The sequence below is a fragment of the Rhinolophus sinicus genome, chromosome 18, assembly GCF_057876585.1.
Source record: "Rhinolophus sinicus isolate RSI-liver-muscle chromosome 18, RSI-T2T, whole genome shotgun sequence".
Classification (NCBI taxonomy): Eukaryota; Metazoa; Chordata; class Mammalia; order Chiroptera; family Rhinolophidae; genus Rhinolophus; species Rhinolophus sinicus.
This window is the reverse complement of record NC_142518.1, coordinates 67,773,194-67,917,372: the sequence shown is the minus strand read 5'-3', so window position 1 is coordinate 67,917,372 and position 144,179 is coordinate 67,773,194. Positions and strand designations below refer to the sequence as shown.

General features: G+C 38.8%; 2 protein-coding genes and 1 pseudogene across 5 annotated transcripts; all 3 read left to right on the top strand.

The window, feature by feature from the left end:
* The first annotated feature begins 17,951 nt into the window (after positions 1-17,951).
* Positions 17,952-19,058, top strand: LOC109439115 (nuclear receptor-binding factor 2-like; annotated as a pseudogene).
* Positions 19,059-29,614: 10,556 nt separating this feature from the next.
* On the top strand, positions 29,615-78,797 carry ZMAT1 (zinc finger matrin-type 1). Of its 4 annotated transcripts, none has more exons than XM_074323780.2 (7): positions 29,615-29,936; positions 44,316-44,422; positions 63,651-63,752; positions 63,830-64,004; positions 66,035-66,097; positions 75,207-75,306; positions 76,514-78,797. In XM_074323780.2, exons 1-7 carry the CDS (start codon positions 29,657-29,659, stop codon positions 77,835-77,837), a joined length of 2,151 nt encoding a protein of 716 aa, XP_074179881.2. In that variant the 5' UTR covers positions 29,615-29,656; the 3' UTR covers positions 77,838-78,797. The 4 variants fall into 4 exon arrangements, with proteins under 4 accessions (XP_074179881.2, XP_019574887.3, XP_019574888.3 ...); XM_019719328.3 differs by having other exon boundaries at positions 66,035-66,313; XM_019719329.3 differs by having other exon boundaries at positions 66,032-66,097.
* Positions 78,798-87,846: 9,049 nt separating this feature from the next.
* LOC109439114 (nuclear RNA export factor 2-like) lies at positions 87,847-96,222 on the top strand. Its single transcript, XM_074323305.2, is given in 20 exon segments — positions 87,847-87,964; positions 88,155-88,309; positions 88,567-88,689; positions 89,306-89,389; positions 89,497-89,601; positions 89,718-89,798; positions 89,914-89,983; positions 90,132-90,220; positions 90,339-90,411; positions 90,414-90,445; positions 91,447-91,556; positions 93,403-93,439; positions 93,826-93,894; positions 93,980-94,035; positions 94,177-94,284; positions 94,404-94,462; positions 94,566-94,681; positions 94,777-94,827; positions 95,394-95,467; positions 95,985-96,222. Coding segments are annotated over 20 exon segments (1,848 nt in total).
* Positions 96,223-144,179: the final 47,957 nt, after the last annotated feature.

Here is a 144,179-nt window from a genome sequence, read left to right as displayed (position 1 = left end):
CTCTTTCTACTGTTAGGATTCTCTCTTCATCTTTAACCTTGGCCATTTTAATTATAATGTGTCCTGGTGTGGGTCTTTTTGGGTTCATCTTGTTTGGAACTCTTTGCCCCTTCTGGGTTTGTATGTCTCTTTCCTTTGCCAGGTTAGGAAATATTTCAGTCATTATTTCTTCAAGTAGGTTCTCAATCCCTTGCTTTCTCTCTTCTGCTTCTGGTACTCCTATGATGTGAATGTTGTTATGTTTCATATTGTCCCAAAAGTCTCTTAAACTCTCCTCATTTTTTTAATTACTTTTTTCTTTTGCTGTTTTGATTGGGTGTTTCTGCTACCTTGTCTTCCAAATCATTGATTCGATCCTCTGCATCATCTTGTCTGCTGGTGATTCCTTCTAGTGCATTCTTCACTTCAGTTGTATTCTTCACTTCTCACTGGTTCTTTTTCATGGTTTCTATGTCCTTCTTTATGCTTACTATCTCTCTGTTGAAGTTCTCACTACATTTCTTGAGCATCTTTATAACCAGTGTTTTGAACTCTGTCTCTGGTAAGTTGCTTTCCTCCATTTCATTTAGTTCTTTTTCTGGAGTTTTCTCCTGTTCTTTCATTTGGGACATATTTTTTTTGTTTCTTCATTTTGGCTGCCTCTCTGTTTCTGTGTGTTAGGTAGCTCTGCTACATCTCTTGCTGGATGGCCTTATGTTGTAGGAGCCCTGTGGGGCCCTGGCACAATCTTTCTGGTCATCTGAGCCAGGTGCTCCAGCAATGTTCCTTGTGTGGGTTGTGTGTGCCCTCCTGTTATATTTGAGCCTTGATTGTTATTGGCATGTCAGTGGGTGGGATTGCTCCTCAGGCTGACTGGATGTGGGGTTTGGCCACATTCACAGCTTATGGGCTGCTGTGCTGGGGGGTTTTACCATATGGAGTGAGATTCACCCCAGTAGGCTCTGGTGTCTGTTGAGACCACCCTATGAGGTGCCACTTGTGGGGCTAACTGAACAGTGCTTTCCTGTGGTCTGAAGCCAACCTCCAAGTATGTTGGTTCTTGGGCCTTTTTGGATGGACTCCAGTGCAGGCCCAGGTCAGCCAGTGACTGGTCAGGGACTATCTGGCAGGAGCTACAAAGTGATCCATGTTTGGTCACTGCCTGTGCTGGACCTGGAGGCATGTAGGAGAGGCCATGGTGTGAACTGAGGACAGCTGCCACCAGTACTGGGTCTGGGGTAGCTCTACATAAAGCTAGGACACTCTGAGGCCTGCTGCCACCTGCTGCCAGTTGCTGGCTCTGGTAAGGTTCAGCCACACATAAAGCCTCCTGTGGTATGGAGTTAGGTATGTCAGGGTCTCAGTGAGTCAGTAGGAAGGAGCTGTGGAGCTCACCAGGCCAATCATATTCAGATTTGCCATAAGCGTGGGGGCAGGCTCAATACAGGAAAGATGGCACCTGCCTGCTGGCTGCATGGGAAGAGGAACCAAACAGGGAAATTACCAGTTGTCCTCCAGACTGTCCACTGAGGCCAGAAACCTCAGTCTGCCCTCCCCACCTGTATGCATCTGATGTTCCCCAAGTCACCATTCCTCTGCCAGAGCCCAGGGTAAGTACCTGTGAGCGAGTCTGTGCACAGGCCCTTTTAAGAGGATGTCTGGATTTCTTGTAGCCCTCCATCCCACCCAGATGGTTGGAATCCCCACTGTTTTCACAGCCAGATGTTTGGGGGCTCCTCTCCTGGATGGCAAGCCTGGTGTGAGACTAGAGTTCCTTGCTCCTCGGTGAGGAACCTCCATGGCCAAGATATCCCTCCCAATTTTCATCCACCACACAGATGTTTTGGGCCAGCACATTTCGCATCTCTGCCCATCCTACCAGTCTTGATGTGGCTTCTTCTTCTTCTTTTATTATTAGTTTCAGGTGTACAAAGCAACATAATAGTTAGACATTTCGCCCCTCACAAAATATAGCCCCCTTCCCCCAAGCTATTACCCCTTTGACATCTTACATAGCTATTACAATACCATTGACTATCTTCCTTATGCTATATTCTACCTCTCATGACTATATATATATATGTAATATTTTAAATAATTGACATACAATATTATTCTACTCCAGCTTCAGTTGTACAGCACATTGGTCATGCATCAACACAATCTATGAAGTGATCCCCTTGATAAGTCCAGTGCCCATCTGGCACCTTACAGAAAGAGCAAATTAGTAGACACAATATAGTCATGGGGACACAAAAGACAGAATGGGGAATAGAATCAACAATGTTGTAAAGATTATTTAAGGTGTGGCTTCTTCTTTATATCCTTATTTATAAAACTTCTGTTCAGCTAGACTTCAGATGGTTCTCCAGGTTGATTGTTCTATAATTTAGTTGTAATTTTGATGTGTTCATGGGATAAGGCAAGCGCAGCATGTGTCTACTCAGCCATCTTGGATCATTCCAAAAACTATTAGACTGTGTTTTTGCAATTCCAATTAAAGACAGGTAAAAATGACACAGTTGCATAGTGATTTAGTAGTAACAGCCTGCATACCTATGTGGGAATCTTGAGTCCTTAACTTAGCTGTGTGGCTTTGGGCAAGTTGACCTCTCAGTTTCCAAATCTGAAAAAAAATGGCGATAACATTAGTACATTTCAATTAATTTTTTTGTATGATGATGTAATATATGGAAAACACTTAACAAATGCTAGCTTTACTGTTATAAAACTGTATAAATCCAGTATCTTAAGTCATTATAAGAATTCTTGAGAAAAGTACAAATGACCATCAAAGAGAGGTAGTGCAGAAAAGGATGTGTGTTTGTATTAGTTTGTGGGGTGAGAAGGATTGGATATTAAGTAGTAGATGATCTGTGAGCTGAAAGTGAAAGGGTGACAATGAGTCTCAGATCGATTCTCATCTACATGTTCTGTGTGTTTCATGTACAGCTAGTCTTTCCTTTCTTTCACACATTCTCTTTTGCCCATGTTTATTTTGATTTGGAATACACAGCACTTTACCAAAAAAGATGAATGATGCCTAGTTTCCTCAGATTAAGCATGGAGTTGTGATGAAGGGGTTGTGTTGTGCCATTTAGGTTTTGCTAAAAGTACTGAAATACAGTGGAAATGTAATGGCTGTATGGGATGTCAGAGGGGTAGTAGATTGGGGGGAGGGGGTTATCACTGTGTGAGGGATATAAATGATAAATGTCTAACTATTTGTTTTGTACACCTGAAACTAATAAAAAATAAAATAAAATAAAAGTACTGAAATATTTTCTAAATGAGGCTTTGACAGAAATGAGTGTGTGCTCTTCCTAAACTTCCAAAGGCTTTAGTTTATAAAGTGTAGGTCCCAAGAATAATTATAGAAATATCTCTATAAGCAAGATATAATCTCCCCACACCCACCCTTTCCAGCAATTTTTGTGGGTATTTTTAATTTTGTGAGAGCTATTTGGACACTTTTAATATTCAAAATTCTTCTGGAGACTGTGTAGAATGATTAAGGGGTCTTATCAGGGGTGAAGCTGAAGCAGAACCTTAGAAGTACAGCAGGATCTTGAATAATGTCATTTCATTCAAAGTCGTTTCACTATAATATTGATGAAATGCCATGGGAACTTAAACCTTGTTTATATTAATTAGCCTATGGTAAAACTTATCTTGTTATATGTCGTTTAGCTTAAAGTTGCAGAACCTATCAATGACATTAAGTGAGGACTTACTATACACATGTCTGATGATTAAGGGTGCCAGTTGAGGCAGCAAAGCTGACTTTCTGGGAATTTATATAATTATATATGCCAGGTTGGTCTGTATCATTTTAGCCCTTATTATAGGTCCCTAATGAAGGTTAATATATACATTGAAAAAATATTACTTCTGCATAATATTTTCCACTGCACCACTCCCCAGTTCCATTCACTCCCTAAACTCTGTGCAATTGAGTAAGGACCTTTTCAGAGTTGTGGCCAACCTCTCCCCACTTCCTGGAAGGCTGCTTTTGTTTCTCCCCTAGAAGTGAGGGTCTGTTATTCTAAACCAGGAATTCTTCTGAGGCTTCCAAACATTTCACCAAGTGGATTTTGGAACAAAACCCTCTTCTTTCTGTTTTTCTATTCTATAGAAAATTCTGAGACCACACTTGTTCCTGAGCTCCACCTAAAAATTTGAAGTCAAAGAATCTCAAGATACCTGTATCTGTTACTTCTGCCCATAGTGTTAACTCTCCCAGTCCCTCATACTTTTATAACCAGAACACTTCCTTTCCTCCTAACCCTGTCCATTGGATGAAAACTCTACTGTAATCTCCATCTCTTTGCAGAATGCTTGCAACTGACATATGGCACTCATTTGAGGACATTTCCTTTTCTTGAAGCTTTTATGAGAAAATTGATAGTTCTTTCAAGACCCCATACCACAGTCCTGGAGATGATTCAGACCCAATTGCCACTTCCACATCATTCTTATACCCTAATATAAAAACCTCCTTCTATGCCATCTGATTATATATAATCAGCTACACTACTTGATCACTACTGTCTACCAACCTCCTGGTCATTTCTCCAATATTCATATTATTACTATCTATCCTGTCTTTCTCATCTTCACTGCCTTCAATATCCATTTATGCAAATCAACTAACTCCCTAACTTCACAGATTTTTGGTTTATTCAATTCCAGTTGTCTTCACCTTTTCTCCATACCAGGAATATCTCATGGCTACGTCCTGGTCACAGTCATCATTCATAATTTTTATACTTCTGATATCTTAGACTCTAGTGCTACTTTTAAATGACCATCTCCTACTTTTTCACTTCTCTCTTTTATTTCTAGTTAAAGTAGTATATGATCTCAAAGAGACCTCAAGTATTTGACTATTTTCTCCAGCAACAATCTCTTGTCTTCACTTCCATATCTTGCCAATTCATAACTTTACCTTCTTTCTTGCTAATACTCTCAGCCCTGCATCCTTCTTGACGGTTCTATTCTGAGGGTATGTTCAGATGGAGTTCAAGTTGTTCCAAGATTTGTGCCTGAGAAGCCTCAAGCTCAAAGAACACACCAGATAGCTGAATGTGGGACATACCGTGTTTCCCCAAAAATAAGACCTAGCCAGACAATCAGCTCTAATACATCTTTTGGAGCAAAAATTAATATAAGACCTGGTGTTATGTTATGTTATGTTATGTTATGTTACGTTATGTTATGTTACGCTATGTTATGTTATGTTGTGTTATGTTGTACTGTGTTGTATTACATTACATTACATCACATTATATTATATTATAAAGACCGGGTCTTATATTGTAGTAAAATCAGACCAGGTGTTATATTAATTTTTGCTCTAAAAGACGCATTAGAGCTGATTGTCTGGCTAGGTCTTATTTTTAGGGAAACACAGTAGGTTTATTGAGACTTACAGACTGGGGAGAGTCTCCGGAGGTGGCCTGCTGGAGGTGGGGCTCTCTGCCCTCAGGTGGAGAAGAAGTAAGGTTATATAGGTACGACAAAACAAAGAGCATTCCATGGGAGAAATCATCTGGTAGGCCCTGTGGGCCTGCTGTTATGGACACAGTGTCCCAAGAAGCCTGGAGACCTTGACTGCCAGCCAGTGTACAGAACTGGCTGTCTGATAAGTAGCATTCCCATGGAGCTGGGAGACCTTGACTGCCTGCTAGCTTATCTGCTTGTAGGCCAGGTCCATTCAGAGTGCTAATAATCATAGTTAAGGAAAATAGCATATATCTAAGCATACGTGCCTCTACAAACTACAATTCTACAGCCTCAGCTTGGCCTTTAGTGCTATCAGGAAGTGCTTCTATGTGTCCCTCATTGGCTCTCTTTCTCCTTTAACCCAATAGTTATTTCAGATATTCACTACTCTCCTGGAGTCCTCTGCTCTCATTAAATGACCTCATCTCCTACTTGTCAGAGAAAATAGATACCAGAACATGGGATTCCCTAAAGTTCCTCCTCCTATCCTCATAACAATATATGTATGTGTACTCATTCTTACAATCCTCCTGAGAAGTTCAGTGGAATGGAGACCTCCCCTTTCAAAACTAAATCCTTCACCTGTGTTCTAAGCACTCCTCCTTCTCTTACGACTTCAGGATCTTGCTTCTTAAATTGTCTTCTCACCTCCTTGGATCTTGGACATTTCACTACCCACTAGCTTTTTCAGTGCAGTCAATAAACAAGATGGAAAGATTCTTTGATCACTGTTTTCACAATCAAGTATTTGTGCTTTTAAGGAATTGGTGATGTCAGGAGAACTGACTCTGGGTGGTGAACACACAATGCAATATATAGATAATGTATTATACAATTGTACTATTGAAACTTATATAATTTTACTAACCAATACATTTAATAAAAATTTTAAAATTGGTCTGTTATAGTTAACTGCACTTTTCCACTTCCCATTCCTTCTCCAACCTTCTGTAAACAAAGTCCTCCCCACCAAAATCCCTTCAGTAGAATGGCTCTTACCAAGGCTAACTCCAGCAGATACTTTTTAGTCTTTACATTATTTGAACTCTTCATAAGTTGATACTTCCTACCCTTGATTCTGTGAAACCACTTTCTTGTGATTCACATCCAGTGTGGCTAGTGCTTCTGGTGTTTTGTTTTGTTTTGTTTTTCCTTGAACTGCTCCTGATATATTAGCCTTTACATGGTGGGCTTTATTTTCAGCTTATTCTCATTTCACTTTATACACACTTGTTACATGAGCTTAGCCAGGTCCTTAGCTTTAATGCCACCTCTAAGCTGATGATTCACAAATCTGAATCTGCTTATCTTGTTCCTAAGCTGTAGACCTGCACACTCAGTTGCTTCTAAGACACTCTTCAGGCACATCAAACTGTGCACAAAAAATAAGTCTTCCCCTTTTTTCTTTCCTCAATTTCTCCCAAATCTGTTTCTGTTTTCTTTCTTTTAGCATTTTCTATCTCAACAAATAGTAATACCAGCCACATAGTCCAAGTCAGAAATTTGGGAGTCATTTTTTATTACTTCTTATCATTCTTCTTTATCCACTCAGCTGCCAAGTCTTACCTCTCAATTATCACTTGAATTTGTCCCCTTCTCTCTATTCCTGTGTCAGTGCCTTAATTCTAGCTATTGTTACATCAATAAAACTGAATACTGCTGGGGGAGAAGGTCCAAGATGGCAGAATAGGTACCTACCATGAGCACATTGGAATTACAACTAAATCATAGAACTATCAACCTCAAGAACCATCTGAAGACTAGCTGAACAGGAACCTCTATACCTAAAGATACAAAGGAGAGGCCACATCAAGACAGGTAGAGGGGCAGAGATACAGAATGGGATGCTCCCACACCTGTGGGTGACCTTTAAAAACCCTATAAATGTACAATGATGTATGATTGAACAAAAATGGAGTCCTTTTGTAAACAGTGTTTATAACCTCATTTTTTCTGTTAATGATACATATTTAACATCTTTGAATGTAAAGGAAATACATTTGCAAAAAATCATTTTTCTGATTTAATTGAAACCCCCATTTATCTTACATTTTAACATTTTATATCTGTTTCTTTTCCTGATGACCAAAATTAATATTATTAGGGCAAAAAATACCAACCAAGCAATGGAGAAATATATCTGTATAAGAAGAAATTTCTGTGTTGCTGCCTCTCATCCTCTCATCACAAAATAAACAATAGCAATATTTGGATATATAGTCTCCAGATTAGTGTGTGTGTTTGTGTGTGTGTGTGCGTTTATCCTAGGAAATGTAACTTACTTCCTGTGACTCAGATTGCCTATCTTCAAAATGGGAGCTATGAAGCCTTCCTTACATGATCTCTGGGAGGAGAAAATGAGAAAACCAAGCAAGGTTTGTTACATTGGGCACTTTTAGAAACTGGACTCACCCTTCACTCATTCCTTCAAAATGACATAAAAAAGCACTTTGATATCTACTGTTCCAGTTATCTATTGCTGTGTAACAAACCATCATAGAATTTAGTAACATTAAAAAATTTCTTTTGCTCACCAGCTCTGTGGGTCAGGAATTTGGACAGGGCAGAACAGGGACAGATTTTCTTTGCTCCACAACATCTAAGGCCTCAGCTTGAAAAACTCATAAATGACATGTCAAATTAGTCCATCCACATGCCTCTTCCCCAGACTTTCTTGTACTGGATATTCTAATCTTTCTCCTTCCAGGAACTTGACCAACTCGACAAGTCATTTTCCACTGTCTGTGAGTTCACATAGTCTTATCTCTTTGAACCAAGGGGAATAAACAGATGATCTCTTCACAGCTACACACATTGAGAAGCTTTACCCTTAAAATGGAAGTCTTTTAGGGCTACCTCTGAGTGAGGCTTAGTGTAGCAGCATTCCGTTTTCAACTTGTACCTGCGTATTGGACCAACCCACCTGTAAAACAGATTTGGTCAGTTTCTTTCTCTATTAGCTGGTCATAAGGTATCTCCCATGGCCATAAGTATGAGTTGAAGCCTGAGGCTCTGATGCAAGAGTTTTGATAATTTGGGAGCCTGGGCCACCCCCTCCTGTAGTTTAATTGTGCTTTCTGGGCCTACCTATGCCCAATCCCAGTCGTACCACTTCAATTTACAGTGAATTGTTGCTGGGCTCACTCAAGCTTATGATTTTGAATCTGACAGTACCAAGCTCATGATGGGAATCTTTATCTGTATGTCCTCTTGGTGTAAAAGGATCAGGGGCTTTCTCTATCAAGGCCTAATAACAGGCCAGGGGATATATATATATATATTATCTAATTCTTCATTGTAGATGGCAAGGTCTTGCTCCAGGATATCAGAGATTATGTTGTAAATCTCCTGTTGAGGTTTGTCATAATTCCACATGTCATCTATTCCCTCCACATATATCTCTAATTCCATAGGATCTGTTGGGGTCATATGGCCCAAGCGGCAGGGTTTCTTACACCCCTTGGACTTGCTGCAGAGCCTTTTCCTATTTTAGGCCCCTCTCAAAGTTGATACCTTGCGTACCACTCAGTAAATGGATCAGAACAGTATTCTCAAGTTGTAAAATGCCGCCTTCATGATCTGAAGAGATCTGTTGGGTTTGCCATCTATCCTACTTGATGGTTGGTGGCTAAAAATGCTATGACATGTCCTGTGTTTTCATAGGGTTGTCCCAGGATATCCAAAACCATTAGATGCCTAAAAACTTCACTGATGTAAATCTGTGATGGTTTATCTCCCATACTCTGGAGTATATGTGTTTTAATGAGTACTCAAATGTACCTGCCAGTTCTTTCTTACATAATACAATTAACATGATGTAATTTATGTAGTGGACTATGTGTTTCACACCTTTTCAAACTATGTTATAACAGAATTGGAGTGTTAACTTATCCCTGGGACAATTTATTGTATAAATAAATTCTGTTGTCCAAATCATGTGAATGTGAACTGCACCTGGACGTTCTTCATGGTAAGGATGGGAAAGAACTCAGTTGTTAGATTGGTGGCTACATATCATGTACTTGAAGCGTGTTAATCTGTTCTAGCAAAGATACCACATCCAATACAGCAGCTGCACTTGGGGCTAATACTTGTTTGAGTGGTAGTTTACTCTCCTCCATAATCCCTCTGGAGTGACTTTTATGGTCCAGACTAATGAATTAAATGGGAAAATCATAGGCATCATTATCCTTGCATCCTTTAAATCTTTAACGGTGGTGTACATTTCTGCCACTCCCCACAAGATATTGTATGTTTTTCTGTGTTTTTTTTGTGTGTGTGTGTGTGTTTTTTAATTTACTGTCTTGGTTAGAGTTAGCAGATTCAGAGACTTACACTTGGATTTCCCCAGAATGATACGTTTTTCCTTACAGGCTAAGGAACCAATACGGAGGTTCTGCCATGTGCCATATATATTCATTCTAATTATATATTTGTGGATCAGGGAGATGACAAACAAATTATTCCATGAACTCGTTAGAACAACAGTGATCCAGATCTGAACATACAGCCTCATTTAAACCATAGTGAGTCAGTCCTGGGCTAATTCATATGCTTCCTTTCCAAAAGAGGGCCATAAATATGCTTCAGGTCTTCAGGCATTGATGTCAACTAGAACCCCATGTCCAAAAGCCTGAAAACACTTGGGTAATTTGTCCTCAGTGTACAATTAGCTAAGTAAATGGCCATAGGTCCTGGGGAAGGACTGTGAGAACCATAACTATATAAACTTGCTATGTACTTGCAAGTTCCTTCTTTCTGGGGAATTGATATCTATGCTGTCTCTGGAGGCAAGACAAAATACTCATGGAGTAGGTCTGTTGGATTGAGTATTAAAGTGAGAGTCAGCATGTGTGTGTCCCAGAGTCAGACTTTCTAGCACCTAAGGCAGGCCACATCCTCTGTCATCAAGTTCAATACCCAATAAATGCCAATTCTTATTGTTGTAATGAATTAAATGTCCTGTGATGCTTTTGGGTTGTTTTGGAAAACCCAACCCTGTAAAACTATTCAGACCCTCGCCCAAACACTTCTAGGATGGAACAATTTTAAAAGAAAAATTTTCCTGAAGAAACAACTTGTGCTGAGTGGCTCTGTTGAAGAGGAGAACAAAGACCTGGATCTGGGCTATTTGGTACACACACACCCCAGATATCATCAAGCTAAATTCTCAGACTCTTCCTAGAGAATAAAATCTTGCATTCTATAATTGTGCTAAGTATTTTATGTGAAATACACCCTTTAGCAGTAAAAAAAAAGGGCTGCAGTGATATTTATTCTAACGTTTGTTACATCCAAAAACTAATTATTAGCTGTGTGGTAAGATTAGTTCTAAATTCTTTTAAAAATATCCTAGACGTCATAAAAATGGCAGCATGAGCTGAGCCTCTTGAAATCTCCCCTGGAATTTACAACAAATTGAACAACTATAATTACACAAAGGACTCCCTGTGCAGAAGACAGGCAAGACTAAGAGGCCCACTACTGAAATCATCTAAAAGTTTGTCAAATAGTGCGAGCAAGGGAGGAGGGAAAGGAGAAGTGTGGAGATGGGGCCACACGGGCACAGGACACAGACCTAGCTCAGTGCTCTGAGCTCACTGCATTCCAGAACTACCGCAGCTGTGGGAGAGGGAAGAACTCGGACTGCTAGGGCTTCACTTACAGCCCACAGGGGTGCAGCATACAACATGGCTGAACCCAACACTCACGGCAGAGACCTCAGAGCAAACACTAAGGGAAGAAGGCTGAAAATGGTGGTTTAAGCCCTCAGAGCTGAGCACAGAATGGAAGCCTTAGGCACTGAGCCTAGCAGCCCCTTACCTTCTCTCCCAGAGCTCACCCTGTCCCCACCTGCTCAGAGCTAGAAGCGGAACAGTAGAAGTATCAGACAAAAAGGACAGAATATTTGCAGTTCTGAGAACTGTGGTCTGCAGACACAGACTCGAACCCAAATAGTTCTGGCAAAGGGGAGGGAGCCATGGAAGCAGGACTGGCTGTGGTGGTAGTCGCCGCCATTGCTCTGGGCCACCTCTCACAACCCAACCTGTCCCTGTCCCCACCTATCTGGGAGGATCTCTTCAGGAGTAAACAGAGCAGTTGAAACACATGGGCTCTGAATCTGGTGCAGGAAGAGCTTTGGAACTTCAGAAGCTCTCCACAACCCCCTTACTCCACCCATGCACCCGGCGCCCTATGACCCAGGCAAAGTGTTCCCAGAGGAGAAGCCTGCCTTCCAGGGAATCCCCCCATAGTGTGAGAAGCCAGAATACTCCAGAGAAAATATAGCACTACAGTATGAGAGAGAATAAAAAGCTACAGTCGAAGAGAAAATAAAACATGCTACCAACACATACTGGAAAACAAAAGAAAGTCCTCTTTGTATCAACCTGTTGCAGAACGCACTCCTGTAGATGTCTAGGAAGAGAAATAAAAAATCACTCATTGACATGAATAAGCAAGGTAACAAGACAGCTCAGAAAGAAAATGACAAGTCTCCAGAAAACGAACTTAAAGACATGGAAATATGTGACGTAAATGACAGAGAATTCAAGATTGCAGTTCTTAAAAAACTCAACGACATGCAAGAAAACAGACAGGCAGTTTAAAGAACTCAGAAACATAATCAAAGAATAAAATGAACATTTTACCAAAGAGATTGAAATTTAAAAAAAGAACCAAATAGAATTTCTGGAGATTAAGGACTCAATAAAAGAAATGAAGAATGAAATACCTAGCTTAGGTAGTAGAATTGACCAGATGGAGGAAAGAATCAGGGACATCGAAGACAGAAATATGAAAATGACACAGATAGAAAAAGAAAGAGACTTGAGACTTAAAAGAAATGAAAGAACTCTACAAGAACTTTCTGACTCCATCAGAAAGAGCAATATAAAATAATGGGCATACCAGAAGGAGAAGAAAGAGAGAAGGGAACAGAGAGTGTATTCAAATAAATAGTCGACAAGAACTTCCCAAATTTGTGGAAATAAATGGATCCTCGAATCCAAGAAGCAAATAGAACACCTAATTACCTCAATCCCAAAAGGCCTTCTCCTTCTCCAAGGCACATTGTATTGAAGCTGTCAAAAATTAACGACAAAGAAAGAATCCTCAAGGCAGCCAGGGAAATGAAGACTGTAACCTACAAAGGAAAGCCCATTAGATTATCACCAGATTTTTCAGCAGAAACTCTACAAGACAGGAGGGAGTGGAACCAAATATTCAAACTATTGAAAGAGAGAAATTATGAGCCAATAATAATATATGCAGCAAAGATATCCTTTAGATATGAAGGAGGAATAAAGACATTCCCGGACATACAGAAGCTGAGGGAAGTTTCTAACACATGACCTGCACTACAAGAAATACTGAACGAGGCTATTCAACCAGCATAAACAAGGATAATCTGTGATAACCAAAACATAAAAGGGGGGAGAGTAAAGCCCTGAACTGGAATATGGGAATGGAAAAAGTAAGCATGCTGAAGAAAATGGAATACTCTAAATATGAAACTTTCTTTTACATAAACTTAATGGTACCCACTCAAAAACATCCAGAACTGAAATATATAATGTAATAAAAGAAGAAACAGAGGGAAAAATCATAGAATACTAACACAGAAATAATAGACAGCAACAAAAAGTCAAAGAAACAATGGAGACACAGTCTTACCAGAAAAAACAAAGATAGAATGCTAGCAAGTCCTCACATATCAATAATCACCCTAAATGAAAATGGACTGAACTCACCAATAAAAAGGCACACAGTAGCACATTGGATCAAAAAACTATACCCAACCTTATGTTGCCTCCAAGAGTCACATCTCAGCTACAAGGAGAAACGTAGACTCAAAGTGAAAGGGTGGAAATTGACACTTCAAGTAAATGGTAGCCAGAGAAAATCAGGTGTAGTAATACTGATATCAGATGAAACAGACTTCCAGATAAAAAAGGAAAGAAGAGACAATGATGGACATTTCATAATGGTAAAGGGGACTATACAACAAGAAGACATAACAGTCATCAATGTTTATGCCCCCAATCAGCGAGCTCAGAAATATACCAAGCAACTACTAACAGAACTAAATGGAGAAATTGACCAAAACACAATTATAGTAGAGTACCTAAATAAATCATTGACAGCTATGGATAGATCATCCAAACAGAAAATAAATAAAGAAATAGCAGCCCTAAATAACACATTAGATGAAAAGGACGTAATTGTCATTTATAGAGAATTTCATCCTAGAACATCAGACTATACAATTTTTTCTAGTGCACATGGAACATTCTCAAGGATAAACCATATATTGGGACATAAAACTAGCCTCAGCCAATTGAAAAAGATTGAAATCAAACAAAACATATTCTCTGATCACAAGGCTTTGAAATTGGATATGAACTACAAAAAGAAAGCAGAAAAAAAATCCACAAATATGTGGAGATTAAACAACATACTTTTAAAGGATGACCGGGTCAAAGAAGAAATAAGAGGAGAGATCAAAAGATACATATAAGCAAATGAGAATGAAAATACATCCTACCAAAATTTTGGGGATGCAGCAAAAGCAGTTTTAAGAGGGAAATTTATATCTACAGGCTTATCTCAAGAAATAAGAAAAATCCTAGGTAAACAACCTCACGTTACACCTTAAATAACTAGAAAAGGAATAATAAATGAAACCCAAGGTCAGCAGAAGAAAGGAAATAATAAAAATCAGAGCAGAACTAAATGAAATAGAGAACGAAAAGACAATAGAAAAAGTAATGTGACAAAGAGCTGGTTCTTAGAAAAGATTAATGAAATTGACAAATCCTCGGCTAGACTCAGTAAGATAAAAAGAGAAAAGACACTAATAAACAAAATCAGAAATGAAAGAGAGGAAGTTATCATCGATGCCAGAGAAATAGAAAGGATCATCCAAGAATACTATGAAGGACTATATGCCACCAAATTCAATAACCTAGAAGAAATGGATAAGTTCTTAGAAACATACAGCCTTCCTAGGCTGAATCATGAAGAATTAGAAAATCTAAATAGACCCATTACCAGTAAGGAAATGGAATCAATTATCCATAACCTTCCCAAAAGCAAAAGTCCAGAATCAGATGGCTTCACTAGTGAATTCTACAAAATCTTCAAAGAGGATTTATACCTGTCCTACTCAAACTCTTCCAAAAAATTGAAGAAGAGACAATACTCCCTGATTCATGTTATGAGACCAACATTACCCTGATACCAAAACCTGGTAAGGATAACACAAAGAAAGAAAACAACAGACCAATATCTCTGATGAATACAGATGAAAAAATCCTAAACAAAATTCTACCAAAACGAATACAACAATGCATTAAAAAAAATATTCATCACGACCAAGTTGGGTTCACCCCAGGGGCACTAGAATGGTTCAACATACACAAATCCATCAATGTGATACATCACATAAACAAAATAAAGGACAAATATCATATGATTATATCAATTGATGCAGAAAAGGCATCTGAAAAGATACATCCATTTATGATTAAAACACTTAATAAAATAGGTATAGAAGGCAAATATCTTAATATAATAAAGGCCATATGTGACAAACCCACAGCTAATATCATGAGTAACAGTGAAAAACTGAAGCCCTTTGCTCTATGTTTAGGAACACGACAGGGCTGTCCCCTATCACCTCTTCTTTTCCACATAGTGTTGGAAGTCCTTGCCAGAGCAATCACGCAAGACAAAGAAATAGAACGCATCTAAATTGGGAATGAAGAAGTTAAATTATCACTCTTTGCAGATGACATGATACTATATATAGAAAACCCTAAAGACTCCACCAAAAAGCTATTAGAAACAACAAAAGAATACAGTAAAGTTGCCGGCTACACAGCAATATACAAAAATCCATTGCATTTCTATATACTAACAATGAAATCTCAGAAAAAGAAAAAAATATTCCTTTTGCAATTGCAACGAAAAGAATAAAATACCTAGCAATAAACTTAACCAAAGATGTGAAAGACCTATATGCTGAAAACTATATGACATTTTAAAAAGAAGTTGAAGAAGACACAAAGAAACGGAAAGACATTCCGTGCTCATGGATTGGAAGAATCAACGTAGTTAAATTAGCTGTATTACCCAAAGCAATATACAGATTTAATGCAATCCCCATCAAAATCCCAATAGCATTATTTAAAGAAATAGAACAAAAAAATCATTAGCTTTGTATGGAACCGCGAAAGACTGAAAAGCCAAAGGAATCCTAAGAAAAATGACCAATGCTGGAGGTATCACACTCCCTGACTTTAGCTTGTACTGCAGGTCAAAAATAACACCATGGTATTGGCCGAAAAACAGACACACAGACCATTGGAATAGAATTGAAAATCCAGAAATAAAGCCACATAAATATGGACAGATAATTTTTGACAAAAAAGCAAAAAATATAAAACGGAGAAAAGACAGCCTCTTCAATCAATGGTGCTGGCAGAATTGGAAAGCCACGTGCAAAAGAATGAAACTGGACTGCTATCTGTCACCATGTACCAAAATTAATTCAAAATGGATCAAAACCTAAGCATAAGATCTGAAGCAATAAACCGCATAGAAGAAAACATAGGTACTAAACTTATGAACCTTGGGTTCAAAGAGCATTTTACGAATTTGACTCCAAAGGCAAGGGAAGTGAAAGCTAAAATAAATGAGTGGGACTATATCAAACTTAAAAGCTTCTGCACAGCAAAAGAAACCACCAACAAAATAAAGAGGTAACCAACTGAATGGGAGATGATTTTTGCAAACAGCGACTCCAATAAAGGGCTAATATCCAAAATATACAAGGAACTCATACAACTCAACAACAAAAAACCAAACAACCCAATTGAAAAATGGGCAGAGGACCTGAAGAGACATTTCTCCAAAGAGGACATACAAATGGTAAATAGACATATGAAAAAATGCTCAACATCACTAATCATCAGAGAAATGCAAATAAAAACCACAATGAGATATCACCTCACCCCAGTCAGAATGGCTATCATCAACAAGACAAATAGTAACAAGTGTTGGAGAGGCTGTGGAGAAAAAGGAACCCTCATACACTGTTGGTGGGAATGCAGACTGGTGCAGCCGTTATGGAAGGCAGTGTGGAGGTTCCTCAAAGAATTACGAATAGAATGGCCATATGACCCAGCAATCCCTCTCCTGGGTATCTACCCAAAAAATCTGAAAACATTTAGAGATAAAGACACGTGTGCCCCAATGTTCATTGCAGCTTTGTTTACGGTGGCCAAGACATGGAAACAACCAAAATGTCCTTCGATAGATGAATGGACAAAGAAGTTGTGGTATATATACACAATGGAATACTATTCGGCGGTAAGAAAAGTTGATATAGGAACATTCGTGACAACATGGATGGATCTTGAGAGTGTAATGCTGAGTGAAATAAGTCAGACAGAAAAAGCAGAGAACCATGTGATTTCACTAATATGTGGTATATAAACAAAAAAAAAACAAAAGAACAAGGCAAACAAATGAGAAACAGAAACTCATAGACACAGACAATAGTTTAGTGGTTACCAGATGGTAAGGGGGGTGGGGGGTGGGAGATGAGGGTAAGGGGGTCAAATATATGGTAATGGAAGGAAAACTGACTCTGGATGGTGAACACTCAATGTGATTTATAGATAATGTAATACAGAATTGTACACCTGAAATCTATGTAATTTTACTAACAATTGTCACTCCAATAAATTTAAAAAATAAATTTAAATAAATAAATAAATAAAGTCAAAGTAAAAAAAAATTAATTACAGATAGGACCCCAAAACTCAGAATGCAATTTAAAACTTAATGCAACAAATCCATTCACTGAATCAGATCATTTGGAATTAGATTTAAACAAAAGAAAATTCATGTTTTAAAAAGAGAATGTGGAAAGCTGTTTGGAATACGAAGTCAGTCATTACAAGTGTATCCCATCAGAGATAGTTTTTTAAAGCTGTAAGCCCCATATCTACTTGGATTCGGATTTAGGATCGCTAAAAAAGAGCCCTCGGGAAATTAACCCAATAATGATTAACGCCAATTTGATAAAAGGGGATCCGTATCAAATCAGACTTGAAGCTTGGAAAGGACCTTGGAGAGCATCTACGGTGGCAGGAGCTCAAAGGCACACAGCTAGACAACAGTAGGAGTGCAGAGCTCTGCCTCCAGATCTAGAGCTTGTTTCCACCTCACCTTTGTCCTTGAGATTAAAGGTGGTGGACTAGGAAAAAAAAAAAAAAAAGAAAGTTCTGTGTCTGTGTGGTGGGGGTGGGGAGCGGAGTACAAGAATGAGAGTATATGGCCCTCTGCCCCCTCCGCTTGCTCCTGGGGTGAGGAGAGGGGCTTCTGACCCCGCAGCTGCTTCACGCTCCCCTGCTGTTCTCCATGTGCTTCAGCGCCATCGCTCCCCTTCCTCCGGCCGCCTCTCATTCCTGGGTCTATGGAAGTAATGGAAGGACCTCTAAACCTAGCTCATCAACAGAGCAGAAGAGCAGATCGTTTATTAGCTGCAGGGAAATACAAAGAGGCTATTTCTTGTCACAAAAAGGCTGCAGCGTATCTTTCTGAAGCCATGAAGCTGACACCGTCTGAGCAGGTTCACTTATCACTGGAACCGCAAAGGAATAGCTACGTGAAGCACCTCTTCCTCATACAGGAGAGGTGGAAGCGTGCAAAGCGGAGGGAAAGACTGAAAGCCCAGCAGAGCACGGACAAGAATGCAGTTGCCCAGCTTCAGGCATCTCACAGACCCTCTGCGGAGGATGCAGAAGGCCAGAGCCTCCTTCTCTCTCAGAAGCACAGCCTTTCCGCCCAGAAACACCTGCCTGAAATTCAGGGGGTCTTTGACAGGGATCCAGACACACTATTCTTTTTACTTCAGCAGAAGAGTGAGCCAACAGAGCCATGCATTGAAAGCAAAGCCCCAAAAGATGATAAAACAATTATAGAGGAGCAGGCAAACAAAATCTTGCAGATTTAAAGAGGCATGTGGAATTCCTTGTGGCTGAGAATGAAAGATAGTTTAGTGGTTGCCAGAGGGTAAGGGGGGCGGGGGGTGGGGGTTGGGAGATGAAGGTAAGGGGGATCGAATATATGGTGATGGAAGGAGAACTGACTCTGGGTGGTGAACACACAATGGGATTTATAGATGATGTAATACAGAATTGTACACCTGAAATCTATGTAATTTTACTAACAATTGTCACCCCAATAAATTTAATTAAAAAAAAAAAGAAAGATTAAGAAAAGAAAATGAACAACTAAAGGCTGAAAAGGCCAGACTACTGAAAGGCCCAATATAAAAGAAACTGGATGTAGATGCTGACTTTGTAGAAAAGTCAGAGTTATGAAGCTTGCCACCACATTCAGAAACTGCTACACCCTCTTCAACCTGTCAGAAGTTTGCAGCAAATACTAGTAAAGTCAAGGATATTCCAATACCCAATCTTCCTCCCTTGGATTTTCCTTCTCCAGAACTTCCCCTTATGGAGCTCTCTGAGGATATTCTGAAAGGACTTATGAATAATTAAAATGGAAGGCCATAGAAGAGGTGAGATGAGGAAATAACACAGAAAACCCAGCAAAAAAAAAAGGTGGGGGGCAAACCACACCCAAGGGTAATCCTGGAGATGCTTCACCATCTGGCATACTGTGGAGAAGAGGCACTGCCAGGACTTGGGAAACAGTCACTGTGAAATATGTCAGATTTCTGATTTACTGACTTCAGCTAGGGACTCCAGACTTGGCAGACACTAAACCCTTGGAGGTTCACTTTCTCCTGATACAAACCAAATGGTTACCTGGAATAATTTTTTCAAGCAACTGTTATTTTTCTTATGTTCAGGGTTAAAATGTGTAAAAGTATGTTATGTGTAATTAATCTATAATGCCATCAATGATAATGCAAAACCTAAATAATATGATGGCCTGAGGGGCTGCCTTGGATTTCAAACATGCTTTCTATCATGCATTGACTGTATGCATTTTGTTATGCACATTTCATTTGTTTAATGAGATGTGTAAGACACACCTTTCTAGATGAAACTCTGTGTGCCACACTTTGCACTATTCATAACATAATGATAACCTCAAGACTATCAGGAGAAATATTTAAATTTCCATTTCATGAAGAACAAAATTCTTAGTTACGCTTTTAAAAAAAATTTACCAGTTTACATAATCAAGCAGGGTGCATTTTAAGTTCTAACATTTTTTTGTTTATTGTATAATGCATCATTTGAAAATACCAAGGACATATCCTTTGGTTTTTAATGATGTATGAGTGGAAGTAATGCTAGTTGACATTACTAGCATTACTTTGATTGTAAGAAATCAATCAAGTAATTGTGACCATAAAAGACCCTGGATAGCCACAGCAATCTTGAGAAATAAGAACAAAGTGGGAGGTATAATGATACCTGACATCAAATTATACTACAAGGCTACAATAATCAAAACAGCATGGTACTGGCATAAAAACAGACGCATAGATCAATGGAACAGAATAGAGAGTCCAGAAATAAATCCATGTCTATATGGCTATTTAATCTACGACAATGGAAGCAAGAATGTATGCTGGGGTAAAGACAGTCTATTCAATAAATGATGCTGGGAAACCTGGACAGACACATGCAAAAAAATGAAGCTGGACCACCTCCTTACACCACATACAAAAATAAATTCAAAATGGCTTAAAGGCTTAAATGTAAGATCTGAAACCATAAAATTCCTAGAAGAAAATATAGGAAGAAACTTCACAGACATTACCCAGAGTAACATTTTTACTGATATATCCCCTTGCGTGAGGGAAGTGAGAAAAAATAAACGTGGGATTACAACAAACTAAAAAGTGTTTTCACAGCAAAGGAAGCCATCAATAAAACAAAAAGGGATCCTACTGAATGGGAAAAGATATTTGCCAATGATATTTCTGATAAGGGGTTAATATCATAAATTTATAAAAAACTCACTCAACTCAACTCCAAAAAACAACCCAATTAAAAAATGGGCAGAGGACATGAAGAGACATTTTTCTCAAAAGGACATACAGATGGCAAACAGACATATGAAGAAATGCTCAACCTCACTAATTATCAGAGAAATGCAAATAAAAACCACAATGAGATACCACCTCACCCCAGTCAAAATGGCTATCATCAATAAATCAACAAACAAGTGCTGGCGCGGATGTGGAGAAAAGGGAATGCTTGTGCACTGTTGGTGGGATTGCAGATTGGTGCAGCCACTATGGAAAACAATATGGAGGTATCCCAAAAACCTGAAAATGGAACTACCTTATGATCCAGCAATTCCACTGCTAGGTATCTATCTGGAGAAATCCAAAACTGCAATTCAAAAATCTTTATGCACTCCTGTTTATTGCAGCACTATACACAATAGCCAAGTCATGGAAACAACTGAAATGCCCACTGGTAGATGACTGGATTAAGACACTGTGGTGCATTTATACAATGGAGTATTAAGCAGCCATAAAGAAGAAAGAAATCTTACCATTTGCAACAACATGGATGAACCTAGAGAACATTATGTTAAGTGAAATAAGTCAGACAGAGAAAGACAAATACAATATGATATCACTTATACGTGGAATCTAAAGAAAATAATAAGTGAATGAACTAATCAGAAACATTTTTGGAGACATAGAGGAAAAACTGAGGGTTGCTAGATGGGCGGGGGGGTGGGGATAAGGGGGAAGGTGAGGGGATTAGAAAACAGTCGGTAATCACAAGATGGCCACGGTGTTCTGAAAATTAATTTGGGGAAGTAATCAATAATGTTGTAAAGATTTTGTAGGGTATCCAATGGACACGTGTCCCATTTGGGAGACCACCTCAGGGCCTGATCACTGCACTGTACACCTGAAGCTGAACAATGATGAATGCCAACTACAATATATATACATACAAATATATATATATGTATGTATATACTTACAAGAAGCGGAGTACAGCGTTAGGAATAGAGACAGTGGAAATGTAGTGGCTCTGTGCGATGTCAGAAGGATAGTGGATGGGGGCAGGGGGGTTCACACAGTGTAAGGGATATAAATGATAAACGTCTAAGTATTAAAATAAATAAATAAATACAAATAAAGTAATTGTGTTTAAAAAAAAAGAATGAGGCTATATGAAGGTGTATACTGTGAGACAAATACATTAGGCATACATGGATATATTTTATGTAAAAGTTCTGTATAACCTCTTTATCAGAAAATATGTATGACAACTTTTTATGTCAATAAAAATACATTTCTATAACATCAATTCCCAGTCAGATAATCCTATGCTATTGTAATTTTATCTATAAGTGTTACTGCTCACACAATGATGAAATATATGAATTGTCTTATATTTTCATCTTAACCATGATTCACCACAAGCTATCTACTCATAGTATTTTTGTATATATTCTCCAGATATATTTTGTGTTTGTATATAAGTCAAATGCTATATCCATTCATATGTATATAATTTTGTTTAAAACTACGTCACAGTATATGTATGTGCTATTTTGTGTCTTTTTCAGGTGTATACCTCAATGTGTCTGTTTGCTTTTCTTTAATTTTAGTGTTGTTGAATAACTTTGGATGCTGATTGCCATTGTTTTTCACCTTGATTTATTTAATGATGAAATTGAATACCATTTTCTACTTAGATTCGTTTTTATGTTGACCACATTAGTTATATACTATTAAGTTATGTTCTAATATTTCTTCCATTTTCCAATGCTTTTAAATGTACTGTGTATGGTGATGATGAGTTTTTAATTCATATTATTCCACACAAAGCATATTATGGTTCACACAATGGGATTTATAGATGATGTAATACAGAATTGTACACCTGAAATCTATGTAATTTTACTAACAATTGTCACCCCAATAAATTTAATTAAAAAAAAATACTGAAAGGACCACTGGGGTGTGTGTGTGTGTGTGTGTGTGTGTGTGTGTGTGTGTGTGTGTGTGGTGTGTGTGTGTGTGTGTGTGTGTTTACTGATTTCTCAGATATGCAAAGATATACTCCTTTATTTCTTTTTGGCACTTCTGACCTCTGTCTTAGATCCACTTTCTCAACCTCACACCCACTTCTTTCTATGATTTCAAGAGTAGGCACTTAAAACTCATTTTAGCTATTATGGTTCCCTCCCTGTGATCCAGTGATGTAAACAGATCATTTCACTTACTAAATTAAAAGCCATGGGCAAGTTAGTTATATCCACTAGGATGAATTTTCATTCTTTAAATGGGATTAATGAGTCCAATATAACATCTCTGTTCTGAAAAGACTGGAAAATTATGGAAATCATCTAGCCCATCACAGGCTTTCATCAATGTTATTCTCTGTCACATTCCACCTCCTCTCTCCTGTGAAATAAATTACTTTAGCGTTCACTTAATAGCATTACTGTCGTAGACAGCAATGATAAGTATAAGAGGAGGAAAGGAAAGTATGTTGTCAGTATCATAGTGTGTGATTGAGATATGGTAGCATTTTGGTGTTATGGCATGTCACCAAATGGAGTTGCGGAATGGGTAGAAAATTAGCTACTTTCATTTCATACATTATCTTCTCCCTCTTTTTTGCTGTTTGATTGAATAGCAGACACAGAATTTTCCTTGGAGCCTAAGAAGGAAGAAGTAACTCCATAATTTAATAAATATTTGTTTACTGCTATAGTCCAAAGACAGGAAATTCTAACTGCCACACAGAGGTCAGGGGCTGCAAAAAACCACTGCTAAACTTACAGGTCCTCCAAAGCCTTTGGGCACAAGATTTGCAGAAGAATGCTAAGGCCTCCACGAAAAAATTCATGTTTTATATCTATTAGAGTCCATGTAAAGAATGATTTTTGGAGTTCTGGTCAAGATGGTGCAGTAGGTAAATGCTGTGCTTACCTTCTCTCATGACCACATCAAAATTACAACTAACCTACAAAACAACCATAATTAAGAATTGCCTGAAATCTTCTTGAACCGAAGCCCTACAACTAAAAACAAACAAAAGAAGCAACCTCGAGACTGGTAGAAGGGGCAGAGACGTGGAACACACTGGTCCCACACCCATGTGTGACCATAAAAATTTGGAAGGATTTCTTGGCTGCAGAGGTTCCCCTACCCCAGAGGAACAAGGGGTCCCAGTCGCTTCCCAGCCCAGATTTCTGGTGCCAGAGAGAAAAGTCTCCATGATTTCTGCTTGTGAAAACCAGTGAAGATTGTGGGTGAGTGAAACAGAGGGCAACTGCACTCCCAGGTGCTCCTCTTAAAGGTAACCCACATAGACTTACTCACCAACAGAATCACTGGCTCTAACTTCCAGCACTGGGGAAGAAACCTGGAGAGGTGACAGGATCATGGGGGTGAGGGTGGTGGAACTGAGTTTTCTGGTTGCAAGATGAGGGCTGGAAGGGCAGCTTTCTCATAGATGGAGGAGCTGGCAGAAGCTATTGTTTCTTTGTTGAGTAGTCCTACTTCCTAGCATGCAGACACAGGCAGCTGCCATATCTAAGTCTGCATCCTGCTAGGTAACTCCATTTTTTCACCACAGCCTGGTGATTCTGAGACCCTGCCCTGCCCAACTTTCAGGCACACCCATGCCACTTCCAGTGACTTTTTTTTGTACAAACTGCCTGCTACAGACTTTGCTAACGTCTCTCAAAAGTTCACAGAACCCAGACAAGCAGCATCTTGCTTGAGCATGTCCCAAACCTCTGGCTGAGCAGGCCTAAGCCTGGCACTAGTCGTAGCTAGCCTTGGTTCACAGTTTGGCCTCTTGAGGCACTTCCAAGCATGGCATGGGCAGCAGCAATCTGTGGATGGCTTTCTGGCTCCTGCTGGGTGGCACTGCAGCTAAACTTGACCAGCAGTGGGTCCCTGCCCAGGTGGCCCTGGGGCTGCTGTGCTGAGTGGCCAGCTTTAAAATCAGCTGGAGCATCACTCATCTGCCTCCAAGGATGGCACACCCAAGGGGCAGATTGGGAGGTACCAGAGCCCTGCTGAGGCAGATCCTGCTCTGTAGGGTTAGCCCCTGCACCACAACTCCTCCACTGTAGTTGTGGCTAATCCTCACAATCAGTGAGCCTGAGGGTCACTCCCTTCCATTAATGTGCAAACAGCAACCAAGAGGTTGCTACAAGAGGAGGGCACACACAACTGACACAAGGGACACAACTGGAATGTGTGGTACAAGTGACCAGAAAGACTGCACCACTGGGTCCCACAGGACACCTACTACTTAAGGCCACTCTACTAAGACCAGGAGACAACAGCCCTACCTAATACATAAAAACAAACACAAGGAGGCAGCCAAAATAGGGAAACAAAGAAACATGTCCCCCCAAAAAAGAACAGAACAAAGCTCCAGAAAAAGAATGAAACAAATTGGAGACAAGTAATCTACCAGATGCAAAGTTACAAGCACTGGTTACAAGAATACTCAGTGATCTCAGGGAGAGAGATAGAAAACATAAAAATGGAGATAGAAAACCTAAAAAAGAACCAGTCAGAAATAAAGAATACAATACTGGAAATGAAGAATACATTACATGGAATCCACAATTGGTTAGATGAAGCAGAGGATTGAATCAGCAATGTAGAAAAGAAGGTAGTAGAAAACACCAAATCAGAGCAGCAAAAAGAAAACAAACAAACAAACAATCCAAACAAAAATGAGGAAAGTTTAAGGGGCCTCTGGGACAGCATCAAGCATACCAACATTCACATTATGTAGGTACCAGAAGGAGAAGAGAGAAAACAAGGAATTGACAATCTATTTGAAGAAATAATCACAGAAAACTTCCCTAACCTGGTGAAGGAAATAGATATACAAGCCCAGGAAGCACAGAGAGGCCCAAACAAGATGAACCCAAAGAGGCCAACACCAAGACAGATCATAATTAAAATGCCAAAGGTTAAAGTCAAAGAGAATCTTAAAAGCAGCAAGAGAAATGCAGTTAGTCACCTACAAGGGAGCTCCCCTAAGACTGTCAGCTGATTTCTCAACAGAAACTTTGCAGGCCTAAAGGGATTGGCAGGAAATATTCAAAGTGGTGAAATGCAAGGACCTACAACCAAGATTGCTCTACTCAGCAAAGTTATCATTTAGAATCAAAGGGCAGATAAAGAGCTTCCCAGAGAAGAAAAAGCTAACGAAGTTCATCACCAACAAACCAGTATTACAAGGAACGTTAGAGGGAATTCTTTAAGATGAAAAAATATATATGAATAATAAAATAGCAATAACTACATATCTACCAAAAATTACTTTCAATGTAAATGGATTAAATGCTCCAATCAAAAGATAAGGGAGGTGGATGGATAAGAAACAAGTCCCTTATGTATGCTGCCTACAAGAGACTCACTTCAGGTTGAAAGACTCACACATACCAAAAGTAAAGGGATGGAAAAAGATATTTCATGAAAATGGAAACAAACAAACAAAAAGCTAGGGTAATAATACTTACATCAGACAAAATAGGCTTTCAAACAAAGACTATAACAAGAGACAAAGAAAGATCTAGTAATCCCAGTTCAGGGTATTTACCAGAAGAAACCCAAAATGCTTCTTTGAGGGGACGAGCTCATCCATATGTTCATTGCAGCATTATTTATAACAGCCAAGATATGAAGGCAACCTGGGTGTCCCTGAATGGATGAATGAATAAAGAAGAGGTGGTGTATATATATGTACAATGGAATATTACTCAACCATAAAAAAGGATGGAATATTGCCACTTGCAACAATATGGATTTACCTAGAGCGTGCTGTGCTGAGTGTCGTAAGTCAGATAGCAAAAGACAAGTGTCATACGATTTCACTTATAAGTGGGATCTAAAGAACAAAATAAACAAACAAATTAAACAAAAACAAAATCCTAGATACAGAGAACATTTTGATGGTTGCTAGATGGGAGGGTCATGGGGCATGGGTGAAAAAGAGGAAGGGATTAAGAAGTACAAATTTGTTGTTACACAGCAGTCTTGGGGATGTAGGGTACAGCATACGGAATATAGTCAATAACGTTGTACTAACTATGTATGATATTATATGGGTACTAGATCTTTCAGGGTTATAGAAGAGAGGGGGGTGGGGGAAGGGGAAATAGGTGAAGGGATTAAGATACACAAATTGATAGTTATAAAATAGTCATGGGGATGTAAAGTAAACATAGGAAATATAATCAATAATATGGTAATAACTGTATAGTGCTAGGTGGGTATTAGTCATGGGGATCAGTTCGTAACGTATATAAATGACTAACTGCTATGCTGTACACCTGAAATTAATATAAAATAATATTGAATGCCAACTGTAATTGATCATTTTAAAAAGCAGGGAGAAGATAAAGGGGAATAAGATGTTCAAAGTTCCAGGTATAAAACAAATAAGTCTTGGGGATGTAATGTACAGCATAGGTAATATAGTTAATATTGTGATAGCATGGTACAGTGTCAGATGGTTGCTGGACTTATCATGGTGGTCACATCTTTAGCATAGAGAATATAATCAATAATATGGTAATAACTATGTATAGTACTAGGTGGGTACTGTTGAATAACTATGATGTACATCTTAAACTAATATAATGTTGTATGTTAGCTGTATTTTAATAAAAATATTTTTAAAAGAAAAACTTTTATCTCCATTCTATTTAAAAATATCATATAAATGTATATTATTGGTGGGACCTAGACAATATTCAGAATCCTGCTGGCCAGGAAGTCTGGGAAATGTAATTGATAGACTTCCACCTTCTGCAAAACAGGTCAGAGCATAGCAAGGTTTCCCAGTGTTAGCTGATAATATTTGGAAAAGTCCCCTGAGTTTTAGTTCTTTAATCTTTCTGATTTTTTAAAATACTCGATTCCTCATTATTAAATCTTTTGTTTGAAATACTTAGCGCAGTTTCTTTTTTGCTGACAGAATCCTGAGTGATGCATATTCCTCAGATTCTGATTGAATAGTTCTTGAAAAGTGGACTGTGATTCATATTTTGAGACACAATGCTTTTGAGGAATTCCCCCCCCATATTAGAAGGAATGAAATTACACTCCCTTTTTATTTATTACATTGTCCTACTGCCTATTTCAGTGGAATATTTCTTGTGCATGACCTATTCATTAATTTCTTTGATGAGTAAATGTTGCACTGATTTACAGATAGTAAATTTTGACTATCCAACAAGCAGTTGGGAGCTAGTGATAAATGACAGGAAATAAATTGGAGGGATTGAAATCAGAGGAAAGGAGGCCAGTGGGACAGATGCCATAATAGAAGATTAGAGAAACCACCCGATGACTCACATAATCTTGGGTAAATTACTGAATAACAAAAACAATCTAGAGATATGTTCTTAAGAGCCTAACACTCCAAGTCTCTGAACTTTCTATTCAGCACCAGCTAGTTGTTGCCAGTCAGTAATGCACAGCTACTACTGTCAAATCTTGAAATGCTTTTATGAGACTTTTTTTTTGCATGAAATGCCCCTTTCAAATGTTGACAAGGAAGTAAATAAAAAATTGTGTAGTTAAGCAAAACATATATGTAGTCCATATCTAGGGACTTAGGGACCTAGGGCTAAGTTCCACTGGTTTGCAACCTTTGCCCTAGAACTTTACTATTCTGGAGCATGAGGAGTCGAAAATGAAACAAGCTGTCTTTTGTCTTAAAATGGTCCCAGGTTATTGAGAAGAGAGGCACAAAGTATTATGTGCCTCTCTTCTATGCACAAGATATAGGTGTAGCACAGAGAGGGTGGAATTAAGTCTAAGCAGGGACAGAACAGGTTACCTGGAGGAAGTGATGTGTTATGTCGGTTTCAAAGGGGGTAGAGAGGCTCGCTAGGCAGGTGCCTAAAGTAAGGAAAGGGGCACTTCTGAAAGAGGGAACAATGTATACAATAACATCGCATCATGGAAAAAACATAGTCTTTGCAGGAGTTTGTAAGGAGATTTAATATTGCTGAATTATAAAGTAAAAGAGTGATGAGGTGGGGGCAGTGGAAGGACATGAGGACAGTGAAATAGTGCAAAGCTGTGACCTTTGACTATCCAACATGCATTAGGGAGCTAGCGATAAATGATAGGAAATATATTGGAGGGATTGAAGTCAGAGGAAAGGAGGCCAGTGGGATAGATGCCATAGTTCTGGAAAGAGATGATGAAGACTTGAAATAGGGCAACGCAAGTGAGACTGGAAAGGAGAGCATACTCAAAATAAACTTTTACACAGATGCACCAGGATACATACCCAAATAACAGAGAAATGGATGGGATATTATATAGCATTGACAGTAAATGAACTGCAGCTATATGGATAAAGCTTAGAAACAAAATGTTTAGGGAAAGAAACAAGTCCCAAAATGCTACGTAGAAAAGACATAATTTTTTGTGAAATTTGAAAACAATAAAAAACTAAGCAATATTGTTTAGGCATACATCTATGTGATAAGAATATATTTAAAAAGAGCATGGAAATAATAAATATACGTCAAGATATTGGTTTCTTTGGGAGAGTTGGGTAAAAGATGGTGAGGAGACTTAAATTATCAGCAATATTCTAGTTCTTTGGTTGGGAACCAGATTCCCAGGTTTTTATTTCAATTTAGATGGGTAGTTTGATAGACAAGCACAAGACTATCACATATTTTCATTCGGTGAAAATATGTCATGACTAAGAATGCCACTTATTCCTGTATTCTGTACTGAAGGCTATAAGAAAGACAGGAGGTGTCTTTTACAGATACTTTGGAGGTGGAATCAATTGGTTTCCAGTCATTCTTTCCCCCTTCAACTAGTTTTAGATGAGCTCCTCCAAGGGGAGAGCCTCAGTGTGTGAGGTCCACGTGCTTTTACATCCCGCGCTTTTTGCCCTTTGCCCTTGGCCATCTTCGCTTCCCCTCCCAGGGAGGCGCCTGACGCCAAGCAGTGGGGAGGGGGGAGGCGGCCCGCGGGTCTAAAGCGTTCTCATTGGCTTACAGAAGGAGCCAGACCGAGGCTGGAGCTGAAGCGAGGAAAAGAGGGGCGAAGGGGGCGGGGCTAAGAGGAAGGCGGGGTTAAAGGATCTTAACGAGAGCGAGGCGCTAATGCAATTGTCCGCGCCTCGCTGCGATGGCGGCGGCGCGGAGTACAGTCACACTGCTGGCTGCCGAGTCTTCCCCTCAGGAAGCTACCGTTTCTGCCGCCTCTTCCTCCTCCTCCACCGCCTGCGCGGCGGCGGCGGCGGCGGCGGCAGTGATTGTGCTTGCCTCCTCCGCCACCTCCACCTCTGCCCGCTCGCCTGCCGGTGGCTGTAGCGACGGCGGCGGCGGCTCTGGCGGCTCCACTATGGCGGCGGCGGGGAGGGGGGGCAGTAGTTTTAAAGTAGACACCCGCCCTTGCCTCAGAGAAGGTGAGTTCCCGTCCCGGGGTGTGGGGGCGTCCCCATCTCCTTCGCTGCCTCTCCAGTCAGCCCGAGATTGCACTGGGCGCGGTTCGCCAGCGCCCCACCCCCCACCTGCTGTGGCGCAGTTAAGGCCAAGCTCGCCCCGCCCCGCCCCACCGTAGTATCCCCCAGTGTGCAAGACGGACTGAAGCTGAGAGGGGCTTTCCTACTTCTTCCCCGAAAAGGATGCCCCACCCCAGGAAAAGGAACTGCAGGTATTCACAAGGCAGGAGTTTGAAGGGGAAAAAATACCCCACATAATTTCTCTCCCAGCCAGGGCGCGTTAGTATGCGCTAGGAAGCTGAGGTTTGATTTCATAAAAGAGGAGGCAAGGTGCCAGTGCCGTGGGACCAGAGGATGAGGGAAACGGAAGAAGACTGAAGGAAAAAGGGGGCAGAGATCCAAAGAGGAAAGGGCAAAGAAATCAGAGGGAGGAAAACCCCTTTTGGTGAAATTCAGCATCCTGCAGTGTAGGAACTGGCAGTAGCATTATTTAAGGAGAAGAGGTTAGGCATTTGGGGAGGCTAGAGCGTATACTTGAGCTTTCAAATAGGATTTATTGGATTTTAGGATCCTAGGGTCTGGTGGAGGAGGGAGTTGTACTGAGGAACGCAGAGGAAGAGAGTGTGGCAGAAGCACAGATTTCAGGAATCACTGGAGAATTTTCTTTGGTTATTTGAGGGTGTGACCTTGTACAGCAAGGTTTATGGGCCCATCTTTAAGGTGGTTTTGGTTTTATTAAGTGCTGTTTTACCTTCCAACACATATTACGCCTAACATTTCTTGACTTTCAGTATGAGTGTGTTAGTTCACACAAAGTATTATATACTTGTAAATAGCCTACTAATAACAAACTGTAAAATTTGCCATTGAAATGTGTTTTAAAGCAGCGTTTAGAAGTGCTTCTTAGGTGGTTGAAACCGATTTCACTGGAGAAGATCTCAGTCTTTTGCCATCGTAAATTTCATATTCCAGTATTCACTGTTACCTTATGTCGCTAACCTGCCTCCAAAGTGAAAGATGGTGGACGCCAAAATAGAGTAGAATACTTCAAGTTCCTTTTTCTTAGGACAGCCCATTAAAATTACCCCATAAAAATGATTTTCTTTTAAATTTTAAATTAAAATATAGCTAACATACAATATTATATTAGTTGCAGCTGCACACCACAGTTATTCAACATTTATATACCTAAAGAAGTGATCTTGACTAATACATCCTTGTGTGCTATCCATATCCTTTCACACCTTTCACTTTGGAGGAAAGGCAAAGCAGTAAAAAAAAAGTCCCTTACAATATGTGTCATAGGCACATTACATGAATGTCACTAAATACGGAAATTAGAAATACACTGTAATATGATGTTTTTATTCATTAACTCGTACTGAAGGCAACCTTTGAAAGATAATGTTTTCAGTCATCCTGGATTTGTAAATTGTTCTGGGATGAAAATATGAAATCTGGATTTTTCGTTTTTTATACCAAACTTTATATAACCAGCAAGAAGGACAGAACAATGTTATAGGTAGGGGGTCAAGATCACAATTCAATTCATCTCTCATGGCCTTTTCACGGTAAGGTTTAAGACTAGTATTTCATGGAGAAAATGGCTTTTTGCCTGGCTCTGTCCCTGGCTTGGTTACAGTATCTTTTGAATATATGTAAGTATTAACAGCTTGAAGAGAAAAATTCACAAAGTAGCAGCAATACGCTGTCTGTACTGTTGCTAGTTGGTAAAATGAGGGGAGCCCCAGTGTACGAGTTTGGTACAATGAACCTAGGTTCTATTGTTAGTTTATCTGCTAAATTATGTGACCCTGAACAGATCCCAAGCTTCCTGGATTTGGGTTTTGACATTTCTGAAATAGAGGTTTTGGACTAGCCAGACTCTGAGGTTGATTCATTCAGATTTGAAAGTATGAACCATGATTTTGCAGTTCTGCATTGATACACTGCCCAAAACACTATTAAGTCTCAAAATATTTTTGTTTAGGTATTTATAAAGGCCATAAATTGTTGCCAGTCATGATAATGGATAAAGAAGAAGAGAGAAAAACGTTGCTTGGTGGTGTGCCAATATCTTTTTTTTTTTTTTTTTTTAAATCCGAGTTAGGAGATTACTCTAAAAAGTGGCAAAAGAATTATCAAGATTCTAATGATTACAATTGCACTCCAGATAGGACCATTAAAAGTGGCTTGCTAAAGCATTTGCTGATCCGTTTTCAAGGATAGCTAACATTCCTGAGGATCTCATCTGTTTTGGGTTGGTAATGAGCAAATGTCAGTGGAGATTATAAATTGCAAAGCAGGGAAGATTAGAAGCTTTCAAAGGTTACAGATGGGAAATTGGGCAATCAGCCTAAAAACAAAACAACAAGCGAAAGAAATGCCACGTGAACAGACATATGAAAAGACACATACCTACTCAGAATTCATGGTAAGAGGAGTCATGAGATTTTGCAGGACATTTGATATTTCATTCAGTGAAGTTTTAAACAAATGTTTAAATGGCTCAAAAATGAATTTTCACCCAGTATCGATGTCCCTGATATAAATCATAGTAAAAATCAAAGCAGAAATAAACAAAAACCCTCTTGTTTATTAACCTCTTCCTTTTAAGAAAAATAAATTATTAAATGGGTTCTGTTTTAGATTGGAAGACATTCTGGCTTTTTATTTAGTTAATCACTTTGCATAGCAATTATCGAACAAGGCTTTCCTTTGTCTCCATATTCAGTCAAGTTGCGAGTCCACTGTAAGAAAACCTAGCTAATAACCTTTCCTTTATTTATTCAGGAAAAAGCTTATTGAGCACCTGTATGTGTGTTGTGTGTGTGTGTGTGTGTGTTGCTCAGTGTGCTCAGTGTGCTCAGTGTTGAGAATATAGAGACGAATTAGACACAGCTATATTAAGGAGCTCAAAGTAGTGATTGATAGTAAAATTATAAAATAAATAAATAAATAATTGGGGAAAATATACTTTTAAATATAACTAGTTAGACTCCTAAACAATCAGGACTGTTCTGTTTTTTTATTATAAATCTATACTCTGCCCATGGTGGCTTATATACTATAAGCACACTAAAACACATTCTATTATAAATCTGTTGCTATCTAGGAAGAATAATTAGCAAACTGTTAGAATTGATTTTTAATTCTCTGCATTTGGCAGGGTGGGGATCTTTGGAAATAGGTTAATGACCATTTCTTAGTTTCTGACCTTTTGTCTTTACTAGGTGTCAATATGTGAAAATATTGACTAAGCATGCCCCCTACTGTATTCATCACATATCTGTTAGCATATGAACTTTGATTCTTCTCCACCTGAAACCAGTCTTGCAGATCCATTCACATTTACCAACCGGTTGGAATGAACGGCATGGCGGCTTTCTGATGCAAAGTAGTTTCTTGGGATCAAGTAAATTAATGGATTTAAACAGGATTTGAATTCAGTTTTTCACAAGCATGTCTTCTGAGTTAGCTAGCCACAGAATACTTACGATTATAAGGTCAAGGACTTAGTAAACATTAAACATATAACTAGTACTCCCAATTGTTTTGTTAGTTCCATTGTATTTTGAAATTGTAAATGTGCCATGGGAAAGCCTTTATTATTATTATTATTATTATTATTATTATTATTATTATTTATTGGTTGTGGTAATCTGTGTAAAATAACCAAAATTTGCTAAACTCAAAGGTCAGGTCCTAATCTTATAACCTGAGAAAGTAAGATACTAGATAGCATTATAGCTATGAGTGTTCATAATGCTGTCAAGTACAGATCTCTATTTCTGGCACAGTGAATATCTCTGAAAACTCCTTCAATGGGGGGGTGTGACCTTTAGGGAAAAAAGAGTTAAAACACGTTGGCAAGGATAGCACTGTCTGTTTCACAGTTGCCTGTAACTTAGTGTCGAGCTCTGCTCATTCGTTCCTAAGATTATGATGGTATTAAAAGATTGCAAAGGTCAAATCAGCTGTTTTAAAAAATCCGTTTTCTTCAAAAATGTTTCAGGAAGGTTATCTCTAAAGGTATTGGATATTTTTATATCAACGGGATTTTAGTAATACCCAAGTCCATACAATCTGAATAATTAGCACTCACATTTGTATTTCACTGACTTAAGAACCTCTTCTGCTGTTACTAATGTCTACCCCAGACTACTGGAATTTTCTTCATGGTCCAAAGCCACCTGAATCTAGAATCATATCTTTTAAATTTTAGCTTCCCCAGTGCTTTACTTCCTATAACCTCTCTGGGCCTTAGCTTCCTCATTTTGAAATGAGGACATTAGGCTTAATCATTTATAAACTGGAGGCAATTTTGCCCCACCAGGGACATGTGGCAACGTCTGGAGATATTTTTGGTTGTCACACCTGGGGAATGCTACCAACTTCTAGTTAGTAGAGGCTGGGGATGCTGCTAAATAGCCTACAATGCATAGACCAGCCCCTCACAACTGGGAATTATCTGGCCCAAAGTAACAATAATACTGAGATTGAGAAACCCTGGACTAGATAATCGCTAAAATTACTCTGATCTGAAATAAGATGATTATATATAATATTAAGTAGAAAGTTCAAAGCTTCTGGATTAGTAAACAAGCATACTTTACCAAGTGCCTACATGCGTTAATCATTTTTTAAAAATTTAATATTCACATTCTGGACAGACATTATATTTCTGTACTCCGTAGATGAAAAAAACTGGCTCAAAGTAGTTAAATAATTTGCTCCAGGTTATATAGTTATGGGTAGAGATGGGATTTGAATCTGTTTGACCAACTAAAAAGCTTATTTTTTTCCTACTACCCAGTGCTATAGGTCATAATTTTTCCACCATTTCAAATTATGAAAGTTTTATATTTTCAAGTCATGTAAACATTCCTTGTAGGGAGGAAATAAAGAGATTAAACACTTTCATTAATAGAAAATTGGTTGATTCATTTTCTTACCAAAGGCTAAAGCCACAGGTATTATAAATAGAATCAAATGTAGGAGCATCGAATACATGAACTCTCTTATCAGATATCATTTATAATTTGTTACAAACCACTCGTTCATTTGAAATAACCCTCATAAATGATATTCAAGAGAGGATCGTTGACTCATAGTAGCAAAACAAAGGTTTATTATTTGTTCATGTAGTTTCCCAAACGTGAAGGATTGATGTGGAGCAACTGCCCTTCATGCCTTGGTTCAGGGAGAAGAAGGTGCTTTTGTCTTTTTCCCCCCAATATTTTAGTTTACTTTTTTGTAAAATATACATAATGTAAAAAAGGCCATTTTAAGCAGTTTTAAGTGTGAAATTCAGTACATTGAATTCAGGATTAAGTATATTCACGTTATGCAGCTTTCACCGCTGTCCATCTGCAGAACTTTTTCATCGTCCCAAACTGAAACTCTGTACCTGTAGGTCACAGTTTTGTTATATGACCATATTTCTCTGCTCTAAAGAACTTTTGGTGTGTCTAATTTCTGGAAAATAACTGATATTTAAAAGTTATACTTAATTTGTTAACATTTGAAAACCTGAGAAAGTACAGTTTATTGTGGCCATAGAGCACAGCACTGCAAAGAAATTTTACCCTCATACTCTTGAGTGTAAACAGGGCCATGCATGAAATATTGGTTTTATCTTTTGCATATCTTAACAGTTTAAGCCCTCATTCCATTTCAGACTTAGGTTCTCTTCCCATTTTGAACCTAGTTTTTGATAATACTTCCTTAATCCCCACTGCTTTTGTTTTAAGTTAAAACACAAAGGAATGGTATCAGCATCAGAAACTCCTGTATGTTTCAAAGGCAGTGTATCCCAGTCCATAGCATTGCATCATTGAGATTGTAGTGCCAAGCTGCATTAAGCTGAGTTTTGATTCTGAGTATAAAATCTTGTTTCCCATGTATCTTTTTTTTCCAAGTTCATGATAGTATACAAAATTCAAATGGGTCAGGGAATGAAGAACAGTTGAGAAGTGCTATGCTGGGAATAGTAAAATATGCCTAAGATTAACCAGGAGGTGTTTATCTTCTCATGTTCAAAGAAGTTTATTTGCTGCAGCTGAGAGATGAAGACACACTTCACAGAATTGAGTATTTTGTCATTGGATATTCTAATGTGTAATCTATTTAGATGTTTTAACCCTAGCTCTCCTAACTTCTAACTAAATTAGATTAAAAGATGCAAGACCATCTGCCATGAATTTGGTTTTCTTGGTCAGGGAAGAAAACTGAGCCACTTACACCTAAATTATAACCAAAATAATACTATTTTGTTTTCTTTTTGACACTAGCTATAATGACTAAAACATTGTACTTGGTAGTAGAAATGCTGTGTGTGGTTTTTCAAAGAAATACTTCTGAGAGAACTAGCTTTAGGGTTAGTACATAGACACTGAAATGCAGATAATGCAGGAGTAGGGAAGAAATATTGGGACCTTTTGAATTTTAGTCTCTTGAGGTCTGATGAACTGTATACCTGCTTAAAACTTCAAATAATCTTTTGTGTTTCCTGATAGACTTATTATTTGGAAGCAACTAAGATATTTGGGTCCTTCTGTACGTACCCCACCAAAATTTTGCTTCTGTATACATTCCTATCTAAAATACAATGTTTCCCATTGGTGGCGATCAACCCATATATAGTCAAGAACGAAAGAAACTTTAGAAATGGAAATATGAAAGGTTTTGATATGTTCTTAGTCATACAGCTAGTTAATAGCAGAATAAAGACTGTAATGCAGTCTCTCTCATTGCAGTGTTTTTTACAACTCTTAGTGGTTTTGGAATTAAGAATCAGTATAAGCCCATATCTAACAACCACGAATTAAAAATACGTACATTTGTTTCATATTCTCACTAGTTAAGGAAGAGAAAAGACATGGAGAAAGTATAAAGAAAAGAAGGAATGAGAGGAATCCCAGAGTTTCTTCACATATACCTTGGTCCCCATTCCTACGAGAAAGAGCTCCTAAGCCCCAGTTCTTTGCAAGAACACTTACTTTATTTTAGTGCTTGGCATGTAGCGACACTAAACATTAGTTCCTGTCTCAGCCACCTTCCTCACAGCCAGTGTCATTTGCTTACCTGACACCTAATTTAATATCTCCTCCTTTGAGGTTGGTCTGCCCTCTAGGCCTCCCCCGACCCTAGACAGGCTGGAAAACATCTGTACTATCACCAGTTTTCTCTCTCATTTATTTCTGGGAGTCTAAACATATGTCTCAAATAGGGTAGAGTGGGAGTCTAAAGGAACATGTGTTTAGCGTCTTTTGTGAATCAGACGTATGTTTCTTACATATGCCAAATCTAGAGAGGAAGTTTCTCATTCAAGACTTTGGCCTTTTTGAAAAACCAGCTCTTAGGGAAATCTTGGGCAGACAGATTTGAATCCTGGCTCTGATACTTACTAATGTGTGACTTTGGGCAAATTGCTTGACCTCCCCAAACCTCAGGCATTGCCTTTAGAAAGTAGAAATCATCATAATCATGTCAAATTTTAAGGCAGCCTGAGGAGAATTTGATTGTATGAGTGGCCTGTGAAAACCAATACCCCATCATATATGTAATTGTTCTCAGTAAAAAGCCACCTTCCACAAAGCCTCCTGTCGGCAGATCTTGAGAGGCTGGAATTGGTAGACTCTTAACTAGGTAAATGGGACAAATATAAATTTATATTGGGCCTGTTTGGGGGTTCACAAAAGTTTCTATATAACTATGTCCTGGAGGGACAGAGTTTAAGTAGCTCCAGGTAAAAAGAAGCTTATATTTTAGTCAAAAGTTAGCATAGCATGAGTCAACAGTATGATGCGACCACCAAAAAATGGTGAAGCTGTCTTAGGCTATATTAATAGAAGAGGAATATTCAAAATGAGGTAAATATGCTTAACACTACTGAACTGTACACTTAAAAATGGTTAAGGTGGTGTTTTTCCCACAATTTAAAAAATAAAGTGGTGATCTCATTTTACTTGTTTGTTGTTATAATGACCCCCATTAGGGTTATTGTGTTTATGTTACACTTTATGAATGGCATGGATTTAGGCAAACTAGTGAGAGGACTTGAAATCATGCTGCATGACAGGAACTGGGATCAATTCACAAACTGGCTAAAGAAGGAGGGAAGGAATACAGGACAACAATTCTCTTAAAATATGTAAGGATTGCCATTTTAGAAGAGTGATTATACTTACCCTGTTTCAAGGAATAGAACTAGGACCAGTGAAAGCTCTAAGACAGTTGTTCTCAAAGTGTGGTCCCGTGAAGTGCAGCAACAGCATCACCAGGGAACTTTTTAAAAATGTATGTTCTTGGGCCCGCATCGCAGAACCACTGAATCAGAAATTCTGGAGGCGGACACAGTAATCTCTTTTAACATGCTTTCCAGGTGATTCTGATGCACACTAAAGATTGAGACTCCCTGTTCTAAGAAAACAGATTTCAGTACAACAAAAACACATGAAAATTTTGTTACTAAAAAGATAACAATGATTCTCAATCTTTACTGTGTAACAGAATCACCTGGGAAGCTTTAAAACAGCAAAACAAACAAACAACAAACTGTGACTGGGACTCACTCCCGGAGATTCTGGTTAATTGGCCTGGGGTAGAGCCTGGACATTGGTATGTTTTAAAAACAACATAGGTGATTTTAATGTATAGCCAGGGTTGAGAACTACCTTAGTGGAAGGTTGAACTAGGATCACTAGGTTGGCTGTTTAAGAGATTCCTTGGGGATCCTATTTAAAAACAAAGATTCTTGGGCCTCAACCCTGGAGATTTAAATGGATTTGAGGTAGTGCCAAGGAATATTCTATTTTTCTTTCTTTTCTTCAATTTTTCCTTCCTTTCTTAAAAAAAAAATCTCTTCAGGTTAGACGAAAGCACAGTTAGCTTGATAAGTATCATTTTAGGTGACGAGACCTTTATATACATTAGCTCAGTCATCAAACAGATATTGGACAGTCATTATGTGTAAGGATCTGAGCCTGTCCTGTAGGGCAGTGATTCCCAACGTGATTGATTATCAGAATCACTTGTGGGTGGATTGGACCACCCACACAGATTTTTACTTTAATTCAGCACGTATGATTTTGAAAAGCTGTGTATGTGAATTTGATGTGAAACTCTGATTAAGAATGACTTTTACATGGAGGTTTCTTCCTGAAATTTTGAATGTAGATTTTTTTTAAACAATAATTATAATATTTATTATTACTGTTGAATATCAAGATGAGAGATTAAAGGAGGGTTTCTTTTTTTAAAATTAAAGTTTATTGGGGTGACAATGGTTAGTAAAGTTGCATAGGTTTCAAGTGCACAATTCTGTAATACATCATCTATATATCACATTGTGTGTTCACTCAGAGTCATATTTAAATTGATTAGGAAAGCATGCTATTTAAAGAAAATGAGGATAAATCCTTTTAAAGACATTTTATTTATTTTCTTTAATCATGTTTTAAGTACATTTTAATGTGCATCCTCACTCTGATATTTTCTTTTTTCATTTCAGATTTTTGTGTATTTTAATTTTTGATACACTGAAGTCAGAACATCCACACGTTTATTATGTTACACCCACAATTTGCCATTGACAAGTAATTGTAGGTGAATTTATTGCATATAAGGTCAAAGCTCTGCTTCTTGCATCAGGAACAACATTGCGTAAGGTTAAATGTAATGGATCTAAAGGCTTGTCATATTCATAGCAAGTTCTAACCTCGGGCTTTCATACCCTCTGGTTTTGATAGCTATGCCTCTTATATTCATTCCTTTCTTTCTGTGTCTGCTGCCCTCTTCTGGTTCAAGCCTCATGACCTCGTGCCTGTAACTGATTCCTAACTCATATTCCCATTTTAAGTTACCATATTTCCTTGTTGAATGCAGAATTAGATCCAGATGCCCTAATGAAGCCAATTATGGTTTGGCCCCATTCCAAGCTTTCAGTTGTTGTCCTTCATACTCTTGTCTCCCCCCCACCAAATACCTTTATTTCACTGTTTTTATCTGAATTTTACACATCTCTCTTAAAACTTAGTTTAAAACCTCTAGAAAGCTATCCCCAAACTCCTCAGCAGGAACCCACTGTACCTTATGTCTTATAGCTCTTATGACATTTTGATTTTGGGATCATATGAGGTGTGATAAAAAAATACGGTGAATATTTAAATTAAAAAATTATTACAATAAAAGACATATTGCCATCAATCCTCCTCAAAATACTCCACCTCACTTTGAACACACTTATCCATCGTTCCTGCAACTTTCTGACGCAGTTCTGGAAGTCATCCTAAGTGAGTGTCTTTAGTTGCCCTGTCATGACTGCCTCAATGTCCTGAATTGATTAAAAATGTTTACATTTCATGGTCATTTTGACTTTGGGGAAGAGTCAGAAGCCACATGGTGCCAGATCCGGTGAATGAGGTGGATGAGGACACACCACAGTGTTTTTGCATGATGGAAATTGCCGTGTACCAGAAGTGATGTGTGACACACAGCGTTGTCATGATAGCGTTGCCTGTTTCATGTTAATGCATTTGTTCATGATCCATGATTTACAGCACACTTTAAAACACGTCTTCTTGTGAGGGGTATAAATGCCTAGTACGTTGTTTTGTACTCCTGAAACTAATAAAACAATTTTAAAAACCCAAGAGCCTGTAAATAAGTCAGTATTTTAAAAGTTTAATAATAACTACTATTAGATCCTCCCCCCCAAGAAAATAAAAATAAATGAAACACATCTTTCAACCGTAGCTCACTCCTGACTGCATAGAACAAGTTGAAACTTGTCACACACTATTACTAAGGTTCGACATGCCACATCCCGTATTGAAGATCTCTGCCTTTCCGTTGGATGGCACTTGGCAGGAGCATTCACTGTATTTTTTTATTACAAAGAAAAGGCTCTGTGTCACACATGCTTCTGGTATGGCAATTTCTGTCAAGAACATTACAGGGTGTCCTCATTCACCTTATTCACTGGATCTGGCAATATGTATATGTGACTTCTGGCTCTTCCCCAAAGTCAAAATGACCATGAAAAGGTAAATGTTTTGAATCGATGCAGGACATCAAGGCAGCCATGACAGATTAACAAAAGACACTCACGAAAGAGGACTTTGAGAACTGCTTCAGAAAGTGGCAAGAACGATGGGCAACTAGGTTGAAGTGAGGGGGAGTATTTTGAGGGGGATTAATAGCAATGTGTCTTTTACTGTAATAAATGTTTTTTATTTAAACATTCATCATATTGTTTCATCACACTTCATAGTTCTTTCTATGCACATCTTCCTTACTAAATTGTAAATTCCTTGAGGTTAGGAATTATTCACTTGCTTTGTCATTTCCAACATGTGGGACAATTATGTATGTATAATGGAAAAAATCAAGGGAAAGGTTTTTAAATTTCAGCTCCACCAAATAACACATGTGACAAATTATTTTGATTTCACTGAACCCCAATTTCCTGACCTTCACAATGTGGGAAATGCTACTTACCTTGCAGATTTGTTTTAAGAACTAAAAGTGAAAGAGTTATTTTTTAAATTTCTGTTTATATATTTCTTACTTTCCAATTATAGTTGACATGCAATATTATTTTACATTAGTTTCAGCGGTACAGCATAATGGTTGGACATTTGTATAATTTATGAAGCGATTCCCCCTAATAAATCTAGTACCCACCTGGTACTATACATATTTATTACAATATTATTTACTATATTCCTTATATTGTACTTTGCATCCTGTACAAATTGGTAGTTGTTAGAGTTATTTTGCTTGACATATAAAAGGCCTTCAATAAGTGCTCATTTTTTTTCTTATCTCTTTCCAAAATGTCTACCATAGTAATTTGAAACTAACCTCAGTAAATATCAATAAAGCTAAATGATGCCCAAAGGCATTGAGGGCCTGAACTAGGGTAGTGTTATGGGAAATGAAAAAAAAAGAGATGGATATGAAATAACATTATAAGCTAGATTTGACTTGAAATGGTGATTTGCTGGAGAGAAGAATGGCTGTGATTTTGAGCCTGGAATATTATGACATTTAATAAAGAAAAAGAGACCAAGAACTTATTTGAGGAAACTGTTCAAAGGCAATTAAGTCTAGGCAATCCCATTTTAAAGGAAAAATTATAGGGGCACCAGTAACTTCATGGGCTTCATGGAAATGATCTGGGAAACCTGTAATGAAAGGCTGAGTTAAAATACTCATCCTTGGTAGTTCTCAACTCGAGTGTCATTTCAAACTTTGATTATTAGAAGTGGTGAAGTCTGAAATTAAAGGTTAATCTAGGAAAGACATGAGTGTTAAATGTTAGGAATTCTCGAATGTCTAGTAGTTTCCTTTTGTCTTCTTAAAAGAAACTTTCCCTCTGTAGTAAGTTATATTGCCACCACATTATATTAACTTATTATTAAAGATTTTAATAGTAAGTTCAAGAACTTACCACTATGCTCTGATGGCATATAGTGTTTAATTCTGAAACAAGGGAAGTCCTGAAATACATTTTGGTTAAACTCTACCTTGCTGATTTTAGAGTCAAAGTTAGATAAATCCTTCATTTTAAAAATAATTCAGAAGAGGTATTATATGTTATAGGGATAAATTTTTAACTTTTCATCAAGTCATTTCTGACATGTTCCTAATTACAGTTATTCTTGATCTCTGCAATTTTTAAAGTAAGCCTTTTTATTTTGTTGTTCATACAGTGGTATGGAAATTTAAGCCTAGTTGAAGATACCCAACATAACTTTTAAAATAAATCCCTAAAGATTTTTAAATAGAAAGTCCTACATGCTTTTTGCAAAAATTAGGACAGTTGTACAGAGAATAAAATATTCAGTTTTCTCCCTTTGTTCCTTTTGTAGCCCCACTTTTCAAAGTTAACCACTTTTAAATTTAATTTATATTTCCATATTTTGATATGTGGTATATATTTAATTTTTGTTAGTGTTGGGAATTGGATGTATTATATTTATTGTTCTGTAACTTTTATCCATTTAATATATCATTGACATTTTGCCATGAAAGTATATGGAGTATAAGCTTTTTCATTTAAATAGCCAAATAACAAGCAAAATTTTGATGTTTTGTGATTTATACCCTAATAGATAAACTAATAAACTTTGGCAGAATGCATTGCAGCTGTTAAGAACTTTAGATAGACATATGGACCTCAAATGTAAATGCAGAAAGTTTTGGTATGTGTAATTTATCACAGTGAGAAATACTATAGCATTATTTCTAGATGTTGGTATATGAACATTACTTTATAGCTTTGGAGGGGGCATGTGAAACTTGTTTGACCAGAAGAGTGTGTTAGTGTTTGTACAATGAAGGAGTATGCTTGCCCACTATGGGCAAAGTTTGTTTATGGTTCTGAAGTAGGAATATGTCTCTGTGGGTCCCCAAATGATGTAGGGGACTTTTGAGTGAGTGAGTGCTGGGATTGTGTCTCATGAGACCGAAGAATGCAAACACTCTTAGCCAGGAGAGTCTGAGTTTTTAAAAGAGGATCATTTATTGAAATCAAAGGGTCAGAGCTCCTGAGCCGGATGGGTTCCCAAATGGGGGTGCCCCATGACTGAGGCAAAAGCTCTTACTTTTTTACCTTCCCTTGCCTGTTTGGGGAAGGGGGACTCTTTGAAGAAGGAAAAATGAAATTTGTCCCGAGGTTTGTTCTGCTTGCCCATCCTGAAGGAATTAGCAAAATAACCCACTCTTATCTATCAGATCTGCTCCATTTGTCCGGCCAAAAGGAATTTTATGATTAACCTCGAGGCCTTATTACGTTTTGTCCTGGAGGGAAGGAGGGATTTCAAAACCTGGAGGTTTAGGATATAGCTGTCTTTGTTTATTCCACCGGGGACCTCCCTGTCTACCTAGGGGCATGCTAACTAACCTGTCTCAGTTCCACGGGATTTTTTGATAACATTGGAGCCTTAGGTCCAGATAGGTGACAGTCTTAAAACAATGTCTCTCTTGGGATTGTCTGCTACAAAACACAAAATTCCAAGGCTGTGTATTTTAATCCTGCCTGTCATTATTGGTGCCTCAAATCATTCCATGTAGCTCATGAAGTTACTGGTACCCCCATAACTTTTCCTATGGAAAGGTATAGCCTAGACTTGTACTAAATAAGTAACTCTTGCCATATCACACATTAGAGGCAGACTTACTATGTCCATACTAAATTGCATACTTGATAAGCAAAAAGCTATTATTACTGTGGCCCCACAAGCTCTAGGATTTGAGGTGGTATGTGAAACAATGTATAGTTGAAGAATGAAAATGATACTTCTAACCATTCTCCTCCCTTTGTTTTGCTCATAGATACAACTTGGAATGAACAGGAAAAGGCTGAACTTTTTACAGATAACTTTTGTAATGTATGTGGAGTGGTGCTACAGTTTGAATCACAAAGGATTTCACATTATGAGGTAAGTTAAAAGGAATGGGAATAGAGTCTAAAGTAAATTTTTAAATGTAGCAGGTAAACTTCCTATGTTATCTGTTTTGATTCTTATGAGAATCCTGTGAAACAGGTGGTATTATTTCGCTTTGATGGATAAGGAGATTGGCTCAGAGAGGGACAGTAACCTACTAGCTTAAGTTTGGGGAATTTGAGTTTAAACTATTTTTGACTTCAAAGCTTGTTTTATTTTCTTCACACCATTCTGTATCCCTTTGTATTCATCAAGCCACTGTATCCTTCCCTGTAGGAAATGTAAGGGAAGTGTTATAAAACTTGAGCAGGAAACTGTTAATGTGAATCAAGGGATATTATAGAACTCCAGATTCTTCCTTTACAGTAAATGAAGGTTATAAAAACAAAATGAACCAGTCTTGTACTTGACTTAGCTACATGTTTTTAGTCATGGAACCATAGAATTATAGAGCTAGAAGAGTGAATGTTTAATGTTCCAACTCCCTTGGTTTATTGATTAGAAAGAATGCTGATACCCAGAGTTATAGTGATTTTCTGTAGCTAGTCATTGGCGTGACTAAGCTTAAAAAATTATTTCTTCTGATTTCAATCCAGTGTTTTTTCTTTTCATTTGCCATGGCCTCTGATATCTACAACATATGATGAGCTATTGGATTATTTTCATATCTGGTATCTGGGTTACTAAACGCACTAGATACATTTACTTAAAAGAATGTATCTACTTTTTAAAACATCTTGTTTCGCCCATTGCAAATCTTACTGGCAACTGTACTTTAGTCCTTATGTTCACTGGGATTCAATTACTATAATTACAGATAGGGAAATTGTGTTGGCTGTGGATTGGCAGGACCTAGGTTCAGGACTTCACCATTGTTGTGTAACCCTGGGCAAGTCACTTTACCTCAGCATGTTTCTTGAACATGTAAAATTGGGGGTGTGTGTAAGTAAATCTCTCTTACTATACTTGTGAGAATTAAATGAAATCAGATATGTGAGAATACCTAGCTGATCTTCAGACTCCATAGCTCAAAGATTTAGAGTTAGTAAAGAGAGACACACAATCCAGGGGCTCTATGATAATTGTAGTTGGAACCATGTGAATTTAAATTTGAAAAGTAGCTTTTTATGGGCTTATAAAGTGCTATTCAGTGGAGAAAATGTACAAAAATACAAGAAAATGAAACTCAATCATAATTTTATCAGCTGTATCATTTAACATCTCTTTTGTTTATATGATTCCAGTGTGCTTTCTGAACACACACACACACACACACACACACACACATTTTTATAAAAGAGAACTGTATACGTTATTTTGTACTTGTGTTTTTCATATAAGAGCATGTTCTGGACACTTTGTCCTATCATTACAGCGTTTTCCTCTATAATATTTTAATGACTAAAAAGCATATTATTATGTAACATAGCATATTTTTAAATTTAAATTTCACTGCCATATGGTGCTTAAGCTTGTCAAATCATCAGTATAAACCATACATGACTTCCAACATATTTGAAAGCATTTCCATATAAATATTCTACTTGAAAAGGTGATTGTTTTTCCTCTTTGGTCTATAGCTTGGTTAATAGTGTCAGACTATTTCAGTATAGTATTTATTGTACATGTAAAATAGAACAGTACTATAGAAGTTTTGAATTTTGATGAGGTTGTACTTATTACTATTTCCCTTTGTATGTATTACTTACATGTTTAAGAAACCATTCTCTGTGTTTTTGTCATATTGATATTCCCTATATTTCCTTCTAAGACTCTTAAAATTTTATTTTTAATTTAAAGTGTATAATCTATCTGATACTGATTTTCACACATGTAGGGTGGTAATAACATTTTAAAAATACGGCTAGCCAGGTGTCCCAGCACTATTTATTTGGCCAGTCATCCTTACCCCACTGATTTGTAGTGCCACCTCTATCATATACTAATTTTCGTGTGTGTGTGTGTGTGTGTGTGTGTGTGTGTGTGTGTGTTTGTGTGTGTGTTTTGAGTCTATTCTGTTTTGTTGTAGTGCTCTGTTTGCCCCTCTCTACAATAATTTCACGTCATTACTATAGCTTTAAAATAAGTCATGATACCACAACTTCTTTATCCATTCATCTATCGAAGGACATTTTGGTTGTTTCCATGTCTTGGTAACAATTGTCACCCCAATAAATTTAATTAAAAAAAAAAAAAGGAAAAAAAATAAAATAAAATAAGTCATGATATCTGCTAGGGCAAATTTTTTATGGCAAAAAAAATCATCGTAGTAGTTACATGACAAACCACAGATTGAGTGGAATTTATAACTCATATAACTAGCAAAGGATTAGTGTCTAGAATAGATAAAGGACCACACATCAATTAAAACAGGAAACAACCCAATAGAAAAATGGAAAAGTGATATGAACAGGCTGTAAAAGAGATATTCAACTTCGCTAGTGATCATACAGGACATGCAAGTTAAGGTGATAATGAGCTAGCTTATTTTAATAATGCTGGCAAAATTAACTTAACACTTCAGGAGAATATAAGAAGATGGAAATGCTCATATATGCTGCATTTGGAGTTGTAAACTGCTTCAACGTTTTTGGAGAGAAATGTTTTTAAATATTTTTTATATTACTTTCAGGTTTATAAAACAACACAATGATTGGACATTTGCACCCCTCATAAAATGATAACCCGCCTCCCGGTTTACTACCCCTTTGACATCGTATATAGCTGTTAAAATACCATTGACTATATTCCCTATGCTGTACTTCACATCCTGTGACTAAATATATATATATATATATATATATATATATATATATATATATATATATGTATGTATATATATGTATGTATATGTATATGTATATATGTGTATATATATATATATATATATATATTTAATTATAGTTGACATTCCATATTATTCTACATCATCTTCAGATGTACAGCACAGTGGTCAGGCATCTACATAATCTATGAAGTGATCCCCCCGATAAGTCCAGTGCACATCTGACACCCTACATAAGCTATACAACATTATTGATTATATTCCCCATACTGTATTGCACACCCCTGTGACTATTTTGTGACTATGAATTTGTATTTTCTAATCCCTTTACCTTCTCCCTCACTCCCAAAGCCCCCTCCCATCTAAAAACCATCAGTTTGTTCTCTGCATCTCTGAGCCTGTTTGTTTTGTTTGCTCATTTATTCTTTTCTTTAGATTCCGCATATAAGTGAGATCATATGGTATTTGTCTTTCTCTGTCTGACTTATTTCACTTAGCATAATGTTCTCTAGGTCCATCCATGTTGTTGGAAATCGTAAGATTTTATTCTCTTTTATGGCTGAGAAATAATCCATTGTATAAATGTACCACAGTTTCTTTATCCAGTTGTCTATTGATGGGCATTTCAGTCATTTTAATATCTTGGCTATTGTGAATAGCACTGCAATAAACATAGGGGTGCATATATTTTTTCAATCGGTGTTTTGCATTTCTTTGGTAAATACCCAGGAGTGGAATTGTTGAGTCATAAGGTAGTTCTATTTTTAATTTTTTGAGGAACCTCCATACTGTTTTCCATAGTAGCTGCACCAATCTGCAATCCCACCAACAGTGCACGAGGGATACTTTTTCTCCACATCCTCGCCAGCACTTGTTGCTTTTTGATTTATTGTTGATAGACATTCTGACAGGAGTGAGGTGGTATCGCATTGTGGTTTTTATTTGCATTTCTCTGATGATCAGTGATGTTGAGCATCTTTTCCTATGTCTATCGGCCATCTGTATGTCCTCTTTGGAGAAATGTATCTTTATGTCCTCTGCCCATTGTTTAATTGTGTTATTTGCATTTTTGGTGTTGAGTTGTATGAGTCTTTTTAATAAATTTTGGATATTAACCCCCTATCAGATGTATCATTGGCAAATATCTTCTCCCATTCAGTAGGATGTCTTTTTGTTTTTTTAATGGTTTCCTTTCCTGTGGAAAAACTTTTTAGTTTGATGTAGTCCCATGTGTTTATTTATTGTTTTGCTTCCCTTATTCAAGGAGCTATATCAGTAAAAATATTACTAAGGGTAATGTCTGCTAGTTTACTTCCTATAGTTTCTTCTAGGAGTTTTATGGTTTCAGGTCTTACATTTAAGTCTTTAATCCATCTTGAGTTTATTCTTGTAATATGGCATAAGAAGGTGGTCCAGTTTCTTTTTTTTTGTACATATCTGTCCAGTTTTCCTAGCACCATTTATTAAATAGACTGTCTTACCCCAATGTAAAGTCTTGCTTCCTTTGCCGTAGATTAAATGACAATGTAGGCGTGGATTTATTTCTGGGCTCTCTCTTCTGTTCCATTAATCTATGTGTCTGTTTTTATGCCAATACCATTCTGTTTTGATTACCATAACATTGTAGTATAATTTGAAATCAGGTAGCATGATACCTCCCGCTTTGTTCTTATTTCTCAGGATTACCGTGGGTATTCAGGGTCTTTTATAGTTCCATATACATTTTAGGATTAGTTGTTCTATATCTGTGAAAAATGTCACTGGTATTTTGATAGGAATTGTGTTGAATCTACATATTGCTTTGCGTGGTATAGACATTTTAACTGTATTCTTCGTATCCATAGCATGGTGTATGTTTCCATTTATTTGTATCTTTTTTAATTTCTCTCTAAAATGTCTTATAATTTTCTGAGTACAGGTCTTTTACTTCCTTGGTTAAATTTATTCCTAAGTATTTTATTTCTTTGATGCAATTATAAATGGGATTGTTTTCTTAATTTCTCTTTGTGATAGTTCGTTATTGGTAGATAAAAATGCAATGGATTTCTGAATATTAATTTTGTGTCCTGCTGCTTTACTAAATTAATTTATCAGTTTTAATAGATTTTTTCGTGGAATATTTGGGGTTGTCTCTATATAGTATAATGTAATCTGCAAATAATGACAATTTTACTTCCTCCTCTCTAATTTTGGATGCCTTTTATTTCTTTTTCTTGTCTGATTGTTGTGGCTAGAATTTCCAGTGCTATGTTGAATAGAAGTGGTGAGTGGGCATCCTTGTCTTGTTCCTGATCTTAAGGAGAATGCTTTCACCATTTACCCATTGAGTTAGCTGTTGGTTTGTCATATATGGCCTTTATTATGTTGAGATATGTCTCCTCTGTTGCCACTTTGGTGAGAGGTTTTATCATAAATGGATGCTGGATTTTGTCAAATGCTTTTTCTGCATCTATTGATATAACCATGTGGTTTTTATTTTTCATTTTTGTGAGATATCACGTTAATTGATTTGTGGTATTGAGTCAACCTTGTGTACCAGGATTGAATCCCACTTGATCATGGTGTATGATCTTTTTAATATAGTGCTGAATTTGGTTTGCTAATATTTTGTTGAGGATTTTTGCATCTATGTTCATTAGGGATATCGGCCTATACTTTTCTTTTTTTTTTATAATGTCTTTGTCTCGTTTTGGGATCAGGGTAATGGTGGAGTAGTAAAATGAGCCTGGGAGCCTTTTCTCCTCATGGGTTTTTTGGAATAGTTTGTGGAGAATAGGTATTAATTCGTTTTTGAATGTTTGGCAAAATTCCCCTATGAAGCCATCTGGTCCAGGACTTTTTCTTGAGAGCTTGTTGCTTACTGATTCAATTTCATTGGTAGTAATCGGTCATTTCAGATTTTCTGTTTTTTCTGGTTTCAGCCTTGGAAGATTGTATGCTTCTAGAAATTTATCCATTTCTTCCAGATTGTCTAATTTGTTGGAATATAGTTGCTCGTAGTATTTTCTTAATTTTTAAGTATATTTCTGTGGTGTCAGTTGTCACTTCTCCTCTTTTTTTCTGATTTTATTTGTGTCTTCTCTTTTTTCTTCATGAATCTGGTTAAAGGTTTGTCAAATTTGTGTATCTTTTTTTTTTCTTCTTTTTTTTTGTGTGTGTATCTTTTCAAAAAACCAACTTTTGGTTTCATTGATCTTTTGTATCATTTTCTGGTCTCTATTTTGTTTATTTCCGCTCTGATCTTTATTATTTCCTTCCTTGTACTCACTTTGGGCTTTCTTTTTCTTTTTATCATCCTTGAGTCTCCTTTTTTTAAAAATAAAATTTATTGGGGTGACAGTGGTTAGTAGAATTACATTGGTTTCTCGTGTACAATTCTGTAATACATCATCTATGTATCACATTGTGTGTTCACCACCCAGAGACAGTTCTCCTTCCATCACCATATATGTGACCCCCTTTACCCTCTTCTTCTGTCCCCCCTCCACCCTCCCTCCTTACCCACTAAATTGTTGTCTCTGTGTATTAGTTTTGTTTCTTTATTTGTTTGTTTTGTTCCTTTGTTGCTTTCAGTTTTATATCCCACATATGAGTGAAATCGTATGGTTCTTGTCTTTCTGTGTCTGACTTATTTCACTTAGCATCATGATCTCAAGGTCCATCCATGTTGTCTCAAATGGCAGTATTTCATCTTTTCTGATGGCTGAGTAGTAGTCCATTGTGTATACATACCACATCTTTATCCAATCATCTATCGAAGGACGTTTGTTGTTTCCATGTCTTGGCCACCATAAATAATGCTGCAATGAACATTGGAGCACACTTGTCTTTATGTATAAATGTTTTCAGAATTTTTGGGTAGATGCCCAGGAGAGGGATTGCTGGGTCATATGGTAATTCTGTTAATATTTTTGAGGAACGTCCATACTTTTTCATTGCAGCTGTACCAATTTACATTCCCACCAACAGTATATGAGGGTTACTTTTACTCCCCTGCCTCTCCAACACTTGTTACTATTTGTCTTGTTGATGATAGCCATTCTAACAATTGTGAGGTTATATCTAATTTTGGTTTTGATTTGCATTTCCCTAATAGCTAGTGAAGATGAGCATTTTTTTAATGTTACATCTGTTGGCCATTTGTATATTGTTTTGGGAGATGTTTCTGTACATGTCCTCTGCCAATGTTTTAATTGGATTATTTGTCCTTTTGTTGTTGAGTTGTATGAGCTCCTTCTATATTTTGGTTAATAGTCCCACATGGGAGTCATCGTTTGTAAATAGCTTCTCCCATTCAGTTGGTTGCTTCTTTGTTTTGCTGATGGATTCTTTTGCAGTGCAGAAGCTTTTTAGTTTGATATAGTCCCACTCATTTATTTCAGTTTTTACTTCCCTTGCCTTTGAGGTCAAATTCATAAAATCCTTTTTTTCTTTTTTCTTTTTGTTTTTGTTTTACCCAAGGTCCATAAGTTTAGTACCTATGCTTTCTTCTATGCAGTTTATTGTTTCAGATCTTATGTTTAGGTCTTTGATCCATTTTGAGTTAATTTTGGTACATGGTGACAGATAGCAATCTAGTTTCATTCTTTTGCACGTGGTTTTCCAATTCTCCCAACACCATTTTTTGAAGAGGCTCTTTTCTCCATTGTATGTTTTTTGCTTCTTTGTCATAAATTATCTGTCCATATTTATGTGGTTTTATTTCTGGGTGCTCAATTCAATTCCATTGGTTTATGTGTCTGTTTTTCTGCCAATACCATGCTGTTTTGATTATTGTAGCCCTGTAGTGCACGCTAAAGTCAGGGAGTGTGATACCTCCAGCATTGTTCTTTTTTCTTAAGATTGCTTTGACTATTCGGGGTCTTTTGTGGTTCCATAGAAGTCTGATGATTTTTTGTTCTATTTCTTTAAAAAATGCCATTGGGATTTTGATGGGGATTGCATTGAATCTGTATATTGCTTTGGGTAATACGGCCATTTTAACTATGTTGATTCTTCCAATCCATGAGCACGGAATGTCTTTCTATTTCTTTGTGTCTTCTTCTGTTTCTTTAAAAAATGTCTTATAGTTTTCAGCGTATAGGTCTTTCACATCCTTGGTTAAGTTTATTCCTAGGTATTTTATTCCTTTTGTTGTAATTGCAAAAGGAATTTTTTTTTTTATTTCTTTTTCTGAGATTTCATTGTCACTCTATAGGAATGCAATGGACTTTTGTACGTTGATTTTATAGCCAGCAACTTTACTGTATTCGTTGATTGTTTCTAATAGTTTTTTGGTGGAGTCTTTAGGGTTTTCTATATATAGCAGCATGTCATCTGCAAAGAGTGATAATTTAACTTCTTCATTCCCAATTTGGATGCCTTTTATTTCTTTCTCTTGCCTGATTGCTCTGGCAAGGACTTCCAACACTATGTTGAAAAGCAGAGGTGATAGGGGACAGCCCTGTCGTGTTCCTGAACATAGAGGAAAAGAATTCAATTTTTCATCATTAATTATGAGATTAGCTGAGGGTTTGTGATATATGGCCTATATTATGTTAAGGTATTTTCCTTTTATACCCATTTTATTTTTAATCATAAAAGGATGTTGTATTTTGTCAAATGCTTTTCTTGCATCTATTAATATAATCATATGATTTTATCTTTTATTTGGTTTATGTGATGTATCACATTTATTAATTGGCGTATGTTGAACCATCCTTGGGTCCCTGGGATGAACCCCACTTGATCATGATGAATAATCTTCTTAATGCATTGTATTTGATTTGCTAGTATTTCGTTTAGGATTTTTGCATTTGTATTCATCAGAGATATTGGTCTGTAATTTTCATTTTTTGTGTTATCCTTACCAGGTTTTGGTATCAGGGTAATGTTGTCCTCATAAAATGAATTAGGAAGTATTGTCTCTTTTTCAGTTTTTTGGAGGAGTTTGAAAAGGACACGTATTAAATCATCATTGAAGGTTTGGTAGAATTCACTATTGAAGCCATCTGGTCCTGTACTTTTTGCTTTTGGGAAGGTTTTGGATCCCAGATTCCATTTCCTTACTGTTGATTGGTCTATTTAGATTTTCCAGTTCTTCATGATTCAGTCTAGGAAGGGTATATGTTTCTAAGAACTTGTCCATTTCTTCTAGGTTATTGAATTTGGTGGCATATAGTCCTTCATACTATTCTTGGATGATCCTTTGTATTTCTGTTGTGCCCGTGATAACTTCCCCTTTTTCACTTCTGATTTTGTTTATTTGTGTCTTTTCTCTTTTTATTTTAGTGAGTCTAACCAAGGGTTTCTCAATTTTATTAATCTTTTCAAAGAACCAGCTCTTTGTTGCATTAATGGTTTTCTATTGTCTTTTTATTCTCCATTTCATTTAGTTCTGCTCTGATTTTTATCATTTTCTTCCTGTGCTCAGTTTGGGTTTAATTTGTTCTTCTAGTTCTTTAATGTGTAATGTAGATTATTTATCTGGGATTTTTCTTTCTTCAGATAGGCTTGTAATAATATAAATTTCTCTCTTATTACTGCTTTTGCTGCATCCAGATAATTTTGATAGGATGTATTTTCATTCTCATTTGTTTATGTGTATCTTTTGATCTCTCCTCTTATTTCTTGTTTAACCCAGTCATTCTTTAAAAGTATGTTGTTTAATCTCCACATATTTGTGGGTTTTCCTGCTTTCTTTTTGCCATTGATACCCAATTTCAAAGCCTTGTGATCAGATAATGTTCTGGGTATGATTTCAATCTTCTTAAATTTGCTGAGGCTAGTTTTATGTCCCAATATATGGTCTATCCTTGTGAATGTTCTGTGTGCAATGTCTGACAATTAAGTTCACGAACACACACTAGAAAAAGTGCTACATACCTCATTGTTGAATATCACGATGGTCACCTTTGGAGTACTTCCTTTGGGAAGCTTTGCACCGATGCCAGCACTTAGTCCACCCTTCAAAGCAATTTTGGAACTCTTTTTTGAATGGCCATCAGAACTCTCATCATATTACCCTCGATGTCCTGAATATCAGCAAAATGTCCTCCTTTCAATATTTCCTTTATCTTCGTGTAAAGAAAGAAGTCATTGGGGGCCAGATCAGGTGAGTAGGGAGGGTGTTCCAATACAATTATTTATTTACTGGCTAAAAACTCCTTCACAGACAGTGCCGTGTGAGCTGGTGCATTGTTGTGATGCCACAGCCGTGAATTGTTGGCGAAAAGTTCAGGTTGTCTAACTTTTTCATGCAGACTTTTCCGCACTTTCAAATAGGAAACTCTGTTAAATGTTTGTCCAATTAGTACAAATTCATAATGAATAATCCCTCTGATATCAAAAAGATTAGCAACATTGTTGCGACAAGTTCCCAAACTTAATTGTCAGACCTCTGTACACTTGAAAAGAATGCATAGTCTGGTGTTCTAGGATGAAGTGCTCCATCAATGTTGATTATGTCTATTTGGTCGAACGTGTCATTTAGGGGTGGTATTTCCTTATTTATTTTCTGTTTGGATGACCTATGAGTAGCTGTCAATGATTTATTTGGGTCCCCTCCTATAATTGTGTTTTGGTCGATGTCTTCCTGTAGTTCTGTTAGTAGTTGCTTTGTATATTATAATATTCTGGTGCTCTCTGATTGGGGGCATAAATATTGATGGCTGTTATGTCTTTTTGTTGTATAGTCCCCTTTATCCTTATGAAATGTCCATCTTTGTCTCTTGTTACCTTTTTTATCCTGAAGTCTGTTTCATCTGATATCAGTATAGCTACAACTACTTTTCTCTGGATGCCATTTGCTGGAGTATCGATTTCTACCCTTTCACCTTGAGTCTATATTTGACCTTGTAGCTGAGATTCATCTCTTGGAGGCAGCACATGGTGGAGTTTTGTTTTTTGATCCAATCTGCTTCTCTGTGAGTTCTTATTGGTGAATTTAGTCAATTTACATTTAGGGTGATTATTGATATACGAGGATTTCCTATATCCATTTTGTCTTTTGTTTTCTTGTGTCTCGGTATATCCATTGTTTTTTTTTTTTTAACTTTTAGTTGCTGTCTGTTCTTTTAGTGTGGTGGTATTCTAATATGATTTTTCCTCTGTTTCGTTTTTCTTTTTTCTTTTCCTTTTTTTTTTTTTTTTTGGTGTTTTATATATGTCAGTTCTGGATTTTTTTTTTTTTGAACAGTTACCATTAAGTTTGTGTAAAAGAAAGTTTCGTATACACAGTAGTCCTTTTCTTCAGCATGCATCTTATCTCCATTTCCCTTTGTAGATTCAGACCTTTACTCTCTCCCCATTTGTGTTTCTGTTGTCACAAGTTATTCCTACTTATGCTGTTAGTTGATTTCTGAGTAGCAGTAGCAAGTTGTCTTTCTTCTCTTTTTCCTTTTTTTACATGTCATCAAATTTATTTTTTTACCCTTCTTTACCCTTTATGTTATGTTTAAGTGTATAGTGTCCCACTTTGTGTAGAGGTTACCATTTCCTGCTTCTGTCTGCCTATTCGTAATACTGTTCATGGTTCTGTATTCTTTTGAATTTTTTCTTCAGGTCAAATAGGCTCCTTCAGTATTTCCTGTAATGTAGGTTGTGTGTTAGAAAATTCCCTCAGCTTCTGTATGTCTGGAAAGGACTTTATTCCTTCTTCATATCTAAAGAATAGATTTGCTGGATATATTATTCCTTTCCTATAATTTGTTTCTTTCAATAGTTTGAATATTTGATTCCACTCCTTCCTGGCTCATGGAGTTTTTAACAGCTTCAATGCAATGTGCCTTGGAGAAGGCCTGTTGGGATTGAGGTAATGAGGTGTTCTGTTTGCTTCCTGTAATTGAGGATCCAGTTCTTTGCACACGTTTGGGAAGTTCTCCTCAATGATTTGTTTCAATAGACTCTGTTCCCTTCTCCTTCTGGTATACCCATTATTCTTATGTTGCTCTTTCTGATGGAGTCAGAAAGTTCGTGTAGAGTTCTTTCATTTCTTTTAATTCTCAAGTCTCTCTCTTCTTCCATCTGTGTCATTTCCAGATTTCTATCTTCACTATCACTAATTCTTTCTTCCATCTGTTCAGCTGTATTACCTGAGTTGGCTATTTCATTCTTAATTTCTTTTATTGATTTCTTCATCTCCAGAATTTCTATTTGGTTCTTTTTTAAACTTTCAATCTCTTTGGTAAAATATTCATTTTGTTCTTTGATTGTGTTTCTGAGTTCATTTAACTGCCTACCTGTGTTTTCTTGCATCTCTTTGAGTTTTTTAAGAACTGTAATCTTGAATTCTCTGTCATTTAAGTTACATATTTCCATGTCTGTAAGTTCATTTTATGGAGACTTTTCATTTTCTTTCTCAGCTGCCTTGTTACCGTGGTTATTCGTGGCAATTACTGATTTATTATTTGTCTTTTTTGGCCTCTACAGGAGTGGGTTCTGCAGCAGGTTCGTATGAAGAGATCTTTCTTTTGCTTTACAGTTGGTGTTGCTGGATTGTTTTATTTTCTCTCCTGCCGCAGCCTTTTGTTTTCTCTCATACTATATAGCGTTTTATTTTCTCTTGTGCTGTTCTGGCTTCTCACGTGTTTGAAGGTGGGCTTCTCCTCTGTGAGCAGGTCACCTGGGTCTCAGATCACTGCCTTCGTGGGAGGATGTGGAGGATGATAGAGTTCTGAGCTTCTGACATCCCAATAGTGCCCCTGTAGCCCAATGCAGAGCCTGTGTGTCTCAGTGGCTCTTGCTGCCATCACAGTGATCCGCCCAGAAAAGTGGTGGTAGGGTGGGCTGTTAGAGGCAGCTGGTGCACGTTCGTGGGTCTGAGCAATGGCAACTACCAGCCCTCAGCTGTCTTGTCCCTGCAGCTCTTTCCCTATTGCTGGAATGTGCGTTTGCGGCTATGGGACCGTTGTCCCAGTTCTTAGGGCTGTAAATATTCTGTTCTTCAATCTGACAGTGCTGCCGTTTCTTTTGGAGCCTGCTCTAACACTGGGAGGTTGGGGGTGGGGTGAACTCAAGGGGTCAGGGGAGGTGAGTCGGCCAGGATTTGTGTGTTTGTTTTCTGTTTTCTGCCTGGCAGTAAGAGTTTAAACCACAGTTCTCACCGGAGGTCTCTGCCTCGAATGCTGGGTTCATCCATATTATATGGTGATCCCTCGGGCAGGACTGTGGGCCACAGGGAGTGCGCCTGCAGCCACTTGGGGCTTATTTTGTTGTTCTTTTCTCAGTTCCCTTAGGTGTAAAGATAGACTGTAGACTTGAGATTTTTCTTGTTTCTTTAGGTAGACCTGCATTGCTATGAATTTCCCTCTTAAGACTGCTTTTGCTTTGTCTCTTAGATTTTGGGTCTTGTGTTTTCATTTTCATTTGTCTCAAGATATCTTTTGATTTCTTCCTCGATCTCATTGTTGACCCATTCATTATTTAGTAGCATGATATTCAGTCTTCATGTATTCATGTTTCTGTTTTTTTCTTGTAATTGATTTTTAGTTTCATAGTACTGTGAGCAGAAAAGATGCTTGATATGATTTCAGTCTTCTTAAATTTATTGAGATTTGTTTTCTGGCCTAACATGTGATCTGTCTTTGAAAGTGTCCTATGTGCACTTGAAAAAGAATGTATATACTGCTGCTTTGGGGTGAAATGCTCTAAAAATATCAATTAAATTCATCTGGTCTAATGTGACATTTAAGGCCGCTGTTTACATGTTGATTTTCTATCTGGAAGATCTGTCCATTGGTCAGTGGGCTATTAAAGTCCCCTACTGTGATTGTGTTACTGTTGATCTCTATGTCAGTCAATATCTGTTTTATATATTTAGGTGCTCCTATGTTGGGTGCATAGATGTTTACTAGGGTTATGTCCTCTTGTCGGATTGATCCCTTTATTATTATGTAATGTTCTTCTTTGCCTGTTAGTATAGTCTTCATTTTAAAGTCTAGTTTGTCCGATATAAGTATTCCTACACCTGCTTTTTTCTCATTTGCATTTGCATGAAATGTCTTTTTCCGTCCCTTTACTTTCAGTCTATGTGTCTTTTGATCTCAGGTGGGTGTCTTGTAAACAGCATATGCATGGGCCTTGTTTTCTTATCCACTCAGCTACCCTATGTTTTGATTAGAGCATTTAATCCATTTGCATTTTTTAAATTAAATTTATTGGGGTGACAGTTGTTAGTAAAACTACATAGATTTCAGGTGTACAATTCTGTATTACATCATCTATAAATCCCATTGTGTGTCCATTTGCATTTAAAGCGATTATTTTTTTAAGATTTTTTTTTTGGGGGGGAAGGGGAACAGGACTTTATTGGGGAACAGTGTGTACTTCCAGGACTTTTTTCCAAGTCAATTTGTTGTCCTTTCAATCTTAGTTGTGGAGGGTGCCGTTCAGCTTCAAGTTGTCCTTTCAGTCTTAGTTGTGGAGGGCGCAGTTCAGTTCCAGGTCCAGTTGCCATTGCTAGTTGCAGGGGGCGCAGCCCACCATCCATTGCAGGAGTCGAACCGGCAACCTTGTGGTTGAGAAGAAACGCTCCAACCAGCTGGGCCATCTCGTAGCTCAGTGGCAGCTCAGCTCAAGGTGCTGTGTCCAATCTTAGTTGTAGGGGGTGGAACCCACCATCCCTTGCAGGAGTCGAGGAATCGAACCGGCAACCTTGTGGTTGAGAGCCCACTGGCCCATGTGGGAATCGAACTGGCAGCCTTCGGCATTAGGAGCACGGAGCTCCAACTGCCTGAGCCACGGGGCCGGCCCTAAAGTGATTATTGATAGGTACATAATTAATGACATTTATTTGTGTTTTTGGTCTTCATTACTTTTTTTTTTCTCCTTTTGTTTAAAGAAGTCCTTTTAACATTTCCTATAATACTGGCTTGGTGGTAATGAATTCCTTTAGCTTTTTCTTATCTGGGAAGTTCTTTATCTCCTTCAATTTTAAATGATAGCTTTGCTGGGTAAAGCTGTCTTGGTTGTAGGCCAATGTTTTTCATCACTTTGAGTATTTCCTGCCATTCCCTTCTGGCCTGCAAAGTTTCTGTAGAAAAAATCAGCTGATAGTTTTATGGGAGCTCCCTTATGACTAACTAGTTATTTTTGTCTTGCTGCTTTTAGGATTCTTTCTTTGTCTTTAACCATTGCCATTTTAACTATGATGTGTCTCAGTGTGGGCCTCTTTTGGTTCATGTTGTTTGGGAGTCTGCGCTTTCTAGGCTTGTGCGTTTCCTTCACCAGGTTAGGGAAGTTTTCAGTCATATCTTCAAATATGTTCTCGATCCCTTGCTCCCTCTCTTCTCCTTCCTGTACTTCTGTAATGTTCTTGCACTTGATGTTGTCCCTCAGGTCCCTTAAACTATCTTCATTAGTTTTTGTTCTTTTTTCTTTTTGTTTTTTTCCAATTGGGTGTATTCTGCTACCTTGTTTTCTTATTCTTTTTTTTTTTTTTAATTTTTTACTGGGGAATGTTGTGGAACAGTGTGTTTCTCCAGGGCCCATCAGCTCCAAGTCAAGTCATTGTCCTTCAATCTAGTTGTGGAGGGCACCACTCAGCTCCAAGTCCAGTTGCCGTTTTCAATCTTTAGTTGCAGGGGGTGCAATTCACCATCCCATGTGGGAATTGAACCGGCAACCTTGTTAAGAGCTCGCGCTCTAACCAACTGAGCCATCCAGCCGCCCTACCTTGTCTTCTAAATTGCTGATTTGACTCTCTGCTTCATTTAGTGCGCTGTTGATTTCTTCTAGTGTATTCTTCATTTCAGTTATTGTATTCTTTATTTCTGATTGGTTCTTTTTTATGGTCTTCTTTATGTTTACTAACTCTTCATGAAATTATCACTAAGTTCCTTAAGCATTCTTATAATCAGTGTTTTAAACTCTGTCTCTGGTAGGTTGGTTGCCTCCATTTCATTTAGTTCCATTTCTGGAAGTTTCTCCTGTTCTTTTATTTGGGGCATTTTTCTTCCCCCTCATTCTGGCTGTGCTCTGTGTTTGCTTCTATGTACTAAATAGATCTCCTGTGTCTGTCAGTCTTTGCTGGGTTGCCTTATGTAGTCTGTGTCCTGTGTGATACAATGGTACAGTCTCCCTGATCTCCTGTGCATGTTCCAGGAGTGTCCCTTGTGATGTGTGTGCCCTCCGGTTGTAGTTGAGCCTTGATTGCTTTTGGCACATGGGTGGATGGGGTTGACTCTAAGGCTGACTGACTGTGAGGATTGGCTATGCCCACAGTGTATGAGCTGCTGTGTGCGGGCTGACCCCTCAGAGGAGGCTTCACCTATGTGGGCTTTTGTGCCTGTTGAGACCCCCCTTTGGGTGTGCTGCTTGTCGAACTAACCAGGTAGTGCTCTCGTGTGGTCTGAAGCTGGCCTCTGGTGTGTTGTTTCTGGTGTCTCTTGGGCGAGGCTACTGTACAGGGCAATTTCAGCCTTGCCTGTTACTGGCCCATAGCTACCTGGTAGGAGCCTTAAAACTATATGTGGTTGGCCGCTGCCTGTGCTGGACCTTGAGGCATGTGGGGGTGGTCTTGCTGTGAACTGAGGCTGGCCGCTACCAAAAATGGATCTGAGGCAGCTTAGCAAAAAGCCCAGGGTCCCCTAGGCCTGTTGCCACCTGCCAGGTGCCCGTAAGGCCCAGCTGTTGGGACAGGCTCCTTAGGTGAGCATCCCGGGCTGGTTGACCTGGTTTTGAGAGTGCCCTAAGCTATGCAGCACTAGCTGGGCAGAGTGGAGTTCAAATGGAGTTATGAGACGTGACTGGTGGTTTTTACAAAATTAATGCAGATTCAGTTCTTATGCCAGTGCCCAGCCTGTGAACACCTTGCATAGCGCCCTGAGACCACTGCAGCCCGCCACCGCCTCAGGATCACAAATTCCTGAGAGCTGTCCCCCAGTGTCTGTGGTGCAGTTTTTGTGTCACTGTTCACCACCAAAATCGCCCCGGGCCATTGCAGATTGTCCAATTGTCCACTGCTATAAAAACCCTCTTCCAGGGCTTCTGGGGGTGGGGCCTGTGGCCCAGGTGCCTAGAGTGCCCCTGGCAATGCAGCTTTAGGTGGGCGGGGCGGGGTTCCACCGAGCCATGGAGTGTGGCCAATGGTTTCTACAAATTCAGTGAAGTCTTGGTTTCTGCACTGGTGCTGGGTCCAGGACCACTCCACAAAAATGCCCTGAGAACATCAGTCAGTCACTGACCATCTCAGGTTCCTCAAGCCACGGCCTGTCTATGCTGCAGTGCAGGTCTTGGCTTAATGCCCTCCAGCAAATGTTTCGGGGCCACCACAGGCCCTCTTCCTGCTTTAATCTGCAGACTATGGGGGTGGGTCCAGCAGTCACACAGTCATGAGTTTCCTGGGCAACATAGCACCAGCTGTGCAAAGGGTAGGGACCCAGGGTGTTACCAAGGCAGTTTGCATGTGCAGATTGCACCAGACCAATGTGGTCCCAGACTTGCCCTTTGGGGAATGGCTTAACCCTGAAACGATGGTGCCCCCCTGTAAGACTCATGTGTGCAGGCTCCACCCAGGGTCAACATTGGCTCCCGTCCCTCCAGTTCTCGTGCCAAAGGCACTCAGTTCAGTCTTTCCTCACACATCCCTGGGCCTCCCGAGTTGCTACCCCCTCTGCCAGAGACAAGGTGAGTGCCCATTAGCGAGCGAGTCTGTGTGCTTGCTCTACAAGTGGGTGTCTGGGTTTCCAGCCACCTTCTGCCCCACTTAGAAGGGCAGACAGAGTCCTTGCTGATTTTCACTGTCAGATGCTGTGGGAACTCCTTTTCCCAGCACAGGACCCCTGGGCTCAGGAGCCCGACGTGGGGCGGGGGGAGCCCCTCCCTCTTCAGGGGGACCTCTGCCACTGAGGTGACCCGCCCATCATTCAACCTCTCTCTGTGGGTTTGGGGTCAGCCTGTTTTGTGTCTCTGCCCCTCCTACCACTCTCAATGTAGCCTGTTTATATCCTTAGTTATAGTGGTTCTGTTCAGCTATTGTTCAGATGATTCTTACGGTTGATTGTTGTAGAATTTATTTGCAATTTTGGTGTGATCCTGGGATGCAGCAGGCACAGCATTTACCCAATCTGCCATCTTGAATCTCTGGAGAGAAATTTTATAATACCTGTTTATAGTTGAAAATCCTCATACCTTCTAAGTCAAAAATTCCACTTACAGGTATCTACTTTAAAGAAACGCTTCAGCATGTATATCAGGGGATATAAGTACAGAAATACTTGTAACAGCAAAATAAATAGACATGTAACTCCTTCAGTAGCATATGGAGTGGAATATTATGCAGCATTTAACATGAATGAACTATAGCGATATGGATCAATATGGGCATATCTTAGAAATACAATACTGGGTTATAAAAAGCAAGTTGAAAAGGACATGAATAGAATTATTCCATGTTCATAAAAATTTTTAAATGACAGTATATAATACTGTTCATGGGTACATGCATATGTAGTAAGAGAATAAAAGCTTGAAGGAAATTATACCAACTTTAAGATAGTGGTTACCTATAGGGAGAGAATGAGGATGAAGGATTATGGGCATGAGGAGATAGGACTGTATATGTAAAATGATACCTTTTTTAAAACAGGAGATCTGAAAGAAATATAGCAAAATGTTAACATCTGTTAAAACTGGACAGTGGTTATGGGCTTCAGCTATATTATTTCCTGTGCTTTTCTATATGATGGATATATTTTACAATTTAAAATTCTGCTAGAGAGTGATTGCCTTACAATACATGATCAGGAATGTTCGTTTCCCTTCTACCTACACCAACATTTTGGTTGTTGTTATGTATTTTGTTATACGTTTGTTCAGAGAGGTTTCTAATGTGCTTAACCTAGAAGGGTTAATTTCCTCACCTAAAAGAATTTGAAAGGTAGGCAGTGCAGGGCTGATATGACAGCTCCATGACATCATCAGGGACCTAGACATTTTCTGTCTTTCTGCTCTGATGAACTAGCATCTGTCCTCAAGATACCCCATAGATTGACCTTTACATGTTAATTCCAGAAGCTGGAGGGAAGAAAGTCAGAAGAAGGGCTCATCCTCCAGTCTGTAAAGGAGGCTTTCCAGAAGTTCCACCCAACACTTCAGGTTACAACTTACTGGCCAGAATCTACTCACATGGTTACATCTTGCTGAAAGGGAGGCTGGAACATGCAGGTTTTCAGCTGGTTATACTGCCCAAGATGTATAACTAAGGAAGGAAAAGAATATTAGGCAGCAATTGGGAGTCTCTGTCAAAAACAAGAGCCTAAATGTTATCGGCCTCTAAGTCATAGCATTGTTTTAATTTTTCACTGAGATTGAGAGATCTGAAAGCATGTGAAGCTCTTTCATCAACTTTGTACACACCAAATATATTATAACTCATAAGTGTTGTCCTCGAATTCAAAGAGGTGTAAATTTTGGGTGCCTCTGTTATTGAATAAACAAAGTCATATATATTTTTTTCAGAGTGAAAAACATGCTCAAAATGTTATGTTTTATTTTCAAATGCATGGAGAACAAAATGAAGTGCCTAGTAAGAAAATGAAGATGGATGGTAGACATTTTCAGGTGAGTGGTCTATGTTGATGTCGTAATTCTAAACGTTGACTTATTGAATCTCTCTAACAAGATTGTGCTTATTTTAGGTGCATAAGAGTGAAGTAGTTGACAGAAACAAATTTTGTGATCTCTGCAACATGATTTTTAGCTCCCCAGTTGTTGCTCAGTCTCACTATGTGGGGAAAGTCCATGCTAAAAAATCGAAGCAACTAATGGAGGTGTGTGATCAGGTATCTCCATCAAGATTTCAGCCAGAGATGGGTAAGATTACATTTACCTCTTTAGCTTCAATATAGGGTCTCCCTGTCATTTTTTTCCCCAACCTTGCCGTCCATTTTTTATCGGGGAGACTTTCACTCTGAGGCGATAAACTGATTCTTCTTCTTCCCAGTTAATGTCTTTCTCTTTCTTTGTCATTTAATGTGGAGATTATAATTGCTAACTGAATTTTAAGAAATGTTATGACCTGTCCTTCACAGTTTATTAAATCCAGATAAAAGCAAGTGATTTGCTATGCGGCTATAAAGAAACAACAATAAGCAGCCTGAGCTCTCCAGTTTCTAATCAAATCATAACATCATAGCTCTTTCTTATTTCTTCCCCTCGGCATCTTTCTCATTCTTTTTTTGCTTTAGTACTTTCTAAAACATTGTCTCATATGTGTGTTCAGACCAGTGTATTCACTACATAGTTGTGATGCAGCATTTCCTGGCTGTAACTGTAGGCAAGAAAATAAATAAGTTATGGCATCTACTTCTACTCTGATAGCTCATTCCTTTCTTCCTATGAATATAAAGAAAAAGTATCAATAGTATCGTCAATCAGTAGTTAATGAGTACTTATTTTATGCTATATCCTAAAGATACAGAGGACTATAAAATGTTTTGTCTTCCCTCCTTCTAGTGATGTTGGATCGTGAATGCATAAGAGATCTGACCCAAAGATCTCACTTCTGGCCTAAGGGGAGTACACCCTAGAAAACCCAACTTGTACTTGGAAAAATTTGTGCTAGAACAAAAAAATAAGTTGATTAGTCCTCTGAATAAATAATTTACCACATTTCAGTAGCTTCAACACTTTAGGAATAAGGCATGTCTGGCATGGAAAATTTACCAACATTAATTTCCATCTCATAGTGTAGGCCTCATCCAGCATTAAAACATATTATCTTAATAAACGAAGCCAGAATTATTTTAAAATCTGTTCTAGTCTCTCTATTTTTTTTTTTTGCATTTGTTTTTGCCTGTCAGTCTAAAGAGGGACAGAATCAATGTGCCCTACAAAAGAAAGCATCTTGTAAAGCCTTCTCTTCAGCCCCCCAAATTCATCAATTTGGGCTCAGAGGGGAGACTAAGTAAAAGAGCTCTGAAGAAACTGTAATTGTGAAACCATATAATTTTATAGTCTTAAGCAACTGCATAAATTTTATTTTGATGCAGATACCACAGATAGGGACTGTGTGGATGACTTACTGCTAATCAAGAAAGACACCAACTTACTGTGTTTCCCCGAAAATAAGACCAGGTTTTATATTAATTTTTGCTCCAAAAGACACATTAGGGCTTATGTTCAGGGGATGTCATCCTGAAACATCATGCTAGGGCTTATTTTCTGGTTAGGTCTTATTTTTGGGGAAACATGGTAGAAGTTGCTACCTCTCTTTCTTTTTTCAAGTTTTTATTGGGGTGACAATGGTTAGTAAAGTTAAATAGGTTTCAGGTGTACAATTCTGTAATACATCATCTATATATCACATTGTGTGTTCACCACCCAGAGTCAGTTCTCTTTCCATCACCATATATTTGATCCTTTTTACCCTCATCTACTGCCCCCCCACCCCCCACCCTCTGGTAACCATTAAACTATTGTCTGTGTCTATGAGTTTTTGTTTCTTCATTTGTCTTGTTCCTTTCTTGTTTTCAGTTTTACATACCACATATCAGTGAAATAATCTGGTTCTCAGCTGCCACCTGTTTTACCCTCACTAATTTCAAGAACCATCCTAAGACAGCTCTCATACTTTCATTGATTTTTCAAAGTAATATAATTAGTCAATGCCTGATGCTTCTGTATCTTTGTTGGAGAAACTTGGTGGCAGATTTGAATTCAAATTTCCTTTCTCACAGAAGAAAATTATTTTTAGTCTGAGTACCTTTATCCAACAGCTGAGTGGAAAAGTCCAAAGATAGTGGGTTTTAAAAGAATTCTGAATTTCCCTAATACTTTATAATCAATGCAGCTCTAATAACCGAACGCATGTTGATCACTTCTCATTACGACTGTTTCAGCAGGTGTGCCTATTACTACTGCAGAGTCAACATTTCTGAAGCCCCTTGCTGTCAAGCCTCCTCCAGGTGGGATTAAAGACAAGACCATGCCTTCCTCTTCCAGCACTGCTTTGGATTTGAATAATCCAAACAAGTATTGCAAGCTCTGTCCTGCTTCTTTTAATAGTCCATTAATGGCCCAACAACATTATGTTGGGAAAAAACACAAAAGAAATGAAGCTAGGAAGAAGTTTGTAGACAAGATAAGAGAGGAACCTCTTCCAGCAAAATCAGATGCAAATGGTAAACAGTAAAAAAATATCACAAAACTCTTTTATAGGAAGTTTATATTTTATACACATACTGGCTTATGTATATGCACTTTTATTCTTGTTGAGTAGGAGGTTGATAGTACTCATGGGATCATAGAATTTTAGATAAGTAGAACTTAGAGTCTTTCTAGTCCTGTCTGTTGTTTTTCTAGAAAACGAGATCCAGAAAGTTTTATTATTATTATTATTATTATTATTATTATTTAGGAAGGCACAACTCACAGTGGCCCATGTGGCGATCAAACTAGCAACCTTGGTGCTACCAGCACCACGCTCTAACCAACTGAGCTACCCAGCCAGCCCTAGACCCAGAAAGTTTTAGATGACCCTTATTAATTACAGAATCAAATATAGCTTTTTCCACAGTTTCTTGTTATAGCATAGGTATATAAGGAAGTATTTTAAATTAGTATCATGTGGTTATATCATTCAGTCACTAAGTATGATTTAAGTGTCTCTTGGGTGCCAGGCTAGTTATTCTTGGGTATACAAGTGAGGATGGATATACCATTTTCCCTGAAAGAGCAAGTGTTTAAACTAATAACACTTCATTGCAAAAGGCTACAGACATGGTGTTTTGTGTACATATGGTAACCAGAGGAGTGAAACATGGTTCAAAAAATCTTCAGAGAGGAAGTATGTGATTTAGATTGGTAGGAGTGGAAAGGAGTGAGGATGAACAAAGGAGCTAAGAAAGAGTGGCAAGAAATCAGGCACATTAAAGATTCTGATGCTGACTGGAGTGATCCACTTGCTCTTCTAACCATGTATTCCCCCCCACCACAGGCACCTTCTCATTACTAGTATATTTTATTCCCTTTTCACAGTCTCTCTTCTACCCACTTCTTTCCCTCTACTCACTGTTACTTTTCATTTCTTTCCTTACTAGACCTTTTCTGCTTCATGTGAAAATGTTCATTACTCCCTTCTTCTTGAAGCTCTATTCTTTGTCGCATGCAACTCCTTACGCTCTGGTTCTTCTCTTGTTTTTTTGTTTCTTTTCTCTTTTCTTTGGGGGCTCTATTTTTAATTCATTATTTAAATGTAGGTATTCCCATGGTTCCATTCTTGACCTTACTGTACAAACACGACTTAATGTACCCCCTGATTTCACTGCTCATCTGTATGCTTATGACCTTTCTGTCCAGCTTTTAGACTCATATATCCAAAAGGCAGCTGTTGCTCCTCCTGGATGCCTCAGAGCCATTCCAAATCCACCTAAGTTGTAAAAGTAGAAACCTGTAGTTAGTTGTGAATCCCAGTTAACTGTGAACCCCACCTTTTTCACTTTGTATACTAACGAAGCACCAAGCTATGACTGTTTTACCTCCAGAATATTACTTTTACTTTATCTCTAGCCCTGCTCTTCCGACACTAGTTCAGGCCCTCCACGTCTTTCAACAATGCTTCTCAAAACGTATCGTACATGCAAATCACTTAGGGACCTTGTTAAAATGCAGATTCTGATTCAGTAAGTCTGTAGTTCTGATTTATTTCTCTGTTTTCTAAGGATAAAATCTAAGCTTCATAGCTCTTTATCATCTTGTTCCTGCCTGCCTTCTCCAGGCTTATCCCCTGCTACTCCCTGCCATGGTCTACATGAGTCAGAACCTACAAACTTTATGGTTTCCAGAAACCATTATCCTATTGCTTGTCTCTCTCCCCTTGCTCGTGTTGCCGTGTTGCCTGCAACATCTCCATGTCCCTCTTCTCTTGGCTAACTTGTACTCATTCTTTAACATGCCACCTCCTTGGAAGCCTTTTCACTTCCATTAAGGCTTATCTTCTGTGCTTTCTTAACCTGCATAGCTAATTATCTCTCCATGTGTCTTTGTTTCCCACTAGAATGTAAGGTCTTTGAGGGAAGGGACTTCACCTAACTCATCTCTATTTCCAGTGTTAGAGATAGAAACTGGCACAGAGTAGGCCTACCTCAATAGAGATTAGTCTAACATATGAACCAGTTGTTGAATGCTAACCCTGTGTACTATTTCAGTTTCGTACTTAATGTGATTGAACATATCCCCAAAAGTTACACAGAGATCTGCGTTTTTATCTAGGATTTTAAAGAATGTTGATTTAGGCAAGTGTAGAAGTAGAAGTCTTAGGCCTTCTGAAAGTAGTAGATGTTTGTAGAAATGACAAACTTCCACTTGTTGAGAGGTTTTTGTTTTTGTTTGTTCTTGTTGGGCTGAAGGTATCTGACATTAGTGGTATTAGGTAAAGTTGGAACTGAGTCAGCTATGAGAAGTGTGTGCACTCTGAGGGGAGGGTCATTTTAGCACTCTGAAGTTTCAGGGTTATTAGAATAAGAGGAGGAGGATTTAGATGAAATTTTCATCCAGTCAGGAAGGGGCCGCTGATTATCAGCATAAATCAATCCAGTCATTGAAGTCATTTTACACTAGCCTCTGAAGCTAGAGCTCAAAGAACAGATTTTCAACCCTGCCTTGACTATTGCATTTTGAGAACAGTATACATTTGAGGATTAAAAACTAGCTGAAGAATTTAAATTAGCTAATGAGAATCACAGTTAACAGCAGAAGCCCCTATTATAGAAGTAAGCAAGTGGTAAGACAAAAACAATTTAACATGTGCTACCTTAACTATTTTGCTCTTCACCCATCTTCTCCCTTCTGTCTCTGCCTTCTTTTCCACCTGCTATTGTTTATATGTGTTTCTATTGTATCTAATCTCTTTCTCTCTTTCTTCATCATTTTCACTGCTTTCTCCATGTCTCTCATCCAGCCCAGATCTTATTTAGCACAGGAATGGCTACCATAACAATACGGAACTGAAGTATATATGTATTTTTTGATTTATTGTATTTGTTTTGCTTATCTTACTAATTTCTAGCTCCTATTATTGCACTTAGATGTTTCATCTTCACCTGTAACTCAGCATATCTAAAATTGAATTACTAATCTTCTCTAAAACCAACTTGAATTTCCTAAGTTTTCTTTGTCAGTAGTACCACTATTTGTCACCTACACTTGAATCTTTGAGGGCATCTTTGACTACCTAATTTCCCTATATCCTATCCATCAGGAAGTCTTACCAAGTCTTCTTAGAACTATTTCTCTGTCCGTGTACCCTTCCATTACATTTCCACCACCACCATCTTACACTTTAATTCTGCAACAACCTTCTGAAAGGCTTTACTTATACCTCATTGTTATTTTCTCATTCCCTAGTAGCAAGATTTTAACCCTGGATCATTTGCATAGCCCACCGTTTTTACTTTTATATTCAGGATACTGAGTGATGGTATGGAAAATTATATAAGGCTAGAGATTGGGTACCTGTACAGAGTCTTGGTATCCTACCTGTACGGACTTTTAGTCCTACTTAATTCTTTTCCTTTCCTTTTACTTTCTTCTTAGCAATGATTATTAAATCTACACCACTATCCAAGACTCTCTTCTACAGTTCTACTCTCTCCCTCCTCACACCTATTAGGCAAGCTTATTCCTTATTTTATTAAGAAAAAATAGGCCATCAAATGTGGATTACCAAGTATCTTGCCTTAACCAAATCATCCCTTAACCATGAGTTTACCTTTAACTGCTACACTTTACCCTTCCCTTCTTAGCCAGGTTTTGTTGCTGTTATTGTTTTCCCAAATACGTATACTCTTATATACTCTTAACTGTCTTCACCGTTACTCCTCAACTCACTGTCATTTGTTGACACACATCCCCCAGCCCTCCTCACCACTGTTCCACCACTCCATTGAAACTATTCCTCACAAGGTCATAGTGACCTATAAATTTCTAAATCCAATACACAGCTTTATTCCATTCACTAGTCATTCCTCTTTAAAAATTTCTACTTCCTTAGCTCCTTGACATCACTCTCCTATTCATTCTTATAAATCTGTCCTTTACTTTGTGACCTTTTCAGGGCCCCCTCCTTCTCTACTATCTTAGTTTAAAGAGTGGCACTTTGCAGGGTTTTATCATTGTGTTATATTCATATGTCCATCCATAGACTGTCCTCAGAAGATCTCATTTACTCTGGTTGTTTTAACTATCCCCCTTGCTCTGACTTTTCCAAAATCATTCTGATCTGTCTTTTGCCTTCCAAACTCCTATATCTAACTGCTTGTTGGACACCCTTACATGGAAATATCACAGATATCTCAGACTCTGTGTGTCCAAACTCAAACTAACTGTTGCTTATTCTTCCACCTCCTAAAATAACACTTCCTTCTGAAGTTGCAGTTTGAGTTAACAGGATCACCACCCACTCAGTTGCCAAACCAAGTTGCTGAGAGTTATTTTAGACTGACTCCTCTGTATTCCTCCTTTTCCCTTGTCTCCCACATTCAGTCACTAAGTTTTGCCAGTTTTAATGCTAAATACTTCACCAATCTCCCTGTTCCTCTCTACACATAACTGTGACCTTTCTAGCCCATGCCCTACTTGTCTCTTGCCTGGTCTGCTATATTTACACAACCGTGGTCTCCTTACTTCCAGGCTTGCTCCTCTCAAATTCCTCCTCCATTTTGCAGCTAGAGGAGAGATTTCTCTAATAAAACACACAGCTGATCATCTCACTTACACTTAAACCACTTCAGGGTTCCCAAAACACAGAATAAAAAGTCTAGGCTCCTTAGCATAACATATACCGTGATCCCCGAAAATACGACCTAACTGGAAAATAAGCCCTAGCATGATTTTTCAGGGTGACATCCCCTGAACATAGCCTGAATGCGTCTTTTGGAGCAAAACTTAATATAAAACCCAGTCTTATTTTCGGGGAAACAGGGTATGTCTCTCCTTGATCTGACACCCTTTTGTTCTCCCCCTTATATTTTATTCTACAACAATTCCAAATTTTAAGAAGTTCTTGGAACCATTTCTTTGCTTTCTATGCTCTTTCCTCTGCCAGCTATACTCTTACCAACTCTTTTCATCAAGTTAACTATTTTTCATCCTTCCAAGTTTAACTTGGAACCACTAATTTAGAGGGAACTGGGACTCCTGCTTATCTTGCATCATCTCTCCTAGTATTCCTCTTCAGACCCCCAGTTGTGCTCAATGCCTCTGATTCTTGGGGCTCCTGTACCCCATAAGCATATCTCTCTTACCTTTTACCAAATGAGATTGAAATCTTCTGTTTGTGTCTCTGTTTTTCACTTGGATTTGTAAGCAACCAGCCCGTTTTGCTCATCTTGTACCCTTAGCATCTAGCATGATGCTTGGTGCCACATAGGTGCTCAGTGTTTGTGAAACAAATTATTAGATTTCAACACATCATGCTCATTTTCGTCTCTGCCATCCCTGATACTGTTTTCACCTGGAATGCCCTTACCTGCTTTCCTTACAATTCAAGTCCTTCTTGTCCTCCAAGATCTATCACAACAACTTCTCTCACTGCGCTAGCTCTTGGTATTCTCCCTTTCTTCTGATTTCTCATAGGCTTTACTATTCATGGACAAGTGCGTTAATTATAACACATTAATTGAATTAGGCTCCTTGAGACAAGGGATTATATTCTCTAATGTCATTCTCAGTGCTTTATATGGTAATGAGTATATAGTTTTTCTCAATATTTGCTAATTGTTTATCGAGAGGCAGTGTCATGTACAGGGATAAACATTGATTCAGAGACATGTTTGAAGTCACTTGCCCAGTTGCACCTCAGATTCCTCAGATATAAAATGAAAATAAGGCTATTTCCCAGGATTTAAAATGAATGAAATGAAGCAGTATATCCTATACCCATAACAGAATAAGTCCTCAACAAATGTTAGGATTTTTAAAAAAAATATTTTGTTCTCCTGTCATAATATAAAAACAGATAAATTGGACATTTAAAAATTTTTTCATAAGATAAATCCCACATTAAGTTGCATTTTTTTGCTTACATGTAGCTCTCAATTGATTTCTCCCCATTTACGATATTAGACTTATGGTTCTCATCCTTGACTACATATTAGAATCATGCAGGGAGCTTTTAGAAATACCGGTGCTCAGGCCATCCCTCAAATCAATTAAATTAGAATCCCTAGGACCTACACATTCGTGTTTTGTTTTCTCTTTTTTAACTCCCCAAGCGATTACAATACAGAGCCAAGACTGAGAACCACAATCTTAGACTATAAAGACATGCACTTCCCTAATCTATGCTTTGAAAACAAATACTTTAGTAAAGGGAGTTATGAGATAGAGCTGTGATTAGGAGAAATGTGGGCCACACAGGTGTTGGGTTATGGAAGATTCTGACAGGCACAGGCTGCAAAGGAATCTTGAATTTCTGCGTGAAGTCAGAAACAAGGAATCTTAGCAGAGCTGAGGGCAGCACAGCTGGACAGGGCCATGGAGCAGATTCTGATAGGAAGATGGAGAGTGTAAGAAACATAGTGGAGACAGGTTTCAGCAGGATTATACCAGGAATTTTGATCTTGCGGGCAACTTATATCTTCACAGGAAGGGTTTACACCATTTTTATTTATTATTGTCTGAGATGTCGATATCCTAGAAGATAAAGAATGTCAGTGTGTGAAAAAGACAAGGGCTAAGGTAACAGTAACCAGGATCACAGTTCCAGAACAGCCTCTGGATCTCCCATCTGCAACCTGCAGCTCCTCTAAACCCCTGTATAATTTTATATTATAATCTTCTGATGTAATTTGTGAAGAAAGGGAGGAACTGAGGAGAACATTATATACAATATACTTTATAAGCACTAAACAAATATGTAAAACCTTTCAAATATAATCTGAGTTTATAGTCATAATGAAGATCATTGGCTTGATAACCTAGGACAGTGGTGCTCAACAATGGCTGCACAGATAAATCATCTAGAATGCTTTCAAACAGAAAGCCTGGTTCCACGCCTAGAGATTTTGATTTAATTGGTCTGATGTGCAGCTGTAATATGATTATATTTAAAGTTCTCCACATGGTTCTAATGTGTAACCAGTACTGGGAAGAACTAATTTAGAGGAAACTGAGACTCCCGCATATCTTGCATTAACTTGCATTACCTCAAAATGTATGGTATTGGCCAAGCGAATCTAAGCTTTAATTTCCACTCTGGTTGCATCAGGATAGTTACAATTTCCTGAAAAGCATTGTTGCGAGCATGCAGAATCCCGATTTAATCCTTAGCTTTGCAAGAACTCCAGAATCTTCAAAGTTGATCAGTCTCAAATCAGGGACTCACCAAACCACAGACAAACGTGGAAGATGCTGATAAATAACCAAGGAACTGGAAAGGTATTCAGTTAGTATGTTTCTCACACATTCTCTGATAATCAATACCAAGGGTATTGTTAAAATACGAATTCCCTGCCCCAGAGACAGTGAATCATGTTCTCCAGGGAAAGGGCCTGGAGATCTGTATTTTTAACACCCCAGATGATTCTTATCAGAGAACTCTGGGAAACACTGTAGTTTAAGTTCATAGATTGTCATTCTGGTACTGATTTAAGGTAGGAGGAGCTGTATACCAGGGGTGCCAAAAAAATGTATACACGACTTGTATTCATCTTTTGTACTGAGTATTACAATTTTAATACTGTTTCCTTTCTTAAAATGTGTATATGTTCTCTCTCTCTCTCTCTCTCTCTCTCTCTCTCTCTCTCTCTCTATATATATATATATATATATATATATATATATATATATATATTTCCCACAGTTTTAAAACTCCAGTTCCCACAGTTTTAAAAACATATTTATCACCCAGGGTATCCTCTTTTTGGTATCAAAGAACATGGGAAACCAAATTCTAATCGGAAAGTGACTTTGTGAGCACAAAATCAGAGCACATGAGAGAGGATAGTTTTGAGTAATCATTCATTCAGCCTTTGACATAAACTGCTGAGCTCTCTCTTGGGCCCACCATAGAGTATTTGTCAAGAGTGAGCAGAGTCCTCATGTTCTTCAAAGTCAGTGTCTTTCTTTCCCCTTGACAGTAGTCTCCCATTTCTATGAATAATCTTTGCTTTTGACAAGGTGAATATACTTGGTAATGATTGTTTTAGCATCCTTTAAATGATTAAGTTGCTGTTTGATTTAAAAGATGACCTTGCTTGACCCTAAAATCTCTCCAGCCACCAATTTATTGCCTCTTTTTTAGGGTGGGATTGTTTTTATATTTGGCTTATGAAATTTATTAATTTGCTTCTTTTGATCAAAGAGAAAGGGGAAGGATGATGAGATTTAAAAAATAAAAATTATCCCCCGCTTCCAATTCTACCTAAGAATCAGAATAGAGAGCTCGCTAGTGTACCTAGTCTATAGTTCTTGACTCTTTTGAAGTGGTAACTAGCAGTATTGTTTTAGAATTTTGCTTTCAGCTTTTGTCCTGAGGGTGGGTGTCACTAAACCTCTCTCCTTCCTAAAATCTGTCTGTGGAAATTAGTGCTGGTAAACTAATGCGCTACAGTGATTTCAGGTAAGAGAGTGAAAATTTGCTTTTATTTGTCTTTAATCTTTAGGGATGTTTCAGGTTTTGGATGGGTGTAAAGAGAATTAGGGGCAAAAGAGGATGGTTGAGGGGTTAAGAGGCAAAGGTTGGCTGAGGATGCTAAATTTGAAGTGCCTGCTGCACTTCCACGTAGCAACAATAAGCAGGCAGATAGCAGTTTCTAGGGAAAGATGCCAAGGGTAGAAAAACAGTGTTAGTGTAGTGTAAAGAATTCTGGGCTTTAAATTAAGAAACATGGGTTCTAAGAGGCTATCTCTATTACTAACTGGCTCTGTGACTTTGACCAAGTCATTTGACCTCTCTGGGACTTCTCTTTAAATTGGGAAAGTTCAAGTAGATGACCTCCAGTAATTTCTTGTCCAGCTGTGTGATTCTAAGTGTATCCATATTGATCTTCTTAACTTGAACTCTGTTTTTTTCAGCATTTAGTATGAGAACCTACGTTTGTCATATTTGCAACATCACCTTTACATCTTTAGAAATGTTCCAGTCCCATATGCAAGGAAGTGAACACCAAATTAAGTAAGTATTTTTTGCCAAAATGCTCCTGTGACACCAAACACCAGGGCTTCTGTCAAGTACCCTTGCATATATTTTACAAACTTTCTAGGCATTCATTTCCCTATGAGTTAATCTTGGGTATGGCTGGTGGATTTGTAATATACTGCACTCTAGTAGCATCCCCCTGGAAGTTCTCTAACCATGATAGTCTACTGGTAGAGCTGGCTAATTGGTATCCTCCTAACCAGACAGCATTTTTCTTCTTTGGAGTGATGCTAAAGGATCATTCTCTGGCTAACCATACAAATTCAAATAATCAAGGTACGTTGTCTTAGTTCCAGGGATTCGGTGATCTTGTCATCATCCTTCCAGTGCAGTATAATGGTTAACAACAAAGGTCTTGCAGTTAGACAGATCTGGATTGGAGTACCAAATCTGTTTTTCTACCAACTATGTAACTTTGGACAGCTCTGGTACACAGTGGTCATAATGAAATATAAAAATACCTGTAAGGTGCCTGGCCTGGAACATAGTAGGAGCTCAATAAAAGTTTATTCCACTCTTTTCTGTTATTTTAAGGAGGAGCGGATTGAGTGGACAATTTGGGGTTGAGTATGTCAGGTAACAGGACAGAGGAGCACGTAACTATTGTATATTTGGTCTATTGCTTTTAAAATCAAAGCATAGTATTTCTGTTACATTATTTTATTCTAGTAGAAAAGATTTATATTTTGAGTCTAAATACTTAGGAGCTAAATCGTCTAACATCAAATTAACTTTCATTTAGACTTAAAAAAAAATCTCAGTGTTCCAGAATAAATAGCCATCTATTCAAGGAACTGACTAATCAGAACTTTCAAACAATGTGATACTCAGATGAGACCATCTTCAGGACATTAAATATTGTCAGTCTTTTCCCACACATTCCAACATTCCTTACATTTTAAGTGCTACAGATATGTCTGCTTCTCTGTACCCATCTTCCTCCCAGGCCTGAAAATGTTTTTACATGTAAAAAATTGTGGGACATCCAGGAGATATCTGTCTATTCCTGCTGCTTCTTTTTGGTATAAAAAGTCATGATTTATAGTTTTTATACTGAGATAGGTTTTTAAAGTTTGTTTGTGGTTTTGTTGTTTTTTTTTTCAGACTAATCTTTTTGAAAGCAAAGAAAATATTCAGAATAAAATAGTTTACTAACAAGAACTTTCTACTGTCTTCTTTGCAGAGACTCCACTGTTACCAATCTCGTGAAGAATTCGAAGAAGACACAAGACTGTTACCAAGAGGAATATGCAGATTACATCAAAGTGCAAAAAGTCAGAGAACCAGAGCCCAAGACTTGTTTCAGAAAGATGGAAGAGAGTTCTTTGGAAACCCATGGGTACAGAGAAGTGGTTGATTCCAGGTCCAGACATAGAATGTTTGAACAAAGACTCTCATGTGAGACTTTCCAGACATACCCAGGATCATACAATATTTCACAAATGGTGGAAAACCAGTTACCTCATTGCTTACCAGCTTATTCAAAGAAAACATACGACTCTTTCCAGGATGAACTGGAAGATTATATCAAAGTGCAGAAAGCCAGAGGACTAGATCCAAAGACTTGTTTCAGAAAGATAAGAGAAAACTCTATGGAAACACATGGGTACAGAGAAGTTGATTCTGGACCCAGACAAAGAATGTATGAGCAAAGATTTTCAGTTGAGACTTCCCAGACCTACCAACGACCATACAATATTTCACCAGTGGAAAGACAATTACATCAGTGGTTACCAGCTTATTCAAAGAAAACATATGACTCTTTCCAAGATGAACTTGAAGATTACATCAAAGTGCAGAAAGCCAGAGGACTAGAGCCAAAGACTTGTTTCAGAAAGATAAGTGATAGCTCTATGGAAACCCATAAGTACAGAGAAATGGTTGATTCCAGATCCAAAAATAGAATGTTTGAGCAAAGACTCCCGTTTGAGACTTTCCAGACCTACCCAGAATCATACAATATTTCACAAGCAGTAGAAAACCAGTTACCTCATTGCTTACCACCTCATGACAGCAGACAGAAACTAGACTCTATGACCTACTGTCAAACCAACAGAGACTATTTCCCAGAAAAACCAGTACCCCTGAGCCTTAGTCAGCAAGAAAATAACTCTGGCTTATACAGTGTAGAATCTGAAGTTTACAAGTACCTCTCCTCAGAAAACAATACCAGTGACCCTCAGGCAGGTCATAAACGGAGACATCAAAAGAGAAGAAGGCACCTGGAGGAAGGTGAAGAAAGGCCAGAGAAAGAACAGTCCAAGCATAAAAGGAAAAAGAGTTATGGGGATATGGATCTAGACAAGGACAAGAAGATCCGACAAAGGAAAAGAGAGGGAGATAAAGTCAGTGTCACTTCAGGAAAGCTTAAGCACCGAAGAAAGAAAAAAAGCCATGGTGTACCCTCTACAAGAGAAGAACGGAAGCACAGGAAAGAGAAAAAGAAATCTGTTGAGGAAAAGACAGAAGAGGAAATGCTTTGGGATGAGTCTATTCTTGGATTTTGAACTTTAAGTTGTATTTACCTGAAGATGAAGACATCTTATGAGTATGGGTTTAGACAAAACAACAACAACAACAACAACTACAAAACATTCAGTAAAGAAAGAGAGAGGTGGATACAGTCAGTGTCAGTTCAAGAAGGCTTAGATTGATTTTGTGTGTGTGTGTGTGTAACAATTGAGAATGAATTAAAGGAAGAAACAAATGAGCCTAAACCTAGCCTCTGAGAAAGAAGAACATAAGAACACAACAAGAAGATAAGAGAAAAGGAAACCTGTTGAAGAAAAGACAGAAGAGTCAATCCTTTGGGATGAGTCTACTCTTGGATTTTGAACTTTTTTTGTTTTGTTCTCTTAATGTTGAATTGAAGAAATAAATTGAAGAGTTTGGTTTCATGCAGTTTATGTTATTTGAATTTTCCTAAGTGGATAATGACTTTAACCTCTAACAAAAGCCAAGTGAAGTAAAAGTATTCAGTATGCTTTGTCCTGAAGTTACTTTTCCTCATTTTCTTTAAAAGAAAAAAAGAAAAGCAAAATTACATATTTCTCGTGTATAATGTAATTTACCTTAACGAGGCTGTCTCTACTTCTATTCACCAAATTGCTGTGATAGTGAATTATTTACACATGGGAGATCATTTATTTTAAATGAAAGAATGACATTACAGAATCCATTCCTTATTTGAGTTTGTGTTAGTATTGATGATATTTTATGGTTGTTGTGTGTTTGTTTATGTTTCTTGATTTCCTCCAGGAAAAATGTATGAAGCGATTTAGACTGATTTTTTTGTTTGTTTGTTAAATCTAATTTTCAGTGTATTTTTGTATTTTCTAGTTCTGAAAGTGGAAAAAGAAACAGTCTATAATAAGCTTAGATGATGTATAGTTTTAAAAGCACTGATACAAAAATCAGTCTATATTCTGGAAATGTTTATATTATATTAAAGTGGTTTAATTTCTACATATTGTTTTATGTAAATGATCATTTCCCAGCCAAAGATTATTTTACTTTGGGAGTGAGAGGGGAAATAAGTAAACAGTTTGCACCTCTGGGGAAATCACATTATAAAGTTGTAATAATTTTATTTCTTGTACGTCTTGCTTAGTAGAAGCTGGTATTTAGACTCGAGCTCAGTTTTCAGTTAGGGAAATATGATCAACTATATACAGAAGAAGGAAAAATTTATAAGTGGGAGAGGGCTGTGAGGGTGCATTACCTTTAAATTTGTTCCTCTTGATTATTTTTTTGACTCTAGTGCTCCCTTTTTTATGATAAGCCCCTCCTGTAAGCGTTTGAGCATCACCATGGTATAGTAGAAAGTATAATAGCCTGGAAATCCAAATGTCAGGCTCTGGTCTCAGTTGTACCATCAAGTTGCTGTGTGACCTTGTGGGAATGTCATCAGAATCCAACATGGAGTCATCAGGGATAGGAAAATATAGGCTATAGTATTCCCTTGATGTGTTAATCCTATCAATCAAGTAAATAAATTTAGATGGTGATGTATCTTTAGGCAAGGCATTTAATACTTGGTTTTTCTTGAGATTTGAATAAAATGGTTAATATGAGCTGAAACATAATATGACTGGTTGGGTTTATACCTGGTTGAATGAATAGTCCAAAAGGGAGTTAGATGGCCCCAGAATTAACTTGGATTCCACAAGACTGTTGGTATAAGATTATTTGGTGCTATCTTATCACCTCCCTTCTTCTTCACACATCTGGTGTACTGGTGAAAAGAAGGGGCTAACAGAGGGGGTGGGTGGGGTAGAAAAACCAGAGTAGAGCAAATGGACTGTCAATTAGCCACACAAAAGGCAAATTTTCTTTTCTGCACATGCCAAAAAAATCATTTTTTTCCACAGAAATTGTGAGGCAAGTTGAATTGTAAGCATGTTTAGAATTGATCATTTCTTGTGCAGAAGACCATTTTTGTGTTTTTAAAGCTGGGGGTGGGAATTCAAAAACTACATATCATAAGAATATTCACTAAGATACCAAATTACTGTGATCTTTTCAAAATAAATAGATCAATGATTCATTAAATTAACCACATAATTTTAATCAATACTGGGTAAGTCATTCAAATTTTAAACATTAAAACCATTTCAATTGGGTGGTGTGGCAAGTTGGAGGAGGGATATGGGTATGGTGTTCACTACATCCTTGGAGAAGTCACCAATGACTTGCTCTAGAAAGTGATTTTAAAAGTTTTAGGACAAAATTTTTTTGGCCAAAAATAAACTTTAGGTTAAATTAAGCCCAGTATAAAATAAATTTTCTGTTAATCAGTATTATTTTCGGGTTGTAGTTGTAGACAAGAACCTGGAGCCCGACTTTGGCACATTTGCTTTGCTCCCCACTTCTGTCTCTGAGCCTTGGAGGTAAAAGTGTAAGTCAAGATATTTAAATACATATGCAGGGTCAAATAAGATCTCCATTTCTGGAGTTGAGTGCTGAATCTAGTAAGATGGAATTTAATAGTATAAGTACTAAAACCTGCATTTGGCTGTGGAAAACAATTCAAAAACATATTCAGGGAGGCATAGTGTAAGATATTACATGCGAGAGTGGACGTCATAGGAATGGTGGCAGCAGGGTGCACTTTTTGAGTTCTCCAGATCTTACCACAAACAGAACATCTATAACCCATCAAAGGACTCTCTGCTCATCACTCAGAACAGCTAAGAGACTCGTGTAAGCATTGCTTGAAGGTGGGCAAATTGGATGAGCAGGGGAAGAGGGAAGGGAACGGAGTGGAGACACGGCCATACTTGTGGCTGTGGAAACGCTTGCATCTGCGGCTGTAGGGACGCAGCCGGCATCTGAGGCTGTGGAAAGACGCCTGCATCTGCGACGGTGGAAACGGGGCCAGCATCCACAGCTGCAGAGATGCAGGGGATCCCAGGACGGAACAGAGAACACAAAAGCCAGGAGGTGGGCTCTTTCCCTGCGTCCCACAGCTGATCTCTCCTACCAAGGGGACAGAATATCCAGCATTTGAGGCAATAACCTCAGTGAGACCTCCAGTTGGGCCCTAGGCCAGACAAAGGACACAAACTCCATACCTGGGCCCCTCCCCCCAATCTTCCAATCTTACCCCCGCCCTTCCAGAGACTTAAACTGGCCCCTGAACTGAGGAGTAGTGTCAGATTACAGAGGAGCCTTAGTGCTCAGGGTCTGGGAAGACTGGCGTGGAGCTCTGACCCAGGGAAGAGGCTGGAAAGAGTGTGATTCTTGCTGGGCTAGGAGAGAAAAGACTCCTCCACTCCCAGCCACCACCTTTTCTGTCCTGCGGGAAAAGTGTGACACGGCTGGGCTGGGAGAGAGAAGACCCCTCCATCCCCAGCCCCCACCCTTTCTGGCCTGCCTAGGGCGGGGCAATTACAAATGCAGAGGCACTCCCAGGGATCAGCAGTAAGTGGCAGATGCAGCTCTGGGCTTTCAGCAGCTCAGAAATCGCCTGCCTGCCACACACACACACACACACACACACACACACACACACAAACACACACATACACGGAAGAAGTGCCCTAAGACTCAAGAGAACTGGACACAGGGCTGGTGGTGCTACTCCCAGTGCACATATGTGCAGGCAAGAACAGAATCTGCACTGACTTTGTAGAAACTACCATCCAGACCCCTCAGCCCCAAGAATCTAAATCTGAAGTTCCAACGTCACTCTGGGCACCAGGTGACTGGCTCTGCCTGCACAAGACACAGAGGACTCTTTGGTACAGCAGAGGACAACCTGGAGATTACTTGGTGGGCTTAAGCCAAGACTGGCGCTGCTTTTTGTTTTGTTTTGTCTTTAATCTTTGATATCTTTGCCTGCGTTGAGTGGGGGTTGTCGGTTGTTTTTACATGTGAATGTATTTGATTTTTTCTTTATTGTTGTTGTGCTTGGTGGTTTACTTTGTTCTGAAATTGCCCTACCAGGGCCTAGCTTAAGAGGCACATGATTCAACACACCCAGAAGCCAACTCCAGACCAAACCAGAGTACTACTGGGTTTGAAACACCAAGAGGGAATTCTCTACAGGCACAAGAGCCTATAGAGGACAAACCACATTTAATTGGTCAACCCTCATGCAGCAGAACACCCTGCGGTGGGCAGAGCCAAGTCTCACAACTAGTCAGCCTAGGAGTTAACACTACCTAATCACAAGTGAAAAGCAATTAAAGATCTTCTTTAACAGGACAACATAGACAACACAAGAGTCATCTTTGGAGCACACACAGAGGAGAAGAATGAATTAGTGCAAGACAAATATAAAGGACACATACTACAAAAGATAACCCAGCAAGAACTAAGCACTCTAGGGGATCTACCTAACACATCGAAGCAAACACAGAGAGTCAGCCAGAATGGGGAAACAAAGAAACATGTCCCAAATAAAACAACAGAAGAAACCTCCAGAAATGGAACCAACTGAAACAGAGGTAACCCACCTATCAGAGACAGAATTCAGAACACTGATGACAAGAATGTTTAAAGAGCTTAGAGACGACATAAAGAAAGTTGTAGAAATCATAATGAACAACCAGTTAGACCTAAAGAACACAATTACTGAAATAAAGAACACACTTGAAGGAATTAACAGCAGATTAGATGAAGCAGAGGATCGAATCAGTGACTTAGAAGACAAGTTAGCAGAGATCACCCAAACATAACAACAGAAAGAAAAAATAAAAAAAACAATGAAGATGGTTTGAGACCTCTGGGATAACATCAAGCGCAACAACATGTTCATCATAGGAATACCGGAAGGTGAAGAGAGGAAGCAAGGGATCGAGAACATATTTGAAGTAATAATGTCCGAAAACTTCCCTAACCTGATGAAGGAAACCAACATACAAGCCCAGGAAGTGCAGAGAGTTCCAACCAGGATAAACCCAAACAGGTCTACACCAAGACACATTACAGTGAAAATGGCAAAGGTTAAAGACAAAGAGAGAATCCTAAAAGCAGCAAGAGAAAGACAGCAGGTTATATACAAGGGAACTCTTATAAGACTATCAAATGACTTTTCTGCAGAAATATTGCAGACCAGGAGGGAGTGACAGGAGGTACTCAAAGTGATGAAAAACAAAGGCCTACAACCTACATTGCTTTACCAGCAAGGCTATCATTTAAAATTGAAGGAGAGATATAGAGCTTCCCAAAAAAGAATAAGCTAAAGGAATTTATTACCACCATGCCAGCATTGCAGGAAGTATTAAAAGGGCTTCTGTAAACAGAAGATGAAAACAATCTAACTACAAATTAAAAAATGGCAATAACTATTTACCTATCAATAATCACTTGAAATGTAAATGGATTAAATACTCCAATCAAATGACATAGGGTGACTGAGTGGATATGAAAGCAAGAACCTTGTATAAGCTGTATACAAGAGACTCACCACAGAACAAAAGACACACACAGGCTGAAAGTGAAGGGTTGGAGTAAGATATTTCATGCACATAGAAATGAGAAAAAAGCTGGAGTTGCAATACTTATAACTGACAAAATAGACTTTAAAATGAATACATTAAAAGACAAAGATGGGCACTACATAATAACAAAGGATGGATCCGAAAAGAGGGCATAAACCTAGTAAACATCTATGCACCCAACATAGGAGCACCTAAATATATGAAACAGATATTGACTGACATAAAGACAGAGATCAACAGTAACACTATCATAGTAGGGGACTTCAACACACCTCTGACAACAAGGGACAGGTCTTCCAGACAGAAAATCAATATGGAAACAATAGCCTTAAATGATACATTGGACCACTTTGATTTAATCTATATTTTCAGAGCATTTCATCCCAAAGCTGCAAAACACACGTTCTTCTCAAGCGCACACGGAACGTTTTCCAAGATAGACCATATGTTAGGCCACAAAACAAGTCTTGATAAATTTAAGAAAATTGAAATCACACCAATTGTCTTCTCTGACCACAGTGCTATGAAATTAGAAATGAACTACAGGAAAAAAACTGGAAGACACACCAATTCATGGAGGCTGAATAACATGTTACTAAATAATGAATGGGTCAACCAGGAGATCAAGGAAGAAATCAAAAGATGTCTTGAGACAACGAAAATGAAAACACGGCGACCCAAAATCTATGGGATGCCGCAAAAGCAGTCCTAAGAGGGAAATTATTAGCATTGCAGGCCTACCTAAAGAAACAAGAAACATCACTAATCAACAGTTTATCTTCACACTTAACGGATCTGGAAAAAGAGCAGAAAAATAAGCCCAAAGGGAGTACAAGGAAGGAGATAATAAAGATCAGAGCGGAAATAAATGAAATAAAACCAGAAAAAACAATACAAAAGATCGATGAATCTAAGAGTTGGTTCTTAGAGAAGATAAACAAAATTGACAAACCTTTAGCCAGACTCATTAAAAAAAAGAGAGACAGGACCCAAATTAATAGAATCAGAAATCAGAAATGAAAGAGGAGAAGTGACAACAGACACTGCAGAAATACAAAAAATTTTAAGAAATTACTATGAGCAACTATATGCCAACAAATTTGACAATCTGGAAGAAATGGACAATTTTCTAGAGGGCACAACCTTCCAAGGCTAACTCAAGAAGAAACAGAAAACCTGAATAGATTGATCACCACCAGGGAAATTGAATCAGTAATCAACAATCTCCCAACAAACAAAAACCCTGGACCAGGTGGCTTTACAGGTGAATTTTAAAAAATGATCAAAAAAGAATTATCACCTATTCTCCTCAAGCTATTCCAAAAAATCCAGAAGGAGGGAAGACTCCCAAACACTTTTTACGAAGCCACTATCACCCTGATCCCAAAATCAGACAAAGACACCACAAAAAAGAGAAAACTACAGGCCGATATTTCTAACGAATGTAGATGCAAAAATCCTCTACAAAATATTAGCGAACAGAATTCAGCAATACATTATAAAGATCATACACCATGATCGAGTGGGATTCATCCCTGGCATGCAAGGGTGGTTCAACATCTGCAAATCAATTAATGTGATACACCACATTAACAAAATGAAAAATAAAAATCACATGATCATATCAATAGATGCAGAAAAAGCATTTGATAAAATCCAGCAGCCATTTATGATAAAAAACCCTTAAGAAAGTGGGAATAGAGGGATCATATCTCAACATAATAAAGGCCATGTATGATAAACCCAAAGCTACCCTCATACTCAATGGGGAAAAGCTAAAACCATTCCCCTTAAGATCAGGAACAAGGCAAGGTTGCCCACTTTCTCCACTTCCATTCAACATAGTGCTGGAAGTTCTCACCACAGCAATCAGACAAGAAAAAGAAATAAAAGGCATCCAAATCGGTAAGGAGGAAGTAAAATTGTCATTATATGCAGATGACATGATTCTATATAGCGAGAACCCTAAAGACTCCAAAAAGAAACTATTAGAGCTGATAGATGAATTTAGTAAAGTAGCAGGATACAAAATTAATATTCAGAAATCAGTTGCATTTGTACACACCAATATAAAACATCAGAAGGAGAAATTGAAAAAGCAATCCCATTTACAATTGCTCCAAAGACTATAAAATACCTGGGAATAAATTTAACCAAAGAAGTGAAAGATCTGTACTCAGAAAATTATAAGACACTGAAGAGAGAAATGAAAGAATATACAAATAGATGGAAACGCATACCATGTTCATGGATAGGAAGAATTAATATAGTTAAAATGTCCATACTGCCTAAGGCAATATACATATTCAACGCAATTCCTATCAAACTACAAACGACGTTTTTCACAGAAATAGAACATATAATACTAAAATTTATATGGGACCATAAAAGACCCTGGATAGCCTCAGCAATCTTGAGAAATAAGAACAAAGTGGGAGGTATAAGAATACCTGACATCAAATTATACTACAAGGCTACAGTAATCAAAACAGCATGGTACTGGCATAAAAAGAGACACATAGATCAATGGAACGGAATAGAGAGTCCAGAAATAAATCCATGCCTATATGGCCATTTAATCTACGACAATGGAAGCAAGAGTGTACGGTGGGATAAAGACAGTCTATTCAATAAATGGTGCTGAGAAACCTGGACAGACACATGTAAAAAAGTGAAGCTGGACGACTTCCTTATACCATATACAAAAATGAATTCAAAATGGCTTAACGACTTAAATGTAAGATCTGAAACTATAAAATTCCTAGAAGAAAATATAGGAAGAAACTTCACAGACATTACCCGGAGTAACATTTTTACTGATATATCTCCTCGCACGAGGGAAGTAAGAGAAAAAATAAACATGTGGGATTACATCAAACTTTTAAAATGTTTTTTCACAGCAAAGGAAACCATCAATAAAATAAAAAGGGATCCTACTGAATGGGAAAGGATATTTGCCAATGATATATCTGATAAGGGGTTAATATCACAAAGTTATAAAAAACTCACTCAACTCAACTCCAAAAAAACAAACAACCCAATTAAAAAATGGGCATAGGACATGAAGAGACATTTTTCTAAAAAGGACATACAGATGGCAAACAGACATATGAAGAAATGTTCAACCTCACTAACCATCAGAGAAATGCAAATAAAAACCACAATGAGATACCACCTCACCCCAGTCAAGATGGCTATCATCAATAAATCAACAAACAACAAGTGCTGACGTGGATGTGGAGAAAAGGGTACGCTGGTGCACTGTTGGTGGGATTGCAGATTGGTGCAGCCACTATGGAAAACAGTTTGGAGGTATCTCAAAAATCTGAAAATGGAACTACCTTATGATCCAGCAATCCTACTCCTAGGTATCTATCCGGAGAAATCCAAAACTCCAATTCAAAAATCTTTATGCACTCCTATGTTTATTGCAGCACTATACATAATAGCCAAGACCTGGAAACAACTGAAATGCCCATCGGTAGATGACTGGATTAAGAAACTGTGGTACATTTATACAATGGAGTATTACGCAGCCATAAAGAAGAAAGAAATCTTACCATTTGCAACAACATGGATGGACCTAGAGAACATTATGTTAAGTGAAATAAGTCAGACAGAGAAAGACAAATATCATATGATCTCACTTATATGCGGAATCTAAAGAAAAGAATAAGTGAATGAACTAATCAGAGACAGTTTTGGAAACATGGAGGAAAAACTGAGGGTTGCTAGAGGGGCGGGGGGTGGGGATAAGGGGAAGGTGAGAGGTTTAGAAAATAGTCGGTAACCACAAGATGGTCATGGGGTTTTGAAAATTAATTTGGGGAACGTACAGACGGATAGTGGATGGGGGGAGGGGGGTTCACACAGTGTGAGGGATATAAATGATAAACATCTAAGTTTTGCTTTGTCTTGTGCACCTGAAACTAATAAAATAATAAAAAGAAAAAAAAAGTAAGTTGGTACAAATTTAGTTAAATTTTCTGTCTCTGCTAAGTAAGACGTTTGTTAGACTATTGGTCTGCTACTGATATTATGAAAGAGTTTTCTGCCTGAAAAGCAAAGATTATATGTGTCATCAAAATAAAAATAAAATAAAATGAAATAAAAAAAAAATAAAAAAAAATTGATAACAGAAAGAGAAAAGAAGAATCCCTAAAGATTTGGAAGTGGTAATTGAAACGTCATTTCATTTCAGTCGTTCAGACCCTTGTTACAGAAAAGCCAAGGTTAGAAAGAGTTGTCTTCTGAACCGAAAGGCATTCCAGACTGGACAAAGAGGAAGCTCACTCTGGATATTTCAAACAGAGTATTGTTGGGGCAAGGCTGGAGGGAGGGGGATGGTTTAGGAGGCTGTTACCTCAGTCCCACCTGACATTAAAGGTTGTACTGCCCTGGCAGAGGAAGCACAGCTTGTTGAGTGTTAGTGGAATCGGTTTGGTGTCTGATTGGGTTTGGGAAGCATGAAAGAGTTTGCCTCCCAGGTATTGGTGTGGTTGTTAGAGAGGCCTGAGAGAGGCCAGATTCGCATGCCGTCCTGGTATATGGCTGGTGTTCAGTCTAACCCATGGATGCATACACCGCTTTTCTTTGTAAATCCTGCTCCATTTTTGGAAAGGTTCAACACAGTTACCTCCTCTTCCTCTTCCTCCTCTACTTCCTCCTCTGTGATCTCTCCCCTGACGGTACCATATGTTAGATAGGGTTCTCTTATCTGGATAGGCAGAGGAGTTTCCTTTCTGGAGTCTGTGGCAATAATGCCTTAGGGTAGGTTGGCACTTTGCTTGCCGTATCATGGCATTGGTCTAAGATGTGGTACCTGGTAAGTGGGGCACTGATATGTTCTCAAACTTGTATTTTTGTTCCCCTTTACAGAAGACAAAGATATTGATAGCTCACATCAAGGACGACAGAAAAGTTGGAGTTGTTTTCAGTGTGATTTTGAACATGGTGGAAAGAAGCCTCAGCCATCACAACAACAGGAGGATGATGGAAATGAGGGCATTAGGGATGTCCAGGAGGTCCCCCAAGTAAAACAGTAAGTGACCAGGCAGCCTGCTTTGCGTGCATTTGCCCATGGGACTTCAACTTTTTCACTCTCTGTGGTCTTCTTTTTCTTCCTCTCACTGGAAAATTGAAGAATGCTAGAAGTGAAATAATGGTTGAGCAGTCCTAATTGTAGTCCTGGTGTCAGAGAGGTGAGGGTGTATAGAAGACTCCTTAGCATTTATGGCCACCCTCCGCTCCACTTCTTCCTGTAGTAGTCCAAATACCATCCTACACAAAGAGAATGAAATTGCATAATGAAGGCCCTATCCAGATTACCGTGCGGAGAGCTAGAAAACCTATTGAGGGAGAAGTGGGGCAGAACACAGGAGATGGAATCCTGGGGAGCTGGTTCAAAATCACGGTGAGTGTTTTGAAAAATATGTGGAACGTGCAGGAGAGAAAGGTCAGCTAGACTTATGTTGGTCTCATATAAAGATGCTAGGTACTTTGTTGGGGACAGTTTGTAATCTTTCCTTTTTACTACTAGGAGGTAACATTCTTGTTCCTCTAAGGGAAAATTCAGAGAAGCAGTATAAAGGAGGCAGGAGGACTGTAGGGAAAATGGAAAAGATTATAAAGGCAAAAGTGGAACTACTGCCAAAGAGATGGAATGACTCCACACTGGATGTCTCAGTTTGGGTCAAGATGCGTGTAGGAGATGGAGGGTCAAGTCTCTGGAGAACTTGTCAGAGGGGCAAACAGTGTCTGCACTAGGTAGGATCTCCTAGAAATTTATAAAAGAAGGATCATATCTAACAGTTTACGTTGATTATATGGAAGAGAGCTTTGAATGGAGAGCTAGGGATTTCAGATCTCCATATTTGGCACAGACATAAGAAATCATGTCTCCGGTCCCTTTTTTAGAAATACTTTTTAATTCGGTAGGCGGTGGGAAAAGAATCCTGTGTTGGGCCTGCTCTCTAGCCTTCTTTGCATGTTGTTCCTGCTCTCTCCCTTCCTTTTCTTTTCACCCTTAGATTCCTAATGGGATGAAGTATGACAAAATATGGCTAATGAATTCAATCCAGAGACATTGCAGTGTCCCTTTCACTCCAGTGGATGTAAGAGAGGACAGTGAAGCCAGATTAGGGCACACAGGGAAGGGGGAGAGACCTGGCTCAGCAGGGGCCATTGGCTTATGTCACTCTTGTTGCTTCAATCTCTGTAGTTCCACTATGTGAAAAGCTGGGCCCAGTTCTTTGTCCAGGGCGCTAGCGCCGCCTCTGCATTGAAGGATGTCAGCTACAAGATTTGTGATGAGGAGAACCAAGAGGTGTGTGTGGAGGGCATTACCTGTACATAGTCCAGGGGCAGAAGGATAGGTCAGGGGCTTTTCGTCTTCTTTGGAACTGGAGTTCCTAGTGCTTACCCCACCGCTCCTTCCTGCAGATACCTATCTTTGTCAGTACTTCTGCTGTACCCTACTCTGTGCGGGATAAGTTGGAGCCAAAGGAAATGGAGCAGTTAAAGGTAATGCAGACTCAAGGCATGTTGTGTGCCCACACCCAGACCCATCTCTTCTTCCTCCGATTCCCAATTTTCCTATCACCACCATAGCCTCAGCACTTTCCATCTTCCTCTGCAGCTGACCATGAACAAACGATATGATCCCTCCCAGAAAGCTCTTGACCTCCAGATGTTCCGCTTTGACCCAGGTATGGCTGACATTAATAATTTTAGGGCAGGTGACAGGACAGTAAGGTCGGCCTGGAAAGGAGACTTATGGATGGTAGCATGTTAAGGGGTTGGTGGTGGTCGTGGACCCTTTCAGCCTTCTGATTCCTTCTTCTCGTCTTCCTGAAGACTTGGTGGGCCTTGATATCGATATAATCCTGAATCGAAGAAACTGCATGGCTGCCACCCTGCAGATCATCAAAGAGAATTTCCCTGAGGTGAGGCCTTAGACCCAGTGCTGGTGTTCCAGTAGAGGGCAGAACTCATGGTCAGGGGGCAGATTTGTCCCTGAGGCCCAAGATAGTAACCGTCACTGTGACTTTTTTTTCCCAAAAGCTGTTGTCCTTGAACTTGTGCAGCAACAAACTGTACCAGCTGGATGGCCTGTCTGACCTTATACAGATGGCCCCACAGTCAAGATCCTGAACCTCTCCAAAAATCAGGTGAGAAATGGGAGCCAGATCAAAGTTGGGCTGAAAGGGGGTGGATGCTCATCAGAGTGACGACAGGAGGTAGTGGAAACCACCTGTGGGGGAAGGAAGGGACTGTGGGTACAGGAGTCTGGATGTCTGTTTCTTTCCCTAGGACTTCTCCTTCTTCATATTTTTTTTTTTGGTTTGCTTCAGGTGTACAAAACAGTGTAATAGTTAGACATTTACAACCCTCACAAAGTGATAACCGCCCCCCTCCCATCTACTATCTTTCTGACATCGTATATAGCTTTTACAATTCCATTGACTCTATTCCCTGTGCTTTACTCCACATGCTGTGACTATATGTAATATGTGTGTGTGTGTGTATGTTTAATTATAGTTTACATTCAGTATTATTCAGCTTCAGCCTCAGCTTCAGCTGTACAGTGCAGTGGTTAGACATCTATACAGTCTGTGAAGTGGCCTAATAAGACAAGTGCCCGTCTGACACCCTACAAAATCTTTACAGCATTATTGATTATATTCCCCAAACTGTCTGTCATATCCCCATTACAATATTGTGACTACTAATATGTACTTTCTAATCCCTTTACCTTCTCCCCCATCCCCATCCCCCTCCCAACTAGCAACCATCAGTCATTTTTTCCTTATGTCTCTGAGTCAATTTCCGTTTTGTCTGTTCATTTATTCTGCTCTTCAGATTCCACATATAACTGACATCACATAGTATTTGTCTTTCTTAGTCTTACTTATTTCAGTTACCATAATATTCTCTAGGTCTATCCAAATCTTACCTCTAGGTTGTTGCAAGTGGTAAGATTTCATTCTTTATGGCCGATTAATACTCCACTATATAAATGTACCACAATTTCTTTATCCAGTTGTTACCAATGGACATTTCAGTTGTTCTCCGTGTGTTGGCTATTGTGGATAACGCTGCAATAAACAAAAGGTGCATATATTTACTTTTTTTTGGATTAGTGTTTTGTTTTTTTCTCCACATTTCTCAGCTGGGCTCTATCCGGGAGTTGGTCAAAATGAAAGGCCTGAAGCTCGAAGAGCTGTGGCTGCAAGGGAACCCCTTGTGCATCACCTTCCCAGACCAGTCCACCTACATAAGGTCAGTGCGAACCCCTGTCACCCTTCCTGGAGAATTTTGCCCTCTTGAAGCCTGAACTACCTCTGACAGTGTCCATCTACAGAAAGTGGCAGCCCTGGTCCTCTGGGAGGACCACAGGCTCTGCCTTCTCTTTTCTGTTTCTCTCACCTGTGCCTACAGGTCTGTTCTTCCTCTGACCTGCTCACTTGTTCTCCTGACTGGGTTCTGGTTCCTGACTCTGCACCTAGTTTCCTCTAATATACCCACCCAAGAGTGTGCTCCAGGAAGCAGTGGTACCCCTCATCACCAGTACTAGAGGATCCAAGCTTTGAGGCAGATGCCAGTGCTCTGCACTGAGAAGGGTCCTCCAACCCAGGCCTCATGCTGAGACAGGCCTTTCTGATTCTGAGTTTATATAGTTTCCCTATCCTGTTTTGGTTGGAACCCTCTTTCCCATGCTCTAAAATTGTCTCCCCTCGAATCACGGGCTGACATGGGGACCTTGTGCCCCATGGTGAGGTGTGTGCCATGGCGACATCTGTTCCTTTGGCCCAATGCGAGGGCATGGGCCCTCCTTAGGAGATGCCAGGGTTCCCTGAGTCAGGGGGCCAGAAGTGGGTCACCACCAGTAAGCACAGGGCCTCCTGAGGGAGCAGTGGAAGGCAGAAGGTGGAGGTGGTTGAGGAGACAGAAGGACAGACCTCTCAGGGGCACTGCCCCTCCTTCCCTCCACACATCACATCTTCCTGCCTGGGCCTTCAGAGGAGCCCTGTGTAGCCCGACATGGATATGATCCCTCAGGCAAGGAACCAGCTAAGACAGACACAGGTGCACAGGGGCCATGAGGAGAGAAGGTGGTTTTTGTAAGAGGGGACCACAGACCCTCTACCCCATGCTGAGCTGGGGCCTGACACTTTTCTGTTTGGGGAAGGTCTCCTGCCTCCATGCCTGCTTCGTTTCCCATGCCCAGTTCAGACTGAGCTCCCACAGGTGGCAAAGTTTCAGCCAGCATCTAATGGGCCCCCAGCCCAATAAGTGCATGTTTTCCCTTCCTACCTGAGGTCCCAGGGTCAGCCAAGGGCAGGTGAAGGAAAGTGCTACAGCAGGGGAGCCATGTCCCCTTCTGTTTTCTTCCCTGACCCGCACCTCCATGGCAGAGCTTCTTTCCCTTCACTTTGCTTTGCTTTCTCTTTCTCCCTTGTCTCTACTCCCCTACGTCTCCCCCATCATTCCCCTCCTCTCTTCACTCCCTTTTTGTCTTCATCCCCCTCTCTTTCCTTCCCTTCTTCCTGCACATTGCCTCAGTCACCTCCCTGCCCCGGCATCCCAGCCCATCCCTTGCGTGTGTCCTGGCCCTGGCAGAATGCTGGACCCCCAGTGAAGTAGCAGAGCCCTGGGCTCCCACCCCATTCCCTCTTCTGTCTGGAGCCTTCAGTGGGGACCTGGAGGAAGGAAGGGAGGCAGAAGGGGGAAGAAGCCCTGAATCCTGGGATCCAAATGGTGTTTTGTGTGGCACTGGAGAAGGGAGTCAGGGCAGTTTAGGTGGGAGCTACCCAGGGGACAGGAGGGGGAGGGAGGGAAGAAGAGAAGGAGGGAGGGAGGGAGAGAGAGAGAGAGAGAATGGATATGAATGTGAAGCTGTGGAGAGAGATGAGACTGCATGCTTCAGACATCCCATATGACAGGTGCTCAGTGCTCAGCAGGGGAGTGGACCCAGGACCCTAGAAATCAGAGGCTTAGGGGGGCAAAGGGGCTGCTGGGTGGGCAGAACACACTGGTATCTGTTTATGTCATCAGTGTTTTAGCTAAACGGAAGCATTACCACACGAACTATCAACCACTCCTTTCTATTTTTGGTTTTGGACAGTGCCATCAAGAACTGTTTCCCCAAGTTGTTACGCCTGGTAAGTGCCTACATTCATCATTGTCTCTTACTAGGATTGACGACCTCCACACCTGCCCTCAAGCAATTTGGATCTTGCTTAGATTATGTGTTTGCATCAGACCCTTATCCATTTTAAGGGACATGAACCCCTAAAAAAGACATGAATATGCTCTCTGGGAAATGTACACATATATACAGACAGACACAAGTTGCATATAGTAGTAGAGATTTTCCAGACCTCATGATGCAGATGCCCACTGTAATCAGGCCCATGGAATATTCAGCGTCCTTTCGCACCTGACCTCTGACCCTCACCCTCTCCTGGGCCCATCCTTTTCATAATCATCCAGGACCACTGGATGATCTCCCTGGTCTCCGCTGCTGACTTCCTCTTCTCTTCTCCAGGATGGCCAGGAGTTACAACCCCCAACTACTGTTGACATTGACAAACCCTACTTAACAAAACCTTGTGAGGTAAGAAAAAAGGATCAAAGAATATTTGGGGTATTGCAAGGGAGGCTTTATCAGCAACATAGTCTTACATGTCTTTTGATTTCAGGAAAGCTATAAAGGACGTGAGGCACTGAAGAGTCTAGTCATGCAATTCCTGAAAGAGTAAGTACCGCTGGGACCACCAGGAATGGGGAGGGCTGGGATAGACTGGGTCACCCATGCACAGATCTGCTCATGGGCATTTTCAAGTTCTATTTGAGGTCCAGACCATAGAGATTGACTGCCTTCATTGTTCCCCCACAGATACTACTTTATTTATGACTATGGAGACCGTCAGGGTCTCCTCGCTGCTTATCACGATGAGGCCTGTTTCTCCCTGACCATTCCCTTCAACCCCGAGGATCCAGCCTCGTGAGTATCACAGCTCAGGCCCTGCTCTTGGGCCATCTGGCTCCCCAGTATACACCAGTCAGCTTCTGGAAACACCCACACTGGCCAGACCACCACCTCCTGTTCCTCTTTTCTCCTAGAAGCAGCTTGTTTGAGTACTTCAAGGATAACAGGAATATGAAGAACCTCAAGGACCCCTGTGCGTGTGTGATGGGTTAGATTGGGCAGGGAAAGGGGGCATGAAGGGGTCAGTCATAGAGCCGAGGGTGTGGCAACCATGACTTTCACTGTCCTCCCCACAGACCTGCGGGTTCAGCTGCTGAAGCGTACAAAACGTGACATTGTGTGCTCCCTCTGTGTGTTGCCCAAAACTCAGCATGACCTCCTCTCCTTTGTGGTGGACATGTGGTTCCAGACGGTGAGCACCTGTTTCCTCTCTGGGGCAGGCCCAGAAAGCTGTAGGTGGGTAGGAGGCGTAGGTGGTGACTGAGCACCTGGGCCCTTCCCTTTCAGGAAAGGATGCTCTGCTTCTCTGTCAACGGGGAGTTCAAGGAAGGTGAGTGTGTGTAGACTCCCCTCCCCAGATGTCCCACTGCTGCCTCCGCCCGGCTGGGCTCCCTCTCTGAACTCTCCCAAATCCCTTATCCCTCCCCTTTCTTTCCTGTTCCCTCTGTGTTCTCCCGAATCCCTTCTGCCCCCAAACCATCCTGGTATGACCTGCATCCATGCCCACACAGCTTGGGCGTTATGGGCACACACTGTGGCCTTTGATGGCTGTCGTCCTAGATGCTTACTCTGAGAACTTGGGCCCATTACCTAACCTCTCATGTTCCTCATTTGCAAAATGGGTCTAATAATACCCACTTCTTGGGTAGCTGCAAAAAATGAAACCTATGAACTTGTGAAGGGGTTGTCCCAGGGCCCAGTACGTGGTAACATCCCTGTCAGTGAGAGCAGATGGCCCCTGTTGTTGCCCTCCCCACCATAGAGATTGACTGCCTTCATTGTGATTCCCAGTGAACAGTTGTTCCCTTTGGCATGAGTGTCAAGCCAGACCCTGACAGGGGAAGGCAGTGTGAGCATGTGAAGCATGTGTGACTCTAAGGGGCTGTTGTTTGTCTTTTGTGGAGGTGGAAGGAAAGTCTCAAGGTTCTGTGCATGCCTTCACCCGGACCTTCATCGTTATCCCTGCCAGCAGTTCCAGGTGAGTCCTGCACTGTGGGTGGGAATACCCAGCCCAGCCTGGGCCCAGGGGTGTGGGAACGTGCATGTGCTTGGGGTTTTCTCAACTTTGTGGAAGCCAACAGGTAGATCCAAGCAGCAGTCCAGCATAGGGGTTAAGAGCGTGGGCTCTGGGGTTAGAGCACTGGGTTCTATTGCTGAGCCAACACTCAGTAGGTTGTGACCTTGGTCAAGTCACGTGACCTTTCTGTGACACAATGTCTTCCTCTAAAAATGGGATTAGACTGTCCTGTCATGTAGGCTGTTTTACAGAGTAATTGCTTTGGGTTTAAACCTACAAATCTAGTGAAGCTGGTAGAGAATCTCTCCAAGAGTGGGCTCTGTGAGAGAGTCAGAGCTAGCAGCCAAGGAACCTGGGGGGCAGGCACAGTCGGGGTATGGAAGGAATCTGGTTGCTGAGTGGCAGTGGGAGCAGGATCCTTGGTGGGGATGTGGGGTTGTATTTCCATCAGCTCTCTGAGGGCCCATTTTCCCTCCAGTATATTCATCGTGAATGATGAACTATTTGTGAGAGACATCACCCCCAGCAAGACTCAAAGTGCATTCTCCATCCAAGTGCCGGCACCCATCTCAAGCTCTGGGCCCAGCCTCTCCCAGCAGCAGCAGGAAATGGTGCAGGCTTTCTCCACCCAATCTGGGATGAGCCTCCAGTGAACTCAGAAGTGGGTGCTGGCTGTGCATGTGGATAGGAGGGAGCTGGGAGGAGCAAAGGAGTGAATAGTGGGAACTCGGACCTAATTATCTTAAATCTCGTTTCCTACAAAAGTTTGCATGTGAACAATCCCCTAATTTTATACTAATACATTTAAATATAGTATATTATAAAACCCAGTTTTCCTAGTGCACATCCTGTTTTGAAACTTGTTTTGTTTATTAATTGTTAGCACCAGCATAGTTTCCTCTCAGTATATATTAAGCTACCTTGTTCCTGCTAAGATCTGTGTATTAAACAATTGAATGCCAGTTGGCCACAAGTTATTGTTGATAGACATTTGCCTTGTCACTACGTTTTCAGTATTACATGCAGTGCCACCTGCTCATTATGGTACATACATCTTGGAGAATTTGGAGGTTTCTTTCTGTATCATAGATTAACAATAACATTGTGTGGTCAGAGTGTTTCCATTTTGTCCTAAGTGAGGTCATCTGTCCTCCCTCACCACAGGTGCTTTCAGTACAATGAGTAGGCTATACTGGAACTACATAATTCTTTTTTATTATTATTATTAGTTTCGGGTGTACAAAACAACATAATGATTAGGCGTTTACACACCTCACAAAGTGTTAACCCAACAAGTCTACTACCCACCTGACACCATACATAGGTATTACAATACCATTGACTATATGAACTATAAAATTCTTTACTCGTCAAAAAGTAAAGTCTGAGAATGCAGAGATAAAAGGAAATGGATCTCCAGGCTTTCAGGAAGGATAAGGGGACAGAAATCAGGTGGCCTGGGGATGAACCTCAGGGCTCCTGGCTGCGTTATATTCCCCATTCTCTCTCTGGACTTTCTCTAGTTGAAGGAGGCAAGATTCCAGAGGAGGCCCTCGTGCAGTGACCTGGAATCTTGGAAACAAAGCCCAGTAAAGGAGCCCTCAGGTGTCCTCATCTTCATCCTCATCATACTTGTTATATCTCTTCTCCAACCTGAGGCCACATCCATGTCTAAGGTTGGAGCCCGGCTGACCAAGAAGCCAAAGTTTACCTTGAAGCCTGCTAGTTGTTCTGTATGTTTCCCCCTCATGATCCTTGTTCATTTTCATATTAAAGAGTGGCATTGCACATTGCATTCTGTGTCTTAGATTGTTCTTTCCCTGCCCCAACCATGAGCCAAAGGGGCCAGGACCAGCAGGTCCCGTCTCCCCCTTCATCCATGGCCATCTCTAGATCAGGCGTCCACAGTGCTTGAAAATGATGGGGTAGGGACTCCATTCCTGGACTACCTTACAATCCGAGCTTTGGTCCCTGTATCCTGATAACCTTCTTTCTACCACTTCACAATAACTCACAAGCTGTGACACTCACTTTTGTAAACAAACTTGACATCTTTAGCAAGTGGAGTGCCATATGTATTGTAGTATTCATGGATTTCTTAATAATTTGACTGGTCTAAAACCATGCTAACATTTTTAGTAGGTTCTTACCTTATTTTTAATGTATCACTGACAAAGATTTTGAGTGTTGTGTACCTAACCCTATTTTCCCCACAAGTCCTGTGTTGTTTTTTTCACTTTTTAATTTTGAAATAATTATTGATTTACCAAAAGTTACAAAAATTGTGCAGAGAGGTCATGTGTATTCTCCACTCATATTCTCCCAATGATAAAGTCTTGAATTACAACAACGCAATATCAGACCAGGAAATGGACTTTTATATATTCCACAGAGCTTGCTGAGATTTCACCAGTTCCACATGCACTAATTTGTGTGTTAGAGTGATGCACTTTTATCAGCTATGTAGATTCTGTAACCATCACCACAAACAAAATACAAAACTTCCATCACCGCAAGTTTCCCTTATGCTACCCTTTATAACACACATACCTCTCCGTTGCCACACATCCCTAACCTCTTTCAAACACTCTTATAATTTCAAAAATGTCGTATACATGGAATCCTATAGTGTACAACCATTTGGAATGGATTTCTTTCCCTCAGCATAACTCTCCTGAAAGCCATCCAAGTTGTTAAGTGTATCAATAGCTTGTTCCTTTTTATGTCTGAGTAGTATTCCATGGTGTGGATGTACCAGTTTGTTTAAACATTCATCTGTTGAAGAAACATTGGGGTTATTTTCACTTTTAAACTATTATGTATAAAACTGTTATGAACATTCATGTACAGGTTTTTGCATGAACACAATTTTTTTATTTCTCTGTGAAATTACCCATTGCGCAATTTCTGTATCATATGGTGATAGCATGTTTATTTTTTAAAGAAGATGCCAAATTGTTTTGCAGAGTGCCTGTACTCTTTTCCAATCTCATTAGCAATGTAAGAATGGCTCATTTTATCTATAGCTTTGTCTGCATTTGGTGTTGTCAACATTTTATAGCCATTGTGATAGGTGTCTTTAATATTTCATTGTGCTTTTAATTCACATTTCTATGATGGCTAAAGATGTTGAATGTCTTTTCATGTACCTATTTGCCATCATTAAATTATCTGTTCATGTCTTTTGCCCATTTTCTAATTGTATTAAGTGGCCAGATGTAGCTCTAGAGATTTGCCCTGGCTGAGGCTAACAGAAAGAATGTGAGGCTTCTAGAGACTCATTTTTCTTAGCTGGGAGGACAAAAATGGGGCTGAAGCTACTTAATGTGCCTCAAATTAGGATTGAACTTGGATCTGGAACAGGACTAAGAAGTGGGGGAATCTCTTGGTCCATCTGGAAGGCTCTGGTTAGGGTAGAAAAATTAAGATATGGGCTGGGGGAAAAACAGTGGAAGGAGGGCAATTCGGGGAGAAAATACCTACTAAGTGATGCTAGTTTATCACTCTCACCTAGCTCGATATGATTCAGAAAACTATTCTCTTTGATGCATGGTTTTCATTTCTGGATATCCATTAGAATTCCCTCCAATCCCCAGACTCAAACAATTGAATCAGAATCTCTAGGAGTAGTCATCAGTATCTTTAATGTTACTAAGTTGAATCTAATGAACTGCCAAAATTGAAAGACTTCTCTGATGGTGTATTAGTTTCCTGGAACTGCCATAACAAGATAGCACACATTCAGTAGCTTCAATAACATTTTTTTCTCACAGTTCTGTAGGCTGGATGTCCCAGATCCAGGTGTCCGCAGGTTTAGTTTCTTCTGAGGCCTCTCTCCTTGGTTTGCAGATGGCTGCCCTCTAGCTCCATTGTCACATGATTGTCTCTGTGCATATGCACCCTTGGTATCTCTCTGCGTGTCCTAAACTCCACTTATAAGGACACCAATCAGATGGGATTAGGGCCCACCCTAAAGGGCTCATTTTAATTTAATCAGCTCTATAAAGGCCCTATCTTCAAACAGTCACATTTAAGGTGTTGGGGGTTAGAGCTTCAACATGTGAATTTGGGCGGGACACAATTCAGTTCACAAGAGATGGTGTGAGAAATAACCTCGGTCTGAGAAATTCAGCTCCCTTTTAGCTGCCTTCCTGGAACTACCAGTCACCAAATTGGGCAGAAGTTGGTCATGTGGCCACACTTAGTTTCAAAGGAAGCTACAAATGTGGTCTTTTATTGGGAACTTTACTGTCCCCAATAAATTTGGGATTCTCTTAATGAAAAAGGAGAACTGGTGTGGAATATGTGTTGCACTTTTACACCAAAGGCAGCTAGAAACACTTCCTCAATTGTCATGTCCTTTCTACCCAATTTTCCACTCATAATTTACATGGTTTCAAACAGAACTGCTGCTTCAGAGACACCTGAGCTCACTCTGCCATCCTCTCAAATCCCTTGCCCTAGACTCTGCCTGGCTCATCACAACTTAGAATGCAGATGTTTAATCCATGTCATTCATTCATTCATTCAACAAATACTTAATAGTTATCAATGATATGAGAGATGCTGTGATAAGGACTGGAGATAAAGCAAAGAAACTGACAGACATGTTCCTGGTTCTCACAGATCTGACATTCTAGAGGAGTTGATACACTCAAGAATTAAGTATTATTAAGAAAATAATATGGGGAAATGTGATAGAGAATGAATAGAGCGGGGAGGGAAGGGACAGGTTTCTGAAGTAGTCAGCAGTGGGAAGATATAGAAGCTGAGCCCTCTTGGCAGCAAGAATAAAGTCCCTAAGGTGTGAGCAAGCTTGACATGTTTCGGAAACAGCTTGGATGCCAATGTGCATTGGGAGCACAGTGTTAGGAAATGAGGTTAGAGTGGTAGGAGGGACCATGTCACAAAAGGCGTGGGCCATGGTAAGGACTCTGGGTTATGTTCTTATGATGGAGCCATTAGAGTTCTTTAAGAAAGAAAGGGATATTATTGTCATCTACTTTATTAACGCTCACTATAAATGAGTTCTTTGGTGAACAGACTGAAGTAGCACAACAGTAGGAGCAAGGAAACGAGTTAGGAGAGTTAGGAGTCTACCACAGACATGCATGTGGAAAGGTACAATGGCATGGGCCAGGCTCTTAGCAGTGGAAGTGATGAGAATCAGTCTGAAATGAGATGTGCACTGGAAGTACTGAACTTGCTGACAAAGTCCATGTTTGTGGTGAGAAATAGAAAGGAATCAAGTGTGTCTCTTGGAATATGGATATTTGCGGCTGGATTAGGGTAGTTTTATTAGATTGGGAAGTGAGTGGAGAACTAGGTTGGGTCAATGCCAGGAAATTGACAGTTGTTTTGGTCATTTTGTTTGTGGAGCCTATGAAAATCTGCATGGGACCATGTGGTTGGATACATATGTCTGGAGGTCCTAAGCACATTCTTGGCTACGGCAAAAAAGAAAAGAAAAAAACCCCAACTGTACAGCTTAACAGAATACTTCAATAAAAAATACATGTCAGTTCTATATATGAGCAGAACACAGCTCTAGATTCTGAAAAGGATGCAAAGTCTTTTAAAATCAATTTTACTCAGCTATAATTTATGTTAAATATAATAGATGATGTAATACAGAATTGTACACCTGAAATCTATGTAATTTTACTAACAATTGTCACCCCAATAAATTTAATAAAATAAAAAAATATATATAACGCATGTATTTTACATGTATAATTCAATAAATTTGGATAAATGCATTACACATATAACCACTACAATCAACATGTGGAAAATTGATATGAAAACTTTTAATACCCCTGTCAATCTCTTCATGAAGCTCATTATGTTGTTAGAGAGAAAGAAAGGCATATACATGAATTAGAGAAAGATATAAGGAAGTAAAAGATAAGTTTCATTGATTGGAACAATTCTTGGAGGTTTCAGCTTTGGTGAGGATTCCTGGAAAATGCCTACTTCTAATGCAAATACATTTGGGATGAGATGCTTGTCATCAACATAGAAGGTCAAGGCTGAAGTCAGACCAGGGCACCACAAAACTTTGTGGTCCCAGAATATCTCACCAATCTGAAATGCCTGTAAGTATTCACCAGTTTGACTTAAAATATTTGCAATTATCTTTGGAATATGAGTAAGAAGATGCACATGTATTTCCCAGGGGAAACGTCTTTGGGATATGTAGAAAGGCAGCACTCCACTAACATAGGCACATGGAGTCATTTCTAAGATTTGCTGGGTACCACCTCATTAGAGGACAGGGAAATCCAAGCTAAATGAGGAAGTAGCAAAGCAAGTACTCAATATCCTCTTGATTCCTCTAATTACTATTTTTAACCTGACATAAGAGATATTTCCTTCCTTTGGGATGTCTTAAATCACTTCATGGTGGCAAGCCCTATCAGGAAGCATATGACATTTGTTTTAATCCAGGGAAAAGGAGAAGTTTATTGGAAGCATGACCTCATCTCACATTGGGGGAAACCTTAGAACTGGTGGGAGGAGAGGTCTACACAAAGTCCTTGGGTGGATAAATTTTTATATCTATGTTTATCCATATTGATGGGAACATGTACAAAGTGGCCATGGTGGGAGCAATATGAGCCTTGGCATATCTAGGTGGATGTAACTTTGCTACTGTTGAATTGCCAACTTTTCAGCAACAGAAACCAATTTTGAGCACCAAATATGGGGACTAGTTGAATAGATTGGGCCTTTTCACCCTGAAAAGTTCAATAGATCTTTTGAGAGGAATATATACATACTCCATCTAATTGTTTGCCTGCAGGGCCTAAGCCATCACCTCTGTTTGAGAGCAAACAGTGTTTGATCCACTGTCAGGGAATTCCCAGAAAACATCAGATGAGGAACCTGCTTTACAGCAACAATGTATGGAAATGAACCCATGAACATGGAATCCAACTATCACATGACATTCTGTACCACCCAGAGGATTGGAATGGACTGCTGAAGGCCCAGGTGAAGTTCTGCTTGGAGGCAATATTTTAGTAGCATTGTGAGTCATCCTCTAGGACTCAGCATACACCATGAGTAAAAGACTTTTGTATGATTCTGGTCCTCAAAAGAAGTAATACATAGATCTGAGAAAATGAGGGGTGTAAACCAGAGTGACCTCACTTGCCATCATTCCAGTTGACTGGATTGGATAAATTTGGGTGCCTGATTCCTAGAACTCTGGACTACTGAATTATAAGCTACAAATGCCACTTGTGTACTTTGTCCTCCTTGTACCCATCAACCATCCTGCAGAAAGAGGAGACACCATTCTGGCAGAGGTAATGGACACTGATTATCAGGAGAGGGGGTACATTATTACACATTGAGGACAGGAAGAAATGTTTCCTTCCTAAGTGATCCACTGAGTACTTTTTGATATACCCCTGCCAGTTTCGACAGTGAACGGGCAAGGAAGAAGCCCGGTCCAGGGAAGGGTAAGGTAACCGGGGATAAGGAACTAGATAATGCCACTCGTAACTATCAGACTTAAGAGCTGAAGATGAAGGGAATCTTGAGTTGACAGTGGAACATGGAGATGAGTATTAGTTGTGGCTGAAAGACCAGCTGCAGAACTATGGGATGGTAATTATCATGTTCTAAATTTCCTGCAGTAATGTAGACCAACTGGGTCCTAGAGAACTTGATCCTTGGACATATGTGGAGAAGTGGACCCAAGAAGAACAAAGGATAGACTGTGATGAACACAGAGCCATGATGCCTAGATGTCTCCTTCAAGGAAAGAGTGGTTGTCCATGCCACTGGCATTGATATCAGCAGATAGCCTTCAGCTGTCAGTGGTTTCAGGGATAAACTCTGCTGCAGAGAGCTGTCTTGCCCATAGTCATGTCCTTCCTGTGGTTTTCCTCATTGATGGAGGTAGGGTATAAAGGTCCAGCCATTTAGGCCGCATGCTTGGCAAATCTAGTGGGACATTTTAGCTCCATATTTCCACATGGGATAGATGAAAGCTGTCACTAGGCCTGCATTAAAGATTGACTTTTCCCTTGGCCCAATCCCACTTGTCCCTCCTCCATTCTACAGGTGCTCATCCTTATGGAACTCTATAATAAACATCCAGCATACTGTATTTGATCTCAGAGATTGCTTCCTGGAGATCATCTTGGGACCTCCACCAGCTCTTCCAAATGAGGACTTGCATATTTGTGTGCTTTGATCAATGCTATATCCCCAGCATCGAGAAGAGTGCCTATAACATAGTAGAACCTCAGTAATTAGTGGTTGGGTGGGAAGGTCAAATTGTACAACCAGTTTAAAGAACAATTTGGGAGTTTTTAAGAATGTCAACTATAATTTTATATATATATATACATATATATATATATATATATATATATATATATATATATATATATATATAAAATCAGGATGTGGAGTACAGCATAGGGAATAGAGTTAATGGAATTGCAACAGCTATGTACAATGTCAGAGGGGTAGTAGATTGAGGGAGGAAGGTTATCACTTTGTGAGGGGTGTAAATGTCTATTACATTGTTTTGTACACCTGAAACTAATTTTAAAAAGTTAATCTTATATCTACCATATAATCTATCCATTCCACTCCCATATAATTATTTAAGAAAAATGAAAGCATATGTCCACCCAAAGACTTGTACATGACTTTTGTAGAAGATTTATTCATAATAGCTCCAAACTGGAATCAAGTGAAACATCTACCACTGGGTGAATAGAAAAAGAAATTGTGGAGTACTACTCAGGAATGAAAGGAACAAAGTATTGATATACTCAACAACATGAATGAACCTCAAAATAATTATGCAGAATCAAAAATCTGGAAGAAAAAATTATGAACCATCTTGTTGCATTTATAAAACCCTAGAACATGCAAACTGATACCAAAAGAAAGCAAATCAATGGTAGTCTGTGGATGGTGAAGGGGGTGCAGGAGGGAGTGGAGAGCAATTAGTAAGGGGCATGGGGAATATGGAGAGTGTTAATTAACATAGGTTCATTATTTTATAGTGGTTATAACATCATGGGTACAAACAAGTTGTACAATTTAAATACATATAGTTAATTGTTCATCAATTATACATTTAAAAATCTGTTAAACTAATTACTGGTTGGATAAAAGAATGGACCTAGGATAGTCATTTCCCTCAAATTGCCTGAAAAACACATTCTCTTTTCCACATTTCACAAATCAGGAACTAGATCCCTGAATGTTCACTCTCTGGGGATCTTAGGAATGGGATTAAGAAACATGGCTGTCCCCACACCCACATCTTTTATATGGAAGACCCACAAACACAGGCCTACCCTAAACCTTGGTAAAAACTGGTGTGGAAAAAAAAGACTACTTAGATAAGGAGCTGGGATCTCCCCCAAGAGTAAGCAACAATGAATAGCCTTGATATATCATGGACAAAAGAGGGACTTCCTGAAATTATTGGCTCCAGCCTACACAGTCTGCTGAAAAGAGACACTGTAAGTCATACGCTGAAAGTTCTTGTGGTGAGGAAGAGCTATGTTGGAGGTTAGGAGGAGGACATGAGAAAATTAATGTGACAATGCGAAAACATTATATACAACAATCCCATCCTTTAAAAAGGGCGGATGTAAAGGATCCTCTATGTGCTGAACAGGGTGATGTATGTGAGGATTCAATCAAAAGAAGCTGAGAGGATATGATAGGAATAGTGGCAATGAGGTGGTCTTCTTGAGTTCTTCTCTGGAACTTACCACAAATTGAACATCTATAACCCATCAAAGGACTCTGCTCATCACACAGAACACCTAAGAGTCTGTTACGAGGATTACTTGAAGGTGGGCAAACTGGACGAGCAGGGGAAGAGGGAAGAGAGCCCAGTGGAGATGTGGCCTGCATCCTCGGCTGTGGACAGGCAGGGGGTCCCAGGACAGACAAGTCACCACAAGAGCCAGGAGGTGGGCTGTTTCCCTGTGACCCACAGCTGATCTCTCCTGCCCAGAGAGCAGCATATCCAGCATTGGAGGCAGTAACCTCAGCTGAGACGTCCAGCTGGGTCCTAGATTGGACAAAGGACATAAACACCATACCTAGGCACCTCCCCCCACTCTCCCAATCCTACCCCCGCCCTTCCAGAGACTTAAGTTGGCCCCTGAGCTGAGGAGTAGTGTCAGATTACAGAGGAGCAGTAGCGCTCAAGATCTGGGAAGACCCGGTTTACAGCTGCTGTGACCCATAGAAGAGGCTGGGAAGAATGTGCCACTGCTGGACTGAGACAGAGAAGACTCCTCCATCCCCAGCCCCCACCTTTTCTGGCCAGCCTAGGGCAGGGCAATTACAACTGCGGAGATAACACCCAGGGGTCAGCAGCAGGTGGCAGACACAGCTCTGGGCTTTCAGCAGCTCAGAAATGGCCCGCCCTCCACACACACACACACACACACACACACACACACACACACACGGAAGAAGTGCCCTGAAACTCAGGAGACCTGGGCACAGGGCTGGCTGTGTTACTCTCAGTGTGCATATGTGCAGGCAAAAGCAGAAACTGCACTGACTTTGTAAAAAATACCTTACAGACACCATAAGCCCACTCATCTAGAACTGCAGTCCCAGGGTCACTCTGGGCACCAGGTGACCGGCTCTGCCTGCATAAGACGCAGGGGACTCTTTGGTACAGCAGAGGACAACCTGGAGATTATTTGGTGGCCTTAAGCCAAGATTGGCGATAAGGGGTTAATATCCCAAATTTATTTAAAAAAAAACTTACTCAACTCCATAAAAACAAACAACCCGATTAAAAAATGGGCAGAGGACATGAAGAAACATTTCTCTAAAGAGCACATATGGATGGCAAACAGACATATAAAAAAATGCTCAACCTCACTAATCATTAGAGAAATACAAATAAAACCACAATGAGACACCACCTCACACCAGTCAAAATGGCTATCATCAATATATCAACAAATATCAAGTGTTTGTGAGGATGTGGAGAAAAGGGAACCCTTGTGCACTGTTGGTGGGGTTGCAGATTGGTGCATCCACTATGGAAAACAGTATGGAGGTATCTCAAAAAACTGAAAATGGAACTACCTTATGACCCAGCAATTCCACTCCTAGGTATCTATCTGGAGAAATCCAAAACTCTAATTAAAAAAAAAACTTTATGCACCCCTATGTTTGTTGCAGCACTATACACAATAGCCAAGACATGGAAATACCTGAAATGCCCATTGGTGGACGACTGGATTAAGAAACTGGTACATTTATACAATGGAGTATTACGCAGCCATAAAGAAGAACAAAATCGTACCATTTGCAATAATATGGATGGACCTAGAGAACATTATGCTAAGTGAAATAAGTACAACAGAGAAAGACAAATACCATATGATCTCACTTATATGTGGAATCTAAAGACAAGAATAAATGAACAAACTAATCAGAAAGCATCTCAGAGGAGACATAGAGGAAAAACTGAGGGTTGCTAGGTGGTAGGGGGGTGGGGATAAGGGGGAAGGTGAGGGGATTAGAAAGCACAATCAGTAACCACAAGATTGCCATGGGGATATGAAAGACAATTTGGGGAATGTAATCAATAATGTAAAGATTTTGTAAGGTGTCCAATGGACACTTGTCCCATTAGGGAGACCACCTCAGGGATGATATAGATGTCTGATCATTGCACTGTACACCTGAAGCTGAAGCTGAACAATAATGAATGTCAACTACAATTTTATATATATATATATATATATATATATATATATATATATATATATATATATATATATAATGGATCACGTGTACAATTCTATAATACATCATCCATATATCACATTGTGTGTTCACCACCCAAAGTCAGTTCTTCTTCCATCATCATATATTTGACCCATTCTATCCTCTTCTACCATTCCCCCTCCCCCCTTACCCTCTGGTAACCACTAAACGGTTGTCTGTGTCTATGAATTTTTGTTTCTTTGTTTTTTGGTCTTGTTCGTTTGTTGCTTTCAGTTTTATATCCCACATATGAGTGAAGTCATATGGTTCTCAACTTTTTCTGTCTGACTTACTTCGCTTAATATGATAATCTCAAGATCCATCCATATTGTTGCAAATGGTAGTATTTCATCATTTCTTATGGCAGAGTAGTATTCCACTGTGTATATTTACCACATCACCTTTATCTAATCATCTATCAAAGGACACTTTGATTGTTTCCCTGTCTTGGACACTGTAAATGGTGCTGCAATGAACATTGGAGTACATATCCCTTTACGGATAAATGTTTTCAGATTTTATGGGTAGATATGAAGCAGAGGGATTGCTGGGTCATATGGTAATTCTATTATTAATTTTTTGAGGAACCACCATACTGTTTTCCATAGTGGCTGATTGGTAGCTTGACTTTTAAAATCAACATTTACCAACTTCCCCCTACCCTGACACCTACAGAATGGAAGAATAAACTGTTGTAGGATGAGGTGCAATGGCTGTCACAGGGACTAGTAAAGTAGAGTGAGGGTGGGAATACTGTTTCAGATGGCGCAAAATATAGGGGTAATTAAATTCTCTTTTTAAGATGCTTTCCATGAATCTTCCAGTAATCAGACCCATGATCTGGTCACTGACTTGGAGGCCACTTAGTTCTTCCAGTTCCCAAGTGTTTAAGCATTCTGCAATTTGTTTCTTGAAGGCTTGGTGTTTAGTTTCTGTGGTCTGCTTAGGAATGTCTACTGATCCGTCTATTTTCCAGCTTCCAAAACTTTGCTCACATTTTTTATTTTTGTTTGATGTCCTTTTTTTCCCCAAACTTCTGGTATTTTTCCTTTTTCCACCCTTTCTTCATTGTAGGAGGCTTCTTGGTGGGATCCAAAAAGCATTTGTAGTCAATTTCCCAGAAATAATCAGAAGTTCTTTGATAGATTTTCTAATATTCCACTATACTTTCATTTCTAGAACAAATCGTCTGTGGTCATATTTTTAAAATTTTTTTTATTATTTTTCAATTACAGCTGACATCAAATATTATATTAGTTTCAGGAGTACAGTGTAGTGATTAGATATTTATATCACTTACAAAGGGATCACCCAGATAAGTCTAGTAGCCAAGTGACACTATACATTGTTATTACAATATTATAAACTATATTCCCTATGCTGTACTTTACAGTCCTGTGACTGTTTTCGTAACTGGCAATTTCTACATCATAATCCCTTACCCCTTTTTCACCCATCACCCTCTTAACTGGCAAGCATCAAAATGTTTTCTGTATCTATAAGTTTGTTTCTGTTTTGTTTGTTTTGTTTTGTATATTCTACATATAAGTGAAATCATAAGGCATTTGTCTTTCTCTGTCTCATTTATTTCATTTAGTGTAATACCCTCTAGGTCCATCCATGTTGTCACAAAGGGTAAGATTTCATTCTTTTTTATGGCTGAGTAACAATCCTTTGTGTGTGTGTGTATATATATATATCACACATCTGATTTATCCATTTGTCTATCATTGGACACTTGGTTGCTTTCATATCTTGGCTATTGTAAATAATGCTGCAAAGAGTTTTTGCACAGTGAAGTAAACCATAAACAAAACAAAAAGACAACCTACTGAATGGAAGAAGATATTTGCTAATGATAAATCTGATAAGAGGTTAACATACAAAATATGTAAGTAACTCAAACAACTTAACACCAAAAGAAAGTCTGATTTAAAAATGGGCAGGGAACGTGTATAAACATTTCTTTAAAGAAAATATACAGATGGCCAATAGACATGAAAAGATACTCAACATCACTAATCATTGCACACCACAATGAGATATTACCTCACACCTGTCAGAATGGCTATCATTAGTAAAACAACCAACACCAAGTACTGGCAAAAATGTTGAGAAAAGGGAACCCTAGTATACTGCTGGTGGGATTGCAAATTGGTGCCGCCACTATGGAAAACAGTACGGAGGTTCCTCAAAAAATTAAAAATAGAACTACCATATGACCCAGCAATTCCACTTCTGGGTATTTATCCAAAGAAACCCAAAACACTAATATGGTCATATGTCTTTATAAGACATTTATTAGTTCAGTTCGATAATATTTTATTTAGAATTTTTGCATTTATAATATACAGGTACTATAATTTTCCATACTTATATTGTCTTTTTCTAATGCTTAGTGTCCAATATTACTAGCCTCAGAAGAGAGGATTGTTTAAATCTTTTTTTAATTTTATTGTTAAGTGCTTTCTCATCTCTAAATTGTAATGGAGCTAGAACCTAGACAAATTAGTGGATATGAAATACACAAGAATGAACAGAAAGGAAGGATATTCTTAACATGTGGAAAGGGACCATTACTATTTTAAAAACACAGCTCTGTGAAAGGAGGCAAAGAAGACCTCAGTACGTCAACTATTACCAATGGACGTGGGATAAAAGGTTGGGTGTTGAGGGGTTTTCATTAAAATGACCCCGTTAGTTATAATGACTATCTGAAAGAAAAGATAATAAATTGTGTTTGGAGTAATTTCCACTCTCTGAATTCTAGCAAAGAAAGAAACAAAACCATTAGTGAACAATTATATCACTCAGCATTCTCCAGAGAAACAGAATAAATAGAAGATGATAGATAGATAGATAAATACATACATACATACATACATACATACATACATACATACATACATATCTACTCATATATCTAAATAAAGAGGTTTATTATAAGGAATTGGCTTACACAATTATGGAGGCTGAGAAGTCTCACAATCTGCCATCTGCAAGCTGAAGACCCAGGAATTCTGGTTGTGGAGTTCCATTTCAAGTCTAAAGACGTGAGAACCAGGAGAACTGATTGCAAAAGTTCTAGTACAAATCTGAGAAACAGGAAAGCTGATGGTAAGTTCTAGTTCAAGGGCAACAGAAGACCAATGTCCCAGCTTAAGAAGCCAGGCAAAGGGAGAGCAAATGCTTCCTTCTTCTGCATTTTTGTTCTATTCAGGCACTCAACCAATTGGATGATGGCCACCCATATTGGAGAGGGGAATTAGTTTATCAATCCATATGTTAACTTCATCCTGAAACATCCTCTCAGACACACCCAGAAATAACATTTAACCAAAATATCTGTACACCCTGTGACCCTGTCAATTTGACATAAAATTAACCAACACAATGATCCACATCTAAATTACCTAGTACCAAGCCCTGGCATACTAAGTGCTGATACGGGCAGAGAAATAACTGAATTTTCAGTCAGCAATTGCAGAATGGAAGGAGGAATAGGGGAGAATATTGAGGCTCTCTCCTGAGTCTCCCACTGTGAAGGGTTGTTCTGGCCTGATCTGGGAGCACTCTGAAGACCCACTCTGGGTTTCTCTCTTATCTTACAATATTCAAGAATAGACAAGATTCTCTCAATTTCTTACATCATGCAATGCAGAGTCTGTTGAGTGAGGAAAACTCAACTGTGCATGCCATGGAAGAAATCCCTGTGGAGCCTCTTCTCAATGCTCCTCGGTTGAGGAAAAGTGATCTGGAATCAGAGGAAACGGTAAACTATGTGCCAAACTCTACCAGTGGTACAACATGGAATCCTTGAGAGGCTTTGAAGACGTTGCTTTGAGTTTCTTAGAGAAGAAAGAACCTGGTGTAGTTAAAAGCTAAATAATCAGTTGATGTGCTGAAGAGTGTTATTTATGCTGTTGGAAGTAGTGAGCCTGGATAAGAGATGCTGAGGAGGATTTAATAGTGGATGGAGGATTGCCACTGCATGGATGAGTGTAAACCAGATTCGTGACTGGAAAAGGGGACCAAGTGTCCACTGCTACTGATCTTATATTTTCTTTGCTGCACCTAACTGAAAACCAGGATCCTAGACCATCATCCCCTTGTTTCCCCACAAGAGGTAGAAGTTTCAGGGATTGAAGTTCACTCATGACAAGAAATCCAATGGGGAGGGATGAATTGAAACCTGATTTATACCCATAATCAGTACTCAAATATTGAAGTGATAGAGGCATACCAGCTAATAGCCAATCCTAAGGCAAGGGCCTCAGTATAACTTAGAAACTGTGGAAACACACATAGACCTTTTTGTAGGTGGCTTATTTGATTTCTTCCACTTGTCTGAGTTTCCTTCTTGCATGTTTCAGAGATTTGAGAAGCACCAGGGCTTCTGTGTCTCTGCTATAGGACACAAGTCATTAACTACATGGCATTGTATGGTCTTCAGGAGATCCTTGGAAAGCTAGAATCCTTCTAAGAGGTGAGCCTACATCATCGGACGAGGCTCCACTTCCAATCCTTTATCTGAATAGAGGAAACGAGCAATCAGGGTAACCTCATGATGACACACATCCTCGGGGCTTTTCTTTTCGACTGCGTCTCCCAATTGAGTAAGCAAGATCACCTTCCGAAGTTTCATTTGATCTTTAGCTGTGTCTCAGGCCAGCTACATAAGACACTCAGGGAGTGTGTTAAGTTGTCCTGACTACAAAAAGACCAAGATCTCCAGAATGCCCCTCTGAAGGCTCATCTAGAGGCAAGCCCAGGCTTTCCTTCCATAAACACCTGTTGAATCACATATGAGCACAGGCTCCAAGGCTAGGGTCCTGGCCTGCCAGAGACTGCTAAATGTTAAAGATAAGAAAGATATATGTCTGGAATATAACTATCATTCATTAATCCACTCACTCATTCATTAATTTATCCAAATACTCAGTGTATGTCAATCATAATGTCAAAAAGGGAAGATAGGACCATGAAAAAATTCAGACAGTGTCTGTCTTCCTGGAGCTTAGAGAACCACAAGGGGCTCTGCCTCGTAAAGAGTAAGTGTGGGGACAGAGCCCCAGAAAGTAGTTTCCAGGCTCTCGGCCTCACATAGGCAGGTGCCTGGCTCAGGCAGTAAATGGCCAACTGTGATTGCATGGCCATCAGCTGTGGCTAGTTGGCCGTCAGCTGTAACCAGTGAGCCATTGGCCACAATATAACTGCTGTGGCTACGCTAGCAGAAGGAGAAGAGAGAAAGAATGGGGGCTAGCAAGAAGATGGCGGCTGGGCTGGCAAGTGTGGATGGCGGTTTGTGGACAGTGTGGATCCAGCCTCCAGTGAGAGTATAGTGCCGCCAGAGAGAATATAGTGGTATGACTCCCCTACCTATGGCTCCGTGGGTGTTCCTTTTTGGCCTCACCATGTCCTGCGTTCTTGTATGGGGAGCGGGAGCAGAGACCCCCAAGGCCGCCCTGCATGACAGTAAGGGAGGTATTTTGGGCTCCCAAAGGACCTAACTCCTGTTCACAGGCTCTACTCTTCCCCTTTTGCTTGTCTCATAGACAATGCTTTAGGTGGCATGACCTAAAATAAAAAGCTGCTCACCAGGAACCTGCTCATAGTATAAATAAAAGGCTGGGGAACCAACCTTATAAACCTTCCACCCAGCAAGCACTTAGCCCTTATTATGTGCAAAAATATATTTAATTTCATTTATTTCTCACAATAATTGGAAGAGAATGACTAATTATTATGTCTCTCTATATAACTAGAAAGCTGAGGATAAGAAAGATCGAGTATCTTAAAAGAAAATAGAAATCCTATTGATAATAGGAAAGTGTTATACCTTGAGCTATGAGTTATTAACTAGTATGGTATACTGGTTCCTGCCCTTCAGGCCCAGGCTGAGTAGTGGCAAGACACATTTTTCAGTCCAATGCATGGTACTTGTTGGCCCTTAAGGAATCTTATGACCTGGAGAAACTATAGGATAATGGAAGCCTAACATGTCATTCTCTTGCTTGCTCTGTGTCATTGTTCCTGCTTCTGTTCTATAATCTCTTATGATAAGTCATCTTAACACCAGGCTTTGTTATTGACTGAATTGTATTTTCCAAAATTCCTATGTTGAAGCCCTAACTCCCAGTGCCTCAGAATGTGGCTGTACTTGGAGATAGGGCCTTTAAAGAGGTGATTAAGTTAAAGTGAGGCTTAATCTAATTAAGCCTCATTTAATCCAAAGTGAGTCTTAATTATGGTGTTCTTTAATTGTATTTGACTGGTGTCCTTACAAGAAGAAGAGTTTAGGACACACAGAGAGACATCAGGGATGTGCATGGACAGAGGGATGACCATGTAATGAAGCAAAAAGAGGGTGGCCATCTTCAAGCAAAGGAGCAAGGCCTCAGAACAATCCAAACCTGTTGACACTTTGATCTTGGACTTTCAGCCTGCAGAACTGTGGGAAATAAATTTCTGTTGTTTATACACCTAATCTATGTTATCATCATTATGGTAGGCCACAGTATAATACATGATTATAAACATGTTTCAGCACTTTGCAGGTCATAAAGCAGGCACAGTAGCACGTCACAGAATGGGTGAATATTAAGTGATGGAAAAAATGCCAATGACGAGATCGGGCGCGTTCAGGGTGGTGAAATCTTACCATTTGAAACACCATGGATGGACCTTGAGAATATTATGCTAAGTGAAATAAGTCATATGAGAAAGACAAATACCATACGATCTCACTTTTGTGTGGAATCTAAAGAACAAAATAAATGAACAAGCAAAACGGAAACAGACTAAAAAATATTTTAAAAAATCTGTTGGCTGCTAGATGGGAGGGGGCAGGGGGTGAGGAGAAGGTGAAGGGATTAGAAAGTGCACATTAGTATATACAATATAGTCATGGGGATATGAAATACAGTATGGGGAATACAATCAACAGTGTTGTAAAGATTATGTAAGGTGGGGCACTGTACTTATCAGGGAGACCACTTCATAGACTGTGTATATGCCTGACCAATGTGCTGTACACCTGAAGCTGAAGTAGAATATTGAATGTCAACTATAATTATATATATATATATATATATATATATATATATATATATATAGTCACAGGATGTGGAGTATAGCATAAGAAAGATAGTCAATGGTATTGTAACAGTTATGTAAGATGTTAGAGGGGTAGTAGCTTGGGGGAGGGGGATTATCACTTTGTGAGGGGTGTAAATGTCTATTATGTTGCTTTGTACACCTGAAACTAATAAAAAATAGAAAAAGTAAAATAAAATAAAGTGAAGGAGGATATTTTTTAAAATGCTAATGACCAGTAAAATTAAAAGAAATATGGTTTATTTGTATTATAATCAGGCAAAATTGACATCAAGCATTATTTCAGATAAAGAAGGCAACTATCTAATCATAAAAGAAAATTTGTTAAAAAGATAAAATTTCTAACTTACATTTACCTGACAGCTTCACAAACATATAATGCAACAAGTAACAAGTTTCAGCAGAAAGTAAGATTCACTTTTGTTTATACAATAATAAATATATTTGCTTATATAATTGAGAATCTAGAGGTGAAAAAGGCTTCAAGGTTAGTTGCTCTAGTGACTCAAAGGTATAAAGAGTCAGGCCCAATCTTGAACCAGTGGCAAGGGTCATAGGATTATTGGTTTAGATTAGAATAACTCAGGGCTCACCGTAGAGCTAGTGCTCAAATTCCTCCCAAAGATATGACTGTATGAGGGAGGAGATGCACTAACAAATATTTGAGCTCAATTGCAAAGATGAGGAACTTATATCATGTAGGCGAACAAAAATGTCACCCACAGGCACCAACTCAAAGCATATTTATCAATATAAGCATAATACTCACAATATTCAAGTTTTCCTTGTTTCCAAATACTATGTCTCTCCATGTAACAAAGACAGATGCTTCTGTTCAGGTACTAACAACATTGAATTAAAGAATAGGTAGTTACAAAGTACTAGAACTCTCATCCATGCAGTATATGTTTTGGAAGAAACTCAAAGGCATCCATCTCTTTTTATTACCAATTTGCATGAAATAGCTTTTTCCATTCCTTTACTTTCAACTATGTGTGTCCTTCAATCTAATGTGAGTCTCTTGTAGACAGCATAATGTTGGATCTTGTATTTGATGCATTCAGCCACTCTGTGTCTTTTGAGTTTACTCCATTTATATTTAAAGTAATTATTTGTAGAGAAGGATTTCCACTGCCATTTTCAAAACTGTTTTCTGTTTGTCTTATAGTTCTTTTGTCCCTGTTTTTCTCTCTTGCTATCTTCCTTTCTGCTAAGGTCTTGAGTAGACACTTCTTCAAAAAAGACTTCCAAAAGGCACAGGTATATGAAGAGATGCTCAATGTCACTAATCGTTAGAAAAATAAAAATTAAAACCACAGTGAGATATCATGTCTCACCTGTTCAAATGGCTATTATCAAAAAACAATAGATAAGTGTTGGTGAGGATGTGAAGAAATTGGAACTCATGTGCACTCTCAGTGGGAATACAAAATAATGTAGCCACTATGTAAAACAGTATAGGGGTTACTCAAAAAATTAAAAATACAACCACTGTATGATAAAAAAATCTTACTTCTGGATATTTACCCAAAATAATTGAAATCAGGATCTTGAAATATTAGCAGTCTCATATTTATTGCAGTGCTATTCATAATAGCCAAGGTGTGGAAACAACCTAAACATACATCGACAGATGAATGGATAAAAAGTTTGATATATACATACAATGGAATATTATTCAACCTTAAAAATGAAGTAAATCCTGCTATAGATTAATCTTGAGGACATTTTGCTAACTGAAATAAGCCAGTCACAGAAGGACAAATACTTCATGATTACACTTATATGAGGTATCTGAAATAGTTAATCTCATAGAAGCAAAGAAAAGAATGGTGGTTACCAAGGGCTAGGAAGAGGAAGAAATAGAGAATTGCTAATCAACATGCATATATTTCAGTTATGCAAGATAAATGAGCTCTAGAGACCTGATGTACAACATTACGCCTATAGATAACAATACTGCATTGCACATTTAATTTGTTAAGAAGGTAAATATCATGTTAAGTGTTCTTGTCAAAATAAAAATAAATATGCACATTGTTTCATTTTTAGTAATCTCATGACTAAGTCCACTGAATAACCTGACCAATGAGTTATTTTTAACAGTCAATATACTTTTCGATGTTTTCAATAGAATAATTTTTTTTAAAACATTGTTTATCCTGCCTTTCACCAGGTCTAATTACAGACAATAATTTATCAATGATAAATTTAATATAAGAAACAAATTATAAGCTACAGTCTACAATCCCTTTCAAAAGAAAGTGTTCCCTTTAGGAAACTACATCGAGAAAATCACCTCCCTCTTCTGCAATGTTTTTAAATTTCTGACTGATTAGACTTTTGTTTTATGATGTTGAGTGTGTTCTTGCTGAATTTACCAGCTAAAAATTGTGTACATAGAGTATGATCTTATAGTTAGAGTAGTGGATATGAGAATTATTTAATTTTCAATTATAGTTAGTCATATAATATGCGTTTCAATGACTGTTACTGCGTAAGTGACTTGAGTAACCTAATTTACCTATGTAAACCTAAATTACCAATTTTTTGGGCTGTCCACCTATACTTTATTTGTATTTTTAGAGACTTTTAATTACTGTTTTGTATAAAAGTATCCCATATAAAAACAGATAAACTAAACTAAATTTGAATTTCAGAATCTAATTCTAGTCAACCATTGCAATTACCTGTCAGTTTTTAGACAGCACAAGACATGCCATGATTTTCTAGATTATGAAAACAAATTAGTAGAGCATCTTGTACATTTTAGTATTATAATTCAGCCCAAACAGACTGTATGAAGTAAATAATTAGGAAATCATCTGGTAACATTATGGAAATACAAAATCCATCAATATCACTTAGTTCTCAAAGTCCAATTTTCTTCTAAAAAAAACTGGCTAAGCTCACTCATTTATGTCATATGCAAATATGTCCACCAGCAATCAGTTGAAGTGTGATCATGTAACCAGAAAACATTATGGCTGCTTATGTAAAACTAATCTCACAATATTTTCAAAGAGAGTAGTTAGAATTATTTTTGGAGAGGCAAAAAATAGCGACATTGAGTGGATAACAAGAACCAAGCTAGGAACATGTAAATTCTCCCCTCCTAATAATTTTTAAAAGACTTGAACCACACTTACTTATTTTTAATGGTCTTCATTAGGGATAGGGTTTTCCAACTGTATCAATGAATCATACCATCACAAACAGCACCGCTCATGACCAAAAACCCTGTAAGGGATCTCTACATTCTCATTCCTCTCCATCCTTTGGCCTCAAAGAAATTTTCGTTGTGAATATAATTTTATGCTGTAGCAGTCCCCAAGAATGAGCTCATTATCTAGAGTTGTTGAATATTACATTGTGTCAGGGGAAGGGAGCATATTGAGTACTTTGTCAGGGAGCAATCTCTGCAACTGGTTCTCTTCTTTCCTGTTGTTTCTTGTTGACAGTGAAATTACTTATAGTTAATTAATGAATTTCTTAAAGAAATGTGTTTTGATTATATTGTCTATAAAGATACAGTCACAGATGATTAATTTCATTATATAATGTTTGCAGCTAAGTCAATTTTGCTTTCTAGAAGTAAATTTACGTAGGACACATAGTTCAGTTGTACATATTTGTGTTTGAACTACAAAGAATTTGAGTTTTTATGTTTAATTTAACAGTATCACAACTGTCTGTTATTCCTCTTTCTCATTTCCCTGTGTTAGGTAAAGCCAGTCTTCTGAAAGCCACTAGCACTGACCTCCAAAATGTCCACCACAAAACAGAAAAATAAAATAAATACTTGTGTTTTCCCAATAACTCTTGCCAAAAAAAATTCAAGAATGGCTTATCAACTTGCCTCACCTAAATATGCAAAGGACCTGATAAATGTAGTGCCTAAATTGCCTAGCACATATAAGCTGTGCTTATACATAAGCTGTATATATAAGCACATATAAGCTGTACATATAGATGTACATCCAAAGGCTTAGCACCTGTTTTCTGCCTCCCCAATGTATATTAGTGAGTCATTGATGTAACAAAATATACTTTTTTACTCTAAAAAAAAGTCCTGGTAATCATCTCAAAGGGGAAAAAATGATATGAGTATCAGATCTGATAGAAGAAAATATGACTCTTGTGAAGAAAAGTTATGATTAGAACTCCAGGGCTTGTCTTTTTGTGAAAGAAGTCAACTTCAATCACCATCAATATATTTAAGTCACAACTGAGCATAGTGGGCTAGTGTAATACTGGTGTATCTTAGATTGTGGATCTGTCCATCTGTAGGTAATTATAGAAACAAATTTGGGACAGATATCAGGTCTTGATGTCATATTCCATCCTGTGACTGTATATAGATGTTTCCTCAACCCAACTTGAAGTTTCATAATAGGATCTATTTAAATGTGTGGCTCCATTTTCATACCATGCATTTACCTGTGTCCCTTAAATAATTTTACAAAATTGTCTAATGAGCATCAATTTGCACAGTCACTCAAAAAAATCACAACTTCCTTAAATAGGCTTATAACCACAAACACACAGTCTGATGCCCTTACTAGTATATTCAAATTTAACTACTGTGCAAATTTGGTCTGTTGAATTTTCATCAGCTTTCTTATGTAGCCATGCCTCATTTCAGGGACCTAGCAAAATAATCTTACCACTTTTATAGCATTAAGTTTGCCTATGCCAGCAAACCAGATGTACCACATAAGATTTATTTTGCCTGTACAGACAAAGCTTCAGTTTTCCACACCAAACAGCAAACGAGGTGCTCATAAAACTGCAATTAAAAAGAAAACTACATTGTATATTCTCCTTCCCCTTTCTCTGTCTTTTCTAGGAAGGTGCAAAGTATACATACAGTAGTATCTCGTTTGGATTTCACTCATTTTTAATTTTGTAGTTCAGGCAAGAGCCAGGTATGATGTATAAACTCTACAACGTTTCTCTTTTTAGTGCTTATTTATAAAAAGGAAATGTTTTCAAATAGCATGTAGCATTTTATGCCACTTTTATATACACAAATATTCTACATATTAGTAAGTTTATATTTATACATTAAAATAAATCTGAGAATCTTATTAGCTTCAACTTTGATTAGTTCTAATCACTGGTAGTACTTGAAGTTATTTATTTATTTATTTATTTTTGGGTTCAGATTATACTTTGTAATTAACCTGTAAGAATCTATCAGTGTTGGGTTTTGGTGTAGTACTAAAGAAAAATATCTACAATTACTTAATTATCATTTTCTTTCCCTAGTTATGTGTCTGTGGGAGACCAGATTTCCTTTGCACACACTAACCAAAACAATATATTGTAACAGATTGAGTGCATCAGCTACTATGGGAATCTAACTGTCTATAATTAAAACCAGACATTAAAAAATATTGGTCAATATGTAAAGTAATGCCACATTTTACTATTTTATTTTGGGAAATATAGTTATCTTTTATAACAATTTTTTATGTTAATATAAAATAGGCTTATTATGTACTTGAAGTTATTTAAATGGTGTTTCAAAGAGGTCCTCCATGATTTCCTGTTAGTCTTAAGGAAAGCTGAATTAATATTAATTTTCTTTGGAGAATCTGGTGGGAGATCAGAGCACACAGTTCAGAGAAAGAGTGCCTGGGAGAAAATCCTGGCTTACCACCTGAAAGTTTTGTGACATCTTAGGCGCGTGAATTAACACATCTGTACTTCAACTTCCTCATCTATAATGAGAGTACCTACTCTGTAGGATTGCCACTATTAAATGAGTTAACATTTCAAAGTGCTTGACATATAGCAATCATTATACACATTTTCATTCAAATTAACAACTGAAACTCACTGTTTGGGTATGTTTCAGTTTCCTTCGACTTGCAAGAAATTAAGTCAACAACAATTACCTGTGCCCACTGTTTAGGCTTTTAAAGTAGTCACTACACTATGGCAAGGGTTATGGTTTTAGAGAGGACCTATTTTGCTGCTATGCATTAATTTATGTATTAAATTTCATGTATTACTATAAAAACCCTCACAAAATTAGCACATTAAAGAAGAGGTGGGGAGATTTCTGGTCAAAATGGTGCAGTAGGTAAACCCTGTGCTTACCTTCTCTCATAACCACATCAAAATTACAACTAAACTACAAAACTACCATCATTGAAGATCACCTAAAGTCTTGTTGAACCAAAGCCCTACAACTGAGGACATGCAGAAGAAGCCACCTCTAGACTAGTAAGAGGGGCAGATACATGGAATGGGCTGGTCCCACACCTGTGTGTGAACGTTAAAAATTGGGAGGGATATCTTGGCAGTGGAGGACACCCCCCCCCCCGAGGAGCAAGGTGTCCCAGCACCTTCCCAGCCCAGGGTTCCGTGCCGGGAGAGAAGTCCCCAAAATTTCTGGCTGTGAAAACAAGCGAAGATTGAGACTGAGTGACACAGAGAACAGCTGGAGTCCCAGGTGCTTCTCTTAAAGGGACCGCACAAGGACTAACTCACAGATGGAATCACTGGCTCTGAGCTCCAGTGCTAGGGTAGCAGCTGGAGAGGTGGCAGGGACATATAGTGGGGAACTGAGTTGTCTGACTTCAGGATGGGGGCTGGAGGGGCAGTTTTCTCTCAGACAGAAGAGGTGGTGGAGGCCATTGTTTCTTTGTTGAGCCCTCCCTCTTCCCAGCCTGCAGACACAGGAAGCCACCAAATCTGAGTCTCTACCAAGCTGGCTAATGCTGTTTGTTTGGCACACCCTAGTGACTTGAGACCCTGCCCCGGCCAACCTTCAGGCACACCAAGGCTGCTTCCAGTGGATTTTTCATACAAACTGCCTGCCTTGGCTCATGCTGAAGACTTTCCTAGGGTCTCTCAAAGGTTCATGGAACCCAGAATAGCTGCATCTGGCTTGAGTGTGTCCTGTACCTCTGGATGAGCAGCCCTAAGCCCAGCACTAGTGGCAGCTGGCCTTGATAGAAGGCTTGGCCTCTCAAGACAAGTCCAAACACAGCATGGGTGGTGGCCATCAGCGGATTTCTTAGTGGCTCCTTTACAGTGGCCCTGGGTTGGGCACAGGCTGGGGCAGAACTTGACCTGCAGAAGGTGGATCTGGGGCTGGGATCCCCAGTATCCAGCTTTGAAATGAGCTGGAGCATCACCCACCTGTGGAACTTGACTTGCAGCAGGGTCCCTCCCAGGTGGTTCTGGGGTTAGAGCCCCCATTGGCCAGCTTTGAAATGAGCTGGAGCTTCACCCATCTGCTTCCAAGGATGACACACACAAGGGGCAGATTGGACAGGCACCAGAGCCCTACAGAGGCAGATCTTGCTTTGTACCACAACTCCTCCACTGTAGTCAATGCCAGTCTTCACAACCAATCAGCTGAGCGTCAATCCCTCTTATTGATGTGCAAATAGCAAACAAGGCTCAACTACAAGAGGAGGGCACCCACAACCCACAAAAGGGACACACCTGGAGTGCATGGCTCAAGTGACCAGAAAGACTGAGCCACTGAGCCCCACAACACACCTACTACATAAATCCACTCTATTAAGACCAGGATACAGAACAGTCTTGCCTAATACATAGAAACCAATACAGGGAGGCAGCCAAAATGGGGAGAAAAAGAAACATGTCCCAAATAAAAGAGCAGATACGTGTCCCAAATAAAAGCTCCAGAAAAAGAACAACAAAATGGTGATAAGTGATCTACCAGCCACAGAGTTCCAAACACTGATTATAAGGATGCTCAATGATCTCAGGGAGAACTTCAACAAAGAGATAGGAGACATAAAAATTGAGATAGAGAACATAAAAAAGAACCAGTCAGAAATAAAGAGTGCAATAATGGAAATGAAGAATACATTACAGGGAATAAACAGTAGATTAGATGAAGCAGAGGATCAAATCATTGATTTGGAAGACAAGTTAGCAGAAAACACCTAATCAGAGCAGCAAAAAGAATCCAAAAAATTAAGAAGAGTTTAGGGGCTCTCTAGGACAACTGCAAGTGTATCAACATTCTCATTATAGGTGTACCAAAGAAGAAGAAAAAGAGCAAAGAATTGAAAATCTATTTGAAGCAATAATGACAGAAAAGTTCCCTAACCTGGTGAAGGAAATAGATATACGAGGTCTGAAAATTAGTATCACGAACTCATCCTAGAAAAAGTGCTACATATCTCATTGCTGAATATCACTATGGTCACCTTCGAAGCTCAGTGACACCAGTGCCTAGTTCATCCTTCAAGCAATTTTGGAACTCTTTCTGGAATGACCATCAGAACTATTGTATTACCCTTGATGTGCTGAATGTCATCAAAATGTTTTCCTTTCAATATTTCCTTTATCTTCGGGTAAAGAAAGAAGTCATTGGGGGGGTCACATCAGGTGAGTATGGAGGGTGTTCCAATACAGTTATTTGTTTACTGGTTAAAAACTCCCTCACAGACAGTGCTGTGTGAGTTGCTGCATTGTCGTGATGTAAGAGCCATGAATTGTTGGCGAAAAGTTCAGGTCATTTCCGTCTAATTTTTTCACACAGCTTTTTCAGCACTTCCAAATAGTAAACTTGATTAACTGTCCAGTTAGTACAAATTCATAATGAATAATCCCTCTGATATCAAAAAAGTTTAGCAACATCGTTTTGACTCTTGATTTGGACTGACGGAACTTTTTTGGTTGTGGAGAATTGGCTGACTTCCATTGTGCACTTTGACACTTTGTTTCAGGGTTGTATTGGTCATATTGGTACATCCATGTCTCATTACCAGTGATAACATGTCTCAAAACATCATCTTGCATCTCCAAAACATCTTGGCAAACTTCGACTCTCCTTTGCTTTTGTTCATTAGTGAGCTCTTCAGGACCCTTTTTGCACACACCTTTCTCATGCCGAAATTTTCAGTTAAGATTTTCCTAACTGTTTCTCTATTGATGTTTACATGGTCTGCTATGCTTGTCATAATCAGCCGATGATTTTGACTCATAATTCAATTAACTTTTGCGATGTTTTCATCAGTTTTGCTCATTACTGGAGGCCCTGACCTCTCTTCATCAGTGACACATTCTCTCCCCTCTGAAAAACGTTTAATCCACTTGTGCACTGCCATTTTCTTCATGGCATTATCCTCACAAACTTGGTCTAATATGTCCCTGATATCACTTCCACTCTTGCCAAGTTTAACAAGAAATATAATGCTTGTTTATTGCTCAAATTCAAGCTCAGTCATTGTCATGATGGCACACAAAAACATGCAACAACAATAATGAATGCCACTCAGCAAGACACTGTCCACGTCAACATGAACACAGCTGTGAGACACTGATATACCGAGGTTACGAAACCTTACTGAGATGTTTGTACAGTGCTGCCAATGTAAGCGCATGGTGGCAAGTTAGTGAACCTCATTGTCAGACCTCATACAAGCCCAGGAAGCACAGAGAGTCCCAAACAAAATGAACCCAAAGAGGCCCACACCAAGACACATCATAATTAAAATGCCAAAGGTTAAATAAAAGGAGAGAATCTTAAAAGCAGCAAGAGAAATGCAGTTAGTTACAAGGGAGCTCCTCTAAGACTGTCAGCTGATTTCTCAACAGAAACTTTGCAGGCCAGAAGGGATTGGCCTGAAATAGTCAGTGATGAAAATGAAGAACCTACAACCAAGATTACTCTATCCACCAAAGGTATCATTTAGAATCGAAGGACAGATAAAGAGCTTCCTGGAAAAGAAAAAGCTAAGGGAGTTCATCACCACCAAACTAGTGTTATTAGGTTGGAGCAAAAGTAATTGAGGTTTTTTTTGGGGAAAAAATTAACTTTTTAAACTGCAATTACTTTTGCACCAACCTAATACAAGGAATCTTAGAGGCACTTCTTTAAGATGAAAAAAAAAATCAAAACCATAAATAATATAATGGCAGTAACTACATACCTATCAGCAATTACTTTCAATGTAAATGGATTAAATGCTCCCATGAAAAGATTGGGGGACTGATTGGATAAGAAAACAAGACCCTTACTTGTGCTGCCTACAAGAGACTCCAGATCACAGGCACACAGAGACTGAAAGTAAAGGGATGGAAAAAAATATTTCATGAAAACAGAAACAAATAAACAAACACTGTGATAGCAATATTTATAGCAGATAAAATAGGCCTTAAAACAAAGACTATAACAAGAGACAAAAAAGGACCTAGTTATCCCACTTCTGGGTATTCATTTGAACAAACCCCAAATGCTACTTCAAGGGCATATGCTCATCCATATGTTCATTGCAGCGTTATTGACATAAGCCAATATATAAAGGAATCCTGGTGTCCCTGAATGGATGACTGTATAAAGAAGTAGTGGTACCTATATATTAGGTTGGTGCAAAAGTAATTGTGGCTTTTGTGATTGTTTTTAACCCTTTAAACTGCAATTACTTTTGCACCAAACTAATACAATGATATAATACTCAACCATGAAAAATAGCAAAATCTTGCCATCTTCGACAACATGGATGGACCTAGAAGGTATTGTGCTGAGTGTAGTAAGTCAGACAGTGAAAGACAAATGTCACGTAATTTCACTTACAGGTGGAATCTAAGGAAAAATATAAGCACACAAATGAAACAGAAACAAACATAGATACAGAGAACATTTTGATGGTTGCCAAATTGAGGGGGGTTGGGGGCAGGGTTAAAAAGGTGAAGGGATTAAGAAATATAGATCAGTAGTTACAAAACAGTCATGGGCATGTAAAGTATAGGTAATATAATCAATAATATGGTAATAACTATGTGTAGTGCCAGGTGAGTACTAGTCAGGGGGATCATTTCCTAACTTATATAAATGTCTAACCACTATGCTGTACACCTGAAACTAATATAAAATAATATTGAATGTCAACTCTAATTGAAAAATTTAAAAAGGGGGAAAAGATAAAGAAGAATAAGAGGTTCAAAGTCTCAGATATAAAACAAATAAGTCTTGGCGATGTAGTATACAGCATAGGCAATATAGTCAATAATATTGTGACAGCATGGTACAGTGTCAGATGGTTGCTGGGCTTATCATGGTGATCACTTCTTTAGCATAGGGAATATAATCAATGTGGTAATAACTCTGTATAGTACCAGTTGGGTATTATTGAATAACTATGATGTAGACCTGAAACTAATATAATATTGTATGTTAGCTATATTTTAATAAAAATATTTTTAAAAAGAAGTAGAAGAGGTGGGGGCAGGTGAAACCCAAGCTTTCGTGCTATAAAAGGGTACCTGTAGGTACCACCATCACTGGAAAACCCAGGAATGTGGGCAATCTTGTATCCCCTGGTCTCATGAAAAGAATGGTCTCCTGAAATATGCAGATAAGGAGTACCCTACTGTTGTTAAACCCTAATGTGGCAAAACTGACACAGCTTGTAAGCATTATGGGTTCCTCATAGATGCTGCCATCATGTGGGAACTACAGTTATGTGGCAAGCCCAGAACTACTGTTTATGTCAGCACCATGAACTCTTAAATCCTGAGCTCATGTGGTGTCTCTGTTGCCACTATGGTCATATGGGAGATCCAGTTCTTGAAATCACTAGGGCATATTGATTATCAAACCCTGCACATCACATGGGTTCTTCCTGTAATGTGACCCATACTAGCAAGCAGCATGTGGAAGCCTCAGCCCTCAAAAATTATATAAATGAATGACTCCGTAGGGTCATATGGATGGTATGGTCAAGTATCTTCCTATGGTCACATGTCAGCTGAGGCGTGGTCACAGCTATGGTCACATGTCACGTCATCTCTATCACGTGAAATTGTGGGCTGCCAGTTTGCAGATCCATGGGTCATCAGCCACGTGGCTCCTACCATCACGTGGCTCCTACTATCACTACACAGAGAAAGCCCTGTGGTCATGTGATCAGGGCTGCTACACAATCGTTGTTGGCCACATATATCCTATGGTTACATACCACACTATGATCACGCGAGACTCGAGCTCTCTCAGCCCCGTGAGGATTAAAAGCTGCGGAACCCTGGGTACTTCTGCCCTGTATTCCCTAAGACCCCGGAAGTAAGATAACAGTCCTGTGGGCCACTGCGGTCGTATATGAGGGTGTATTTAGGTGTGTTGAAAAACTCTCCTGAGTTGTAGCTCAGATTAGCTTTCTGAGGAAAAAGACCCGTAGATTCCGAAAACTTCTAGAACCGTCCTCTGTGCCCTGGCTCTGGGGAAATTTCGGAGACTCTGGTACGGATCCGAACCTTTCCACCCATTTATATCCTGCCAGGGTGAGTGGTACTCTGGTAGGAGGTGCGTAAGCCAGGTAGGAGAGGCTCAAATCCATACTAGAAGCTTTCTCAGAATTAGAGGCTGAAGAGGGAGCGGCCAGAGAGTAGGAGAGAACCCAGCAGGAGAGGTGGCAGGCTTCAGCGAGACGGGACACAGAGAGAGAGCGCACACAGGGAGAGGGGGCAGCCAGAGAGGGCGCTGTTGAAGAGAACTTCAGGTCTCCAAGGGAGAGGGTGCGGCGGGAGAACGTGTAGCTGGAGAGAGCGCAGCAGGAGAGCACACGGTAGAAGAAGGCCTCAGGTCGCAGCGGGAGAGGGCAGGGCGGGACAGAGCTCGTCTGGACCGGGTACTGCGGGAGAGGGTAACAGGAGAGGGTACGGTGGGAGAAGGCGCGAAGGGAGAGGGCAAGGCTGGAGAAAGCGTTAGGTCTCCGCGGGAGAAGGTAAGAGGGTAGAACACACATAGGGATAGGACTCGGCGGGAGAGCACGTGGTGGGAGAGCCCGCATAGGGAGAGGACTGGGCGGGAGAGCACGTGGTGGGAGAGCCCGCATAGGGAGAGGACTGGGCGGGAGAGCACGTGGCGCGAGAGGGAGCAGCGGAAGAGCACGTGGAGGGTGAGCACGCCTAGGGAGAGGGCGGCAAGTCTCAGCCAGAGAGGGCGCAGTGGCAGAGTGTGCTGCAGGAGAAGGCAAGGAGAGAGAGGGTGTAGGTCTCGACTAGAGAGTACAAGGTGGGTCAGGCTACTGCCAGAGAGGGCAGAGGGTTTGTCGGAGAATAAGCAGCGGGAGAAGGCGCGGCGAGAGCAGGTTCTGCAGCACAGGGCAAGGCAGGACAGGGCACTACGGAAGGTCGGCAGGTTTGGGAGGGAGAGGGTGGGGCGGGAGGGCACGGCCGGAGAGGGCACGATGAAATAGGGCATGGCAGGAGAGGGCAGCAGGTCTTGGTGGGGGAGGAGAGCAGGTCTCAGTAGGAGAGAGCATAGTGGCAGAGGACGCGGCTGGAGAGTGCGGGGCTGGAAAGGGCACAGCAGGGGTTTATAGACTTCTTGCAGTGCCCAGGCTCAGAAAATGGGATGAGACCCCGTTTCTCCTTTCCCTTCCCTACCCCCACATCAAAGCACTGCTCTTGCTTATCACCCTGAAATATTCACGGTCTATGCAGTGTGATGGCTTTCTCTGCCCTCCTCTGACTATGTTGTTATTAAGACACCAGAGAGTTCCTAGATGCCAATATGTACAGACGACTCCAAATCTCATTTTAATTTTGTTTCTGTTTGCTTTTGTAGAGAGAGACGGAAGGAAATAGAATTTTTTGAAAGAATTTGATTTTTGTTCAATGAAAGTGTGAAAGTAACTATCATGCGGAGATTCAGTAGTTTTTGTTTTGTTTTGTTTTTTTGTTTTAAGTTTAAGTGCATGTGGGTCAGGATGCCCTAATATTTTTGTGCTTGGGGTCTTTAAATGGCTTAAACTAGTCCAACCAGACACTATTAGCTCTGATTTTCTAACCATTGTTTCCTTTCCTTTTCTTTTTTTAAGTTTATTGGGGTGACAATTGTTAGTAAAGTTACATAGATTTCAGGTGTACAATTCTATAATATATCATCTATAAATCCCATTGTGTGTTCACCACCCAGAGTCAGTTCTCCTTCCACCACCATATATTTGATCCCCTTTACTCTCATCTACCACCCCCCACCCCCCTTACCCTCTGGTTTCCTTTTCGTTTTAGAAAATATTTTTTTTCAGCTACAGTTCACATTCTACATTATTTCATGTTAGTTTCAGGTGTACAGCATAGTGGTTCTAACCGTTGCTTCTTAGATTCTTTGCAAACTCCCTCCTTTCCATCATGTGGAAAAAATAGTTAATTTTCTTATGAAAAACATACTAAGTAAAATTATAGCAGATACTTGCATTTCATAAAAATCATGTCGCTGGTACTGAATGAGTAAAGTTCAGCAAATAAAGAATTGAGCTTACATTTATGAATCATTTAAATAAGGTTTGATAAAGATTTAAAGAATATTATCACTTGTGTGATTTTTATTACATTATATTCACTGTATTTTTCTTTTATTTCAGCACTGCCAAGGTTGTTCTACAAGACACTATGTCCAAGAGACAGCAAGAACAAAAATGTGATCTTCCATTAAAGAAAAAGGGGACATACAGAAATGAAGGTAAAAGGATTTCCCTACTGTAGGATTTTTAAAAGATAATATGCTAATATGCAATTTGAATCTCAAACAGAGGGGTGGTGTCTTACTTAGTTCATCCAGGCTGCTATAACAGAACACCATGGGCTGGGTGGCCTACAAACAAGAGAGATTTATTTTTCACAATATTGGAGGCTGCAAAGTCCAAAATCAAGGCACTAGCAGTTTCAGTGTCTGGTGAGAGCCCACTTCCTGGTTCATACATGAGTGTCTTCCTGCTGTGTCCTCACAGGACAAAACGGGCAGCGGAGCTCTTTGGGGTCTCTTTTATAATGGCACTAATTCCATTTATGAGGACACCTCCCTCACGACCTAATTCCCCCCAGAGGCCACACCTCCAAGTATTATCACGTTGGCGATTAGGTTGAAACATAAACATTCAGTCTATAGCAGGTAGTTTCTTCAATTTACAAGGGAATGGAACATTTTCCCACAGACCATTTGAGATACTAGTGTTCTTCAGAAAACACTTTAGGAGACCCTGCTTAAACTAATTCGAGCACACGAATACCTCATACCTACGTTTACTAAGATCAATGTGATGTGTGTTTCCTAATATTTGTAATCTGCTTCTCATTAAGAAACTACTTATTGCTCTTCAACTCATTTTATCTTATTTTGTCAGTCATTCTCTCTCTTGTTTAATCTTTCCACTTGTTCATTCTTCACATTCCCCCAATTTATAAGTATGTTTTTGATATCATGATGACAAGAAATAAATGCATAAGTGCAAGTCATTAGGAAGTCTTATCTATAGCAACAGATATGGTGCCCCACTCTGAGAGCTAGATGCAACTTAGCTACCTGTAAGGATGACCAGATGCAATATTTCTCATTTTGTACCAATTGTCCACACTTTTTTAAAAAACAGTTTTTACCATTATTTAATAATTATAGCTGCCATTTTCAGTTCCTAGTATATGTCAAGCGCTGATAACCACACCATATAAGTTACTGTATTCTCAGAAAAACAATTGAGGTATTATTTTAATTTAGAGATGAGATATGAGAAAAGAGAGGCTGTGATATGCCGTGCAGATACACAATCCCCAACCTCAGTGGCTTATTCCTGACTCCTAGTTCATGTCCATGGCCGGTGTGCACATCGATCACAGGAGGGTGGATTTTGGGGGTCTGAATGATTCTTATGGGGATGACTTGGAGACACAAACTGACTGAGCAGCCACGGTCTAGAAAATGGTCAGCCACTGTGCCTGAGGGGTAGAGAGCCCTGGGGGGTGGGGAGGGTCTCAAACCAACAACCATAGGTTCTGGCCCAGAAATAACATGGGTCTGTCCCCATCCCTTAGGCAGAAAGAGTCACATGCACATCCCCACGCATATAAAAGGGGTCCAGCAACATGTGCAGTTCTACCAGGTGCTTGGAACAGGGGAGAAATGGAAACACTTGGCAAACAGCACTACTGACTACCACATGATGGAATTGAAGCTCAGAGAGATTAGGTATTCCCTAAAGTCACACAGGCAGTAAGTTACAGACCACATTCCACATACATGTATAACTCCAAGGTCCATGTTGTTTCTTTCTTTTTCTTTTTTTAATTAGTTTCAGGTGTACAAAACAATGTAATAGTTAGACATCTATCATTTGTATCCCTCACACAGTGATAATCCCCCTCCCCACAGGCACTACCCCTCTGATAACGCACACTGCCATTACATTTCCACTGTCTCTATTCCTAATGCTGTACTCCGCTTCTTGTAACCATATATATATATGTATATATATATATATATATATATATAAATATGTATATATTTATATGTATATAACTATATATACATACTTCTTGTAACTATATATATACACATATAAATATATATATATATATATATATATATATATATATATATATACTTATATATATATTTATATGTTTATATATATATATATGTATATAAAATTGTAGTTGACATTTATTATTGTTCAGCTTCAGCTTCAGGTGTACAGTACGGTGATCAGGCATCTATATCATCCCTGAGGTGGTCTCCCTAATGAGAGAAGTGTCTATCGGGTACCCTACAAAGTCTTTACAACATTATTGATTACATTCCCCAAGTAGACTTTCGTATCCCTGTGGCAATCTTGTGGTTACTGACTGTGCTTTCTAATCCCCTCACCTCCCCCCTTATCCCCACCCCCTCTCCCATCTAGCAACACTCAGTTTTTCCTCTATGTCTCTGAGACTGTTTCTGATTAGTTCATTCATTTATGCTTTTCTTTAGATTCCACATATAAGTGAGATCATATGGTAATTGTCTTTCTCGGTCTGACTTATCTTACTTAACATAATGTTCTCTAGGTCCATCCATATTATTGCAAATGGTTAGATTTCATTCTTCTTTATGGCTGCGTAATACTCCATTGTATAAATGTACCACAGTTTCTTAAACTAGTCGTCTACCAATGGGCATTTCAGTTGTTTCCATGTCTTGCCTATTGTGTATAGTGCTGCAATAAACAGGGGTGCATAAATTTTTTAGAATTAGAGTTTTGGATTTCTCTGATGGATACCTAGCAGTGGAATTGCCAGATCATAAGGTAGTTCCATTTTCTGATTTTTGAGATACCTCCATACTGTTTTCCGTAGTGGCTGCACCAATCTGCGATCCCACCAACAGTGCACAAGGGTTCCCTTTCTCCACATACTCTCCAGCACTTGTTGTTTGTTGATTTATTCATGATAGCCATTTTGACTGAGGTGAGGTGGTATCTCATTGTGGTTTCTTTTTGCATTTCTCTAATGATTAGTGAGGTTGAGCATTTTTTCATATGTCTGTTTGCTATCTGTTTGTCCTCTTTAGAAAAATGTATCTTCATGTCCTCTGCCCATTTTTTAATTGGGTTGTTTGTTTTATTGGAGTTGAGTGAGTTTTTTTAACAAATTTGTGCTATTAACCCCTTATGGGATATATCATTGGCAAATATCTTCTCCCACAAAGTAGGATGCCTTTTGTTTTATTGATGGTTTCCTTTGCTGTCAAAAAACTTTTACATTGATGTTATCCCACATGTTTATTTTTTCTCTTACTTCCCTTGCCCGAGGAGATATATCAGTAAAATTCTTAATCCATGTGATGTCTGTAAACACTCTTCCTATATTTACTTTTACAAGTGTTATGGTTTCAGGTCATACATTTAACTTTTTAATCCATTTTCAATTTATTCCAGCTTCATTTTTTTGCATGTGGCTGTCTAGGATTCCCAGCACCATTTATTGAATAGAGTGTCTTTACCCCACCATAAATTCTTGCTTCCATGTCACAGATTGAATGACCATATAGGCTTGGATTTATTTCTGGGCTCTCTATTCTGTTCCATTGATGTATGTATCTGTTTTTATGCCAGTACCATGCTGTTTTTGTGGGGTTTTTTTGAGTTTTGAATATTTATTGCCTTTGCTTTTAATTTATTTAAATGTAAGTCTATATCATTTAATTTTTTAACATTTTTGTTAGTTTCAGGTGCACAAAACAATGTAATAGTTAAACATTTATCATTTATATCCCTCACACAGTGACAATCCCACTCCCCCATCCACTACGCCTCTGACATAGCACACAGCCATTAGATTACCACTGTCTCTATTCCTAATGCTGTACTCTGCTTCTTGAAACTATATATATATATTTATATATGTATATATATACACACACACATATATATGTATATATACACATACATGTATATATGTATATATATATATATATATATATATATATATATATATATATATATATAATTGTAGTTGACATTCATTATTGTTCAGCTTCAGCTTCAGGTGTACAGTGCAGTGATCAGGCATCTACATCATCCCTGAGGTGGTCTCCCTAATGAGACAATTGTGTCTGTTGTCTATGTGTCTGTTTTTATGCCAGTACCATGCTGTTTTGATTACTGTAGCTTTGTAGTATAATTTGACATCAGGTATCATTATACCTGCCACTTGTACTTATTTCTCAAGATTGCTGAGGCTATCCAGGGTCTTTTATGGTTCTATATAAATTTTAGGATTATATGCTCTATTTCTGTGAAAAATGTCCTTGTTAGCTTGATAGGAATTGCGTTGAAGCTGTATATTGCCTTAGGCAGCAGGGACGTTTTAACGATATTAGCTCTTCCTATCCATAAGCATGGTATGTGTTTCCATCTATTTGCATCTTCTTTAATTTCTCTCTTAAGTGTCTTTTAATTTTCTGAGTACAGATCTTTTACTTCTTTGGTTAAGTTTATTCCCAGGTATTTTATAGTCTTTCAATCAATTGTAAATGGGATTGTTTTCTCAATTTCTCCTTTTAATATTTTATTATTATATATACAAATGCAACTGATTTCTGAATATTAATTTTGTATCTTGCTACTTTACTAAGTTCATTATCAGTTCTAATAGTTTTTTTGGTGCCGTCTTTAGGGTTCTCTCCATATACTATCATGTCATCAGCATATAAGGACAATTTTACTTCCTCTTTACCAATTTGGATACCTTTTATTTCTTTTTCTTGTCTGATTGCTGTGGCTAGAGCTTCCAGCACTCTGTTGAATAGAAGGGGAGAAAGTGGGCAACCTTGCCTTGTTCCTGATCTTAAGGGGAATCGTTTTAGCTTTTCCCCATTGAGTATGATGTTAGCTGTGGGTTTATCATATGTGGCCTTTATTATGTTGAGATATGGTCCCTCTATTCCCACTTTCTTAAGAGTTTTTATCATAAACGGCTGCTGGATTTTGTCAAATGCTTTTCCTGCATCTATTGATATGATCATATGATTTGTATTTTTCATTTTGTTAATGTGGTGTGTAACATTAATTGATTTACAGACGTTGAACCACACTTGCATACCAGGAATGAATCCCACTTGATCATGGTGTATGATCTTTCTAATGTACTGCTGGATTCTGTTCCGTAACATTTTGTTGAGGATTTTTGCATCTATGTTCATTTGGGTCATCAGACTGTAGCTGTCTTTTTTTGTAATGTCTGTTTGATTTTCGGGATCACGGTGATAGTAGCCGGTAAAAAGTGTTTGAGAGCCTTCCCTCCTTTTGGATTTTTTGGAATAGCTTGAGGAGAATAGGTGATAATTTTTTTTGAATGTTTTGTAAAATTCACGTGTAAAGCCATCTGGTCCAGGGCTTTTGTTTGTTAGGAGCTTGTTGATTACTGATTCAATGTCCTTGGTGGTGATCAGTCTATTCTGGTTTTCCATTTCTTCTTGAGGTAGTCTTGGAAGGGTGTATGCTTCTAGAAAATTGTCCATTTCTTCCAGATTGTCTAATTTGTTGGCATATAGTTCCTCATAGTAATTTCTTAATTTTTTTTTTTTTTTTTTGTATTTCTGTGGTGTCTGTTGTCACTTGTCCTCTTTCATTTCTGATTTTATTAATTTTGGTCCTCTCTCTCTTTTTTTTTTTATGAGTCAGCTAAAGGTTTGTCGATTTTGTTTATCTTCTCTAAAAACCAGCTCATGTATTCACCGATCTTTGTATTGTTTTTCTGGTCTCTATTTCATTCACTTCCACTCAGATCTTTATTATCTCCTTCCTTGTACTCCCTTTGGCTTATTTTGGTGTTCTTTTCCCAGGTCCCTTAAGTTTGAAGATAAGCTGTTGATTAGTGATTTTTCTTGTTTCTTTAGGTAGGCCTGCAATGCTATGAATTTCCCTCTTATGACTGCTTTCACTGCATCCCATAGATTTTGGGTCGTCATGTTTTCATTTTCGTTTGTCTCGAGATATCTTTTGATTTCTTCCATGATCTCATGGTTGACCCATTTATTATTTAGTAACATGTTATTCAGCCTCCATGAATTTATGTGTCTCCCACTTTTTTTCCTGTAGTTGATTTCTAATTTCATAGCACTGTCGCCAGAGAAGACAGAGGTAAGATTTCACTTTTCTTAAATTTATCAAGACTTGTGTTGTGGCCTATAGTGTGGTCTCTATGCGCTTGAGAGGAACCTGTGTTCTGCAGCTTTGGTGTGAAATCCTCTGAAATATTGATTAAATCCAACTGGTCCAATGTGTCATTTAAGGACGTTGTTTCCATATTGATTTTCTGTCTGGAAGACCTGTCCCTTGTTGTCAGAGGTGTGTTGAAGTCCCCTACTATGATAGTGTTACTGTTGATCTCTGTCTTTATGTCAGTCAATATCTGTTTCATATATTTAGGTGCTCCTATGTTGGGTGCATAGATGTTTACTAGGTTTATGCCCTCTTTTCGGATCCATCCTTTGTTATTATGTAGTGCCCATCTTTGTCTTTTAATGTATTCATTTTAAAGTCTATTTTGTCAGTTATAAGTATTGCAACTCCAGCTTTTTTCTCATTTCTATGTGCATGAAATATCTTACTCCAACCCTTCACTTTCAGCCTGTGTGTGTCTTTTGTTCTGTGGTGAGTCTCTTGTATACAGCTTATACAAGGTTCTTGCTTTCATATCCACTCAGTCACCCTATGTCATTTGATTGGAGTATTTAATCCATTTACATTTCAAGTGATTATTGATAGGTAAATAGTTATTGCCATTTTTTAATTTGTAGTTAGATTGTTTTCATCTTCTGTTTACAGAAGCCCTTTTAATACTTCCTGCAATGCTGGCATGGTGGTAATAAATTCCTTTAGCTTATTCTTTTTTGGGAAGCTCTATATCTCTCCTTCAATTTTAAATGATAGCCTTGCTGGTAAAGCAATGTAGGTTGTAGGCCTTTGTTTTTCATCACTTTGAGTACCTCCTGTCACTCCCTCCTGGTCTGCAATATTTCTGCAGAAAAGTCATTTGATAGTCTTATAAGAGTTCCCTTGTATATAACCTGCTGTCTTTCTCTTGCTGCTTTTAGGATTCTCTCTTTGTCTTTAACCTTTGCCATTTTCACTGTAATGTGTCTTGGTGTAGACCTGTTTGGGCTTATCCTGGTTGGAACTCTGCAATTCCTGGTCTTGTATGTCAGTTCCTTCACCAGGTTAGGGAATTTTTTGGACATTATTACTTCAAATATGTTCTCGATCCCTTGCTTCCTCTCTTCACCTTCTGGTATTCCTATGATGCGCTTGTTGTTGCGCTTGATGTTATCCCACAGGTCTCTTAAACCATCTTCATTGTTTTTTATTCTTTTTTCTTTCTGTTGTTCTGTTTGGGTGATCTCTGCTAACTTGTTTTCTAAGTCGCTGATTCGATCCTCTGCTTCATCTAACCTGCTGTTAATTCCTTCAAGTGAGTTCTTCATTTGTTATTGTAAACTTTCAATCTAACTGGTTGTTCATTATGATTTCTCTATCCTTCTTTATGTCATGACTAAGCTCCTTAGCCATTCTTATCATTAGTGTTCTGAACTCTGTCTCTGATAGGTTGGTTACCTCTATTTTATTTTGTTCCAATTCTGGAGATTACTTTTATTCTTTTATTTGGGACATGTTTCTTTATTTCCCCATTCTGGGTGACTCCCTTGTTTGCTTTGATGTATTAGGTAGATCCCCTAGGCTTCTTGGTTTTTGCTGGTTTATCTTACGTAGTATGTGTCCTTTATATTTGACTTGCACCACTTCCCTATTCTCCTGTTCATGTGCTCCAAAGGTGACCCTTGTGTTGTGTGTATTGTCCTGTTAAAGTTGAACTTTAATTGCTTTTGGCTTGTCAGTAGGTGGGATTGACTCCTACATTGACTAATTGTGAGACTTGGCTATGCCTACAGTGGATGATTTGCTGTGTGAGTGTAGACTGCTTAAATGAGGCTTGGCCCTTATGGGCTCTTGTGCCTATAGAGAATTCCCTCTGGGTGTGTCACTTGTAAGTCAAACCCGGTAATACTCTGGTTTGGTCTGGAGTTTGCCTCTGGGTGTATTGAATCTTGTGCCTCTTGGGCTGGGCCCTGGTTTAGGCAATTTCAGAACAAAGCAAATCTCCAACCACAACCACAACAACAACAACAACAAAGAAAAAAATACACTCACGTGTAAAAACAACTGATAACCCACACTCAACACAGGCAAAAATTTAAAAAATACCAAAACAAAACAAAACAAAAAAAGTCTCTTTTATAATGGTACTAGTTCCTTTTATGAGGGCACCTCCCAGAGGTCACACCTCCAAATATTATCACGTTGGCGATTAGGTTGAAACATAAACATTCAGTCTAGAGAAGGTAGTTTCTTCAATTTACAAGGGAATGGAACATTTTCCCACAGAGCATTTGAGGTGTTAGTGTTCTTCAGAAGACATTTTAGGAGACCCTGCTCAAACTAATCCTTTTTTTAGCACACGAATACCTCATACCTATGTTTTCGAAGAACACCATTATATGTTTCCTAATATTATAATCTGTGCTTCTCATTAAGAATCTACTTAATGCTCTTTAATTCATTTTATCTTATTTCATTAGTCATTCTCCATCTTGTTTAATCTTTCCACCTGTTCATTCTTGCCATTCCCCCAATTTATAAGTATGTTTCTGATATCACAGATGATAAGAAATAAATGCATAAGTACAAGTCATTAGGGAGTCTTATATATAACAACAGATACAGTGAGCCACTCTTAGAGCTAGATGCAACTGAGCTGTAAGGATGAGCAGATGCAGTATTTCTCATTTTATATCAATTTTCAACATTTAAAAAAAAAACAGTTTTTACCATTATTTATTATAGCTGCTATTTTCAGTTCCTAGTATATGTCAAGCACTGATAACCTCATCATATTGAATTCTCAGAAAAAATTTTAGATGTTACTTTAATTTAGAGATGAGAAATGAAAAAATAGAGGCTGTGCTATGCCGTGGAGATACACAATCCCCAACCTCAGTGGCTTATTCCTGACTCCTAGTTTGTGTCCATGGCCGGTGTGCACATCGATCACAGGAGGGTGGAATTTCGGGGTCTGAATGATTCTTATGGGGATGACTTGGAGACACAAACTGACAGAGCAATCACGGTCTAGAAAATGGTCAGCCACTGTGCCTGAAGGGTAGAGAGCCCTGGGGGGGGAGGGTCTCAAACCAACAACCATAGGTTCTGGCCCAGAAATAACACGGGTCTGTCCCCATCCCTTAGGCAGAAAGAGTCACATGCACATCCCCACGCATATAAAAGGGGTCCAGCAACATGTGCAGTTCTACCAGGTGCCTGGAACAGGGGAGAAATGGAAACACTTGGCAAACAGCACTACTAACTATCACCTGATGTCATTGAAGCTCAGAGAGATTAGGTATTCCCTAAAGTCACACAGGCAGTAAGTTACAGACCACATTCCACATACATGTATAACTCCAAGGTCCATGTTGTTTCTACTCGTCCTTTTTTCTACATTGTGTGCTTATCTACTAAAATGAAGTCCATATATACTTATAGAAATCCCCTTCAATGCTGCAATACTATCTCCCTTAATCATCTGATATTCCAACAGTGGGATTTAATAGACATGTTGGACTTGATTTAAATCCCCAGCATTACCCACAGGTCTTTTCCTAGTAAATTAATGTATTGCATATTTGGATATCCATGCTATTCAAGGATAAAAATTATAAAAGAAAACTAGATGGTTGAAGAAAAGACTGTTCATTTGTCTTATACTTAATATAAAATAATCTCATGCCTTTCCATACTGTCAAGAAAAAAAATAAAAGTGCAAGTTTTAATGAAAGTAATAACAGATATGAAAGAGTTGAGTAAAAGTGCTAGATGGTAGTGCTTTCAAAATATAAGAGAATACACAACTGGCAAGTTGGTTCAAGAAAATTAGAATGCACGCATAAGCCTCTTTGAGATGGAAAAGGCGTCATGCTTACACTTACAATAAAGATGTAAAAGATAAGAGAATATTATGAAAAAGATACGCTGATAATTTGAGAATTTATATTAAATGGATAGATTCTAGTAAAAAAATATGACCTTTTTATATTGAAGAAATAAAAATACTAATGTTAAGTGGATTATTGATAAACAATGCATGACAAGAAAAAATTGCTGGTCAATCATAATTAGCTATAGAAATGAAAAAAAGTGGAAATCAGGTGATATCAAATGAAATCCAGCAATGGCTAAGACAGATAATACAGGATAACAAAGTTTGATTATTTCAAACTTGCAATGTTGTAACATTAGGAGACCGATAATGTAATTCAACACCTGAAAAAGGTAAAGGAGTAAGAAAAGGATGATGATCACAAAGATTCCAGAGAGAAAAAGGCATCCAATAAAATTCAAAACCAATGAAGATTAAACAAGAACACCTATAACTCTCAGCTAACTAGGAATAGAAAGATATTTTTTCCCAACATATGTGTGTGTATGAACATGTGTGCATGTATATGTATATTATTTATCATGCTTTATTTCTGGAAAGGTTACATGAATATAATCTTTTTATTTTTCAATTATAGTTGAAATTTCCTACTATTTTACACTAGTCTCAGGTGTACAGTGTAGCGGTTAGACATTTATATAATTTATGAAGTGATCCCCCAAATACTCTAGTACCCACCTGGCACTATACATAGTTATTACAAAATGTTTGACTATATTCCCCATGCTGTACTTTACGTCCCTGCGACTATTTTATTATTACCAATTTGTACTTCTTAATCCTTCACCTTTTCACCAGGGCCCCGAACCCACCTCCCACCTGGTAACTGTGAGTGTGTTCTCTGTATCTATGAGTCTGTTTCTGTATTTTTTTTCTTTTTGGTCTTTAGATTCTACATATAAGTGAGATCATGTGATACTTGTTTTTCTCAGTTTGACGTATTTCACTTAGCGTAATACCCTTTAGATCCATCTATGTTGTCGCAAATGGTAAGATATCATTTTTTGTGACTGAGTAATATTCCATTGTATGTATATGTGTGTGTGTGTGTGTGTGTGTGTGTGTGTGTGTGTGTATATATATATATATATATATATATATATATATATATATATATATATACCACCTCTTCTTTATCCAATTGTCTATTGATGGGCACTTAGTTTGCTTCCATATTTTGGTTATTGTAAGTAGTGGTGTTGTGAACATAGCGGTGCATGTATCTTTTCGAGTTAGTGTTTTGGATTTCTTCGGATAAATACTCAGAAATGAAATTGCTGAGTCATAAGGTAGGACTATTTTTTATTTTTTGAGTAAATTCCACAATGTTTTCCATAGTCGCTTCATCAGTTTGCAATCCCACTAACAGTGCATGAGGCTTCACTTTTCTCCATATCCCTGCCAACACTTCCTGTTTTTTGGTTGATTGATGATGGCCATTCTGGCAGGTGCGAGGTGGTATCTAGTTGTGGATTAGTTTTGCATTTCCTTGATGATTAGTAATATTGAGCATCTTTTCATACGTTTATTGGCCATCTGAATGTCCTCTTTGAAGAGATGTCTATTCTGGTCCTCTGCCCATTTGTTAATTGGATTGTTTGCTTTTTTTGTGTGTTGAGTTTTATGCCTTTTTTTTAAAATAAATTTTGGATATTAACCCATTATCAGATATATCATTGGCAAAAAGCTTCTCCTATTCAGTAGATTGTTTTTTCGTGTTGATGGTTTCCTTTGCTGTGCAAAAGCTTTTTAGTTTCATGTAGTACAACTAAGAAGTTTCAGTTTGTATGTTTTTTATTTTGTTTCCCTTGTCTGAGGAGATACGAGTATATCAGAAAAAAATATTACTAAGGGCAATATCAGAGAATTTACTGCCAATGTTTTCTTCTAGGAGTTTTATATTAATAGTTTCGGATCTGACATTTAAGTTTTTAACCTATTTTGAGTTTACTCTTGTATATGGTGTAAGAAAGACTGTCCCATTTCATTTTTTTGCTTGCATATGTCCAGTTTTCCCAACACCATTTATTGAATAGACAGTATTTACCCCATTGCATATCCTTGCCTCCTTTGTTGTATATTAAATGACCATAAAGTTGTGGGTCTATTTCTGGGTTCTCTATTCTCTTTCATTGATCTATGTGCCACTTTTTATGACAGTACCATGCAATTTTGATTGCTATGACCTTGGAGTATAGTTTGAAATCATGTCGTGTGATACCTCCAACGTTCCTCTTCTTTTTCAAGATGGCTGTGACTATTTGGGGTCTTTTATGGCTCCATATAAATTGTAGGATTATTTTTTCTAGTTTTGTGAAACAAATCCATTGGTATTTTGATAGGGAATCCACTGAACCTATAGATTGTTTTGGGTAGTATGGACATTTTAACGATGTTAATTCTTCCTTTCCATGAGCACAGTATATGCTTCCACATATTTGTACCTTCTTCAATTTTTTTCTTCGGTGTCTTATAATTTTCTGAGTACAGGTCTTTTACCTCCTTGGTTAAATTTATTCCTAGGTATTTTTTTTAAATTAAAGTTTATTGGGGTGACAATTGTTAGTAAAGTTACATAGATTTCAGGTGTACAATTCTGTATTAATTACATCATCTATAAATCCCATTGAGTGTTCACCAACAAGAGTCAGTTCTCCTTCCATCACCATATATTTGATCCCCTTTATCCTCATGTACCACCTCTCACCCCCCTTACCCTCTGGTAACCAGTAAACTATTGTCTGTGTCTATGAGTTTTTGTTTCTTCATTTGTTTGTCTTGTTCTTTTGTTGTTTTTGGTTCATATACCACATATGAGTGAAATCACATGATTTTCTGCTTTTACTGTCTGACTTATTTTGCTTAGCATTATAATCTCAAGATCCATCCATGTTGTCACAAATGGTCCTATTTCATCTTTTCTTACCACTAAATAGTATTCCATTGTGTATATATACCACAACTTCTTTATCCATTCATCTATCGAAGGACATTTTGGCTGTTTCCACGTCTTGGCCACCGTAAAAAAAGCTGCAATGAACATTGAAGCATACTTGTCTTTATGTATAAATGTTTTCAGATTTTTGGGGCCGATCACCAGGAGAGGGATTGCTGGGTCATATGGTAATTCTATTCGTAATTTTTTGAGGAACCTCCACACTGCCTTCCATAGCAGCTGCACCAGTCTACATTCCCACCAACAGTGTATGAGGGTTCCTTTTTCTCCACAGCCTCTCCAACACTTGATACTATATGTCTTGTTGATGATAGCCATTCGGACTGGGGTGAGGTGATATCTCATCATGGTTTTTATTTGCGTTTCTCTGATGATTAGCGATGTTGAGCATTTTTTCATGTCTATTTGCCATTTGTATGTTCTCTTTGGAGAAATGTCTCTTCAGGTCCTCTGCCCATTTTTCAATTGGGTTGTTTGTTTTGTTTTGGGTTTTTTTGTGTGTGTGTTTTTTTTTTAATTTTATTTTATTAAATTTATTGGGGTGACAATTGTTAGTAAAATTACATAGATTTCAGGTGTACAATTCTGTATTACATCATCTATAAATCCCATTGTGTGTTCATCACCCAGAGTCAGTTCTCCTTCCATCACCATATATTCGATCCCCCTTACCCTCATCTCCCACCCCCCACCCCCCGCCCCCGTTACCCTCTGGCAACCACTAAACTATTGTCTGCGTCTATGAGTTTCTGTTTCTCATTTGTTTGTCTTGTTCTTTTGTTGTTTTTGGTTTATATACCACATATCAGTGAAATCACATGGTTCTCTGCTTTTTCTGTCTGACTTGTTTTGCTCAGCATTACTCTCTCAAGATCCATCCATGTTGTCACAAATGTTCCTATATCATCTTTTCTTACTGCCGAATAGTATTCCATTGTGTATATATACCACAACTTCTTTATCCATTCATCTATCGAAGGACATTTTGGTTGTTTCCTTGTCTTGGCCACCGTAAACAAAGCTGCAATGAACATTGGAGCACACGTGTCTTTATCTCTAAATGTTTTCAGATTTTTTGGGTAGATACCCAGAAGAGGGATTGCTGGGTAATATGGCAATTCTATTCGTAATTCTTTGAGAAACCTCCACACTGCCTTCCATAACGGCTGTACCAGTCTGCATTCCCACCAACAGTATATGAGGGTTCCTTTTTCTCCACAGCCTCTCCAACATTTGTTATTATTGTCTTGTTGATGATAGCCATTCTGACTGGGGTGAGGTGATATCTCATTGTGGTTTTGATTTGCATTTCTCTGATGATTAGTGATGTTGAGCATTTTTTCATATGTCTATTTGCCATTTGTATGTCCTCTTTGGAGAAATGTCTCTTCAAGTCCTCTGCCCATTTTTCAATTGGGTTGTTTGTTTTTTTGTTGTTGAGTTGCATGAGTTCCTTGTATATTCTGGATACTAGCCCCTTATCGGAGGCACTGTTTGCAAAAATCTTCTCCCATTCAGTTGGTTGCCTCTTTATTTTGTCAATGGTTTCTTTCGCTGTGCAGAAGCTTTTAAGTTTCATATAGTCCCATTCGTTTATTTTAGCTTTTACTTCCAATGCCTTTGGAGTCAAGTTCATAAAATGCTCTTTGAACCCAAGGTCCATAAGTTTAGTACCTATGTTTTCTTCTATGCAGTTTATTGTGTCAGGTCTTATGCTTAAGTCTTTGATCCATTTTGAATTAACTTTGGTACATGGTGACAAATAGCAGTCCAGTTTCATTCTTTTGCACGTGGCTATCCAATTCTCCCAGCACCATTTATTGAAGAGGCTGTCTTTGCTCCATTGTATGTTTTTAGCTTCTTTGTCAAAAATTATCTGTCCATATTTATGTGGTTTTATTTCTGGGTTCTCAATTCTATTCCATTGATCTATGTGTCTGTTTTTCTGCCAATACCATGCTGTTTTGATTATTGTAGCCCTGTAGTACAAGCCAAAGTCAGGAAGTGTGATACCTCCATTATTGTTCTTTTTCCTTAAGATTGCTTTGGCTATTCGGGGTCTTTTGTGGTTCCAAACAAATCTGATGATTTTTTGTTCTATTTCTTTAAAATATGCCATTGGGATTTTGATGGGGATTGCATTAAATCTGTATATTGCTTTGGGTAATATGGCCATTTTAACTATGTTGATTCTTCCAATCCATGAGCACGGAATGTCTTTCCATTTCTTTGTGTCTTCTTCAATTTCTTTCAAAAATGTCTTATAGTTTTCAGCATATAGGTCTTTCACATCCTTGGTTAAGTTTATTCCTAGGTATTTTATTCTTTTTGCTGCAATTGCAAAAGGAATTGTTTTTTGTATTTCTTTTTCTGAGATTTCATTGTTAGTATATAGGAAGGCAATGGACTTTTGTGCATTGATTTTGTAGCCAGCAACTTTACTGTATTCGTTGATTATTTCTAGTAGCTTTTTGGTGGAGTCTTTAGGGTTTTCTATATATAGCA

Bases quoted from the DNA above. Each gene is read 5' to 3' on its own strand.
- ZMAT1 (XM_019719330.3), top strand. From the start codon at position 29,657: ATGGCGGCGGCGCGGAGTACAGTCACACTGCTGGCTGCCGAGTCTTCC. The intron at 29,937-44,315 runs GTGAGTTCCCGT...TTTTGCTCATAG, and splicing joins CCGCCCTTGCCTCAGAGAAG to ATACAACTTGGAATGAACAG. The intron at 75,307-76,513 runs GTAAGTATTTTT...TCTTCTTTGCAG, and splicing joins GGAAGTGAACACCAAATTAA to AGACTCCACTGTTACCAATC.